We start from the raw sequence: 121,896 nt of genomic DNA, 5'->3' as shown, positions 1-121,896 counted from the left end.
AGTGGGGTTAAACACAGCTAAGCTCCCACTGGAATTCAAGTCTGATGCTTGCCTCAGATCTGTGGCCAGGTTACAATGTCTAAAATAAAGGCTAGCCTATGTCACCAAGCCAGGATTCAAGGCTAGACAAAAGGATAACATTGGCGAATCGTATGGTAGGGAGCAGCTTCAGGCAGGTGAGGTTTCCCCGGTGCTTGTTTGGAAATAAATCAGCATCTGTCCCTAACTGTATTACTCCAGAGTCTTCAACTGTTAACCTTTTAGTAAGAAGCACTGAGGAAACCAAGATCTTATGATGAGGCAGGTTAAATTCAAAAAAGAAGCAACAAATGATAAGTTGGTTTTAACATTTTATTGGGTAAATGATTTTAAAGGTAATAACAATAGTGTCAAAACTACTACAATATCTTTCCACAGCCATACCTTACAGACCCACATAAACCTTCTCTTATTTTTTTCTTTTTGCTCATTTTCAATATTTTAAAGCCATTCGTATAAAATGCCCATTTCTAATAGTTTCTTCAAACTATTAAGCAATTAGATGTGGAAGGAAGAAGGGCCTACTTATACTGGAAGGGGTTTCAGGTAATCTGTGATGTCTTACTGTAATCAAAAAACAGGTTACTAAGAAAGAAGGAAAAGAAGAGCTACTCCAGGTAGCTTTTAGCTCGTTACAAGTCTCACCATTGTATCACCAAAAACTCAGTATGCTGGTGACCGATTCAAAGTAATTTCGGGGAACATATAAAACACTAAAATAACTTAGAAACTAGATCCAAATATTTCAAAAGTAATCAACTTTGATATACAAAAGCAGTCAGAGGTGGTTACAAAAGTTTGTTTTCTCAGTGCGTCTATGTACCAGCGTAGTTACTGGGTCCAGAGCAAAATAAAAGGTTCATTTTCTTCTGAAATAGTAATAAAAAACAAGGAAAACATATCTTTGTATATAAAGGATCAATGCTGGTCTTAAGAATAATGTAATCAGAAACCCTTAAATCGAGAGGCACACAACGGGTTTCCACTTTTACAAAATAAAAGGAAAGTCACCAGTTTATTTAAATGGAGGAGATGCTCACACCCCTCAAATAAACTTAATTCAATTTAACATCACTAGCAAAAATCACTTAGAAACTGTACAAAAATAAAAAAGTTAACACATTTAATCCTGCAAGGTTTTTGTAAGGACTGGAAGGCAGGCTTTTGGAGCAGCATTTGGGCATGGCTGGGGGCTTCTTTGGTTTGATCTAACACACATAAGAGATGGAACCTATTCCAGATGACAGTTTCAAATTTCCTGCACATTTGAAGACAAGAAAAGAGGCCAGTATACAAACTTCCGGTGTGCTGGGCATTGGGACTGAATGTGCTGGATTGAAAATCTTATAACTACTTTAAGTGGGGTGGGGCGGGGGAAAGAGCAAGCCTTGCACTTCCTCCATCAATTTCACCAACCTCACCTGGTAGGGGAGACTACAAAGGGAAGTAGCACATTCTCATGCAGTCAGAAGGCCACTTGAGGGGTGGAGGGGACAATTGTTCTCTTAGAATCTGGTACCTGGCTGACCTTGTTTAAAAACAAGAAAACCCTTCCAGAAATGGAAGCCTTTTGCTACATACCAAAGTAAAATGAGTACTATTTTCCAAGAGGAAAAATACACAGTTGCATTTGAAAACAGAAAACTTAAATGGAACTAATTAACATTTAAAAGGGGCTATGTAAACTTTGTGCTACTCAAATGAAGTTCAAGTATTACTTCCGAGCTGTTTAAAGATCACTGAACTTATACAATATTCTGGTGATAAGAGTGCAATTCACATTTGTGTTTCTGAACAATTAAACCACAAACTGGCTAGAACACAACTTGTGCAATCAGAATCTTCATCTGAGTTAAAGACACATGCTACATATTTCAACATGTTCAGAGTTAACTGATACCACATATTTAACAGCTTTGTAATATACAACAAAGGTCAAAAGGTCTAGCATTTGTCTGTTTGAAGCACACCATTACAGTTTGTATAACACCCTTTACACTACAAAGTCTTTTAGTCAACAGCTACTTAGAGACAAAAATGCACTGTGCGTTAAACTTGAATACAAAAGGAGACAAAACTATCCTTTTCCCCCAAGCCATGGTGGGAAATATTGCTGACCTCGTCCTTTGAAGCCTGCAGGATGGTTATTTCTTCAGTATAACATTATTACACTGGTAAGAAAATCTGTATAACATCTGCATATATCAAGGATTTTTAAAAATCTGATATGATTTTAGAGTCCGCATGACCAGTCACGTGACCTGCTCAAGATTGATTAGCACCGTTAAATACATAAACACACATATATGTATGTACGTATGTGTAAATATATGTATGCACACATACATATATGCATGTAATAGATCTTTGCTTTAAAAAAAACTTCTAACCATAAGCTCATCCAGGACGAGGAGCCTGTTGAACTGATGAGATGATGGATAACATGGATTTCACAACAATATTGGTCTATTTTGTCTCTCTTCAGTTTGCTTGTTTTACTTTTTTTTTTTTTTTTTTTTTTTTTTTTGCAGCAGACAATATCATTCAGTTTGTGCTCAGTTTCCCTATAAGGGCAAGAAAAAGTTTCCATCAGGTAGCCACTTGTTTTTATACTGAAAGACTAACCTGCTCCAAAACGCTCCCAAGTAGAAATGACAGGATTCAGAATCCCTTTCTGAAGCCCAACAGCTAACTTTTTCTGACTAAAATCTCTAGGTTTAGTGGAACTGGCTACCAAGATTGCATTTCAGGCTAACAATTGGCTTCTTAGTTAAGGCATCACAACTGAAAATGGTTATTTCAACAATGGATGCTGTGGATGAAGGAACACCAACAAACTTCTAAGCACTCTCATCAAATACTAAAGCAGTTTGCTTTGCCCCAGTGGCAAGCAGAAGGAATTCACCCAATTATCTCACAAACTAGAAAAGGATTTTTGAATTCTGAACTAGCAGTCTGTCACTTGTCACAGTAACTATATGTATAAACTATTTCATTTTGATATTCAGTGACATTTCTTATAGTTTTAGAATATATATTCTGCAGCATACTTTCATTCATCACATACTGGCTTCCTCTTTGAAAAAATTATATATATATTTCCAAATATATATATATATATAGATATATATATTTTACTACCATTAAATGAAGGTCATTTTTCTCCAGAATCATCTGTCATTTTTCCAGGGGATCAGTAAGTTTTCTTTGTATGCATCATGGGAAGATGAGCCTTGCAAATGAGCTGGGCTCTAACTATAGCACATCTGAATGCCAACTCCATTTTTACAGTTGTAACATAACATCTTATCAACATAGTAAATGTGTTTCTATCAAAAGTATGTAGTGCAGAAAGAGATTTGAGTTATTTTATAGTATCTCTAAAACTCTACTATCATCCCCATGACAAACGTATCTGAAATCATGGCATATATGAACTTTTGTTTCACTAGATTATCTTTATCATATCTTTAGATGGTAGCTAAAATTGTCTCTGGCCAATCAGGACTTACTGAAACCTAAAGCTAACAAATTTAAATTAATATAAAATAGACAAATGTCTCTTTTTGGTTATTTGCTCAAAATAAATTTTTTCAGCTTAAAAAAATACTTAAGAGTAAGCAATTTGTCTAATCTGTTGTTTCACATATAGAAACGATACAATTTTACAAGAATATTTCTCTAAATTGCCTTTTGCCAACCCCTCTTAATTCCACTTAATTATATTCTTCTCAAAGGCACTAAATTCCGTATCTGCTCTCTTTCTAATATTTGCTGCTCTTCAAAATGATTTCTGTAGCCTATTTGAAAGGTAGTTGATACTTTCTTAAAATAGTGTTTTAGTTTGCAAATTGGTTCTATAAAGTGATGAGGCAATCTCTTCTATCTATGCTAACCAGTTACAGTAGGCATAAATGATTTCTCACTCTCTGTGACAAGCCCTATCACGGACCTTTGAATGTTTACTAATAGAACTAAAGTTCATATATTTTAACCATGGGAAGAACAAAAAGTTAAGGAGTGAAGACCCAAATACTAAGCTCTCATAGCAAAGTGAATTTCAGACAAATTCAAGAGTAATAATCAAATACCTGAATTTGATACAAATTACTACTCTCAAACTCAGCTATTAAAAATCTTACTGAGGAAAACCAAAGACAAACCTAAATAAAATCCTTAGGAACTGCACACTTTCTTCCATCCACAGTCGGAAGGAAGGAAGGAAGGAAGGAAGGAAGGAAGGAAGGAAGGAAGCAAGCAAGCAAGGCAGGCAGGCACGCAGGAAAGATAGGAAGGAAGGCAAGGACAGAAAGACAGATAACTCATTGAGACGGCAAAGCAAATTTCTACATAACATTGTAAGGAAGGAAAACCCCAAAAGTTATATATGCTGCAAAAAAAAATCAATGACCTAAAATAATAAAACAGGATCTTCTTAACAAATGCCATTTTCCTACCCGTTACCATGATGATCTTAATTGACGACGTCGAAGCTTCACCATGGCAACGGAAACTATCATCATAAAATGGTACAGTAAAAGAGATAGCTAGACCAAGAAGGTGTGGGGTCTCCTGGGAAGAGGTCTGCAGAGAGGCCCAGTGACTGGTTGTGCGGCTCAGTGTCAGGAATAATGGTTGTATGGCGGAAGGGGATGCCCAATGCCATTTTGGAAATGATGATGCTGGCGATGAGCAAGGTATTCAGCATAGCTCAGGGTCATCTTTTCACTACGGTACCTGAAAGAAAGTCAAGGAAAAGTTAACGTTGAGAAATAGGTGACATGCTAGTATTAGAGCTAGGACGGACCTTAGAGATAATTTTATAGATCAGGAAACAGAGGCCTAGAGAGAAGCAGTGACTTGCCCAAGGTCACAGAGCTACTAAGTAGCAAAGCTGAGATCAGAACCCAGGAATCCAAACTCTGAGCCCAGTCCTCTTTCCACTCTACTACTCCTTGTTTAAATTGTTCTAGAAATGTTACTGCCCGCTCAGCCCTGGTTTGCAAACAGCAAGGAAGACAATTATGTACATATTTCATCCACTTAACTATTTTTGTGCAGAGATCTTCCATCTCTCCCTCTTTTATGGTCCCTTTCTCTGTCCGCATATCTTAGGTCTTGCCATTAAGTAACAACAACAACTTTTCTTAGTCCTGTTTTTCTAAACCTTCTCTTTTCTCCATGCCTAGCTTTCTTTCATTGCCACACTTCTCAAAAGAGTAAAGTATATTTTCCACCTTCAATCCCCACCTAACACTACTCCCTGGCCCAGTGCTCCTTGGCTTCTGCTGCCACCCTTCCCTGGAAATGGCTCTATCAGAAGGCTGCCCCTGATTCACCTTGACCTTTCTTTCCATTATACCACTTACCGCTCCCTTTGTGAGGCTCTCTGGTCCCATGGGTTCTACACCTTCACGTGCCCCTGGTCCTCTCTCTGCCTCTCAGACTGCTCCTTACCTCTTTGACTGCTCCTTCTCCCTCTGCCTTGCATGATTTCCCTATGTTTCTATCGTCAGTTCTTTTGACTCCATACTGTCCCCCTCAGCGAACCCCATCCTCACCAATTCAACTATGACCTCTCTACAATGATCCCAGAGTATCAGATCCTTTATTAAAAGGAATTGTTCTGTAAAATTTCGATTCAGTCAAAAGGCCGCACTCAAGGATCCAGAAGGCCACAGGTGGCCCCAAGGCCGCAGGTTCCCCACCCCAACTAGACATTTCCATATAGATATCCCAGGAAGCATTTCAAATCCAGAATCAATGCATAAACCTAACACTCTCCTCCTGTGGTCCCTACCTTGGTTAAAGGGATGACCTGGGTCCCTTTATCTAGATTAAAGCTTTAACTTCCTTACTTCTAAATGATGACTAAATCCTTTCATTTCTTCCACAGTATTTTCTTATCTGTCCCCGTATTTCCTCCCATCCCACTGCCACAGATCTAGTTAAGGCCTCCATTGCACTTCCTTGGATTGCTGCCATAGATTCTTAGATTCTCAATGTTTCCTAGCTCATTTTCCTTCTTCCAATGCCATTCTTACACCTCCCCAAGTTCATCTGCTTAAAATCCTTCAATGGCAACCAATTGCCTATAGAGCCAGGTCCAAATGTCTTAGTCTGGAACTTAAGACCTTCAGTGGTCTGACCCAACCTATCATAAATTTGGGGGTATATTTTCCTCTAATGACCACCTTCCCTATGTACACTGAAAGATCAGCCAAATTAGACTATTTTTGCATTCCTCAGAACTTGCTCTGTACCTCGCCACCTACATGCCTTGACTCATAAGGTCCTCTTTGAGGGAATTCCTTTCCTCCCCCACTCTCCACCTGTCACATATTCTATCTATTCTTCAAGCCCAGCTCCAAATTGACCTCCTCTTTGAAACCTTCCCTTATCTCCCACCCCCTCCTGGAACTCCTCTTTCCCTATTTTATGATCTTACATCATCCATTATATTCTGCCTTAGATTAATAATTATTTTTGCATATGCCCTTTTATTTTTTTCAACTGTGAACTCAGGGAGAGCAGAGATGGAAGCATTTTCAAATTTGTAACTCCTCAGAGAGAGCTGAAGATAGTTCATTTTTAGACTATAGGCCTTCAATGTGGTTTTGTGGAATTGAAATAAATGGAAACAGCAACCTGTTTTCCTAAAATATTTGATATTTTTCCTTTTTAAATAAGTATCCCTATTTTTCCATGCCAAAATTTATTTAGCATTTGAGTTTAGCTCAGTTGTGTTTTTCAGTAAGCTTTCATGGTAAACTTCTATTACTGCCAAAATTCTAAGGTTAAATTCAAATTTGAGGACTGCTTATCCGAATCCTGGGGTTACGCTAAACAAGGTCAAAAGCTAGCCAATAGCTAATTTAGGTACTTTCTCCAATAATGTAGTCTAAAGTCTGCAAGGGCTTGCTCGTTCAAAGGCAGAGTAATCACACAGAGCTAAAGATGGGAAGGATGGGTTCATATATCATACAGGCTTCACTGCCAAGCAGAGTTCCATCATATCCATCCTCAGTATGGCCCTGCCATTCATTTCCACTCTGTTTCAGAAAAGAGAAGCAAGTGTAGTTAGATAGACCAAAGAAATCAAAGGGTCATTGACATATGCACTGAAATGTACTGGTTAGCCTTGCGCTAGAAAACGACTTCTGTACCTGGTCAGTTTTATGGTTTTCCTGAATTCATTAGTAATCGGAGCTTTGTATCCTCCTTTCCTCAATAAGGAGTCTATGGTCTGAATATGGTCCCATCCTGTGGAGAGCAGACCAGATAAAATATCAGTCAAGCCACACATAACACACCTTCGGTTAAATACAAAATGACTTTGCAGAGGTCAGCTATCACTGTCAACAAATGCCATCAACTCTTTTGATCTTAAAAACAATCACACAGAAAAGCTAAGATTTCATCCTGTACAAAAGCAGGTTCATCACCACACACCTTAAATTCTAGCTATCCATAATGTCTAACAACATTGGCTTGTTTATCTCGACCACATTCAAAGGCAAAGAATCTACGAGGCTGGTAGAAAGTGCTCAGTCATGACTATAACAAACCACAACCACAGTACTCTCCTGTAACAGTGACATCTTTAAAAAGGAGGGAAAAGCCTAAATGTCATGGTGCCAACTCAATAGTATTTAGGACTCCCACTCTACTTTATGGTAATTGCTGTTCCTAGTGGTATCATCTGTAATCAATCAAGTATATTTGTGTGTGATACTCAAAGGCATTTTTATTGGTTCTGACATAGATGGTATACTAATATCTGAAGCCATCTATCTTTTATGTGTGCTTTATGAAGTCACTGATACTGCAGGATTAAGACATTTTCTAAAGCAACCCAAATAAATCTTTAGATAACTGCCTTAAAGACTTTCTTGTTTAGGGGTTTAATGACATTAAATTTTGCTATTATGTATCTCACATTTATATGAACAAACATGGGAAAATCAAATTACAAATCCTTTCTGATGAGAAGAAAAGTTCCATAAGATAAAAGATATATTCATTTCAACTAACGTGAAACTAAAATTTGGTAGTGGCTAGAAAAGACAAAATACTACAGAGTGAAAAGTTATTTTGTGTTATAGGGTTGGTTCATAAAAGTCTGTGCTATATCTGCAAAATAGGAAAATATTTGTTGATCAGGAAGTGTAGACCAAGCATATAAAACACTAATGCTTCATGTATTTTCAATGCTCCCAATCTTAATGGGAAACCTACAATCTTAGTATTAGCAGAATGAGTAATGGCAACCAACTAAGAATGAAACATTTGATACTGACAATGACAATGAACTATGTGGCTGGCTGTCAAACAAAAGGCTTGTTCATGCCACAATCTACAGCACAATGGAATATAGGAAAATGATATTTCAAATTAGTAGTAAATTGTTGCCTAAAATAAAACTCAACTTTTATAAATCTTTGCTTTTTTAAAAAAGCATGCATTTATGTGTTTATGCTGTCAAACTTCAGTGCAGGGATTCAACTTCTGTGTGAGCAGTTTACCGATTTGATACAGACATTGCAGTAGCAGTAATGGAAGAGTCATTTCTTATTTGACATTGATCAATTATCAGACATAAAACTGCAAGATCAAATAACGCATTTCAATTGGTATATTTGTCTAAATTCTTCACCAGATCATACGAAATAAAGTACAACAATGACCTTGCTCCTTTGCAACCTCCGGTAGGTAGGTGGCGGTGCGTTTTGATCCTTTTTCATTGATGAATTCTATTCTAATGCCATGTACACCCACCTGAAAGAAATTGGCAGTTTTATTAGTACAGTCTTCTTCATAGAATCAGAAAGAAAAGGTTATATTTTAACTTTCAAGAGAATGCAGTTCTTCCTTTCCCCTTGTTTTTAGGAGGATATATCAGTTTTCTCTTTCTAAAGCTTTGACTTGAGATTTGAAGGCATTATTATGGCCACAGAGACTGAAAATGTGGAAGTGCATGTGCCCAACATGCACTGGGCTTTGCTATTCTGTTTTGAAAAACAGGAATAACCATTCTGGGGCTGCGTATAGAACAAGACAGTTGATGGCAAGAATTCTGCCCCCACTCCCAAACTGTGGCTCATGACAACAAGGAATGAGACAAAGGGAACTGACTTCAAAGAGAGAGCAAACAACCATCCTGTTTTGCAGGTACACTCACCACTTTGGATTAAGTTCCAAAAATTCCAGTGCTCAACCCCTCCCAAACTGTCTAGCCTCTTTAAAGCCTTGGATTATATGCAGGTAAGCAGACACAGTCAGATAAGAAAGACGGAAACAAGAAATAATGAAAACAACCAGATCCTACATCATCATCCAGCACAGACAGTAAAAAATGTATTATGGCTTAGAATGGGCCAGTTGCAACCACTCACTGTCCATATACACCATTGCCCTCACACAGCACTGTTCAATTTAAGAGCAATAAAGATTTCAAATCACTTTGGGGCAGGGCATTTTTGCATGGTTTCTCTATATACTAGCCAAGAGACCACTGCAACTTTTTTTTTTCTTTTATGTGAAAGAAACTTGTGGTGATGCCCTTAAAATGGCAGTCTTCTAAGTAAGCGTGGACAATTTATTGCTAATTAAAAAAATATGGTGCTTTTCCTTTGATTAGTGTACAATTGAAAGGAATCTGTCTTTCCCACTCATATCTCACATAGAATAGTTTGCAGATCTAAAGATCGTTAAAAGTTCTTAACTTCTTTATAAATACTGATGATAAAAATAAAATTTCAAAAGCATAACAACTGCATTCTGTTCTCCTAAATCTGTGATTGCCTGTAATCAGCGGTTCCCAGGTGGAGGATCAGGTTGTCCAAGGTACTGGAGGGAAGATGTATAACCAGGTAAACATTATTACCCAGGATGGAGGCTTCTTTTCAGAGCAAGTGAGTGAAGTCATAGACCTTTATTCTTTCCATCTGTATAGATGGAAAGGTCTAGAAGAGGAAAAGGGGTCAATGAAAACCTCTTTCATTTCTTCTGCCTTTAGTCTGAAATTTTCCAATTTTTCAGGTAATAAAAAGTCCTCTGGGAAATCCATTTCATTCCTCCCCAGGTCTTCACACGTCCATCCATTAGAGCGTATCAGATCTTCTGAGCAGTTTATGTGTTTTATTAAAGCATATCTCTGTGGCTATTTCTTCTATCTCTTAATATCAGTATTCTTATGAATCTCCTTCTGCTAAAAATGCAACCAGGGCAGCTGTTTAAAAACTAACACAATAAGACTTTCCATACCCTGTGGGAAATGACTGTGGACAGCTGAGAAGAAATATGAGTGCTTAGCTATCAGGCATTTCCAGGATAAAGGACATCTACTAATCTCCCCAGTGCCTGACATAGTACTGAGACAGAGACAAATTTGCAACATTTTCTGTATACCAACTTCCTGTTCAGTGACTTTGAAATTTTTTTCCCTTGACAATATCAGACTCTTCATAATTTGTTTTTAAAAATACATAAGTAATTTATGTTCCATCATTCACTGAAGTGAATTTTAAATCTTTAACTCTATTTGTCAAAAATCTGTCGTGTTAAAACTGAAAAGAATTTTGGTGTTTATTAAGGTGTCTAGTCAAAATGGCGAGAGGAAGAATGTCTCTGTATCTGTGAGATGAGAGTGTGAGACGAAATCAGTGGTATTTAAACGGCATGGAGTGGGGATGGGGGCTGCAGAGTTTATCAGAATTTTGGGAGGTTTCATGCTTCAACAAGTATAGTTTGAAAAAGAACAACTCCTCAGGTGATTTTTATTCTGGTTTAACTAGATAACCTCTCATAACCGTTCTAGCTCTGAAAAACTGTGGCTATGTATTGGGGGTAAAAAGTGATTTAGGCAAATGGGGGGTAACCTAGACATGTACATACTTTCTTCATAGGGGTACATTCTGTATTCTTCAAGAAAAACGTCAGAAATCTTTAAACCTTAGTAATTTATCAAGTAAAAAAAGTTAGGATTAATTGTATGGTATATGAATATCTCAATAAAGCTCTGTGTGGGGGGGGGATAGAAAAGACATAATGAGCAAAATAAAAATTACAAGATTGCTTTATTTACTTTTGCATTTTGACAAGGCCCCACCATCAAATTCGATAAGAAAAAACATCAAAATTCTCCCATTCTGTTTAGTACCACACTTACAACTCTTAATTATTTTCTGGGTTCCTACATTTCCGAACAATTGAAAGCCCTTGTAAGTTGAACTGCATGTATGGTGCTTATAAAGTAAATCCTTTGTGAGAAATAACTTTTTTCATAGGTCAAAAATATTCTTCACAAAGCTGTAAAGCCAAAACCACAGTGACTCATTTATTTCAACTATTAGAATCAGGAGAATGGTAATAATGTTTTTAACAGAATCAAAGCGTAATAGCTTTTTGTCACCTGTTGAGCAAAAACATTTTCTGTACTCCTAGAGCCACAAATGCCACCAAATAATCATACTGCACAATCAAAACAGGAGAGTGGAAAACAGCCTGCTGTGGAGAATGACCAATTGTGGCCGACCTGTGGAAATCACTGGCTTTGCAAATTAAGTCATCTCCAATGAAATGAGCACCAAAACTAATTCCATATTGTTCGAGGGAGGCATCTGTCACAGCTGCAACTCCAAAATGTAACCCTCATGCATAATAATTGAATCGTCCCTAACACAGATTGGAGAATCCTTCAGCCCAGCAGCATCCCAAGAGATAAAGGATATCGTATCAGTCATGAGCTAGATAAGAGATCAGCTAACCATGGAACTGGGATTTCCTGAAGCAGACCTGCTGTACAACTCTATTGCAGTAACGTTCTGTTTCTAAAGGTGGATAAGGAGATGGCATGTGGGAACACTATGTCAACTAATCCTACCACTGTCCAAAGCATAGCCAGGTGGGCAAAAACCGGAGACTTGCAAATCTAGCCTTATGGGAATCTGCAGGTCATTTACAAAATTAGAGAGTCTAAGGAAAATAATGCTTTCAAGGCCCATCAGCTGTGATAATATTCTTTTAATCAAGACTGTACTTTTGCTAAGCAAGGCTAGAATGGCAGTAAATTAAATGTAGGACTTATAGATAAGAGGATATGGAATTAAACAGAGCTGTATCTGTGTGTGCTGAGAGAACATTAAGACCAGTTCAACAGATTCCTATTTCATGCTAAAAAGAAAGCCCATATTTATTCTGAACCATTCCATAGCAAGTGATTTTTATTAATGCTATTATACAATCTTTTGTTTTTAACATTGCTCAAAATGATTAAATATCAAGATTAATGTTAGGACCCTAAAATATATCTTGATTATTCTGGGGTTGATTATCCAGTTTGGGGATTATGCATCCCTAACTCCACCTGGCCTCAGCCCCATCCTCTTTCCTCTCTTGTCCATTTCTCTATTTGTTCACTCCTCTATCAGACAGCATGTGGACACAGAGAAGAGATACACATAAATTAATCAATTTTGCTACATAGTAAAAGGTCTGGTAGGAGAAGAGATTATAAATAATAGCTAAAATGAAGCTTCAAGACTGTCTACAGATTTCATTTATCCTCATTATCTGGCCCCTTGTTAGAAATGTGGCTTCATTTAAAACTATTATCCTCTAATGCAGTGACCCTCAACACAAGAGCATTTTTAAAAACTATCTTTTCCCACCCCATTATAATACATGGCCCATATTATGTTCCTCACAATTGCATAATCAAAGCTTAATATACCCTAGCCTGTCTATGAGGCAAGTGTTAGTCCTGTAATCTACTAGTAGCACTACAAAATGGTCTTACTTTTACTTGTGAGCCTAATCAGCAAGCCAACAATCTGAATACACTGAAACATGAAAAAGTGTCAGCTGGCTAAAAAGCATAAATGAGTATAAAATGAATGTGCTCTGACTAAGTAGATCAAGTAGGCTCCGTATAAACCTTTGAACATTGGGGTCCACAATTACCTCCACAGTTCTGACCCTCAATGCTAAATGTTCCCCTGATCACATCCTGGCTAAGAGAACCAATCTACTTCCTTCAGGTGGCATCCTATCTTAACAAACTCCTCCCCATTTTCAGAACCAAATGCTGGGTTTCCTTCTAGTAACATAGCTCACTCCACACATTTACAGTGAGTTCATCGGAATAATATAAAAAATATCAGGAGGTCAAAGAATCGAAAGTTATTTGAGATGTCTTTTTGGATGAAATCATTTGGCAAAATATGCTTTGCAATTAACAAAGCAGTCAGTTACTGGCCATTCACATAAGATTGACCTGCCAGGCTCAATATGCCAATCCCATTGAACTGAATGAAGGGACTCTGTTCCTAATGAGAGGAGCTCAGGATGTTTGGCACACTCCCTAACCTTTAGAGGATGGTATCACAGAAGAAACTCATGCTCTCTTGAAAAACAGCCCTGGGTATCACGGACAGAAGCAAACATTGCATTGGACAGTCCATGCGTCTGACCCAGAGTCTGGTGTTTCTTACATTCTTAGGAGGAGAAAACCATATGTGCTATCTCCCCTATAAGCACAAAACTCACAGTGAAGCCCATTCCACTCTTGTACTTACTGCCCCACAGTACCTTCTGCTCTACCCCAGTGCAGCCTTCTGAAAACCGTGACTCTTCCTTTTCCCAGTGAAAGTAAATTCAATGTAAAAGAGAAAAATACTTCAAACTTGAGCCTACTCCAAGTTTATCATCTTGAATAATTTTTCTTTAAGCAAGAAAAATTAAGATTTTAATCATAGAAGTTGATAATGATTTGTACAGATCCTAATGAACCATGTTCCCCAAACCTGATCCTACCCCCACCCAAAATCAGACTACATACTATCTAGATGTGCCCATCAAATCCTCACAGCTGTGACTCTGCATCACTTCAATCCACCCACCAATTTGAGAAGCAAGTCTGAAGTTCTGAAGGTGCCCATCTAATTAACATGATCCCTTCAAAATCTGGCCAAACTGTAAATTCTAAAAAGAGCGTTGTTGCAATTCAGCTTTGTGTGTGTGTGTGTGTGTGTGTGTGCGCGCTCAGTAAATAGTTACTTTTGTAAACCTTAAAAACTATACATATTTTTTCTATTTATAAAAATAGTACATATGTATTACCAAAAAAAAAAAAATCCCTTCAGAAAAGTATAAAGGAGAAAATAAAGATGACCTGTAATCCTAGTACCGCCTAGAGATGAACTCTTACCTTAGCTACTTAAAAAATATTTTTCTCCTGAACCGAGATACCATCAAGGACTATATTTTAGGTTGTTTTTTATCCATTATCTGACTAGTTCCTGTACCTGCCTTTGCTTCCAAATATCCTTTGAGAATCTTTTAGAAATGGAATACTATAAACATAAATCAAAAGGGATAATTGATAGCAAAGCTATCACTTGGATATGAGTAACCTTTTAACACATTCTACTATAAAAAACTCTGCTTCATCATCTACATCAGCTGAAGTTTTTTTTCCTGTTGTTATTTTGTGAAAACAATTGCAAAGGTCTCCCTGACTAAAATACATATATGTTGCTCTTCTCTAAAATCCCTGAAAATTAGTCACCTTTAGCTTAAAAATAGTTCAGTCTCCATGAACCAATTCCTGGCTTTTGCAGAGCTTACCAAAGGACCAATTAGTGCCAATTTCGATTCATGTAGGAGACTAGACATCTTGTCTATCAGGAACACAAGTCTGCCAATTTATTTCACAAAGGCCACTGAATAATCTGATAACATTTATTTTAACTAATAGCTGACACAGAGTTCTAAAATACCTGAACTCTCTAATAATCACCCCCATGAACTTTTAGTAAGATTTTAAGTAAAGTATGGCTAACGAAGAAGTGCTTTGAAACGCTATGAAGCCAAACATGTTTATGTATCATTTGCAATGAAAGAAACTGTTCTTACTCTAATATTTTGCAGGGAACAAGTGACAGCTCAGAGTGCAATTAAGGGGAAAAAACCAAATTCTCTGTAATGATTAATTATAATGAACATTCCACAAAAAGTGAACATCCTAAAGCTTCCCAAGGAAAGTTCAGGCAACACAGGTGACCTTTAAATAAAAAGCCTGCTTTTCATCAAAAGTTAGAAAAATGCATTCTGACCATTTTTTTTAAAAAAAAGGGAGTAAGGGAGGGAGTGAATTTACAGGGAAGAAAACTAAAGTTATAAAATTTTCTCAAAATCTAGAGATGTGACTTAGTTTACTTTCCAAAGGTTAGCAGAGGGAAATCACCTCTTGGCAAACATACCTAAGATGAAATAATGTTGTCTGACCGATAAGAAATTAAGAAAAATCTTATTCAAGTTAGAACAGTACATTTAGTACCTGAGTCAATACAGTTTAACTCAGTGTAAAAAAGAGACTTGTTCCTAAAAAATTAAATGTGAGCTGAATTTATATAAATGAATTAATTTTAAAGTCATGAGGAAAACAATAAAGAAACCCTATAGTGAGTTCCTCTGCAAAGCAAAATATCTATCTGTAGAGTGAATAATCACTTCCTAATGTGTTTGCTTAATTTAGATTTAAATATATAATGTTGACTTAAAATAAACAATGATACAGTAATAAAATGGAGGCATCGTTGGCTTAGAATATTTTTCTTCTAAAGTGAATTCTTTTTGTGAAAAAAATCTAGAATGTACAATTTTTTAATTTAATTCAACAAATCTTTATTGAGTACCTATTATGCTCCAAGCTGTTTTAGATGCTGGGGATACAGCAGTTAACAAAACACAAAAATCCCTGCCGTCATGAAGCCTTATATTCTAGTTTAGCTGTCTAGTGATCACTCCCTCCTGTGAATTCCTATATGATCTCTACCTCTCATCTTTCCCTCATTCTACCAATTATTTACCAACTTAGGCCTATGTCCTGCCATCCCAATTAGACTATAAGTCCTTCAGGGCAGGGCTCCAGTTTCATACTTAGAATGTTGAATGTACAATTTTTTTAATTGGGTTATTTTTTACTTTTGTTGTCTACCTTTAAGTTGGTAATGGCCATTTTAAAAGTTAAGGACCTCCAAGAGGGTGATGATTCATTCTCTGGAGGTAAAATGAAACAAGCCATTTAAAAAAAAAAAAAGGTATGTGGCGGGGGGAGGTCAGTTAAAGACATTCTGTCAGAGTCCAGAGATGTTAGGTATTACCTAGTCTAACATTTTCAGAATCTGGTTAAAGAAACTGAGGTCCAGAAAGGTCACAGAGCTGGGCAGTGGCAGTTAGGAACAGAACCCAAGTCTCCTTATTCCCAAAATACAGTATCTTTTTATTGAATGCTGGGAATACATACAGACAAAGCATACATGAAAGAATAGACTATAATAAAACTGCTAGGGAAGGGACAAGAAGAGTTTGCAGATTATGGGGAAAGAAGCAGGATCACCCCCCACTCCCCCGTATGACCAAACAACATACTGGGAAGAATGCAGGAAGCAACTTAAGGAGTCCTGAGAATGGACTAATAAGCAACCCATTTCACTATGGGTACCAACAGCTAATGGAAATTTTTATGCATTAAATCACCTTGTAAGAAGTCACTGTACATTGTATGGCTTGCTTCCCCACTAGGCTTCTTATACCTTGACTTGCTGATGCACAGCAAATTCTTTCTACATGGCCAGGGAGCCTGAATGAAGTCTTCCTTTCTCAATGCTCCACAGCACTTGAAAAAACATTTAAAGTAGAGCATCAAGACAAAGACTAAGTTATAATGACAGTGACGTCTCACACAGAAACCTCAAGGTCCCTGGGAAAATACATACTGTAAAAAAACATTTTTTAGATACATGACTCCCGTATTTTTTAAAAGGCAGGAACCTTAAGTTAGAAGAAAGGAAAAGCATGGTGTATATCATAGCTGGGAAAAACTAATGAAGGGGAGTGGGGAACAGAACATATACAACTACAAGTCATTTCACTTGGTGACTTTGAGTCATGCTAACCATCTGTGTGTGAATGGGAACTCTGTTTTCAGTAGTACATTAAGAGGAGCTTAAAAAAACCGTAAACCTTTAAGGGGGAAGTACGGGTGAAAGGAGAACATTAAATTCTAAAATGTATGGGAGATAATGATGGTAGCCAATTTATTCATCTCATCTGTTTACTCTCATGAAGGTTGTTACAAAAGCACTCTATTATTAACTGCAACCAAACACATCATAAATGGAGCTGTGATCACTCAAGAGGTGTGCTTTGGAGGTTCCTTTTAAAGTAAAGAGCAGCTTTCTGAGTACCAGGAGTCCAACAAGGCTCATGAACAATGACAGATGCTTTGGTACTTTAGAGACAGAGCAAGACTAGGGCTTGGGGTCCTAGCTTTATAGTCCAGGGACAGATTGTTGGCATCACACAAGAATCACGCTGGCCAGCCCCACCCAGCATGCGTTGATTCCACGTAAGTGCTGTGTGCTAAAAAGGAACAGTCTGTCTTAGGACCACAATGAATTGCCCAAGTGGCAGCTGTATAGACAAGTGAGATATCAGTGATCCAGAGAGCTAGATATAGGAAAAAGTGACTTAGGGTTTGTGAAAATGTCATTAATCTACTGAAATATGATCTGAGGATCTACTTTGGAATACAGAAAATATTTCTTCCTCATGCCTTCAAATGATCTTGTCTCTGAAACACAGAAGTGAAAGATGCCTGAATACAATTTAGAAAATATTTTGACTTCTGTAAGCAAATTTGCTACGTTAGCTCCCACAAAATCACTGGTAGCATACTTCCTATACAAGTTCTAATACAAACAAATGCTTATTCATTTGTATCATCCAGAAAATGAGCAGCTATGAAGTGACACACCTAGAATCACCGCCCCCGTCCCCCCCCAAGTCAAACTCAGTCATTGCAATGTCATTGGTTTTATATCCTTCCAGATGTTTTAAAAGGAAGCATGGTTTCCAAACAGTTTAACTCTACAAGTTCTAGGTTATATGTCATTTTGGAGGGCTCCAATACGAGAGCTTTTCTTTCTTTCTAAAGCACCATGTCTGTCAATCACGCTGTCATTCAGAATTAAGATAATAATTCTGTCACCCGAAGAGCACAGAACAATGGTGATAAGTCTTTGTGTTCAAACACAAAGCATATCATGTCACACTTCTCCCTAGGGGAGCAATTTTCCTCATTTAACAACCATTTTAGCTTTGCAGGTAGATATCCCAATTTATCAGTTAATGAATATTTTCCCCAAATTATTCACTCTTCATCCTTCTCATATCTGCCAGGGCAGTAAGTAGATCATGATGTGGGCAGTGATCAGCAATTCTCAAGAGGGTGGGGCCACTGCTCCAACTTATCTTTACAGCCTTTTGTGGATGGTTTTGTTGTTTTTAATGACTACCCAGATTCCTTGTGAAGCTTCCTACAGACACTTATTTAAAACGTTATAATTACTATTTTGAGGAAATATAAAATATGGAAGCATTATTGATCATTCTGTCAATTCGACATTGACTTAAAATTAATTACATCCACACGTGAAACCATTTATCCCACTCATCAAACATTCCTCACATTATCAATCAGAAGCACTCTAGCCCCTAAAAGAAAGTCTGAAGTAAATTCTACTTTCCTACTAACTTCCATTATAAAATGAGAGACATATTACCAAAAGAGAGTTCTCAAATAGACTGAGTTATAAATCTTAGGTGAAAATGACAGTAAGATGGTAGCCAGCCCTGTGGCAGTTCATTTGTTTCCTGATCATCTGAAAATCAGGTAGCTATTCTACTGGTCATGTCTCTCATCTTCATGACCACAGGGATGTCTCTCTTGTCAGCGAAGTTACCTACCTCTATGCTTTGGGACTTCTAGCCTTTGCCGTCTTCCTTCTTGCTTTGATCTGGGCATTTTCATCCCTTTAATTAGAAATTCTACTGCAGTAACACACTTCACCAGTGGGGTTCAATTCTCAAACTGTACTTCCACCAGAAAACTCCTGTTAGAGGCTTCTGCTTGTATAAAACATACTCATTATCTATCTTTGACTTTAAAAATTCTCTATTAAAATTCTATAATAATCTCCTTGTTTTCCCCTGTGGCATAAACATACATAGGACTTTGCATTTCAGGTTAAAATTAGATACTTATGGTGAATAGGATATTTCATTCTTGGAAGAAAAGTTGTACCTCTTTGACAGTGTGAAATTTCTCAAAGTGAAGCATATATTTTCATAATATAGACTGACTTCTCAAAAAGGAAATTTCAATATAATTAACTTACAAAGAGAAAAGACTTCCCCATAATGTTTTAAATAGTGATTGTATATTCAATATGATCCCAGTTACATAACCAAATATATAGATTTATAGATATATACAAAGACATGGATAGAGAATGGAAAGAAATATTCCAAAATGTTAACAGTAGTTATCTCAGAATGGTGTAACTATAAATGACTTGCATTTCTTTCTCTATACTTTTTTAATTTTTAAAAATTTCTTCTTCAATAAATTAAAATTACTATTATGGACATTCAGTGTGTATATATATATAAAGTTTATTTCCCATTTTTATTGTAGTAAAATACATATAACATAAAATTTGTCATTTTAACAATTTTAAAGTGTACAATTCAGTGGCATTAAATACATTCACAATGTTGTGCCACTACCACCACTATCTTGGTCCAGAACTTTTCATCACTCCACATGGAAACCCTGTACCCATTAAGCAGTCACTTCCCATTCACCCCTCTCCCCAACCCCTGGCAACCACTAATCTGCTTTCTATCTCAGTATAGGTTTGCCCATTCTGGATGTTTCATATCAATGGAATCACACAATATGTGGCCTTTTGTGTTTGGTTTCTTTCCCACTTAGCATAATGTTTTCAAGGTTCATTCACATACATTGTAGTATGTATCATTTCTTTTTATGGCTGAATAATATTCAATTGTATAAATATACCATATTCTGTTTGCCCATTCATCTGTTGATAAACATTTGGATTGTTTCCACCTTTTGGCTATTGTGAATAGTGCTGCAATGAACATTCGTGTACGAGTTTTTGTTTTAACACCTGTTTTCAATTCTTTGGGGCATATACCTAGGAATGGAATTGCATCAATATATAATTTTTAAAATGCCTTTAATTCTACTTTGGCATTCTGTATTTAAAGTAACAATGCGTTTTCAGAACCATGAAGGATAACCCTTAGAATATCATTCCTACAATAATACCATTCCATTTTCAATCACTGACTATTTTTAAGACCAAATCACATTCTTGTACTTAAAAATGTAATTTTCACCCTTATTCGTTGGGAACAAATTTCTCTTATGCTAAATACTTGAAACGATGATGAACTAACTGAAAAGGACTGCTTCTTCCTCTTAGCATAGCCATTCTGGCAGTATCTAATTCACTTTCAAATACTTACATATTGAAATACAAAAAATATATGTATTTTGTTCTTTTTTTCCTCAAAACTTGGCTGCTGAGAATGAGATATATGTATTTTTGTTTCATCAGGAAAGCATCACTTAATAGACACCAATATTTAAACCCTAATGAGTAAACACACAATACCAAGTAGAAGCAATGTAGAATCTTCTAGAAATTCAAGCTGGCAGATGGTGACCAAAGAGGATAAATACACCCTGAATGAGAACACAGTACAAATTCTTAAGGGCTTTACTTCCCACCCTCCTAACAGAAAGCTGATACATCTCATGAACATAAGAGCCCAATAATATCAAGGTTAATTTTAGCTGTAGACAGTGCTGGAAGTGGACTAAAGAAGATGATGGTGTACTCTCTGCTTACCCATACTTATAACAGCTGTTGGATTCTCCCATTTTTCCTTGCCCCAAAACACATGCATACACATGTTTATATATTCATATATGTGACACACACACACAAACACGTTATATGCCAGAACTATATTTCTAACTCAGTGGCTACAAGTAAGGGTAGAAGTCTTATAGCTCAGTCATCCCCTAGATCTTAGGCTTTTCTCCTATAATCACTTGCGCTCCTCCTCCTACCCCCCACTACACATACAACACCCTACAATACAGAAAGCAGAAATAAAATTCTGGCTAAAGAAGAGGAAGCAGCAACCTTAAAATAGTAATATACTGTTTTAAGGGGTAGGGGACACGATTTGTCCATTTAAAAATAAAATACTGGGGAACATTTCCATAAGGTTGGTAGACTTCTCTTTAAGAAAAATTAATAGGACCAAACTTGTAGAAAACAATCAAGTAGAAAATTTTAATTGTACAAAAGGTTTTACACATTTCAACTTTGCCAGGATCAGCACTATCCATTTATATATACTGTGTATATCACTGAAATCCCATTGTTTCATTCTCATAGCACTTGTTTCTTCATACTTCATATACACATTTTCTCTCTGCTACTAGACTATAAGATGCTTTATGGCAGGGACCAAATCTTACCATTTTTGTGCATGTAGCACAGTGCCTGGAATACAATAGGCATTCAGTAGTATGGGCATATTTGTGTGTAAAATTTCAAAGACCCATAGACATAGACCTACACTCAACTATCCTCCAAAGTACCAAACCAAATCATGGTGAGAACCTTTGAATTTCATTAACAAACCAACCCCACATATTAAAGAAGAATAAAAATATGATCAATATAAGTTACTCTGATAATGATAATGTACACACATACCCTAGATATAACCTTAATATTATTTGTTAGTGTGTTTAACAATGTTTGGCTACATTAAGGTAGCCAAGAATGAATTAGCATTATTTAACTCTAGTTAACAAAACCCTGTTATTATTATGAGCTGATTCCCCTCACATGGTATATTATCCTAACTCATTCTTGCCTCTTGTGTCTGAGATGTATCCTTTGACCACCTAATTGCTTAGTGGCAGTTATATCAGAATGCACTGGAATGGACATAAGAGGAGAAATAAATTTCAGTCAGTCCTTCCTACTACTTATTAACAGCTTTTATAAGGTGCAGGATAAAAATGAAAACCAAACAGCACATGGCACTTAGCCCTTTAAAAAACTCCTTTACCCATAGTTCATTGTTCAACTGTGAGGTTTATTTATCTGTGTTACTCTCGACCTCCATTACAATACAGAATGGGTTGAAAAACTTATTTTCTGGACCTAATTTTTAATATCTCCTCAGGAGTTACCTTTATTGTTTTTAAAATTTTTTCTATAGTCTTACCTCCCAGTCCAAATAATCACAGACATCTTCAAAGTTAGTAAGCAGAGACACTGAGCAGAAAAGTCGTGGCAGCTCATCCCTTGTCATTGGGGGGAAACGGCTATCTTTAAGGGCACTGTTGAAAACAAAGCAAATATTAAAGCAATCACTGGATATGAAAGTTCCTATTTTCAAATGCAGACAATCATTTGAAAAAGGTAAGAGATTCAAAAAGAATCAGTAAGTCAAAGGTGCCAATAATCTTCAAATGTATTCAAAGCCTCAAAGATTTTAGAAGTCATCAATTCTTTCATTTAATAGATTGTGTCTGCTAGCCAATCTTGCGACCACTTCAATTGTAAAGAGTGAATGATCAATTATATTTCCTGTACAGCCATTTCCTGATGTCTTTCCCTGTTAACTTGTACAATCTGACAATATTTTGTTTTACTTTTGAGGAGAATAAAAACCAGACTAGTGGAAACTTGTGGGAAGACTTCTGGATCTAGTGCTAGTGGCAGTAAAAAATAAATAAATAATGAGTGTATGTGATATCATATTGTAAAAAAAAAAAAAAAAGCTTATATTAGGTTGGCCAGTCATCATAGAACAGCACTCAGAGAGTTCAAAGAAAGATCAAAATTTCTTTTCTTCAAGCAAAAGAAAAAATCAAAGAAAATGAAAATAATCAGGCAAATTATAGACTAAAAATACAAGGATTACAGGGCCCCTATAAAGGATAATTTAAGATATGACTCAAAAATTGTGAAACTACAGGAAATAGGGTTAATCTAGGAGACCATTAATCACATCAGTGCATTTCTGAGTACATCAACTCTGATTGGATCCTGTAATCAAGTGTAGTATATCACAGTGCCAAACTCTAGAAAAACCCCACCGTAGAATGTTGGAAGAACATAATTCTTCCTGCAACAGAACATACAGAAAACACATACACATACACACATACATACACACACACACACACACACACACACACTCACTGTATGTTCCTTGTACTTAAAAAAAAAAAGCCATCTCCTGATTGAGAAAAACAAACACCTCTGATTGCCCACCATATTAATGGCACTACTGGCATTCATGACATCCATCTTCAAATGTCCTAGATAGCAGCCAGGCTTAGAAAATGTTTTGACAAATTAATCCTTAAAGGTTACAAACTCAGACCCTACAAACTTCTTGGGTCATAACAAAGTTCTGTGGTCTTCGGAAAGAATTTAATTCCTTTTTCAGTGACTTTCTCATTGCTGAATTTTCTTTTTTCATTTTCCCACCCCTTCCTTTGCATTCTGAAACTCATCCACTGTATTTGTATTTGCAATGCATTTCGGTGCTCATTCTATTCTGCTATACAAAGGAAAATACTTACAGGAAGATACAGAGATGTTATGGATTTATAAAGTATAAATTTTTTTCCATTCAAGGAACCCAGATTAACCAAAGACAATCAGGAAATCTGTGATAATTCATACCCAGAGAACAGCATTTCACTATTCTATAATTTAACAACATAAATTTCTCATGGTTTGGCTTCCTTTATTTTCCTACAAGCAAATAAAGTTTTAGAAAATACTTTCAAGTTCTAATTCAAAGCCAAGATAAAGACATGTGTGTTTATATAACCTCTCTCCCCAACACCCCCCCCACACACACACGCACTAGAGAGAAGTTCTAAAACATAGACCAGAAGAATCCCATGCATAAAAAGCAAAAGGCCAATCACATTTTTGGTTTTCCTGTTAAAAAGAAGAAAAAGAGAGGAAAAGAACACTTATTAATTAGAATAATATAAAATGTAATGTTTTAGGGTTATGGATTTTTATTGTTTAATATACAAAACATGAAATTCACTATTTTAACCATTTTTAAGTATATAGTTCTATAGGATTAAGTATATTTATATTGTAGTGTGTCCATCACCACCATCCATCTCTAAAACTTTTTCATCTTCCCAAATTGAAACTCATTAAATACTAACTCCCCATTCCCACTTCTCCCCAGCCCCTGGCATAAAATGTAATTTAAATACATTTTTATAATTTCAAATAGTTATAGTAATACAGTCGCTAATGTTTTTTTTACCTGTAACAGTTTTACTGAAATATAATTCACATACCACAAAATTCACTCTTTGAAAGTATACAATTCAGTGGTTTTTAGTATATTCACAGAGTTGTGCAACCATCACCATTACTCAATATTAGAACATTTTCTTCACCCCCCCCAAAGAAACCCCATATCCATTAGCAGTCACTGTGAAATCCCCTTACCCCCCAGCTCCTGGCAACCACTAGTCTACTTTTTGTTTCTATGGTTTTCCCTATTTCTAGACATTTCATGTAAGTGGCATCATACAATATATTGTCTGTTGTGTCTGGCTTTTTTCCACTTATCATGTTTTTGAGGTTTCATCCATGTTATAGCATGTATCAGTACTTCATCCTTCTTATTGCCGAATATTTCATCGTATGGATACATCATATTTTTTTTTACCCACTCATAGACTGATGGACATTTGGACTGTTTCCACTTTTGGGCTATTATGAAAAATGCTGCTACAAACATTCACACATGAGTTTTAATGTGGACATATGTTTTCACTTCTCTTGGGTAGATACCTAGGAGTAGAATTGGTGAGTCTTAAAGGTAATTCTATCTTTAACTTTTTGAGGAACCAGCAAACTATTTCTTAGAATGGCTGCACAATTCTACATTCCCACCAGCAATATATGAGGGTTCCAATTTCTCCACATCCTCACCGATGCTTATTATTGCCTGCTCTTTTGATGATAGTGCTAGGCCTCCTTTAATAAAGTGCTTTTTGTATCTAGCTCTAGATTTTTCATTTAAAAAATTATACATGCTGAAATTGTTCATTATACAGTTAGTTTCTCAACACTTTGAGGCAAGTTATTTTGTTTACTTTATTTCCTAGCAGACCCAAAAAAAAGGTAAATTTTAGCTCAGTTTGTAATTCAAACTATTTCAAATCAATGAAATTTTTAAATACCTAAAATGTAACTGAGGATCTGGCTAGCAAGCTTTTCTCGTGATTTGGAACCTTGTTGTTCAATCATTCTAGGCTAAAAAAAAAAAAAAAAAAAGAACGTTTAGAACAAGGAGTACGTGGGAAAATGTTAGCACAGTTAATGGGAGAAAATGACAACGATGCCTCACCATGCCAAGATTCAAACATATTGACTTCAAAGCTCTGAAATAGTAAAGGTATATGAGTCATGATGGAAATAGTCTGATTTTGCAGAAACATTCAAACTAAGACTTTTGATTCTTGCATTTTTTTATCCCAACTCATGAGCATAGAAAAATTCCAAAGGTAGGAAGTCCTCAATGTCTCTAAATGCAAATTCCTAGGGAAACAAACTAGCAGTGAAAGCCTAGCAAGGATTTAAGGGATTATAAAAAGATGAAAATGCAGCTGTAGATTGACCTCAGAGCAGCCAGACTGGTATGGATAGCTGATAAACAAGAGGATTCAGCTTTTCTTTAGTATATAGAATTTGCAATGTTGAAGTTGGGCCTTTAGAGACCATACTATAGACCAGAGTTGGACAGTGACTTGCTCAAGGTGATCCAGGTAAGTTAGTGACAGAGGTGGGGATACAACCCAGATTTTCTGACTCAAGTCTAGTATCCACACCTTAGTTGTCACATTTCAGTGGATTATTTTTTCAATTTTAAAATTAAATGCTTGCCTTACTTGGCTATTCTGATCTCATACTTGCAGTGTCTCTGCCTAAAGATGATAAATAATAATTCAATAGCATTCATTAGTAGCCAAAGGATAAGCAGAGCTAGACTTCCTGTCTATTGGAAATTTTCAGGAGTAAAAAGGATTTTAAAATATTAATATTGTCCATGGAAAGCATTTTATACCAAAGTAATGTCTGCCAATTTAAATTCTAGGCAGTCTAAGGAACTGACAAGGGGGTCTTGTAGTACATTCATACGAATTTCTCTTTGCTAGAATAGGAAGCCATTTTCTAATGTTTAAATATTGCTAGGAAAAAAAAATCCCAAAACAAAACACTTATGTCCAAAACTAGTCAGTTGCTCCACCATCCATATGATGGATGAGCAAGGTTTTAGTTCACATACCAAATTCAAACATGTTCAATTCAAATTGGCACCTTCCCAGGAATACACTTCACCTAATTGAGAAGCAGCATTAACATCTGTCAAAGTTAATGTCTAATGTTAAATAGTACTTTAATGAAAATGAGCATTTTAAGAAAGAAATTAAGAGTTTAGCTTTCAAAGAATCAAAGGGTTTGTGACAGTGCCTGGAAACTACGATAAAAAGAAAAAAATACAGCTGAAAAGAGGCAAAACCTTAGATATTACAAGGCTCATCATAAACAATATAGCATGCAACAAAAATGAGTTAAGTAAATCTGTTTAGCCATTCACTCACTCATTCATTCTCCTTTCTAAAACATTGATGACCTTTATCAGTTAACCAGTGGAAAGTTACCAAACTGAGAGGAGCTTCATATTGCATGCAATCATTTTTCAGGACAAGGAAGTAATTAAAACCAAAATTAAAAATCCCTGTTTGGACAGGCAAAGAGAAGCAAATCAAACATGCATTAATCTAAAATAAAAAACAGTTTCTTCATTAGAGGTTTCAACCATCATGAAATTCCATATTCTGTCATTCCCTGTTAGAGCTTCTAGAACAGAATGTACATGTGGCATGTTTGAACCCCAGAAACTTGGAGTACTAGAATCCTAAACCCACATAAGAAAAATTATCCATAACCTCTCTTTCTCATTAAGCAGCAATTTTAGCTTCCCAAAATTCAAAAAATAATGAGCACAAAACAAAATGCAAAAAAATGCTGACTATTTATCAAATCTAAGGTAGAGAGGAATGACAGAAGATATGATTATGGTTAAGGAACAAGGAAGGGAACCTTATTTTGGTGAGGGCTGTGACTCAAAAAATATTTTCAATTGTAAACTATATGTACAGTGTTACTCAACTGGGATTAACCTTAATGATTTGCCCCTTTACAGTAATAAATACAACCTACTTGCTGCTCAATGAACATTAACATTCATTAATTTTAATATATATTTCATATGATATGATGGTTAATTCATGGGGAATGGAGGGAAGAACTCTAAGGGATGGAACACAAGGAAGAGAGAAAGAAAGGTGGGAAAGAAAAAGAAAAAAGGAATATATAGAGAGAAATAAAAAGGGAGAGAAAGAGAGAGAAAAAGGAAGTGGGAGACAAAAAAAAGTATAAAACAGAACAACACCTAGAAAGGTCTCAAATAGAGACACATACAAAGAAACAGAGAAAGCAAGGAAGGGAGAATGGAAGGGTAAGAGGGAGAGGGAGATAAAGGGAGACATGTTCAATAGGTTTTGATACATGTTATTTGGCTCCTATCCCATGAGATTCACTTAGGATTTAGAGTGTTATCACCTACTGCCTTCTGATTAGCTTAAAGTTTCCAAAATCCTCTAATCGTGAATTCTTAAAAGCCTCTACTCTCTATTAGATAGCCATAGCTGCTCACCAGGAGGGAAAAGTACCCTTTGGGCTGCAAGCTGTGATGACCAGCAGTATCATCAGAATCTGCCTCCTAGGCCACAAATTCCTCCCCTCTAAATTAAGAGAATTAGTTCTGAATTTGATTTAGTGGAGCAGAACTAAAACTGGAAAATAAAAGATACATAAAGAAACAGATGGCTAAATGTTTGTGTATACGGCAAGTATTTCTCATTTTCCTCCACAAAATGTCCACATTATGCTTTCTCTGCAGAGTTTCTGGATTTACTCTACCCTGTTTTTAGAAATGAACTACTAGAAACCATTTTTTGCTTATTTTTTCTGATGAAAATCTACCAAAATAAAATGAACATAATTTAATTTTCTCTTTATGATTCTGGTTCATCTTTAAGACTCAATATGACTTTTGGTCATTCATTACTGTACACTATAAGAACAGTGCTCTCAAGGCCTTGGCAAGAAAAAATGGGTGGGTTTGGAAAACAGATTATGATATGACCAGTAAAAACTATAATCTTGGGAAATTTGAAAACGTGAGATTGTCTCTACCTTCAAGAGACTGTAACACATAGACATTCAATTTTCAGGGATCTCATCTTTGTGTTCTCTAATTTAGGGAATACTATAAAACGGAATGAACTACCTCTTAAACTGAATTGGAATTTAGAAACCTGGTCTACAACCCTGAATATTATTTCCCCTGGGCCATCAAATGCATGTCCCCAAGGTATAACAACAGTTCCTTATGACTTACTGCCAATAAATATAGCTCCTAAAAATGCAAAATTGAAGTCATCATTAATACATGAGCACTAGCTCACAGTTCTATAGAACATAGCACAATAGGATGGTCAAGTGCTTGGGTTCTGAAGTCAGACATACTTGAATTTGAATCCTGCATCCATTGCATACTAGCTGTGTGACATTTGGACAAGTCTCTTAACCTATGTAAATCTCTATTTCTTCATCTATAAAATGGAGATAATAATAGTACCTACCTCATAGAGATATTATAACAATTAAATAAAATAATAACTGCATAAGTGCTTTGCATACACTAGATGCCCAATAAGTAGTGGTTGTCAAAGAACTTTGATTGATCATCAGAATATTTGGTAAATTTATGCCCACAGGGCTGCCCCCATATCATGGCTCTGGTGAAAGGAAGAGAGCCATAGGACTAGATTGTGCTATGGGAAGATCTAAACAGTTATCTTCTCTGGGAATTAAATGTGGTCAGCTCAGGGGATAACGGCTACCTTTCCAGGTTCTGGTGTCTTTGAGAGGACTTCATTTCATTTTCTTTCATTTTCAAAATATTTATTAAGCACCTGTTATATGCCTTGTATTATGCAAAGAGCAATAAAAGATACAATAAAAGATTACTAAATAATATACGGATATGTGTAAAACACTTGTGAAAATTATACACTATAAGAATGGTGAGAGGAACAATCAAACCAGGTTAGCTCCCTTTTTGGAAAGATCTGTTTTACACTCTCTAGTACTGGTTTACTGGTTCCCAATTGACCCTGAACTGCAGGTAAATTTACAGAAATAAAATGTATACATTTTTTTCAGAAACAAATCTACCACATCGAGTCAAGTGTATCTTCATCAAGAATTTCCATTATCTGGCAGGCATGCATTCATATGTTGCTTTGTAACATTTTCTTAGTTTTTCTGAAACTAGATTTTTAAAATCTCTAGGACAGGGATTGGTCTTTTCCTTCTGTACAAGAAACGTTTATCAAGAATTGAATACAATTCCCTGAATTGTGTTCAATTTGCCTTTAATGGATTTAGATATGTTATTCTCCATCCTACTAGTTACACTACAGCAAAATAATTAGAACAAAAAGAAAAAAGAAAAAATTCTCTAAGAAGCAGACACAGAATGAGAGATTAGAGACTCCATAGGAAGCAACTGTTTTCCTCATCAAAACCAGTGAGCGGTCTCCAACATGTTTTCATTGAGCATTCTTATCAGTAAAAGTTTGAGCATACCTCCCCAGTATGTTTATTTATAAAGTTTATACATGTACTACTATCACCAGCTAATACATCAAAGCACAATATGCACTTAGAGTAATCTTTATTGTTAAAAACAGTGGGTATAAATCAAATAATGTTCTTGATCATTTCTTTCTCGTTTGGGGGCTGATATCTTGCCAGGTCTAATTAGATTTTCTTCATTTTCATTTTACTACTTGGCCAACTAAGTTATGAGGTAACTTTTAGGAGTAGTGTCAGCTAGCTCCACCATTATTTGTCCTTGCCTTGTGCTTGCATTATTACTATTATCATTGACCCTTTTTCTTTTGCAGAAATCTTCTTAAGCCATTCCGTGTGGGTTAGTTTATCTAGCTTTAGCTAACCTACACAAAACTGTCAAACACCTTAAGAAGATTCCTGCAAAGAAACCACCAGTTAAAGATAATACAGGTTGAATATCCCCTATCCAAAATGCTTGGGACTAGAGCATTTCAAATTTTGGATTTTGGAATATTTGCATTATACTAGTTGAGTATCCCAAATCCTAAAATCCAAAATGCTCCAATGAGCATTTCCTTTAAGTGTCATGTTGCCACTCAAAATGTTTTAGATTTTGGAGCATTTTAGATTTCAGATTTTCAGATTTGGGATGCTCAACCTGCACTAAGATCAGGAATCTACTTTACCAGGCACATGTAAACTGAAATACGCTATGCAATATGCTGAAAATAAACAAAAGAAAATGTGTGTCATTATCAACTCCCACCAAATTGTAGATTTCATGCTTTCCTCAGGATCTCTTGTTTAGTGTGAAAATGACCCTCCAATATGGACCAAATGAGAGACTCAGGATCAATCCATATGTTAACTATTAGTGGAGTATGAATACTTTCTTACATTTTAGATAAAATGATCATAAATAGAATTTCTAATATTTTCTTCTCACCCCACAATGGATCTTCCAGGTACATTTCTCTTTGGAGACTGCTAATCTAAAGCTCCTAATAAAGCTCTAGTCTAGAAGATTGGTCCTAAAATACTCAGACATGACACTATGAGCAAAAGCAGCTTTAAATACCAAAGAGTAATATCTGTTGAGCACCTACCGTGAGCCAGGTGCTATACATGTATTATCTTGTTTGGTCCTCAAACCAACCCCATTTTGTAGATGAGGACACTGAGGTTCAGTGATGTTCAGTGAGATTAAGCAATTTGCCAAAGGTCATAAAAACAGGTAAGAGAGCTAACATTTGAAGTCAGGACTGCCTGCCTCTAAAATCCATTCTCTTTTGACAGTACCACTTCCGAAATGTTAGCATATCAACATAAATGAGTACATATTTAATCAGTGTTGAGCAATTTTCTCCCATTAATGTTTTCTTTCACAGTGTTTAATGAAAAGCTTTAGGTGTAAGTGTGACCAGGTTCTGAAACTAAGAAAAATGGTACCTTTTTAGTGAAAGTATTAGCTTGTTTTTGTTCTCTTCTATTTCCATTTTGATCTTGGGGATTCAGAACTGCTGCCATTGAAAAACATCTGTTTTATCTAAATTTAATAAGCCTTATTAGTGGGATACTAAGCCTTCCCTTATTCTGAAGCCTTTCCACAATTTGAAATTTAATCTGCTGGAAGTCATAATAGCCTTACCAGAGTACTAGTTATGGACATAGCTAGGCTGGTGGGCCTGTTTCTGATTTTTAACTTTGCTTTTCCAACCTGAATGAATAAGCTCTCTCATACTCACTACAAGAGTCATGCAATTTTTTCCTTCCCTCTTTCCACGGTAATCAAATCTATAAATTGAACTCCATAAACTGCAAAACATATGCTGTCACTCTAACTTATGTGCCATATTAGGCTGGTTTGGTCTTATCTACTGGTTTACTGTCCTTTCTTAAAACTATTGCTACTCCTACATGGTACGGGCCTGCTGAGAGGTAGCATGTTGGTTCTTATTGTGTGGCCTGTCTATAATTTTCTCAGATGTCACTGACTGGGGACTAAAAATAAATAAGGAAAAAGTTAAGTCAAACTTCAAGATGAGGTACAAAGTAAACTTATCAACTCTGTCATACTGAGGAAGAGAAAGAGAGGAGCCCAACCCTCCCCACTACCTCACTGTAATGTTTTCCATCTTTATTTTCCTTTCTCTTCTTCCTTCCCTCACCTTTTGGATGTTTTCCTCTTTCTATTCTATCTAGTAAGGTAAGGAAGAAAGGATGGTAAAAATGTCACAAGAAGGACATGAAAGAATAGATTGGGATGGGGAAAAGAGGAGCAGCACCCATAACGACAAAGGCGTACAGCAGCTACCTCTGCTGCTACTCGTGCTGCACGAGGCCATGTCTGACAAGCCAGTGTGCAATGCAGCCTCGTGTTCTCACACTATGCCACTGGGTCAAGATGACCCATTCCCTTCTGTACAGGCTTTAATATTCTATTTCAGCCTTAAGGGAGTAGATGGGTGATGGTAGCAGAGAAAAGAACATGATCCATTGCTTGTTTCTTTCTAGGGTTTTTAAGGTAACCTTGACAAGCACAAGGGGGATTGGGAAGAAAAGCAGAGTGACTCATCCCACAGCCTACCTCCTTGGCCAACAAATATCAAGCAACATTTATTGAATCAGTTCCTTGATCTGTGTACTTTTAAATGGCATATTTCTCTATAGTAAGTATAAGTGCACGTCTATTTTTAAGGCCTCGATAATTGGCCTCACATTCATTGAAATGGAACAATTTTAATTTTTATCAGTATATGATATCTTTGGAGGAAGTATCCTTTAAACCACTCAGATCATCTTTGTTTTATATGATTCTTCATAGTTTCCAAAATGTCTTCACATTTTTTATCCTAGCTGAACTTCAAAACAGCCCCGTGAAGTAGACAAGGCTAATACTACATTATAGGTGTCATCTAAGAACAAGGCCCCCCACAGTCATGAGGTCAACCAAATGTCAGAGCTAGAGGCGCTTAGAGATCATCTAGTCTACACCCTTCATTTGACATTTAGGGGAACTAAGAGTGGAAAATGACGTGTGCAAAGTCACACAACAAGCTAGTAGCAGAGTTGGGACCATATGCTACATCTCCTTATTCTTTCACATATTTGTTGACTGGCTCCGTCCTAATCCAATAACACTCCAGAGCAGATGTTTAAGAAGCAAACAGGAAAATCATGCCTAGGGCACCAGGGAATAGCTAGGACAATAAAACAGTGAGCTGCCCAGCATAACTCAACACTGTCAGGCACCTGGTACTTGTCAGCATGCTGAAGCCAAGCAGAACCTAGAAAGTGAACAGATAAGGGTGGGAGAGCAGTGAAGCACCAACCCTGTGCATGTGGAGAATGTAGTCTTAACTCTTGCCCTCCTTTGCATTTCTCATCTACTCCCTCCCTCCTCATCTCACTTGATTCTTACACACTCCTCACAGGGCCTGCCTGCCACCTCTCACACACTCCTAGTAGAGGCGCCTTTCTCTCTCTCTCTCCTCTCCCTCATTTTGCTTTTTCCTTTGCTCTTCCTTCTTACCTTGCAGTCTGTCCATTCTGTCCCATCATTTTTTTCTTAGCTGCTGAAGTATGTAAAGAATCACTTGAGAGAAAAGTTATACATTTTTAAAATAGGGTATTTGATTCCCTTTTATCAAACTCTACCAACTGGAGAATGTGTCCCTATTGTAAATGCCACTGTATGTTCTGGTGGTATGTGTGTAAATATGGCAAACTATAAGCTGGTAAGGGCAAGATAATCTCAACACTCATTTTCAAGTAAATAGCACAATGTGTAGATTCAATACAGGAGAAATATGTGGTTCTTCATGTACCGCTAAAGTTCACATACTTTAATCCAACCTACTTTGCAATCTATTAATTAGAACAGATTTTATTTACTCTTTTTGACAATTATGTTCAAAATGAGTCTGCTAAAACAGAAAAGGACATTTTAACTCTTCATCTCATTTGTTCATATTTTAAGAAACCTAATTTTCAAAGAACAATTTTAATTGTATAATTTTCCATTCCATTACCATTAAAATTACTTAATGCTCCTATTGCAAAGGTCCTACATTGATTTGTTTCCATGAGACAAGCACATGAAGTGATAAAGTATGTTGGAAAAGCTTCACAATATGCTGCTGAAATAATGGCAATTGCCGATTGTGTACTATGGTACATATTAGGAAAACCACAATAGATACTGAAAGGAAACAGCATCACTTGAGGATGGAAAAAATGCAATGGATAAAAGCCACACAATTTAAATTACAGTCATATGACAATAGCTCTATTCCCCAAAGCAGCAAAACTTGCCGTTAATAAGTGGTAGTCCTAATGATTACTGATGTAAGAGATTATCTATGAACATGAATTATTTCAGCAAACATTTATTGAGTGCCTGCTATGTGCCAAGCACACATATACATCCAGGGGCTCACTATGTTCCATTTCAGTTCTGTGGAACACCTTGCCTCATGAAAGTTTTACTATACTGCAATAACATAACTAGCATTTATATGAGCTACTCAAAGCACCTTATGATAAGTACAAATCTCATAAACTAAGTCACATTTCAGAGATGTAAAAAAAAAAGAGAGAAAGGCACCTAAATTCATAAGGCCTTACCATTTCTTAACTTTTATGGATACTAGCCTATCTGTAGAAAATCTACCAGGCTAAGCAAAATCCTATAGAAAGAAACCCAAATTGAAAACGTTTTGACTATTTGTACCCATGTATATGTTATATGTATAACTTCACTAGACTATAAGCTCAATGAATATCGTGGCTGTGCTCATTTTTGCTCACCACTGTATACCCAATGCCTGGCACACAATAGCTGGTGAATAAATATTTAATGAATGAAGGAAAGAATATAGGAAAGTAATCTCATATTTAATAAACATTTATCGGCAGTATAATGAACATTAAATGGCCCTATCAGTTATACTTTATCAAAGGGTCAATATTCCCCTGTATTCTAAATGTCCTTTTATTCGTCAACTTAAAAACTGTTCCACTAAGTATATCTTCTCCTGTTTATACCTATTAGATGCTGTGCACTTAAAGGTGGTAGCTGGTCTTTTTAGCCTTTAGATTACTGTGCATTCACAGTACAGCACAGCTTGGAAACATTTTTCTACCTAAAACTCATAGACTGCTATACATAGATAAAAATCTACTCCCATGATAGTGTTACAGAGTTGCTTTGATCTCACAGGCCTCCCCATCACCTCAACCTCCCACCCCAAAGAAAACACAGATGCTTTGCATCTTGAAGGTGCTCAATGGCTTATGTTTGTGAGGCAATTATTAATCAGGTTTTGTTGCAGTTTGAAACACATAGGAACCCAGATTACTAGCCTATTTTTATGCTTTTCATACCTTCTTATAAAGGAACATCTTATGAACTGGATGAATCATAAGACATCAAGGGCAGACATAGAAAAAAGAAGAAGATAGCAGTCTCTTTAAACGAACATGGGCCTAGAGGAAATCGGACATTAGTTCACAAATAAAAAAACCTTTTTAAAAAAATCCTGTGCCCACTCTTTCCTGTTCTCCATGGACTTTCAGGTTAGTAAACGTTCAAGGCAGAAAGGGGACTTGTTGAAAATCCATCCTCTGAAGCAATGAGAATTATGTAGTGGGAGAAGGGCTGACTCTGGGGAAGATGAGTGGGAATAGTGACGTCTGGTGGGGCTGTCAGGATATTTGTCAACTAAGAGGTTCTTACAAATTACCAGGCTGATGAGGGTTAAAGTATTAGTATGCACTAGCACACATTCTCTCAATCACTTTAGACTTTAAAATTCCAAGGTCTAGTTTGCCTTTTACAAGAAATAATATTGGTTTAGAATGCCTGCTTCACAAATCTGAGAGACCAGGTTATAGCACCTCATTTTCCTTTGCCACTGCCATGTCCTCTCCCCGCCCCCCCATCCCAATGTAACTAAAAGCCACTTCTTAGACTTTGGTAAACAGCATTAAGGAAACTGAGAGAATATTTTCTGTGGACTTAACTTTCCTGGAAATAATTATCAATGGTGGAAAGCAAACTCTTCATAACAGAATAAAAACTCATTAATTTGAGCTCTATTTCAAAATTTGTGCTAATTCAAACAGACCTAAGCTGAAGGTTTCCCTCAGCAAGTCTGGAAAAGAACGGTCTGCTAAATAAATCAACTTTGTAATTAAGGTTGTAAGGGAAGTACAGGACTTGCTTAAAGAAAGCAAATTATTTTCAGGACTTGGGAATTAACCATCTACAGGCACTGTAACATGGTAATTACAAATCTTTGTGTAGTATGTTAAAAAGCAGGTCTCTGGAGGACTTCTACTTGATAATACTCTGTTAGCCTATTTTGAGTCAGTGTTACTAAAACAAGCAAAACTATTTTTAAAATACATATTTCATTCTTTATTGATTACACTGGACTTCCTGCAATTATTGTGAATCTGAGAGTTTTACTTCCACATTGGTGTTGCTAGGTACTCGCCTACAGGATTTGTCACGCTCAAAGACATCTAAGTCTTTCGGTAGGTCACTAATAACTGAATCAGAAATACAGCTCAAGTCTCTTAACTGAGTTTGATTACTTGCTTAATTGTCTGACCTAAGAAAGTTACAATACCTTGGGGGTATATCTAGCCATAAAATAGGGGGAAAAGGGAAAAAAGTCTTATGTCCCTGAGGTCATAGACCTACACACAAAAACAAACATAATAAAAAGCCAAAGCAAAAAATAAAAACTTCTGGAAACCTAGAAGTGAAGCACTAAATATCTAGTCATTATGAAATAAATATCAAATGCAAATCCAGCAAAGTTGCATCACTGTCCAAAGGAAGCATTCCTGGAGGTTGTTACTCCTCACACATCCATACTGGATCTCACTTCACTAGCACAGTCTTCCAGCTCTCCATAACCACTCCCTCTGCAAGCATGGCTCACTGCCTTGGAGTCTTAGTTACCTTGTCACAAAGACAGTCCAACCATTCTAATTATATTGTAAGCTTCTGGATTTGTATAGGTTTCCCTTGTGCACAAGACACACAGAACTAGCACATTATGGATGCTCTACTAATTTTGCTTGCTTTGAGGTGATAAGATTCTTCTCTTTCATATACAGAATTGTAAATCAGAGTAATAAGATCAAAAATGGCTCCAAGATTTCTGGTTTCTATAGAAACCTTGAAAATACCAGAACCACCAAATGTGTTTGCTTAAGAAAATTTGGGACGCTAAAATTGATAGGTATCCTTTCAAAGGCCTATGCAGGAATACTGAATAAAATAATCATAGGTCAATGTTCCAACAAAAGTGAAACACTGGCCAGTAAATTTTATAGGGGAAAAAAAATCTCCAAAATAGTTTGGGCAAAAAAGTCACCAAAAAAAAGTCTCCTCTTTTTAAAACGTAAGTCTTTTTATGTACTGGGTTATTCATCGGTGTCATCTCTGTATCATCGGTATTAATCCAGAGGAACAAGAAGGGCCGCAGTCCAAAAAAATCTACAACTGGACACCATAAGCTTGTGACTTCTTAAATGAGAATTCTGCTTTTTAAATTATGCTTGACTTGGGCAAATATTTAAGATAGCAAACACAGGGCACACACCAACTGCTGAGGCATAGAGAGACAGCTCAGAGCTATTCCAGTTTAGGAGTGTTTTTCTACGGAATATTATAAAAGTCATAATTTGTACCTGGATAAAATTAAGCATTGACTACTAATTTTCTAAATGAACATTAAGAAATAAATGTGGTCATAAAACAATTTGGAAAGTTGTCTAAAGTTGTTTCACTGCTCAATGTTAGGCTATTACAATGTATCAGCATTAAAATAAATGTTTACAATCTGTTATTTGAAAATTTTTTTGACAGTGTGCACAATTGTACTCAACCCTGTTGTTTTCACTGAATTTCAGGGCTTATCTTCCCTTCAGAAAATACAAGCCAACGTCTGTATCTAAGGAACCATCTAAATCATTCTGTGGTACTAGCTGTTCATTTTCACTGTACCATATGAATGTTGCTCAAAATTTAGTGATGCCAGCAGATAGCTGGAAATGTTATTTTCTTTGTTAATGCAAATTACTGCAATGAGGACTTGATGCTTTGCCTCCAGGAAACTCCCCCACTCCCACTGCAGCTTTGAGAGTCTAGGCAAGTCAAAGAAGCCAAGGTGTCACAGGGCACTCCTACACACATTGCAGAGGACCCCTTGGATAGAATTACACCAGTCTAAGTGTTTCATAGCTAGGACATCACTCAGCTACAACATAAAAACAACTCTTGTAAATTGGAATCATATTCACAAAACATCTGGAAAGTTCCCCAAAGGAGAAAAGATTACCCAAAAGTACTGCTAAATACATGGAAGAGAAGATGCTGACTTTTATCATAATCAAAATTCAGTCAGTTTCCATTGCACTAGACAAATCAACAGATGTGCTGTTTACCTTTAAGGAAGCCTGGAATATATTTTAATTCAGCCTTGAAACCCAGACATTCTTAGATAATAAGCACAGATATTTAAATTCCATAACAACCACCCAATGTTTACAAACATTTATTTCTTTATAGATTTCTCATACACAAAATGTATTTTTGGTTAGAAAGAAAAATGTTGAAGGTTCAGCTGTACTTTAACAAATGTTACAACATCAATGTTTCTTCAAGCAAGTAATAGCCTATAAAAATTATCTTTTATTTTCTAAGCTTTACTTTGTGGCATGGACTAAGACAAAATGATATCATGGGTCTTTTTCCTCTATTTCCTTTATTATACTTCTAAATAAAACAATATATTAAATAATGAGATATATAACAATATATTAAATAATGTATTCTACTCTCACGACTATATCCTGAAAGAAAACAATTTTCAATAAATTCTTAATTTAAAAAGATCTTCAATGCTCAAATTCAGAAAAAAGATAATCTAATATTAATTCAAAATTACTCTGACATTAAAAATGATTTTTACAAACAATGTGTCAAATGCACTCTTTGTCCTGTGTTGCCTATCACTTTTAATGGTATCATCCTCCTCCCCATCATCTAAGGAACCTTTGGAGCCATCTTCAACTCTTCCCTTTTCCTTACTTCCCACATATAGTTTCATCTTGTTCAGTTACTACCTTGTCTGTGTTACATGACTCTTGATATCCCTCCTGATACTAACCTAATTCAGGCCTGCAGCATCTCTCATTTGCTAATTTTTAAAATTAGCCTCCTAAATGTTCTGTCTCTAATTTCTATCCTTTCCATTCCATCCTATAGACAAGCAGTCTGAGTCAACCCTGTTCACCTTATTCCTCTGCTGAAAATCTTTCAATGGCAACTCAACGCCTTTAGAAAACAAATCTAGCCTCAGTCTATCATTTTATCTCCCACCATCCCCACTGAAGCTTAAGCGATACAGGGTTACTTACAATTCTCCCCCAAACAACATATACTTCTCTGTCTCATTACATTTGGCTCAGGAAGGTCTGGGGATGCATAATGCATACCTTCTCCATATCCCCACTTTTGAATGTTGAAATTGAGTCGTGTATTTCCACAGGGGTTCAGCTTAAATGTCAGTTCTTCTGTAAAACCTTCCTCAATCTATCCAACCAGAGCTAATTTCTCCCACTTCCAGTACGATCATTTCCACTGCCATCTAAGATGGCACTTATTATATTCTTCTTTATAATTCTTTTTTGTACATGCCGATCTCCCTTACAAGACTACAAGCTCCTTGAGGGTACATATCATGTATTGCTCATCTTTGTAGCTCCATAATACCTAGCACAGTACCATGATCAGAGTTAAGTGCTCAATAAATGTGCAATTGAACTGAATAAACCTTATTTCAGCCCGATGTAATTGAGAAGAAAGACTGTCAGGATTTATAATAAATTCTATCTTTAACTACAGCTGTGTTGTTATAATTGCTACATATTTAGAGAAAATACTGAATGCATCTTTCAATCAAGCTTTGAAACTATAGTAACTATTCTAAGTTTGAATTACCTTATTAAGAAAATAAGTAGAACAGCAAGAACATTGAAATCTGTAGTAACATAATGCCAATGAAAAAAACCCTTTTACAGTAGATTCAGCTGTACAAATTCAGCCAATAAACCACAAAGGCCATCTTTTTTTTACCCAGAATATAAAGAAGGCAATATTAAGCATATTAATGAAAACTAGCTGGGAGACACTGGCTAGAGCTCATTAGTTCTGAATCAGTCACTGCTCCTTGCTGCAGCTGGATTTGGATTTTCTCCCACTGAAGGGCTGAGTAGATCTGATCGTACTTAATTTCCAAATCTGACAAAAATCACAACTTGGAAGTGGCCTGACTACTGGTAATTGTTAAGCACAGTAAATTTCTTCTCCTTCAGTAACCCCCTCAAATGTCCTGCATTCACAACTTTTTTCTACCAGATGTTTTATTGAAATTCACACATTCCTATTAAATGCATATCAAAAGGACTTTTTTTTTTCCACTGTAACCAAGCTTCATTATATCAAGCATTCCATTTAAGCTCCAAACTGTTTACTTGTTACACAGACATTTATTGTGTAGTATTTATTGCAGGGGGTGGGGGGAATGACAAGGAAAGTTGGGCTCAAAGTAAGGTGGGATCTGTGTGGGAGTATTTCCACAGTTAATGATTGCAGACAGGAGCCTTTAAAGGCTGCATCTCAAAAGGACTTTAAAACTTGCTAAATATAGTGATCAAAATATACCAATCCCTAAGCCAAATTTTCTTCCTTGGGAACAAAAAGTAAAGTACCGTTTTGTTTGTTGAATTCAAGTTTCATTTCTGCGTCAACACACCCTCTCTATATGGTTTCCTCAATTAGCAGAATCAAACATAATGAACTAGATAGTAATAAATGTCACAATATGAAACTATGACTTGGAAGTGTTCACCTGAAACTTTGGTCCTCCCAAAGTGTTCGGCCATCACAGAAAGATCGTTTCCAAAAAGCCATCACCCACTCACCCAACCTTTGTAGGACCAGGAACTACAAACAAAACTTCACAGAAATGACCATCTCTCTCTTATGGGGACTTAAAAAAATATATGGGCAGTAGTGCTGCTGTGAATAAAATGTGAAACAATTCTAATAAGCAGCCTCGTGGTACCTTCTCTTATAAATGCTTGTTAGTTGCAATTTTGTGCTATAGGTAATATATAGGACATTAAATAGCATTTTCATTTCTTTTCTTCAGACTGTTTCTCATTCTCTCATTTGTAGAATTAGTATATATGGGTTTTTCCATGGGAGCAAATTTTAAATTGTATTTCAATTGTTCCATTTTTATAATAGTAATACTTAACAGCTGCAACTAGAATATCTAACCTAAGTATTTTGTCTACCTAAAGCCTCCTGTAAGAATTGAGTGTTCTCATCCTTTATTAAATAACTGACACAGTTATAAAGCAAGTAATGAGTACAAATTTCCTTAATTTAAAACTATTAATAGAAAACAAAATACAGATACTTCTCACCTTAGGTTATATCAAAGTTCCTAAAAATGAAAGTAAATTACTTTTGCAAATTAACTTTATTTTCCTATGACTTACACTTTTAGAGATGCTTTGATCTTCATTTCTCACTTCCTTTGCATAGGCTGTGGCTCCTAACACTTTCTTTAATTACCTTACCCACCTAGAAAACAAATACTTCAGTGTACTAAGGGAAATGACTCTCTTATTCAAACATTTATTTTGATCTATGCCTAATCCCCCACAGCTACTTAGGGAATGCAAAGATATGAAAAATTTAGCCCAGGTCCTTAAGGGACTACCAACCTAAACAGAGAAGACAATCATGCAAGGAACTAACTACACTGCAAAGCAAGATAAAGCAAGTGCTGTAACAGAGGTACCAGCTGTGTGTTATGAACATACAAAGGAAGAAATGGTAACTCTGGGGGGTTTGGGGAAATCCCTGGATGAGTCCTTTGGGAAACAGAAGAAATCTGCAATGTGAAAGTGTAGAGCCATGAGCACTTACTGGTTTATTTGCTTTGAAAATTTTTAATTTTCTTTCTGGAAGGTTCTCTTAGTTTTGAACTTAAAAAGGGATACACCTCAGACAAGAAACAGAACAGCAGCAATCAATTCTGACATTCAACTGTTTGGCAGAATTTCTGCTCTACCATGCCCCATCACTCTTTCCTCCTACCTCTATGGCCTATGACTTCAGCCTACAAATGACACTTAAATGCATTGTGCAGCTTCACTGACATCCCAAACACTAAAAAGGTTACTATTTTCTGGGCTAACATTTACAGCCATTTGCTGGTTTCTCTTCCACCGCATCATTAACACATTGACTGCCACCACACTAGAAAAAAAATTTTTTTTCTTGGGGCCATGGTGTTTTATTACAAAAATAGAATAAAGACTTTGAAAATGATCCTTTCTAATTTAATGAAAGATTTGTTATTGACTGCTATTTATTTAATCCACGTTTTTAGAATTAAATTGTCAGTATTAATTATAACAATAAGAATATCAACAAATAAGATTTTCACGAACCAACTGCAAGGTTTTACTCAGGTTTTGCTTTAAGAGGCCCCAGGCTCAGAACTAGCATGAGTTAAATACAACTCACATGGCAGTTAATGTGTTAATTTGCCATGTTGCCATGGTTAGGTATGTGGGACTTGCATATGTGAAATGACAACTTCTTATGCTGGCAAAATTCTTTGAAATCCTATTAAGAAAACGTGTGACACAGACAATATCCCTACTAACCCTGATATTAATTTTATTATAATTAACCGAATATATATATGAATAAAAATTCAAAAGGTATTTTCACTATCAAATTTAAAAATACCTATCCTGATAACAGGCTTCCGATAACATATTAGTTGTGTCAGACAAACAAAATTTTTAAATGGATCAGGAACAAAAACAGAAGATATTCAACAATGTCTATGATTCTAAAGTTTTCATGAAGTTTACCACAAAATTTAAAAAGACAATGCATCCATCAAAGATTTGTATACAATGAAAAGTACATTTAAAAAATCTTCCTTGCCTTTCAAATTTTTAGTTCCCCAGATCCCAGCTGCAGTATGAAAAATATACAATCTGGATAATTTTATTGTTTTTTAAACCCTACTATTGTAAGAAATCTAAGTATGGTAGGATAGACACAGTCCATGATCACATACATACAATTCCTTCTTGATGTCAGTCACAGATTTATTTTTCTACTTATATAGCTGTTTTATGATAAATTGTTTTATCATAAATTGCCCTAAGGAACTTCAAATTGCAAAATGAAAATTAAAGCAATATATTTGGTCTAAATTACTTAGAAATTTGGAATTACTTAATTATAATTTCTAAGGAACAGACTCACTTCTTACCACCAAAATGATGTCTCCCTTTTCACCAGTTGTAGAGAAAAGCAGAGCCAGGACTTTTATCCACAGTCCCTCCCCCATGTCCTCCAATAGTCACAGTGGATTTCAGAGAGTTGTACCTGGCTAGAACCTCGGGGCTGAACTAGTATTACATGTAAATTTGCTGATGTTAAATGCAAATGTTCTACAAAGCTTGAGAAGTGTGTATCCCTGATAAATTCTGATGGGATTATCAAAGTTCAAAACACCAAACTGGACTGAGGGGACAGCTATGAAGAAAAAAGGCACACTGAGGCAAACAGTGCCTCAGAATCCTAAAAAAACAAAGGGAACCCAAGAGAAGCTGAGTTGAGACTGGAATTAATGGACTGAACGTGTAAGGGGGATTTTGGAAAAGTGAGTTAAGAAACTGAGTCCCCAAATGAAGAGAAAAATTATTCAATGATTTTTTTTTTCTATGAGCTAAGACCAGGGAATATCAGTTGAGTTAGTGAAGCCAATGTTCAGAAGAAGCTTTCACAGGGGAAGGAGTGATGTTACTAGAGGCGAGCAGTATAGCATAGTGGCTGGGAACACAATCTTTGGAATTAGATAGAATCAGGTTCTAATTCAGATGCTGTCATGTACTAGCTGTCATTCAGCAAATTATTTAACCTCCCCAACCCCTGGTTTTCCCTAAATGTAATATAAGTGAAATAGCTTCAACCTCACATGGTTGTTGGGAAGATTAAATGAGGCAACTTATATAAAATACTTAAGGTAGGTCCAGCACACATACAAAAATTGAAATTATGATTAGGAAATATTAATGTAACTTGTAGAGAGGCATGTCTGAAGAAAAGGGAAATCTAAGATAAGAATAAACTTAAGGCTTTGCTTTGAGTTTCTCAAATGCTAATATTTTGTTACTCCTGCAGTTTTGGTTGAATAGCTCTAAGAGTATTCTTCATTTTATGGAAATATGCCAAAAACTTGACACGAGGCAGATAACTTGAAAGTCTTTCCATTACAAAATGAATGTTACAGGATTCCTTGAAATTGTATGTTTCTTAACATAAAACAAAAATAAATAAATTCACATACTTTCACGGATACTTTCTATTATGGAAATTGTAGTGATAGCCCAAGGCAATGTTAGGAGACCTGTGTTTTAACTCTAGTTCCAATTCTGTGTCATAAATGTTGGGAAGACTAAAAGATCTAGTACCAGCTCTATCTTGGAATCTCTGGGCTCTACTGCTCACCCAACTCCAGAAATCTAATGTAGACTGTGAGAGAAGTTATGGCGGCAGTAGCTTCAAAGACTTCAATAATAAGGGGCCAGTTAAAATTGTTATGGGTAGGTGGATGGGAGTCAATTGTAAAGCTCTGTATCTTACCATTCCTAAAATTCTAAAGACTCAGACATTACTCAGAGAGTAAGTTTAACTACTGCTGGTTAATGTGGCTTTCTATAAAGTGCTAAAGGCAGGCAATCTTTGACTTCTGGCTAAAGCTGTACGGTAACTGGAGTTGTGGCAGTGAAGTTCAGAGGTGTTTGAAAATGAAATGGGCTACTTAACTGGTAGTGAGTTCCAGGTCAATTGAGATATTCAGATAGAAGCTAGATGCCCATTTCTAAGGAGATTTTAGGAGAGATTAAAGTGTCTGATAAGGGTTTCACTAGCTGACTTCTAAGGATCTCTCCTAGCTCTCTGGTTTCATGATGAGCATCAACTCACATTGTGCTTCTTCAATCACTTTTAGCACTTATAACAAGGGATCAACTTCATGTTAATCTGCTTTCTTCATAAGGATACCTGTCCCCTGGCTCAGTCTAATTCCAATTGGCCTTAAACCACCCTTTGCACTATCAATCAGCACTGGCAACTCTCATCGGCTGGAGTACACTGGCAGCAAGGAAAGGTAACAAAAGTAAGCTAATAGAAGCAGACAGAAAAAGAAGAGAGTAGAAATGGTTATCAGGATCAAGTAAAGTTGCTACAAAGCAGTAAGACAGGTTTTTGCTAATTTGCTTTGATATGGTTAGGTAAACTACTGTGGAGGGCAATTTCCAAAGGGAGAGACAAACATATAAAGCAAATAATTATAATCCAGTGTGTTAAGTGTTATAACAGAAGCCTGAACTGTGTTCCCACAGTTCTCTGAGAAACTGATCAATTTTGCTAGGGAGTGTCAAGGAAATTTCATAGAGGAAGCGATGAGCAAGCTGAGTCTTGAAGGATGAGTAGGAGTTGACTGTGTGGAAATGGGGAAAGGCAGGGTTGGCAGAGAAAAAAATTTTCAAAGCCAGAGAGACATGAAAGAATATATTTGGAAAGTGATGAATAATTGTGCATGGTTGGAGTATGAGGTTAGCGGCTCATAGGCCATGCTTCTTAAGAAGAATGGGCTTCCAGTATGGAAAACAGTATAAAGGTTCCTCAAAAAAACAACAATAGAACTATCATATGATCCAGTAATCCCACTGATAGGCATATATCCAAAAGAAAGGAAATCAGTACATCAAAGAGACATGTACACTCTAACACGTTTACTGTAGCACTATTCGCAATAACCAAGATATGGAATCAACCTACATGTGTCCATCAACTGATGAATGGATAAAGAAAATTGGTATATGTACACAATCGAATATTATTCAGCCATAAAAAAGAATGAAATCCTGTCATTTGCAACAATATGGATGGAATTGGAGGACATTATGTTAAGTGAAATAAGCCAGGCACACAATGACAAATAGTTCATGTTTTGGCTCATACAGGAGAGCTAAACAAATTGATCTCATGGAGGTAGAGAGTAGAATAATACATACCAGAGGCTGGGAAGGGAAGTTGGGGGGTGGATAGAGAGGGGTTAGTTAATGGATACAAAAATTACAGTTACATAGTAGGAATAAGATCTAGTGTTTTATAGCACAATAGGGTGACTATAGTTAATAATAATTTATTGTATATTTCAAAACAACTAGGAGTGGATTTGGAGTATCCCTAACACAAAGAAATGATAAATGTTTGAGGTGACCCTGATTTGATCACTACACATTATATTCTTGTATCAAGTTGTCACATATACCCCATAAATATATATAACAATTATATACTCATAAAAATTAAAAATAAAAGATAAATCTAAAAAAAAGAGAACTTTCCTCTGTAGCATCAAGGAGTAACAGGCACTCTTTTAAGCAGGAGAGTGACATAGATTTCTGTCAACAAAGATAACTCTGGTAGTGTAGAATTGGTTCGAGGAGGAACAGGGGAACCAATGAGCCAGAAGGAGGATCCAGACCAAGACAGTAGCAGTGAGGCTAAAGAGATTGGGACAGATTCAAGAGATATTTGTCAGGTAGAATCAACAGGAAATATTAACTGATAGCATTATGTTCAATGGTCAGTTTTACATATGTATGCATTTTTAAAAGGATTATATAAACAGAAATGATAAGGTGACTGTAGGGTCACTGATTTATTTGCTGATGATGCATGTTTCTTTTCGTATTATGAAAATCCCTGCTAACCTACATGTGTCCAAGAGAAACAGAACAATTGAAATTGCTATAAATATATTTTAAATTTCATTTTTTGGCTATTCTCACTACTTATTTTCTTTCTGAAGTACAAATATAAATATTTACTACATACCTAGTATTACCAGATACTTCATATACATATATGTCTCTCAATCCTCATAATAAACCTACCAGGTTGGTATTATAACATAGCCATTTTACAGATGAGAAAACCAAGACTTGGCAGAAATCCAGTAGCTTCTCTCAGGTCACAAAGCTAAGAATTCAGGCATCAAGGACTAGAATCCAGATATGGCTAACTCTAAAGCTTATGCTCTTTCTACAACTTCACACTACCTCTGTACTAAAAAGCAAATATCAAAAAAATTAACTAAAATTAAAGAGCAAATTTATAAAAATGACTGCATCATTATAACATTCTATCTGTATTTGTGAATATTTGAAGGTCTTCATGATAAAATGAATTTTAAAAGGAAATTAAATGTCAGTTAAAACACTCAAACAAAAAGGTACATTCAATATGCACTCAATGAAAACTATCATAAGAAATCATGCACAAAAAGACCAGATAATTTCAAATCTAGGTAAAGTAGTAAGAGAAAGGTTTATACTTTATAATTCACTATTTCTAAACGTTGGTAAAAATAAGACTTTTGTTTATTCAACTAGTATTTCCTGAGTCCCTACTATGTGCCAGGCATGGTTCTAGGCCTTGGGAAATATCATATCGGCAATATTATAGCATGGACCTTGCATTCTCATTAGGAGAGACTCACAAATATACAAGTAAATTGACAGTATGCCAGGTGGTGATAAATGCCATGGAGAAAAATGAAGCAGGGTAAGGGATGAGGGCAGGGAGAACCAGACATCAAATGCAAGCCTTTCTATTTTACATAGGGTGTCAGTGATAAGGCATCATTCAAATAGAGACCTGAAGAGAGTGAGGGAGCCAAGCTACATGGTTATCTGGGAGAAGATTGCTCCAGGTAAAGAAAATGGCAAGTGCCAAGGCCCTGGGGAGGGACCATGCTTGGTGTAGTCAAAGAAAAACAAGGAAGTCAGCATGGCTAAGACCAAGTGAGCAAAGGGAGGTGGGAAGGGGGGACTAGGAGAGGAGGAGAGAGGCAGGGGCAAGCAGAGCATGGTGGCATTGTAGAACATTAACTTTACTCTGAGTGAAGGACAGGTTTTGTAATGACTTTGGCTTTTACTCTAGGCAAGAAAGGTAGACATAGGAGGGCCTCTTTTCTCAGATATAATAACACTAACTGAAGAGTTTAGTCATGCCCTATGGATGTGTTTGTACCTATTTTGGCTAATAGGGTAAATGTGCTGCTCTGAGCACTAATAAAACCTAGGAAGAAGATGCAACAGCATGGGAGGGCACATAATTCTTAGACAATAGATACACACCTTAGATGATACATGAGGCAAAGGAACATCTCAATACATAACAGATGACAAGTTTCAAATGCAGCCTTTTATACAAATGTACTTTTAAAAGGAGCAATTACGTTTTATAACATGTATTTACAAACCTGCGAATTTAATATAGTCATTTCTTTACCACTGAAATACTTAAGAGTTGCTTCAACTGAAATCCAGTATTATCTGAAATGACTCCCAGCCACTACTGTTTATTGGTGGAAAGAAATCTCCTCTTGTCCATAGCATTTTCAGGCGTGCTGAAGTCCAACCTGTGTTCTCAGTTCTACTGCCACTCCAAAGAGCTTTATTTCCAATGTCACAATGACTCTCTTTGGAGGGCTTTTGAAAAGAAATTAACATTTTAAAATATTCTCATTTTTTTCTTTTAGATTCAAAGCACTTATTATTAACTATCGTAAGGTAGTTAAGTTTTGGGTACTCAAAATATACCATGTTTTATATGCTGAGATGATGCTAAAGCTTGGGTTTGGTATGGAATCGTCCACATGCTCTGTCTGAGCCCCACTGTAATCAACTGCCTGAGGTCTAGGGTACAGTCTGTGATGTAGAGCAAAACAAAGTGAATTTGTCGGAATGGGGATTGAACCCATGACCTCAGGTAGCAGTCTAACCAGCAGTGTACAGTTGTTTACTGCTCTTCATATGCAACGCAGCTCCACTCATTTCAAGGGCTTAGAATACTTCTCCAGACCTAGCTAGGGGGCAACAAAAGGTCATCTTAGAAGAATGGTTTCGAGGTTAAAAGCAGCCTGCAAAACTTAAAAGAGATTCTCTTTTCTTCCATCTTCAGTGAAATGGCTACAGATGGAACTTTTTAAATCAGCTTCGTAGAACATATGAAGCAGTCCTGAAGGTAGCTGGGTGTAGAGCAACAGGAAGTTGAGTCCTGGGCAATCTGTTTAATTAAACTTCTCAAGAATTTATTTTATGGCCTTTTCTAACTTTCTCTTTCACCACTAGGAATGATATTAATACAAAAATTAGCATTTCAATGTAGAAATAAAACACATGAGGGTTAAAAATGGGGACAATAATATACTAATCTAATTTGAATGATGAGCCTATACTCTCAATATGTATATGTATAGCGTAATTTTTTGAGCTGCAGTAAAATTGTAAAATTAATAAAAATGGGTTTTTTTTAGCCAGGCGTGGTGGTGTGCACCTGTAGTCCCAGCTACTAGGGAGGCTGAGGCAGGAGGATCGCTTGAGCCCAGGAGTTTGAGGTTGCAGTGAGCTATAATGATGCCATTGCACTCTGGCCTGGTGATAGAGCAAGACACTGTCTCAAAAAGAAAGAATAAAAATGAGTTTTATGAACATGAGACCGATTGTAAATCTGTACTTTATGAATATAAATGTATTTTCTTCACTTTTAGATTTTCAACATACTAAAAAGTGTACTGCACATTTGATATTAATAATTAGAGCTTCTTTCTCAATAGAATGCTTTAAATATAGTCATGCATTGCTTAATGACAGGGCTATATTCTGAGAAATGCATTGTTAGGTGATCTGTCGTGTGAACATCATAGAGTGCACTTACACAAACCTAGATAGTACAGCCTACTACACACCTAGGCTATATAGTAGAGCCTATTGCTCCTAGGCTACAAACCTGTGCAGCACGTTACTATATTGAATACTGTAGGCAGCCATAACACAATAGTTAAGTATTAGTGTACCTAAACATAGAAATGGTTCAGCAAAAATGCCATATTATAATCTTACAGGGCCACCATTGTATATGCGGCCCATCATTAACCAAAACATCATTAGGCAGTGCATGATTGTACTGTTTTCCATCTTTAAAAATTCCTAGCACCTATGAAATTCTTATTCCAATACAATTTTTTTAAAGTTACCAATTGTCCATGTCTATTTTGTTACATAGATATAGATATATCTTATTTCTTTTGTTAACAAGAAGCAGATCAGATAATGTAGCTCTTTAGGATAAGACTTTTATGTTGAATGTCTGCTCTTTATTTAAAAAGTGAGAGAGAAATGTAAAGAAAAACCTAGAAGTTGTTTCTAAGAAAAATATATTTATGATGCAAGACAAAGGGCTAACACTATGTGTTTAGCCTTTAAAGATCACCAATTGTTATCAATAATGAAAAGGAAATTTCTCCCAAGGACTAGTACTTGGGATATCCACATTTGAGGGAGTTTAAAGTTTGAGGGAAGGGCAAAGATCATAGAGAGGGGCTTTGTTTCTTTTGTCTTTTAAGGAAATCTTTTAAAAAGTATTTTCATGCTGAGTGCAGTGGTTCATGCCTGTAATGCCAGAACTTTGGGAGGCTGAGGCAGGAGGATCACTTGAGCCCGAGAATTTGAAACCAGCCTGAGCAACATAGTGAGATCCCACCTCTACAAAAAATAAAAATAAAAATAAAATTCATCCAGTGTGGTGGCATGCCCCTGTAATGCTGGATACTAGGGAGGCTGAGGCAGGAGGATCATTGAGCCCAGGAGTTCAAGGTTGCAGTGAGCTACGATTACGCCACTGTACTCTAGCCTGGGTGAAAGAGCAAAACTCTGTCTCAGAAAGAAAGAAATAAAAGAGTATTTTCTCACGGTCATAAAATCATAACTAAAAACTTAATATTCAATTGGGGCACCAAAACCTCAACATTCAATTATTTTAAAGTACCTAAATTCCTAACAACACTGTTCCCTTAGAAGTGGTAAAAGCATATGATTTGCATGATACTCTAATTCAAGTATGATCACACTGAGCTTACATCAGTATAACCATCTTATACTTCCAGAACACTAAGATACAAACCTATCCTCTTGCTCATTCAAGTGCTAATACCTCAAATACTTTAGACACTTAAGTGCACCCAATATTTATTGTGTAAACAGACAAAAGAAATATATTTTCAATGGCTATAATTTTAGGCCACATCTAATGTAATAATTTCATACAATATTTGCATTCTAACTTAGCTTTATCATTTCAGTCTTTCATCTGAAAAAATGAAGACTATCTCAGGCAATAATTCTCAGAAAAGGAGGTAAATATCAGTTTACTGAACTGAAGCAAAATATGAATTTACTTTAATAGGACAGGAGGAAAGCAGAATCTAAACTATTAACTTTTAATTTTCTTCATTTGCCAAGCATCAGGGCCATAACTCAATTTAGTTCTACCTAACATTTGGTGGACTTTGTGTATGTGTGCATTAGAGCACACACACACACTTTTAAAGTCCTCTATTGCAGAGGTTATTTTTCCCATAAGAAGTTCATTTTCCCCTTTAAAACATGTGTTACAAATTTCTCAAAATATCCAACACCTTGTATATGATTATTTTGACAATAACGATTTATATACATCCCTATAATTTTGACCTTTTGGGCCAATGTAGGATAAAAACAAACCCAAAAGTGGTATAGAGTGTTTTGCTTTGATATAAAGTAAACTAGGGATGAACCAAATAAAATAATTTCATAAATTGCTTTAAATAAATTTCAGCCTTACTACAAATATAAAGTATCTGTTCCTCTAGTATCATCTCTTCTGCCTCTAAGTGAAAAATCACTTTCTACCTAGAACTATAATTATTATACAACTTCTCATCTCTCCTAATATAAATGCATAAGGCAAATTAGACTAGATTTTCAGAATGAACTGTTTAAACATGATTAAAAGAGGGAAATAGCAGTCTCCTAAGAGCAAAGAGGTAAAGTACACAGATAGATGTAAGAATAGGGTTAATTTCTTGTGGTTCACCTTCTCCATATCAAACTTAAGAACCAAGAGCCCTGATACTGAAAAAAGCCCATTTTTAGCTTCTCTCACGCCTCTCTTTTACAGACGGGCTTTTTTCTCTTTTTTGCCCAAAGGCATTGTGCCTGCAGCTCTTAATCAAAGCAGCAGGGAGATTCCAACTGGAAATCCTGAAGATCTGAAAGATGTGATAAGGAATTAGAATTTGATATATTCACTACACTTAATTTCTGTGGCAGTAGGTGCTATATAAATTCAGACAATTCTCTATAATTTAGGAGCCATTACCCATACTGGAAATGGTTCTTGCTCTTTAGTTTCTCTTTCCATATTGTGCTGGGCATTTTTTGGCCACATCTTTGCACATCAGCACAACCTTGGGATAATGAAGGAGTTCAGTAACCTAGCAGCTAAAATTAAGATTCCAGAGTTCTGCAGATATTTCACCATGCTTTCCCATGGTTAACATTGAGTAAAGAGAATATGACAATCTAGGTTACAAACTCTATCTTAAATTAAATGCTTATAAAATGTGACAAACATTTAATTTCTCATTTGGTAATTAGTACACTGAAACTATCAAATTAGGTATGAATTTTAGGACTCAGGTCATCTTCCCTTTTGGAAAAAGGCAACAAAATGTAGGTTGCAAGTTAAACTAATTAGTTTTGTATTGTGTTTTTGATACATCTAATTTATTTCTCCAAAAAGCATACTTTAGCCAGGAGTCTTGCCACAAACACTTGCCAAAAATAGCCTGGCCTTATCATCTCCAGAATGAGCTTCCATGACAATAATGTACAGTCAGAAGTGACGCATGTACAGCTTTCCTTTTCATAAGAAAAATCAATCTGGGTGATGCTACCATAAAGATTAACATCAAATGAGAAAGAGGAGGAACTTGTTTCATCTAATTATTCACAATGAGCCAACTATAGTTACATAAAATAATCAATAATAAGAATGATCACAAAGAAGGATCTACCATGATGGGGGGGAAATATAATTGTGCTGCTTACAATGGCTTTAAACTCATATTGCTTTAGAAACTTTTAAAGTCATACTGCTATAAGTATGCCAGATTACAACACCAAAATATAAAAGCAAATTCAGCTTACAATGAATCTAGCCACCTAGAAGTACCCAATTTAGTTGAAAGCAATAAAGTAGGTTTGTTAGCTGTTTTCAATAACTCAAAAAATCTATTGGAAAGTGAACATTTGCCACATGCAATCGATCAATTAGTCTCTCCCCTACCACACACACACAATGCTACTCATTCACACAGAACAATACAAAACTCCAAAACAAAACAAAACACATCACCTTTTATGTAGTCACACTGTTCCCTATAAAAGATTAACCCCCTGTTGCCAGTTTCTCAGAATTAAGCAGCACAACAAGCATTCTGAACTGGCATAGTTCAGAATCAAGCTTCAGAGACTGTCAGCACCTGCATAATTATTTCACTGCTAAGAGGTCTACGTACGACAAGGTAAACCAGAGAAAAAGAAAGATAGTCTTTTAGGTGTGGTGATAGACCAGATTCCTGTTTTACTAAATAATAACACACCTATTAATCACTTATGTATTCTAGAAACAAATACTGCCAACTTGAATTTAAATAAAGCAGCAGTACAATTCACTATTGCAAAGATGTGGAAACAACCCAAGTGCCCATCAATACATGAGTGAATTAATAAAATGTGGTATATGTATACTATGGAATACTACTCAATTACAAAAAACAATGGCAATCTAGCACCTCTTATGTTATCCTGGATAGAGCTAGAGCCCATCCTTCGAAGTGAGATATCACAAGAATGGAAAAATAAGCACCACATGTACTTGCCATCAAATTGGTATTAACTGATCAATACTAAGGTGCTCATATGGTAGTATTCATTGGATGTCGGTCAGGTGGGGGGCTGGGGGTAAACTCACAACTAATGGATGTGGTGCATGCTGTATGGGGGAAGGGCACACCTCTAGCCCTGGCTTGGGAGAGGCAAAGGCATTACTTGTAACCAAAATGTTTGTACCCCATAATATCCTGAAATAAAAAAAAGAAAGAAATAGATCTATACTTTACTGGACAATTTATGAGCCAAAATTTTAAAAAATCTTTTTTGACTGAGATGTTTATATTCATCCATATTAGTTATAATTCTCTTCTCTAGAAAAGTATGTACTTAGAAAACATACTGTTCTATAAAGGGGAAATAAACAGGGGAAATAAATCTGTCTCTGCTTTCTAACATGTAAAAGCCATAAACACAATACTAGAAATTATCTTCTTTAGCAGAGAGTATTTCTACTTTGAAATCTTGAGCATTGATAAATATAGTAATTTGTGGACTCTTATCACCAACTTATATGGACAGATTTTGTTATCACTAATTCTGAGCTCTCCATCATGCTTCTTATTTCCTATAATCTTTCTTGCTTTTACCAGGAGCTTCCAAAGTCAGGGAAAGAATAGTCTACTTAATAATTCCATGTTATAATTCTCACAAAGTTTTCATGCTATCTACACAGAAACTATGTATTTTTACAATTGGGAAGAACTCCTCAGGCTATTTATAAGGTTTTATTTCAATCTAAAATAAATGAAAACTTTGATTAGGAGAACATACAACTTGACTGTGACAAGTATTTTAAAACAGTTATGTTTATGAATAAAAACTTAATCCAGGATAGGCATTTCATTTAAAAAGTACCTAGTCATTTTTTAAAGAAAGGTTTTAAGGGGCCACAAACAAGTTAGACCTGCCGTCGGTACCAGTCTGCGGCCTGGCCTCAGAGCTCCACCACCACCCCTCACCACCCCCCCATGGAAAAATTGTCTTCCATGAAACTTAGGAATGGGGACCAGGGAAGTGGGGGGGCACACAGCAGGAGGTGAGGCAAGCAAATGAAGCTTCACCTGTATTTACAGCCGCTCCCCTCCCCATTGCTCATTAGGGACGGCTGAGTTGGACCATTGTCTTCAATAAAATGGTTAACTTTTAATAGAAAGGGTACTCAAAAAGATGTGTACATTAACATGTTCATTGCGACATTATTCACAATAGCCAAAAGATGGAAGCCACCCACCCAAATATCCATTGATAGATGAATGGATAAACAAAATGTGGTGTATATAATGGAATATTATTTAGTCTTAAAAAGGAATGAGATTCTGATATATGCTACAACACCACATGAACCTTGAAAACATGCTAAATGAGCTAGTAATATAATGATGAATATTGTATGATTCCACCTGATATGATGTACATAGATTAGTCAAATTCATAGAGACAGAAAGTAGAATTTATTGCCAGAGACTGGGGGAGAGGGAATGAGGAGTTAATGTTTAATGGGTACAGAGTTTCAGTTGGGGAAGATAAAAAAGTTTTGAAGATGGATAATGGTGACGGTTGTACAACAATGTGAATGTGCTTAAGGCCATATAACTGTACACTTAAAAATGGTTAAAATGGTAAATTTTATGTTATGTATATTAATATTTTACCACAATAAAAAAGACATAGCTAACATTCTGAAAATTGAACAGTCTATCTAATTACAACACAGTGAATAATCAGATTATTTTAATTTTTTGAAAACTATACCTGGAGTGTCTTAATTCCATTGTTTATTTTTTTTGTTTGCTTTCTCCTTTCTTTATACCCCAACTCCCTAAGTTCATTTGATACCATTTATTCATTTTGTGAGTTTTAAGATGGGAAAGGTTTTTTGTGTTTTTTTTAAGGGGATGGGAGGGGAGGGGAGGGGAGGAAGGCAGAAGGGCAGGGAATGGTTTTAAGATGGGAAAACCAGGCTCCAAGAATCACCAATTGTTATGTTCAAAAAAATTATATTCTTCTTGAAGTGTAGTCCATGCAGCCAAAGAATACCATTTCATACCATCAGTAGTATATTTTTGTAATAAGCATTATCCTTTAACACAATATTAATACAAGTCAATTTTCTTCTGACTAGTCTATACATCTCTGAGTAATATACTTTCTATAATGGATTTTCTGGAATTTTAAATAATGTTCCAAAGTTTTATTCTTAACTCCTAACTAAAATTTTTGAGGAATTATTGATCCATGATTTATCATATTTATAGTAACCTGCTTTCAGGTTCATTATTTTCATGACAAGGCTATAAAAAAATTATCAGAAAATTTTATTTTGTCTTATCTTAAATGTAGCAGCTAAGAGCATGGACTTTGCCGTCATGTAGCCTGGATTTGAATCCTGGTTCTACCACTTACTAGATGTGCAAGTGAGTAAATTATTTAAATGTTCTAAATCTCAGTTTCTTCATTTTTAAAATGTGGATATTAATACCTAAAAGTTGTGTGAGAACTATGCAGATATAGCTCCTCAGCAATGTCTGCAGGTAGTAAATTCTTAATAAATGGTAGCCATTAATGATAACAATCATAACAACATAACATGTAGAAATGATAAACGCACTATTGGACTGAAAAAAACATTATATTGCAACTTTTAAAAAATTACTCCTTATAGTTTTTGATGCTAAAATGAATCCAGGAAAAAAGATTAATTGTATTTTGTAAGACTTGTTTTGTTTGTCTCTTCCAAATAACTTGATTCTTAATATCATGTTAAACAAAAGAAATTAAGCCAAACAAAAATGAGAAAACCAGGTTATGTGTATGCATGTATATACACACAAACATGAGTATGCACACACACACACACACACACACACACACACACCTCTTTAATGTGCCATATACAATCTGAGGAAGTTGTATAGAAACATGAGAAAAAAGTTGAAAAGTAAACAGGAAGAGCCACAAACTACAATGAGGGTAACAAGGTATACAAATGTAGGCAAATTTCCAAATTTAACTATTTGAACAATTCATTCAGAATCACATTATTGTCAGAAAAATATACTGTATTTCTTCTGGTCATTACTCTAGGGAGATAGATCAACAAGTCCAGAAAAGTTGGATATTCTCATTCCTTCTTCTCAATGAAGGCAAAAGAATTTGTTTTTCTTTAAACAAAACCAAGTTGCTACCATAGTTACTACTACCTAAAGATTTCTAAAGCATATAATGTTTGATAATGTGATCTCTGTTACAATTTCATTAGAAATCACATAGGGTTTCTACATTGCCAACTCTTACTACCCAAATATAAAATAAAATTCTGTTTCAGAAACAGACTTGGGTTTTTAAAAATGTGTTAGGTTTCAAAACACTAATGGCACAAGACACCAGGGTGGAAGGACATAAGGATTCTGTAGTCAGATAAGTTGAAGTCTGGAAAATGCTGCATTTTTTTTCTCTCTCTTAGAGATTCTTAACACTGTTAACAAGAAAGGTTCTGAGACGTCCTGCAGTGGGCAGAGCTGTTTACAATTTTTAACCAGTACTTCCCAAACTTACTTGGCCACAGAATTCTTTCTTTCAGGTAATGCCAAGGAATCAACATTCCTCATAACAACTTCTTTTGGAAAATGTACAATAAATTGCCATTGATTAGTTATTAAACATGTAATTTCTTTATTATTATTATTATTACAGATTTAGGGGGTACAAGTGCAGTTTTGTTATGGGGATGTATTGCATAGTGGTGAAGTCTGGGCTTTTTTCTGTAACCATCACCCAATTAGTATATGTAGTACGCATTAGGTAATTTCTCATCCCACATCCCCCTGCCACCCTCCCACCCTTTCGAGTCTCCAATGTCTATTATTCCACTCTCTATGTCCATGTGTACAATTATTTAGCTCCTACTTATAAGTGAGAACGAGGTATTTGACTTTCTTAAACATGAATTTCATATGTACCTGTCTCAAAAAGGTAGTCATTGCTAGAATTTAAGTCCTAAAATGTGCCCACTGTATTTCACATCAGAAAAAAATCTAACATGCCTAGACTAGTATTTATACTATGTTGTATACTTAAGTTATAGTTATTTCCAGAATATGTGTTTTGACCCCCTTACAGCCTATATGTTATTTAATCAAGTCCAAACACCCAGTTTCTACTACCTGTGAAAAGCTAAAAATAAATGTGATCCTCCAAGCCATTGCTTTTCTTTCTGGGCTTTTCTGTAAGCTGAGAAAACCCTGCAGCTGTGAGCTACTGCACACCTTCAAATATAAGAATTCAGTTACAGCATTTTATTAACTGGCGCTATGAGCCTGCACTTATGCAATTCTACAGTAAAATAATAAATGTTTCTACAACATTAATCCTGAAGCAAAGTAGTGATTGATTATTACTTAATTCCCTTGACATCCCCCTAACATCTCTCTTAAGTACATAGAACAAAATACTGTAATTACTACTTTACCTATGGAGGTTGAGCAACTTGCCCCAAGTACCAATAATAGTCAGCAGGGACCAATTTCTTGTTGGACAGACACTGTGCATATTACAACTATAGAAACTGTATCAGATAATCACCCTAAAATATGAACAAAAACAGGAAATTCCTTTACTAATAGCTTATTATTTAAGGAATTTTCTTCTTTTGAAATAATTTTGGAACACAATTTGCTAGAAATCTAAACTTAAACCAAAAAAATCAGATGGCATGCAAGATAGCTTTTTGTGAGTTCATAAATTAAGAACAAAGTCTTAACAACCGTAATGAGGCATTCGTTACTTTATCCTTGGTTAGATGAAACAAAATAAGCAGGCTACACAATTAATTCTGGGTGAAGTGTAAATGTGAACAATTATGCTGCCAGGCTATGGCATCACTTTCTTCCTAGGTTTTCCCTTCAATTTCAAAAGTACATAAAAAAGTGATGACTTATGTAAGATGAAAGAGATATCAACTATTTTTAAGAAGCTTAATAGGGAGGAAACAATGACTGTTACTATAAGAAATAATATATTTTGGCAACCCATGGACATTTGGTCACTGATTTTCAAGTTATACACAATAAGTTGGCCATTGGAATAAAAAAAACCTTCAAAACATCTATGGCAGAATACATGTAATCACAGCATTTTATATTATGATGTTATATATCAATAACATTTTACCAGAGATAGGGTAAATGGTCAGAGAAAAGGAAAAACCTGACATGAAAGGAATCAAGAATGTTGACAATTCAGTAAAAGAAAAGGAGTTAAAAGTATCAGGTTCAAGTTCCATAAGTTTTTTTTCTTAATGTAAAAGCAGAGGTAAAAAAAATTGGTCTTCACCTGGTAAGTGTGTACTCCCTGAGTCCTGAATGCAAATTCATGGCAGAAAAAGTACCTATGCATCCACGCAATCTTTTGTCTCGACCAATCTTCCATGTTACAAACAGTGGGCTGTAATGGAAGATAAAAATAGGGTAAATCAATCAATTCAATTTAAGCAAGTATTTATTGAATACTGACTTATATTCCGGTTAGGTGCCTGAGACCAAAAGACAGGCCCTCAAGGGGCTCAGAGGCTAGCCCAATAGGACTGCATTTAGCAAAAATTATATTACATTGTGTTGAGTGTGTTCTATATGTTAGGAACCACAATAAATATTTTAAACAAATTATTTATATTAATCTTCATCAACAACTCTAGGAGGCTGATACTAATATTCCTATTTACAGATGAGGTAGTCCCACAGTTGAAACATAATGAAGTGGGTACTCGAACCTGCGCAATCTTGACTATAGGCTGACTGCCTGCCTGATTCCTCATTTAAACCTCAAGTTACTGATTTGTAAACCTAATTTAGAAAATCATGGGAAACAATCAACAATTTCAATAAATACTTCCTGAAAATACAGGGGCTATGTACTGTGAAAGGTGCTACAAGAATGCCTAAAACACTGGCTCTCCACAAAGAGGCAGGCATGTTCACAGATAACTAATACAAGGCAAAAGGAAATATGTACTATAAACTATGTCCAAAATGCCATTAATTAAGCTACTGGGATAGAAGAAAATTTCATCAAGCTTGATAATCTTTAGCTTGGTCTAGAAAAATGAGTAGGATTCAGAAAGGTGAAGGACAACAGCAAACATTAACAAAATAATACTCTGAAACCAGAAAATTTATTTTTAGATGAAAGTGTTACCTATAAATACAATCTCTCAAGCATCAAAGAGCAAAGTATCAATTATAATAAATGGCATCAAGAATAATGTGGTTTTAGATGAAGTTTAATACAGTGGGTGTTTGGATTCTGCAGCAAACCACTGACAGCCTCAATTAATGGTTAAGTCTAAAAACAATTATTATGTTCTAATTAGAAGCAACTTTGTATGTCAGTTTTGTGAAATAAAATAATTTACTCATTTTAGCATATTTTGTAAAAAGATAAATAACTTACAGTTGGAGATGGTCTGTGTTAATATGAGTATTCACAGTAATACTGGTATAATACATTTCTGCTTTCTAAAAATTTAAATTTTAGGCGGACATACCATATGTTACTTTTCTTCTAATACACTAGTGAATTGGAGAACAGTCTTTCTTTAAAATACTTTCTAGTGAGTCATCAGCAGTTGGAAGAAAAGTTATCCCATTCAAGCATTTCAATCACCCACTTCAAACATTTAAATTATGCTGAGTTCTGACAGCCACAATGGCAGGTAGGTTCCCAAATAAATAATGTATACAAACCAGAGAGCAAAACTAAGAGTTACCTTCTTCCAAGAGCCAAATGTCCAGTAGCATTCAAAAAGATGACTGAAGTATAAGGTCAAGTTACTGTCAACATTAGCATTCAAGTAAGGCATGACCTACACTAAAAGTGCTAAAATAAAAAGCAAATGGCCAAGTTTTCTGCTTTCTATATCATATGTATTAAACATAACTTGAGACAAGATTCCAATGCTCCATTTGGAAATTTTCCTCTAATTGCTCTTGACTAACAGTTGATCAGGAAGACAAGAATTAGATGGGATTATTTTCTCGCCAATTCTTTCATTACTCATACAAATACTAGTATCTTAAAATTTACACCCTATCTTGAAAGATGAATTTCACCTTCTCATTTTTCACTTTCTAAGTTGATAGAGTCAACGTCAGCAATCATTTTTATGGACAGTAAGCTATCAGCCCTCTCCTATAACAATGGGTATACAAAGTATCTCCATGTAAGACAGGTCCTTTGGCAGCTTCAGAATGAAATGAATCATACTATATGTAATAATGTGTCTTTAAAATACCACGATGGCTTCTTAATAACACAGAACTAACTATGTTGTATATTCTCTTCTTCAGTGACTTGAGTGAGAAACCTAACAGTGTGAGTGAATTCATTCCCTATCAAAAACACTGGAAAGTCATTTAAAAGTACTTTACCTTCAATTCTCTTATTTATCCCACTAAAATATATACATGCATCATTCTTACTATGATATAACCTTATCTGATCAAGTAAACATTCAAAATTTAAAGAATGCATAGAAAAAGAACACAAACGGAACACTGTACTATGTATGAAATATGTCGGGGGCCATTCAAACACGTGGGGGAAATGATAGACAGTTTCTTATAATGCTGTGCTATCACTGATGAAGGAATGATTGATTCAGAGCTTAAGGTGCTAGAAAACAAGCTGCATTTTGCAAGGCAGCCTGGGGACCAAAGGTGCACCACAATAAGCAAGGAGATGGAGATGTAAAAGTACACAGCACATTCAGGGAACAGGAAGTAGTCTTAACAGTCTTGATAACCTGCTATGGTCTCTTCCAGATGTAACATTCTTTGAATTTTGGGCACTGTTGAATATGTGTTCTCAAGAGCCTTCATAAGAGGTAGAGCAGATGCAGAATCATCTATACTCTCCCTATTACTTACCTGCCTCAGGCAACATCCACTTTGGGGGTTGGGATTGCGGGAAAGTATCTGTGTCAAAGATGGGAGGGAGTGCTACTAGACAACCCCACTGTGTTTAGGACAGATTCCTGAAGATGGAAGAAATCAGACTTTTAGTAGACAGAATAAAACTATTCCTTAAAAACCTGGGACTCTAATTTCTCATTTACAAATGCTCATACAACATCTTTTATAAAGAACACGTATGTGGAATTAAAAACAACCAAAATACCTAAAAGCAACATTTAATGGGGAAAAGAACCGCGGAAGTTAAGTATTTTAAAGTAGATTGAAACGTATTACAATAAACATTATGATTGGGGGGTGGTGGGGCAAGGGCAATATACGTAACCTAAACTTTTGTACCCCCATAATATGCTAAAATAAAATAAATAAATAAATAAAATTAAATAGTAATAAACATTCCTGAGCAGGAGAGATTGCATCTTGTGTGTGATAACCACTTTGTACAGGGAAACGACTACAGGAACATTCGATACATATTACCTAAAGATAGCAACAAATTTTTTTTTCTTCACCCAACACACAGAGAGAAGAAATAGGCAATTTCATTCTTAAATTGCTATTAAAACATGTATGAGTTCCCAAAAGGATGTAAGACATCAGCATAATCAGAGACAGATCAAAGTAGAAAAAGGGTTTTGAGCCTGTTGAGAGGAGCTGCTCAATGACAAGGAAATACAGAGAACAGTTCATAGTAAGACGAAGATTGAATGTTTTGGGGAAATGCTTTTGCCATATGGTTTGAGGCCACCTACATAATATTGAAAAAATACTACAAACTAGACAGGGGCTCAAAATGAGACAAAATATTAATGGAAATGTTTATCTGAGGGTAACCAGACATAGCTTTTTAAGGAATTTTCCTACTTCTGAACATTTTGTACCACTATGTTCTGAGAAACCTTTAGAGAAAAGTAAACTCTCCATTTTTTCCAGGTCTGTAGACAGAAACAGGAAGTAACCACCTAATCTAGGTGAATCCTCCCTGCCAACTGGCAGCCAATACTGTCAGGTCAATAGTAGCTCTCAAGGAAACATAGTTGCATGGAATCAGCAAAAGTACAAAAAGCAATGCAAATCTAAATAGGACACTCCCATCTATTGATGTGATCCAGAACAGATTAGAAATATGTTTGTGGGAGTCAGGTACAATTAGATGATACAATGAAAAGGGTATCTTTACTTAACAATATTTTACCTTAAATCCTCTCTCTCCTGCCATACCAAGGCAAAAACAGAAGTTAAAAAACTAGCATTGACCACTGCAAGCCTCCACTCTGCCAACTCACTCTTCTTTAGAATAAGATTTATAGGTGGCAACATTAACAAAATAATATCAACCCCTATCAATATAATAAGAATTTACTATGACAGGGATACTCAAGGTTATTTATACTAGATGGAGACACAGGAAAAGAGAGAAGCCCTGTAGTTTGGTTCTTTTCTTCTATCATCAAACAATGATTGCTTCTCAACTGTACTCAGGTTCCTCAGCAACTTAGCTCAAAAATCCAACAATATAACTCATACCATCCAACTAAACTCAGTACCATAATTCCCCAGGATCTAGAAGCTTAGATAAAAACAGAAATAGTAGTATCTTCTTTCCATCACCAGGTCAAAACCTTTCACTTCAACAAAAAGAAGCTATATATTTCATATCCGAATCATATAAACTATGGATTCAATTTGTAAAAACATACCTAATATGGTTAAATCTTGTAATAGCTTGGGCTGCCATAATAAAATACTGTAGATGGGGTGGCTTGACAATAGAAATTTATTTTCTCACAGTTATGCAGGCTAGAAAGTCCAAGATTAAGGTGCTGACAGGGTTCAGTTCCTGGTAAAGGCTCTCTTCCTGGCTGGTATATGGCCACTTTGACCTCACATGTAGCCTTTCCTCTGAGCGTGTGCAGGTGTGTGTGTGGTGGGGGGGGCGGCGGGGGGAGGCGGGGAGAGGGAGAGGGAGGAAGAGAGAGAGAGAGAGAGAGAGAGAGAGAGAACTCCCAGTGTCTCTTATAAGGACACTGATCCTATTGGATCAGGGCTCCATCTTTATGACTACATTTAACTTTAATTACTTCCGTATAGGTCCTATCTCTAAGTACATTCACATTGCAGGTTAGGACTTGAACATATGAATTTGTCTATAACAAATCCTTAACAAAAACTTTAGTATCTAGTTTAAAGTTTATATAACAATGTATCTAAGTCCATTAGCTAAAAGAGCCTTTAAGAGAAGATCCATTTTCTTTTACAGGTAAAAAACAAAAAGAGATCCAGGGAGACTAAGTACAAAGTCATCAGCCATTTAGTGCTAGAACCTGGCAAGTTCTCCAAATTTTCTTACTATTGATTTAATATGGTTCTTTTTTCCCACTACAGGAAAAAATTGTGAGTAGCAAATCTAGATGTCTTCTAATAGGCAAGACAATTGGAAAATCCTACGAACACTACAAAGCACCACACAAGTGAGCATAAGCAAAAATCTTCTCCTCTCAGGAGGAGAGGGAGAGAGATTCATGTGGCCCCGAGGCTGCAGGTTCCCCACCCAGAAGTTCCAGGACAAATTCAAAATGCTGGAATAGCCTAGAAACACTAGCCCCAATTTACAGGCTTCTACATTATTCCTATTAGAAGCCCACAGCAAAGCCTATAGTTTTATCTTTGATGGTTTCCCAACACCCTTTCTGATCCCTCTCAGCCTTCTAGCTTCATTTTTTCCTGTTGTCTAGCCAGCCTTCATCAAACTTAGGTCTTCTATTATCTACAAATTTCCTCCAAATCACAATTTCCATTTACAGCTACTCAGCTAGGTGTTGATCTGATTATTTAAGTAATTCTTATTATGGAATGAATGAGCCTTAACTTTTCCAGATAATTTGAAATTCAAATTGATAGGAAAGGAGAGAAATGGAAGGGGGCTAATCTTGGGGCAGGGTGGAGAAGGTAAGGTTCAGATGCATTTTAAATTTTCTCATCCAATCTTTTGCTGCAGATAAAGAAAATACACTAAATCACCATTGTAGCTTTATACCATACTCCTCTCTCCAACCTTTGTAAATGCCCTGTATCCCATGGGGCTCAGGGCAATAAGGAGACACTGCTTAGAGAGACGGCTTGGATAAGTACAGAAGACCACAAATATCTGAAAATGGGAATCAGGAATTACCAATCTTTCAATAGTTTTCTTTGCCTGGTGTTGCCAGAAATTCTATTATAGCAGTATTATATTCTCTTTTTCTCATTTCTGTAATTCTAACTTAACTGGCAAATGCCAGAGAAAAGGAGGCAGACCAAAGTCTAACAGGTGATTGGGGAGGTTGATTTTTTTTTTCTTTTTTGGTAAATCAAGGTTAATCACTACTGACATACAACCAGCGAAATCACAGGCATACTTTAAGGGATTACCTTGATTCTGCCAATTTTTGAACCCAAAGAAACATTTCTTCCTTTAGCAAGACCAAATCAACAATTTTCAGCAAACTTTAAAAAAAAATTCGGTCTCAGACTTGATACTCTGAGATAGTCTTATTGTTTTTTAGAGCCTTAAATTAGGTGAGAAAGACTAATTTGATTGGCAAAAAATACTATTTTTGCACATATTTTCTTTTCTTAGTGTACACTGCAGTGGGCATTGAATAAGTAACATTTTTAAGGATGAAATAGCTGTGTGTCTTTTTTTTTTTTTCTGATAACAGGAACACACCACAAATCTTTAATACCTGAAAATCTAATTTATAATTTTTAAATGACTCTTTGTTATAGATTTCAAAAATAAAATAATTTCTCTTTGGAATTCTGAAGCCATTTGTTCCAATGAACTTTAAGGTTTGAGACTCAGCCTTCACTATGAAAAAAATTATTCCAATATAAAATAGATTCAGGCAAAGTAAGATCTTCTATTGAAGTCTTAAGATTCCTAAACTCAATGTAAACAAAAAGGAAAACAAGAGAACCAGGTTCAGAAATTTTAGAATGAATATTGATATAGTTGACTCTTACTTTTTTATGCCATTAAAAAGTTGTATGGAACTTTGTTTTGATACTTCCATTTGACTGTGTATGCTGGATGGTCAGGGAATTTATAACACTTTAAACAATACAATGAAAACAACTAAAGGTGTTTGTTCTGGTTTTTGTGCCTATATATTATGACTCCCAGCTAATGACCTATCTTCTACCATCTTGTCTTCCCCACAGAGCCCACTCAATTAGCAGAAATAGAGAAGACAGGAAATAAATATGCTGATTGATTCAAACACTAATGTAAAAAGAGCTGGAAAATTATCCAGCTTCTTCACTGTATGTTTTTATCTTGTTTCCCACTCCAAAGAGATCTGATGCCAGGTTAATAAGACCTGCAATAAAACTGTGATATAGTTGTTTTTCAAGTTCTCTAGATATAGAAAGGTAATTGTTTCAAGTTTAAGGTCCTTGTATTGGATTACTTGCTCCCACAGGAGAAAGGAGTTGGAAAGACAGCTTTATGTCGAACCCTTCTCATTTTAGGGAAAGAAAAATGCAAGATCTAGGGATAAAGCAGTCAACAACTGAGACCACATTTTGTATCAGTGCTGCATATGTTGCCTTTGCTTTTTTCCTCTCGCTCTTCTTTCACCTTTTACAGAACAGTTCAACCTCTCAAGAACCTCTGCTATGAAATAACCAAAAGGTCGAGGTTTTTTAGATGGAATTGACACCCTCACCTTCAAAGTGCTTCTTTTTAAAAACCAACTTTATTAAAATATAATTTATATATAATAATGGCATCTATTTTAAGTGTAAAATTCAATGAATTTTGACAAATGTATATATACATGTAACCTAAACCAAAATCAAGGTATAAAACATTTCCATCAACCCAGAGAGTTCCCTTGTACCACTTTGCAATCAATCCCCTCCCCGAAGTCCTGGAAAAACTAATCTGCTTTCTGTCACTGGAGTTTTGCCTTTTCTAGAATTTCATATAAATGGAATCATCCAATATACAGTCTTGTGTGTCAATCTTCTTTCACTTAGCATAATTCTTTTGAGATTTCATTCATGTTGGTTGGTCTTTTTATTGCCAAGTAGTATTCCACGGAATAGATACATCACAATTTTTATCCACTCAACTGTTGATGGCTGTTAGGGTTGCTTCTGGTTTGGGGCTATTATAGATAAAGCCACTACCATAAAATGTGTGTTCAAGGTTTTTGTAACAGCTTTATTGAGGTATAACTGATAGACATAGAACTGCACATATTCAATGTGTACAATTTCATGAGTTTAGATATATGCAAAACAACAATGATACCATCACAACAATCAAGGTAACAGACATATCCAACACCTCCCAAAAGTTGTGCCTCTCCTCATGTCCCTTTGTTTTTTGTTTGTATGTTCTGTGGCAAAAACATTTAACATGAGATCTACCCTCTTAACAAATTTTGAAGTAGACAATCCCATATTAAACTATAGGCACTATTGAACAACTCCCCATTCTCCCTCCCCCATCCCCTGGTAACCACTACTGTATTCTCTGCTTCTGTTAGTTTGACTATTATAGATATCTCATATAAGTGGGAGCATGCAGTATTTGTCCTGTGACTGGCTTATTTCAATTTACATAATGTCCTTTTCCTTCTTTTCAAGGCTAAATAATATTCCATGTGTGTACATACCACATTTTCTTTAACCATTCATCTATTGATGGACACTTGGGTTGTTCCTATATCTTGGCTATTGTGAATAATGCTACAATGAACATGGAATTGGAGATCTCTCTTCTCAAGATCCTAATTTCAATTCTTTTGGATATATACCTAAAAGTGGGATTGCTGGATCCTATGATAGTCTTATTTTTAATTTTTTGAGGAATCGCCATACAGTTTTCCATAGCTGCTGCACTATTTTACATTCCCACAAGAATGTAAAAGTGTTCCAATTTCTCTAGCCTTATAGATTGAGTTGGGAAGAATTCTCTCCTCCTCTATTATCTATGAATTTGGTTTATTTGTTCGTTAAATATTTGACAGAATTTACCAGTGAATTCATTGGAAGCTAGAATTTTAATCATGGGATGGTTTTTAATTACAAACTTAATTTAAGAGGTGTAAGGCTACTCAGATTTTCTAATTCTTTTTGAGTCAATTTTGGTAAATTGTGTCTTTCAAAGAATTTTTCCATTTCATCTAAGTTGTAGAATTTATTGGCATAAAATCATTAAGAATACTCTCTTATTATCCTTTTAATGTCTGTAGGATCTATATAGCTATTATTTCATTCCAGTATTGGTAATTTGTTAATTGGTATCTTTTCTCTTTTTTACCTTTATCAGTCTAGCTATTGGTTTATCAATTTTATTGATCTTTTCAAAGATCTGCCTTTTGTTTTTATTGATTTTCTCTATTTTTTTTTATTTTCCTGATTTCTATTCCTCTATTATTTATCTTACTTACTTAGGGTTTAATTAAGCTTCTTAAGATAGAGGCTTACGGACTTTAGATCTTCCTTCTTTTAAACCTATAAATTTCCCCTGAAGTACTATGCTAATTGCATTTCACAAATTTTAGTATGTTATACTTTCATCATCATTCAGTTCAAAATATTTTCTAATTTCCCTTATGACTTTTTTGACCTATGATTTATTTAGAAGTATATCGTATAGGCCAGATGTGGTGACTCACACCTGTAATCCTAGCACTTTGGAAGGCCAAGGCTTGAGGTCAGGAGTTTGAAACCAGCCTGAGCAAGAACAAGAGCCCATCTCTAGAAAAATTAGCTGGGCATGGTGGCATGCACCTGTAATCCCAGTTTACTCAGGAGGCTGAGACAGAAGGATCGTTTAAGCCCAGGAGTTTGAGGTTGGAGTGAGCTATGATGACGCTATTGAACTCTAGCCAGAGTGACAGAGCAAGATTGTCTCAAAAAAAAAAAAAAGTATATTGTATAACTTCCTAATATTTGGGAATTTTCCAGGTATCTTTTTGTTATTGATTTCTAATTTAATTCCATTTTGGTCAGAAAACATATTTCATATGACTTCAATTCTTCTAAATACATTGAAAGCTTGTGTTATGGCCCAAAATATGTTCTAACTTAGTAAATATACCATGTGAATTTAAAAAGAAAATGTGTCTGGTAGTGTTAGGTCCAGTGTTTTATAACTGTCAATAAGTGCCCAGTTGGTTGATAATGTTGATCAGGTTTTCTATCTCCTCACTGATTTTCATCTGCTTGTTCTATCAATTACTGAGTTAGGAGTGTTGAAATATCCAACTCTAATTGTAGTTTTGTATACTTATCCTTTCAGATGTATCTGGTTTTTTTTGTTTATATATTTTGAGGCTCTGTTAGGTGCATACACATTTAGGATTACTAATTTCTTGATAAACTGACCACTTTATCATTATGAAAAGGCCCTCCTTATACCTAGTAGTACTGCTTGTCCTAAAATCCAATTCATTAACATAGTTATTTCAGCTTTCTTATGATTAGTGTTTGCATGATATATCTTTTTCCATCTTTTTAACCTATCTGTGTCTTTATCCTTAAAGTGGGTTTCTTATATATAGTTGGGCCTTGCATTTTTTTTTTTTAAATTGAGACAGGGTCTCACTATGTTGGCCATGATGGTCTTAAACTCCTATGTTCAAGTGATCCTCCTGACTCAGCCTCCTGAGTAGCTGGGATTACAGGCATGAGTCACCATGCCTGGCTTTGCATTTTTATGCAGGCTTTTAATTGGAGTGGCTAGACTACTTATATTTAATGTAACTATTGACATGGTTGGGTTTAAGTCTACCATCTTTATATTTGATATCTGTTCTATATATTTCCCATTTGTTCTCCACTTCTTTTTCTGTCTTTGAGATTAATTTTTTATTATTTCATTTGTCACCACTACTACCTTATTAGTTATGCTTTTTTTTAGTGATTGGTCTAGGTTGTATAAGATGCATCTTTAACTTACTGCAATCTGCTTTCAAGTAATATCATATTACTATGCATATAACAGAAGGACCTTAATAGTATACTTCCTTTTCACTCCTCCCATTCCTTGAGGCTATTGTCATACTTTAACTTCTCTTTTATTTTGCCTTTCTCCACATAGTCAAAGATGCCTTTTACTTCTATATACCATATAAATCTCCTGATAAATTATTAATTTTCCTTTAAACCATCACTTAACTTTTACAGAAATTTTAAAATGAGGGAAAAAGTCTTTTATATTTACCCTACACTTGCCACACCTGTCTGCCACTCTTCACTACTTTGCAGAGATCCAAGATTCCATCTGGTATCATTTTCCTTCAGCCTGAACAGCTTCCTTTAATATTTCTTGTAGTTTAGGTGTGCTGGTGACAATTCTTTCCATTTTTGCCTGAAAAAATGTTTCACGTTATTTCTTTCTGCCTCATTTTTTAAAGGTATTTTCATTGGATATATAATTTGAGATTGGCAGTATTTTTTTTTTTTTACTTTCAGCACTTTAAAGATGTCATTCCATTGTCTTCTGGCTTTCATTGTTTCCGATGAGAAGTATTTTGTTCTTATCTTTGCTCCTCCGTATGCACCGTGTCTCTTTATTTTTTATCCTAGCAGCTTTTAAAATGTTCTATCATTGCTTTTTAACAATTTGATTATAATTGTCTTTAGCATGGTTTTCTTTGTGGTTTTCCTGTTTGGAGATCATTGAGATTCTTGGATAAATGGGTTTATAGTTTTCATCATATTTAGAAAATGTCTAGCCATTATTTTTCAGCTATTCTTTCTGTTTATTCCTCTCTCCTTTCCTTATGGAACTCCACACACGTGTACCTTAGTCAGCTTGATACTGTCTCACAGTTCACTGGGGCTTTTTTTCCTTCAGTTTTTTCCTATTCTGTTTCAGATTGGATAATTTCTATTGTTATATAGTTGAATTCAGTCTTTTCTTCTGCAATGTCTAATTTGCTATTTATCTCATCCAGTGAATTTTTCATTTTGTATATTTTTCAGCTCCAGGAGATCCATTTGGTTATACTTTTCATTTCTTTACTCACTATATTCATTTTTTTCTTTCAATCCTTCAACATATTTTCATAGTTGTTTTAAAGTCTTTGTCTGCTAATACTATGACCATCATTTCTGGTTTTGTTTCTATTGACTGACTTCCTCCTGGTTATGGGTCACATTTTAGTGCTTCTTGGAATGTCTAGTAATTTTATGGATGCCAGATATGATAATCATTATATTGTTGAGTGTATCTTGCTGTCCTCCTTCAAAAAGTGGTGAAGTTTATTTTGTCATGCAGTTAAATTATTTGTGGATAATTATTTTTCAAGGTATGGTTTTAAGTTTTGTTAGTTTGGGTTTAAAGTAGCCTTTAACTCTAGGGCTAAACTAGTTTAGCCCTACTATAATACTAAGGTATGACCCTTCTTGGGTCTCTATGGATGTCCTGGGTGTTCAATAAAATCTCACAACTCACAGTAAGAACTCAAATGTCTTTCATCCTTGTATGAGCTCTGGTAAGTTTTCAGTTTATAGCTCCCAAGCAGTTGTTTTTTGTCCAGCCTCATGGTGTTTCCCTTGACACATGCACAGATTCATAGTCAGTCAAAGATAAAGGGAGCATCTACGCAGATTTCTGGAGTTATTTCTCTGAGTAGCTCCCCCTCTCCATTACTTTGCTCCATAAATTCCTGCCCCCCCAAGACCTCCCTGAGTTTCTATCACTGTCTCATCAATTCAGCAAGATTGCAGGCTCTGCTTGGGTTCCCTCTCACAATGCTGTGGTCTAGAAACTGCCTGCAGGCAAAAAGTCAGGGTGACTGTAGAGCTCACTTTGTTCCCTTTCTCTTAAAGATAACAGTCCTGTGCTTCCTGCTGCCCAATGTCTGAAAACAGTGGTTTCAGGTATTTTGTCCAGTTTCTAGTTGTTTATGGGTGATGTGAGGTAGAAAGGAGAAAGCCTTGTACCAGTTACTCCTTCATAGACAGAAGTAGAAGTCTTAAAGGCTTTTAACCATAAATCACTATAACATTCAAACTTTGTGGTAGGTTTTACATATTAAATGTAGAAAAACCTACCACAAATAATAGAAGACTATTGCCAGCAGAAAAATGGTTCAGGAAGCAGAAGGCAAAAGGGACAGATCTCCTCAGCTTTGACAGGTGGTGAACTCTTAGAAGAATATGAAGTGACTCAACCAATTTCAGGAGTAATGCACTACTCAGAACCCAAAGGTTAGAGATGTCACTCTTTAAAAATTTCATATCAAGAACTCTAAAGTCCAAAGTAATGAAATAAAAAAAAATCAAAGCAGTCAGGTAGAAACTGAACTTGACAAACGTGTCAGTTACCAGTCACACTGATATTTCCTTCTCTAAGCCCATGCCAAAAATAGCTTGCTCCTCTTATTCTCCCTCATGAGTTAAAAAAAAAAAAGTAAATGCAATCTGAACAACCTTATTTACAACACCTAAAAATCTTGAGGAAGTTATTAATAATCATGAATTATGTCTGATGTATGTGTGTTTTGTTATTGCTATTTTTAAAGGCCTACTTTTTTCAGCTGTGACGACTTAACCTTACAGCAAGGCTATTTACCTCACTACTGTCCTACAAAACATGGAATGTATCATAGTCTTACTAGTACAAATCACACAGTAACAATGGCATATATATAGAAGGGCAGTCACCTAAGGACAGGAACCTTATATTAAGGAAATAAGATATGTAAAGTTCTTTTATAATGGAACAAATAGAAAAAATAGTATGACATGTACCATTAAATTATCATAAAAAATATTTTTAAAAATTCCCCACTAACACATCAGGCAACACTATGATATTTCAATGTTTAGAAAGCAAATTGAGCTGACTTCTAATCTGGAAGACACAGAACAAAGTAATGTTCGACAAAAAATTAGGATACTAGTAAGTCAATTAGTGCAGACCCTATGAGAGAAAAGGAAAATACATGAAAAGCACTGGCTGATTACTAAGGTATTAACAATAAGGTAGTGAAATGATTGCTTAACCATAAAGCAGCCTTCTAGCTTTACCCTTCTCTCTATGTAGTCCTACATAAGTGCCTACTTCAAAGCCTATAACTTTGTAAACAAGTGAAACAGAAGCTAAACAAAGGGACCAAGCACCCTGGGAAGATAAGAAAGAACACAGCAGCCATCAACAAGCAGCAGTACAATGACTTCCTATGTATATTTAAATGCTTTGGTTTAAAAAGCCTCTAGCTGAACTGCTAGGTACATGGCAAAATACAAATTAGCCAAAGGTGGTGTATATGGTATGGAAATGACAGTGACCAACTTAGTTTTGTCACATCAATACAACAAGAAAGCAAAATTCCCCATCTGAGCTATTGAACGTGCTCATCCCTAAAAGCTAATTTTTCCCTCAAGTCCCACCTAGTCCTCCTCTTTAAAACCAGCAAGAACAATACTCCAAACCACTGCTAAAAAGATAAATCCCACAGATAAAAAAATTATATTTTAAACTAGAGCTGTCTCTCTAACTTCCAGATCAGAAATGCACATATGGAACCTCATACTCAACCCAGGATTTCTCTCATAGTCATAGAACTAAAGACCAAGGGAAATATAATTTCCCACAGGGACTACCTCTCCCACCCCTTCTCGGCATTAAATACTAAGCAAATTCCCAGTTAAAGTTGCAGATCTCTGGACTATACACGTCTCAGTTGAATACTACTAGACTGATGAAGAATCTTTATATTTGAAGGTCTTTCGGTGACCAGCTTCATACTTACAAACTTGATCAGGGTTTTTCCTTGTTCTGCCATTGTAAACATACCAAAAACGTACCTGTTCTTCAAAGAAATGAAACTGAATAATGGCAGAATTATTGTAATTAGCTATAAAAATTGTTAATCAGTTAAAACCAAATTGTTTTCTGTAGGAACACGTTTGTAATTTTATAATGTAAGACATTAAAATTGCCAATTGTTTCACTTAAAATAGTTCTCATATTGGACTACAAAATTATATAATACATGTAAATGTCTAGCCCAAGACCTGATTCAATAAAAGGAGCTCTCTTTTCATCCCAAATCTGTCTGGGAAGATCAGTATGATTAGAGAAATATGGACTACAAAATTTAAAATTTTTATTATTTGGGAGGCACAATGACACATGTCCATCCCCCCCCCTTTTCTACTAAAGCGGTACTTTAGTAAATATGGTAAATAATTTAATACATGAGAATAACTGGTAATGAGTACAACTTTATATATATAAATAAAAGTCCTCTTACACCTAGAATAAAGCCAACCTTCAGTTCATCCAGCCCACATGAATGATCATTAATTCCCAATATGGAAAAGGAAAATATCACTGGAAAACAAATCAATAAGGTTTCTATAACTAAAAATATGGAAATTTTTTGAAATAATTTCAAAGCATAGAAGAAAAACTAATTTTACCTGAAAATAAGACACACATCTTCATTTTAAAATAACAATTGTGTAAAAGAATAAAAGACAGATATAAAAGAGCATTTTGCAAATGATCATGACAATATGTATGTGTAGCATACACACACTACTAAAAACAGACAACTTTTATGGAATATTTACTACATACCAGGCCTTTTTAAAATAATAATAACTCCTTTAAATCCTCACAACAACCTTATAAGGTAGATACTACTATTAGCCCCCATTTTAAAGATAGGGAAACTGAGGATCAGAGAAAACAATTAACTTGTCAGTGGTCACATAGCTACTAAGTGGTGGGCATGAGGATTTGGACCCAGGCATTGTGGTTCCAGAGCCACCTCTCTTTACCACTAACTGTGATGGTATGTGTGTGCTGTTTGATGTAAACCACCTGAAAAATAGTATTCCAACATGGAACTAAATTAGTGGCTTTAAAGAACATCTAGAAATTAGAGCAAGCATAGATAAAGGTGTTAATACTAATTGTGCATATCATAAAAGGCAAAATAAACATTAGAAGATTAAAAGCATAAAAATTCACTAGAAAAAAGAAATGCTCTGAAGATGAAAATCTGGAAAAATTATGCCATAATAACATAAATGGGCTGGACATTAATATAAGGCATCATACTGAAAGGATCAAAACACTTATACATTATTATTCACTATAAATTTAATACATGTTCAATATTTTAAAATTTAGAAAATGTAGAAATAGAAAATAAAAATCACGTATAATCTCATAACTCAAAGAAAATGAAAATGTACAATTTTTCCTAAAAGTATATTTCTGTGGAAATATTTTCACATAGTTAAGATCATACTGTATGGTTTTGTAAAGTTCATTTTTCAACTAAATTTCATAAACATTTTCCTATATGTTTAATGCTCTTCAAAAATATTTTAATGGCTCCATGATATTTTATCATATGCACGCACCATAATTTTATATAATCATTTCCTTCTTGTTAAACTGTGGGGAACATCTCTGCACATTAAAATTTATTCAGATCTCAGATTTATTTTCTAAGGATAGATATTTAAGAAACAGAATTACCAGATCAAAGTGTATAAACATTTTTTAAAGCTCTTGATGCATTTTACCAAATTGCTTTCCAGAAAGACAGTGCCACTAAAAAGATTGACTTCACTGAGTTAAAATTTCAAGAATATTTATTTACAACCATCATTTATGAATCATTTTAATTGGTGGCAGCTGCTTTATATGTTCTCATTGTTAAACCAGTAAAACACCACAATGGAAACAGACTGTCTTAATTTAAGGTCAAACGGCAGTTATAGTTTAAAAATTAAACTCAAGTATATTTGCCTCATGGTAAGGACAGTTTCTTTCCGACTTGCAGGCTCCCTGTTCTTCAAAACTTTTAAAACACTTATGTCAAAAAGAACTTATTCTACAGTCTTACACCATAAAACTAGAAGGCTGCTTTTTAAACTATGTCTTGTTAAACATAACATAGTTAAATAGATATTTTAAAATATGTCTATTTTCAATGTTCTTGATTTGACACACTATAAAGAAAGACATTACATTTAAAGAATAAAAGATGAATGCAACTCTAAAAGTATTTGTTATGAAACAGGTGCTTTATTCCTAACAGCCTTCCTCTGCAATCTGTCTTTGTTCCACCATGTCCTTACACTCCAACACAATCAGGATTGCTCACAACCGTACAAGAAAGCAAGGCCTTGATGCAAATAATGGAAAAGAAGGTAGGCACTGCAAAGGGCCATCAGAAACAATGTTCGTTTCCTGAGGCCATCTTTCCAATAACTAACTTTTTAGAGGGTCTACCAGGGGTCACTGGTAGATACTATAATTTAGTAATCCCATGGCTTGAGCAAAAATTCAAAAGTGCTTTATTTTTCTTCATAGTACATATCACTATCTATTTGTTTATCATCTACTCACTACATTGTGAGCGACAAGAGGACAGTTTGTCTTTCGGACAGCCATACCCCTACCCCCGACACATAGTAAGGGCTAAATACATGTTTGTTGAATGAAAGAATAAATGAAATAATTTAATCTAAAAGACGTAATGAGAATCTCTAAAAGAGTTTTGTTCCAATTTTAGGTCCAAGAAATACTGTTCTGGAACGTGTAGTGTAAGTCTAACTGTGGCACACAGAATTTACATCAAAGGCATAAACAGCTTTCTCTGGCTCCTAGGTAGAGTTTAAAACTCCCACACTTTAGAGCTATCTCTTAGGAAGAGAAACATCTCAGTGATAAAATTAAGGAAACCCTAAGAAATATTTTGTCCTTAGATTTATAGTAATTTGATAAATCATGTACCAGAAAGAACCTCAGAGTTTAAACCAATGGGAATAGTAGGATAAAAGTGCTAAAATAGGGAAAGAAGGGTATCAGAAGACTTAGGCCCAAAGCTCAACTCCACCATCCGTTAGTCAGAAGACAGTGAAGGAGTCATTCAATTCCCTTCATCTTCAGACATGGATATACAAGATAGGGACTTCCTGCTTGATGAAATGCTACAGGAATCCAAAAACATTATCCATTAAAAGGGCCCTGGAAATTTCCAAGTATTATAATGCCTACTAATAAAGGTATAACTATTAATGCTATCATCATTTGGGGCCAATTAGACTTTTACTAAAGTAGCCTCTCAATATTTGTTGATTTCCTTCTTGGATACCTGAGAGAAGCAGGGATACTCTGATGAGCATCATAATTTAGCAGGTAGTTCTTGAAAGGATTCCATATCTGGGAAATGTGAGATTCTCATGCTGATGGGGTATACCATGAGAGATCATGCCTTGCTGAATCAAATGGCTCAGGGCTTTAAGAACATTAAAGAGGACAGTAAAAATTAACATTCGGTGAGAGCATACTGTGAGTCAAATACTATTAGGTGCTTTTATATACATTTTAATCTTCACAGCAAGATTAGTTTACTTGCCCAAGACACTGCTAGTATGAGACAGACATGGCACTATCAACCAAGGCTAACTGACTCCAAAGCCACAGAAAAGGTTTATTATGAGTGAGCTTGCATACCATTTCCTTTTTTATTTCAGTCATTCCTGTGGTTGATATATAGGTTAATAAAAAATGCCACTTTATGCCATCAGGAACCAGATTAGCAGGGAGAAAATCCTGAGTCCACAGAGAAAAAGTGATTCTCGATCTGGGTAAGGTAGTTAAATCTGGCCTGTATGTGAAGGTGAGTAGAAAAGACATAGCCCAGTGAGTATGCACTGGATGACTGTTGAAACTATTTCTCAAGTAAACTCAAGATGTCTTTGGCAACCAGAAAAGTCAATTTCTAGTATTCCCCATCTGATAAACATCCTCTGATTCAGGGATTTATAGATAGGTGACCAAGGAAGTCTGTTACCCCCCCCCCCCAAAAAGTATTCCCAGGCCAAATGAAATGCTCTAGGTGAAAATACCTAGAGAAATAAATACCTGTTGTCTCAGTCTGTTTGGGATGCTACAATAAAATACCATAAGCTGGGTAGCTTATAAACAAAAGAAATTTATTTTTCACAGTTTTACAGCCTGCGAAGTCAAGATTAAGGAACCAACAGATTCAATGTCTGGTGAGGGCCCATTCCTCATAAATAGCACCTTTTTGCTGTGTCTTTACATGGTGTAAGGGACAAATGAGTTACCTTGAGCTTCTTTTATAAGGGCACCAGTCCCATTCATGAGGGCTCCATATTCATGATCTAATCACCTCCCAAAGATCCTGTTTCTTAATACCATCACTTTGGGAATTAGAATTCAACATATCAATTTTGGGGGGACACAAACATTCAGACCATAGCACTAGTAAGAGTCCCTTTTCCTCCACAGGAACAGAATACCAGAGAAAACTTTTAATCAAAACAAAGTAAAATTGGACAGCAAGGTAATGGCTCCAGAGGCAGGAGGGATTCCAAGCAAAAGTTAGTTGAATCATGGCAGGTCAGATCCAGAGCCAAAAAAAAAAAAAAATCAAGGCAAGGCATCAAACTTCAGAGCTAAAAATCTAAAGGCAACAGATGAGAACAGTTAGGTAGAAAGTCTCCTTCAAATGCCTAGAATTTTTCCAGCTTTAGTCAACACAACTAGAAGCAAGGTTTGATTTTGTGTTGCTCTAACAGCCTTTTAGAAAGCAGAAAGCATCTTCTTAGGCTGCAAGAATCTAGGAATCTTCCCTGAAGAAACCTAACATCAGGGTAGCTAGGGAGTTGTGTGGATTCCCGCATTGCAACCTCTTTCTGGGCAAATTTGCCAACTGGTAATTAAGACAGGATCTTAAGGTATCATTGATAAATAGTTATAAGGTGAGGGCAGTTGCAGTGAATGGTAGGTTCACAGGCCCAACTCATTGGTATATATTCTTCTCAAACCATCAGATACCAAAGAATGTGACCTAGGTGGAGCTAGAAGACAAAATTAGCCAACCCTTCAAATTCCTCTGACCACAGTATGTATCCATATTGCGTGGTGGAGGGAGGCTGGAGTGGAGAGGAGGGAGACAGTCATAGAGGAAGAATTCAATCAAGCTTGGCCAAGGCAAGAGAAAGTGCCAAGGAATGAATTACACCCAGAGGTCAGTCTGAAATACACAGAGTTCTCCCAAGATGGAGACATCCCCAGTGATGTCAATAGAGGTTGGAGCTGAGAAAAGTCAAAGATCAAAACCTTAATGAGCTCTTCATATCCTTTAAGTCTTAGACAAAATATCACCTCCCCAAAGAGACTTTTCTCAACCTATCTAAAGTAGAGGACAGCAACTCTGTTACTCTCTATGGCAATCCCTGTTTATTTATCCTAATAAAATTAGTTCAGTCCTCTGTCTCTCCCACTAGACTATGAGCTTTATGCAAATAAAGACCCTGCCTAACCTTTTCATTATTACATCCCCAATGCTCAGCACAGTGCCTAGAACACCATAAGTACTGAATAATAATTTGCTGAATATAAATGATTAGTATGTAACAATGATTTGCAAAGTGTGATCCCTAGACCAGCAGCACTGGCAACTTATCAGAAATTAAAAGTCTCAGGCCCCACCCCAGACCTACTAAATTACAAACTCTGGGTGTGAGGCCAGAAATCTGTATTTTAACAAGCCCTCCAGGTGATTTTCATGCATGCTCAAGTTTGAGGACGCCAGTATATAGGAAGAATGTAGAAAAATCACCTATCAAGAGTACAGAAATATATATTTCTTGGTGGTGGGAAATATAAAGGCAAAAGTTCTATTATGGGGTTGGAATCTTTGGTCAGTTCATCCTCAATTCTAAGTCTAGTATGTGCACAACTAATATTTTATCTGGAATGTAGCAATAGATATAGGATGCTAAGCAGGATCTTAAACAACTCATTTAACCTAAGCATGTTTCCTTATCTGTGTGAAAGGAATGACAACAACCTCACAGGTTATTAGTATTAAATGAGATTTTTTTAAAAATTTACCCAAGTTCTCATAGAGTAAACACTCAATAAATGGTAGTGGTGGTACTGCTTCTTATTGAATGCTTTTGGAGGCCTCTGAACATGAGTATGACACAGGAACAGTTTTCAACCTCTGAGAGTGCCCTGGAGAAAAAGGAAGTATGCTATTTTTCAAAAGAGTATATCCTATCACCAAAATGCTAGGATGTAAGTAACTTTGTGAGAGTGAAGGATACTCCATCTGCTGGACCCCAGAGTCAAAGAGATACCAAAGAAAAAGAGATAAATTAACTCACAAAGGGTTAAAGTAAAGGGAGGAAACAAGATAAGAGCAGAATCAAAGATTGCTGGCAGTGGGTGAGAATTATTGACAAGTGAGCATTGCAGGGTGGAAAGAGCAAGGCTATGCTGTGATGGATGGACTTTTCTCAGAAATGAAGTCCTTATTCACCTGATGTCCATATTTTCAAAACCAAAAACTGGTATAAAGTCTGACGAATGTAAGTGAACTTATGGACACAATGGGACAAAATGAAATCAGGGCTGTCCTGGGAAATCCAGAATATATGGTTACTGTCTGAAAATGGTCTATTTTTAAAAGAACCCAATACCAGCATGACTAAAGAACTGCGTAGAGTTTCACAATACCCTCATATGGTCTCTGGCTATGACTCATGAATGATGAAGGCTGTATGGACACATGACCCCTAAAAAATTAGAGCATGTATGAAAAGTTACTTAAGGTCATCTTCTCTTTCCTCCCATTCCACCAGATCCTGCTGGTTTCATAAATTCATTGGCTATTTGGAGACCTTAGTTAAAAAAAAAATCATCAGGCTTTTCCTGGTATCCTAGATTTAGCGTTTTGATACCAGTTCAAGGGTTCTTTTGGACTACTTGATTACCTTTGATGGCAAGGGGGGCACAAGTTCCTTCATATTAAACCATATTCATAGTTAATAATTTCTTGAGATCCAATAGACAGCAAAGTGGGATTCTTCAATCATTGGTTAGAAAAATGGGACTGGTTAGAAGAGTTAATGGCCTTACTGTCAATGACTCTGTCAATTATGATAGAATCAAGTCAGAGACAGGCAAGTCAGAGTCAGATAATCTGCCTTAATGTGAAGGTAGTACGTTTAAGAAAGATAAAAGAATTCCATCTACTAGAATTCAAGAGTAGGATGTCAAAAGAGAGGATGAAGTACAAACTACCTCCTATTGTCATGTCACTTTTCCTGTCAGGGATGCTTTTCTCAAATAGACTCAAAATGCAGAGATGTACTAACTGATGTAGTCATCTAATGTGACTGAGACTGAGGAGGAGTTGTTGAATCAGAGGATCTTTCCACTTCAGGGAAGTGTCTCCAGACCTAGTTGAGTAAGAACTTTCAAATTGTTCTGGTTCCCTCCCCAGTCCTGGAAAAGAGAGGCCACCTTGTTGTTGTAGCTGTAGAGGATCTCTGACTATCAGGACTCAGTCAGAGTAATAGTAATTAGCATGACTTGTTCTAATTTCTCTCTGCAGCAATTCATACCTCCTTAGGTAACCAGGGGCTCCCTGGTTTCCTATCGTCATTCTGGAAGAGAAATTAGTGTGTATACTGATGTTCAGAATTCCTGATCTCAACCACTTCTTACACCTCAGACTTCCAAGTTACTAGTCTACATAGCACTGTCCAGTACTGGGTAGAGCTGTAAATGCTATGCCCTTGGAGGACTTAGTCTGTTACCTGGAGACAAGTCAGAACTATGTATTCAGGGCATAGAGACTACAAAGATAGCTAAGAGGTTTTCCTTGCCCCATTCTTTCTTGTTAGAGAGTGTACAACGCCATCCCAAAGGGATAAACAAGATGAGAAGCCAAACTGCAGTTGATAGGGTCAATTTAGTATAAGAAACCATTATTAAGCACCTTCTCTACTATGTGCTATGCACTGGGGATCAGAAATGAAAAGACCATCCCTAATCTTCAGGAGCTTATAGTCCAATAAGAGAAGGAGAGAAACACATGAATAGAATTTAATATAAAGCAGTAAATGATAAGAAAATAGCTATGAATGCGAATGATGGGACACAGAAGAGGGCCACTTACCCACTTTGGGAGTTCAGGAAAGCAAGAAGAGAGAGGACCATGACTAGAGAAAGTATTTTAGCTCCATATCCATGTCTTTGAGCTACTAGATAGTATAAATCAAAAATAGGGTAAAAGGAGGGGGAAAGGCTAGAAAGCTCAAAGAGCTAAAGAAGCACCATGTCTTTTGGACTTTTTTAGGTGACAAAGGCTTTGACAGGGTGGATAGTTCTCTCTCAGCACAATGCCCAGTCACTCACCCACCCGCATATATATCCTTACAGAAGATTTGATTTGGTAGAGAAACAGGGAATAAAAGCAGGTACGTAAAACATCTAGCAACATGCACACCACATAATGGGTTCTCAGCAAACATTATTTTCTTGATTTCTCCCCACAAACTCTACTAGAATTTCAGGAGTCAGACTGTGCACTCTCAGAAATTGATAGAAAATTGGAGATCTCCAAAGCATACCTGGAAGCAAAAGTATAGACCTTACTCTGCAGGGCTTCATCAGTATATGGTTGACAGAGCTCTCCAAACTCCAGTTGGTAATGAAACAGCCCTTCTCTTTGCATGAGCAATGATAGCCCAGTATAAGCCTCTGGATCACCACCCACATTATTCAGTTAAATGCCAAACTATACCATTTCTTTCCTGTGCCATTGTTTGTATCTATTTTTTCCTCTCATATTTAATTTCACAGCTAAACCTTATGTAGACCAGAGTCCTCTCTGGGCTAAATTATTCTGATGCTCTCTTCAACAATGACTCTGTTTTAAATGTGACCAATCTCTCACTCTGATTGAACCACATAACTTCTATGGCATTTCCCAATAAATCAGAAAATCAAGTCAAAATGAATGAACAGATACTTTAATTTCAAGCCACTCTACTCTTCCCTCTCTTGATTCAAGAATTCTCAAATATCCTTATTTCCCGAGAGTTCAGCAAAAAAAAAAAAATAATAAAAAAAAACCAACGAAAACTACTCACCAAGCTCTGTTTATGATACTGACTAGAATGTCTAGTCACCTCCACCAAAATCAAATTCTAAATCCTTATGATTTGAAACAAATGGCCAACAAACATATGAAAAAATGCTCAACATCACTAATTATCAGGGAAATGCAAATTAAAACCACAGTGAGATACCACCTTACCCCATCAAAATCGCCATTATCAAAAAGTCAAAAAATAATAGATGTTGGTGCACTTGTGGTGAAAAGAGAACATTTATATACACTGTTAGTGGTAATGTAAACTTGTACAACCACTATAGAAAGCAATATGGAGATTCTTCAAAGAACTAAAAGTAGACCTACCATTTGATCCAGCAATCCCACTACTGGGTATCTACCCAACGAAAAAGAAGTCATTTTATAAAAAAGACTGGACCCAAATGTTTATCATAGCACAATTCACAATTGCAAAGATATGGAATCAGCCTAACAACTGATGAGTGGATAAAGAAAATATAGTGTATGTATGTGTGTATACACACACACACACACACACACACACCATGGAATACTACTCAGCCATAAAAAGGAATGAAATAATGTCTTGCAGTAACCTAGATGGAATTGGAGACCATTATCCTAAGGAAAGTACCTCAGGAATAGAAAGATACCACATGTTCTCAATTATAATTGGGAGCTAAACAAAGGATATAAATGGTTATAAAGAACAGTAAGGGACATTGGAAACTAAAAAGGGGAAGAAGGATGAGAGAGAGGTAAGGGATAAAAATCTATCTATCAAGTACAATGTACACTATTCTGGTGACAGGTACACTGAAAGCCCTGGCTTCAGCATGACACAATTTTATCCACGTAACGCAAAAACACTTGTACCCCCTAAATTTTTTGAAATTAAAAAAAAAATTTTAAATGCCTGTCAAGAAGGTGAAATAAAGCAAAACAAAATCAAGCAAAAATAACTAAACAATACAATGCACTCACTGTGGGTATAATGGGTTTTACCAGTTTCCAATGATAAATGAAAATTCTGTGGGGTTTTTTTTAAAGCCCAAAAAGATTAAAATAAAGTGATTTTCCTAGGGGAAAAATAATTCAAAACCATCCATGAACCCTTCCCCAACAAATAAGTCCATTAGCTTCAAAATGACTAATATGCCTCCCCCATTTCCATGTATTATCACAAATACCCAACTTCCTATTATCCACATGTGGTTGTTTCTCCTTCTTTTAGTTACCCACTTGTGGGATGGCCACTCTAGTGAAGGCACTGGAGCAATGAAGAGAAAGCATATATAGCCAGTTCACAGAATGGGGAAAGAAGTCAAGAAAAAGAGTCAAAGAAATTACTATTTTGCACTATTTGCATTAAGGTCCCTCACAGAAGTAGGGATAATGAGAGAAGATATATATATCTTGTATGTAGACCAATGTGTATTAAAAATTGAAACATACCTCACAGTCATAGAAATAGCCACCTGCTTAGTTACTAAAAAAGGTAGTTTACTTACATATGTCCCAGTGGAAGAGCAAGTTGGTAAATTTTATATACTGGAAGTTTACAGACCAAGATTAATATGAAATGTGTGTGTATGCATACACATAAACACACATACTTACAAGGTAAATATTCCCATCCTATTCACCCCTGTAAGAAAGTTTGCCAAACCAGAAGGCACTATTCTATTCTCTAAATTCCTATTAGTCTGAAGGAATCTGTCAAATACATAGATGGCATTCAAATTGTAGTTGACAATGATCTGCAATACTAGCTGAATGAAAACCTATGCAGCCAAATTCAGGAGAAAATTAATCTTTAATCATAAAAACGCTCAAGAAAAGTATCCTGCATGTTACAGCATTCTTATAATTGTACAAGAAGATATACTGTAATTTACTTTGTATAGCCAAGAATTTATATTAATAGAACCATGATTCAGAGTTGCACAATCTGATTTTAGCACTAAAGCTGAAAAATAAAACCTACTGGAATCAATCCAACTTGCTTTATTTCCTGGAATACAGGTAAAAACCCATTATAGTTAACATCAGGAAAACAGAGCTTCTATATAACAATGCTCTGTCTCATAGTGAACCCAGAGTACTGTGTTGATTTGGTTACAAAAAAATTACTTATAGCAAAAAATCAAGGAAAACAAATGTTTTCTCCAATTCTCCTCCAGTAACAGTCATTCCTTATAGTGAAAAAATATTTATGTGCTGCTGGCAAAGCAATTATCACTTGATAATTCACTGTGAACATTAGAACTGAAGAGGATTCCTCCCCCCAGCTTTATTTGGCACAACTTCTCCAATCCTTACTTCCTTAAACATTATACACAAGCAAACATAACCACCCAATATGGTTGTCAAGTAATTCATTGCCTCATCATGGGCTTAATCTTCAGAATCAAGGTATTTTTTGCAACCACTATCATCTATTTTAACTTGTCACTTGTATAAGATTTATGCCAATTAGGTTATATGATTAGTCTGCAAATTTTATTTAGTTAAATTGCTAATATAAAGTATACCTAATAGAAAATGCATTTAAAATAACAGCACATTTCCATTCTTCTTTGTGTGTTTATAGCAGTCCTATATGTACCACATATGATTCCAATGATGTAAGTTTTAATGAAATATTCAATATAATTAAAATTTTATAAAACATTTTTAGTGCTTAACAGTAATGAAAAGGCCAGTGTTAAAAATGGACGATTTTCCTCCTAAATCAATGGCATACAGAAGTTAAGACCTGATGAAATTAGGTATTTTTAGGGCATACAATTTGGGCAACTATTCAGAATTGTGCTTACTGAACATAAGCATACAATAGATATAAAACAGGTTCTTGCTGAAAAGAGCTTTTTCTTCTTTTTTGAGACAGAGTCTCACTCTGCTGCCTCAGCTAGAGCACAGTGGTGTCATCATAGCTCACTATAACCTCCAACTCCTGGGCTCAAGTGATCCTCCTGCCTCAGCCTCCTGAGTAGCTGGACTACATATAGGCACACACCACCATGCCTGGGTAATTTTTCTATTTTTTGTAGAGACAGGGTCTTGCTTGTGCTCAGGTTGGTCTTGAACTCCTGGGCTCTAGCAATCCTCCTGCCTCAGCCTCCCAAAGTGCTAAGATTACAGGCGTGAGCCACCATGCCCAGCCTGAATAGAGCTTTAAAATGCTTTATCTGTAATAGTATAAATTTCTTTTGTACACATTATGAGTCCTTTAAACACCCTAGTGAAGTATTATTCTCATGTTTTAATATTCAGTGGAACCAAAACCCAATAACCTGCTTACAATGTCACAAGAAGTTCAGCTAATTTATTTTCTTCTTTTCAGTACTATAATGCATAATGTTTTTGAAATTTCAGTACCCAATAATTAGTCAGTTGACTTCATAACACACCTTTTTTCTCTCCTACAAGTATATGTGTAGGTATTTTAAATTCAAAATAATTTTGGTTTAAAAATTTCATGACACCTCTTGAAGTATTGAGAGGAATATTTAAAAATTCACTACTCTTAACTTCCTTGCCTTAAGAAAATTTTTAAACAAAAATTCACTCAGCACTTTTATACAAAACAATATTCTATCCAGATAGATGATAGTGGAGTGCAGAAGAGAAGAGAAAGAAGATACAGAGGTGAAGACATGAGGCCTCTGCTATCAAAGGAGCTTATAATCCAATGTGGGAGACAGACGTGTACACGAATAATAGAAAATATACAATGCCTGAAGTATTGGGGAAAGATGATGAAAGTTACAGGTGGGGATATGGGAGGATGTGCCAAGTCTGAAAGGGACAGTTTCAAAGTTTCAAATTGGAACACTGATGTCATGCTGTAGAATTTAAATTACACTCCATTATCCTTCCTATGTATTCCCTGTTAAGTGCAAAGAGATATACATGTAGAGGTACTAAACAGTTATCCAGGTTGTATTCTGTTTTCCCAAGCCATGTGCCTATGGGGCTGCATCCACCCAGAGAGGACGGTTTTTTCTAATTCACATAAAGGCAATGTATATGCGAACAGTAGCCCTGAATACATGGATATTTATTGTCTCCCATCATTCCCTATACCAACATAGTTACAATTTTAATACCAATTGATAAAGGACTAGTTAAATAAAATTATGGTACACCCATACAATGGAATATCTTGCAGGATTTAAAAAGAAACAGACACTGTAGTCTAGTCAATTATGTTGTGGCAACAAATTTCTTGGTATTGATAGTACACTCAAGTTATGTAAGATATCCCCAGTGGGGTAAGGTGGGTAATGGGTACACAGGATTTCACTGTACTATTTTTGCAACTTCTTCTGAACCTGTAATTATTTCAAAATGGTAAGTTAAAAGAAAAAATAGAAGAACCAGATGTTTGTAGGTGTGCTGACACAGAAGTATCTCTAAGATGTGGAACAACAGGAGCTCTCATTCATTACTGATAGAAATGCAAAATGGTATAGCCACTCTGGAAGACAATTTGGCAGTTTCTTACAAAACCAAACATATTCTTACCATATACTGCAGCAATCACACTCCTTCATATTTACCCAAAGGAGTTGAAACCTTATGTCCACAAAACCCACACAAAAATGATGTTTATAGCATCTTTATCAAAAATCACTAAAACTTGGAAACAACCAAGATGTCCTTCAGTAGGTGAATGAATAAACAAACTGTAGAACATCCAGACAATGGAATACTATTCATCACTAGAAAGAAATGAGCCATCAAGCCATGAAAAGACATGGAGGAAACTTAAATGCATATTACTAAGTGAAAGAAGCCAATCTGAAAAGGCAACATACTGCATGATTTCAACTATACAACATTCTGGAAAAGGCGTAACTATGGAGACAGTAAAAAGATCAGTGGTTGCCAAGGGTTAGTAGGGAGGGAGAAAGGGAGGGAGGGATAAATAGGTGGAATACAGAGGATTTTTAGGGCAGTGAAAATTCTATGATACTGTAATGGTGGATACACATCATAAACCAATAGAATGCACAACACCAAGAGTGAACCCTAACATAAACTAAGGACTTTGGGTAATAATGATGTCTCAGTGGAGGGTCATCAGTTGTAATAAATTTACCACTGCAATGGGGGATGTTGATAATGACGGAGGCGATGTATGAGTGGGGGCAGGGAATATATGGTCTATCTTTGCACCTTCCCCTTACTTTTGCTGTGAACCAAAACTACTCTAAAAAAACAAAATCTTAAAAAAATGTATCTCTAAGATTGACTGTTAACTACAAAAAAGAAAGCATAGAAAAGTATGTATAGTAGCTGGGAGACAGGGATGGGAAGGAAATCTACATCTCATTGTCCTCTTGTGTTTGGATTTCATACCATGTGCATATACTACTGCTCCAAAGTAAAGTTCATTCCAGGGGCAGTTTTCCTGCCAGAAGGTTTTAAAGTATCCCCACTATCTGGCATATTCCCTTTTTTAATTTTTTTTTATTTCAGCATATTACAGGGGTACAAATGTTTAGGTTACATATATTGCCCTTGCTCCACCTGAGTCAGAGCTTTAAGCCTGTCCATCCCCCAGATGGTGCATACCACACCCACTAGGTGTGAATATACCCATCCCCTCCTCCCACCTCCCACCTGCCCTACACCTGATGAATGTTACTACTATATGTGGCATATTCCCTTTTGTCCAGCTTAGAAAGTCCAGGAATCATGGGATGGGATTTAGGGATAGGTTCTGCCATTGATTTGGCATTCTGAGTTCTGCTAGACTGTGAGCTACTCAAGGGCAAGGGATCAATCATAGTATCACCTGTACCTATCACAATGTCTTGTGATACTTAGAGACACAGATTTTCTTGAATTATTTTGACGTGTTATCTGTTACCCTGGCCATTCCTTTTGACCTACTCTTACAAACCCAGACTCAGAAGGATTTTTTTTTTTTTTGAGACAGAGTCTGGCTCTGTTGCCTGGGCTAGAGTGCTGTGGCATCAGCCTAGCTCACAGCAACCTCAAACTCCTGGGCTCAAGCAATCCTACTGGCTCAGCCTCCGAGGAGCTGGGACTACAGCATGCGCCACCATGTCTGGCTAATTTTTTTCTATATATTTTTAATTGTCCAGCTAATTTCTTTCCATTTTTTTTTTGGTAGAGACGGGGTCTCGCTCTTGCTCAGGCTGGTCTCGAACTCCTGACCTCAAACAATCCTCCTGCCTTGGCCTCCCAGAGTGCTAGGATTACAGGAGTGAGCCACCACACCCGGCCCCAGAAGGATTCTTTACCATTGACTCTGCCCGTTATGACGTTTAAAAAATTAACTTCTCCTTAGCATAAAGTTATTCTCAGGTCAAAAACTGTCTATCCCTAAACACCAATGCTGAAAAAGATGTAGGCTTATTCTAGTGAAGGCAAGATTTTTCATGGAGATATGAGTGATTTATAATTTCCTTTTTATTTTAATATCTGTATGTCTGTGAACCAGATGACTAATCAGTCATCTCAGCTAAAATCTCCCATCCATAGTCATGACCCTCTAACTTCTACAGGCTTTGTTTGTACCTCTATTAGGCACTTACTTATTTGTATTACAGTTATCTGAATTATATAACTGAGCTCTCTCACTAGAGTATAAACTTCTTAAGGGCAAGGAATTCTTATCCATCATATTATTCCCACAGTAACTATTATCTAGGTCAGTCATCTTTGAAGACAGTTCATTTAATTAACATTCCATCATTTAAAAATTAAATAACCTTAAAAATATAATTTAAAACTGAACTAATTTGCTTAAAATAGTATAGTGGGTTTGTTGTGAGGGTAAATAGACTTTTACAAGGATATTATAGAAAGAAATTATGTTATCATAACTATAACAAGCCTTATCCCTTAAGGATGTTGCTCTCACTTCACAGAGGTGAGACCAGCACTTTATCTATCTATATACTAGAACTCTGTCCTTTCTCCCTTCCTCAACCATGCACACCTTGCCTCTAAGCTGAAGCACTACTACAAAATTGCTAAGCTACTCTCTAAACTTTGTAAACAAATGCTAAATAAGGAGACTAAGATCCCTAGGGGAAGAGAGAAGAAGATGGTAGTCCCTTCTGAGAACACCAGAGTTCAATAACTTCGTACTTACAAGGAATCTTGCTTTGTCTGCTGGACATCTCTGATCCTGACAGCCAGCCCCCAGAAGCACTGCAGTCCTTGTTTGGTGCTACTTGAAGGCAGTTCAAGATACATTCAAAACTGTTTAGAGCCTTTATTCATTTTGTCTGTCACATTAGCTCTTCCTCAAATAAACAGAACTCAAAGCAAGTCAAAAGTTTGAGAGCTGATTTCTTCCCATAGGAATAACCATTATTATAATGTAAGTTATAATGGCATTTATGATATTGAACTTTATCTGTTCTGTAATTTATTAGATTAGTTAGGTTACAAAAACTCCAAAAGGTTAAGTTATACTAAAACTTCATAATTGTTATTTTAAAAATAAGCATTAATATAAAAGTCAATCTCTTTTCATTATATTACAACCCTTCACACTTGTCCTAAATAGTAAGTCTTGATGAGGGCAGGAACCACATCTTATCTATATATATTTGAATCTCTCACACTGCCTTGGGTGTAGTAAACTCTTAAAAAACATTTATTTTATTTCACTTTTTCAAGGATGTATTTAATCTGTTCATTAACAGATAACTCACTTCTAAAATTCAGAAACCACTATAAAAAAGACTCAACATTGTTTCACTGATGTGCCATAATTATTTCAGAAAAAAATTTTCCACAGCCTCTTTAGAGACTCCACTTGAGCTAAAAACAACTTTCTGGGAAATAGATGTACAAATTTTGTGACAAGATACTTCACATGAGACTGAAGATCTCTTGAAATTGTTCTGAAAGAAAGGCAGAGAAACTCACAGAGTGATGTTTTAACTGTCTTCAGTTTCTTAAGGGCTGGCATGAAATTGTTAAATGTATTAATTTTAATATCAAAAAATAAATATATGCCATTAAGCACTTTTAGGAGTGAGGAGGGATATGTTATTAAACCAATGCTTGAGCACTGCAACTCCAAGCAGGCAGAGCTTAAATTCTTTTTTGTATAGTTTTCTCATCTTAAAAATTAGAGCAAGAATAAACTCTGAACTCATGAGAATGTTCTGAGAATTGATAATTATCAATTTGTTTAGTATTTTATTAAGGTTTATCTAGAAAGAGACCAAAATATTCTATTTAGGCAATATACTTGTACTTGTTTACAACATATTTGTCAAATAAAGCTTAACTTCGAAAATATCTATAACCTCACTTTCAGAATCTAAACTTGCATGCCAAAGCACTGAAATTCTAACACTAACTACCAATTCTTTACTCTAGGTTTGAGCCATTTTCTTAATGGCTGCCCTGGGAATTACAATTAACATCTTAAGTTGAAACAATCTAGTTCAGAAGAATACCAAGCAATGTCAATAGTATACAAAAACTCTGTTCCACTATAGCTCTGTTCCCTCTCTCCCCCTCCTTTGTGCTATTATTGTCATTCAAATTACATCTTTACATGTGATAAGACCATCAACAGTTTTATAATTAGTGCTTTATGCAGCTGCTGCCTTTTAAATCAGATAGAAGAAAAAAGTTACAAATAAAAATATCTTTATACTGTCTTTATATTTACCTATGTAGTTACCTTTACCAGTGTTCTTTATTTCTTCCTGTGCATTCACGTTAATATTGAGTTTCACTTCAGCCTGAAGGATTCCCTTTAGTATTTCTTGTAGAGCAAGTCTGTACTAACAAATTCTGTTTTTGTGTATCTGGGAACGTCCTAATTCTCCTTCATTTATAAAGGGTAGTTTTGCTAGATATAGAATTCTTGGATGACAGTCCATTTCTTTCAGCACTTTGAACATTTCAATCCACTGCCTTTCTGGCCTCCCTAGTTTCTGAAGAGAAATCATCTGCTAAGCTTATTGAGGATGCCCTGTCCATGACGAATCCCTTCTTTCTCACTGCTTTCAAATTATTTTTGGTTTTTGTCTTTCAACATTCGGCCTCTCATTGTGTCTAGGTGTAAATCCTTTTGACTGTATCCTACTTTGAATTCATGGAGCATCCTGAATATTGTAGATTAAAATTTTTGTCAAATTTGGGAAATTTTCAAGTGTTTTTCCTTTAAATATTCTTTCTATCCCTTTTTCCCCTTCTGGGACTCCATTATGTGTATGCTGGTACACTTGATGGTGCCCCACAGGTCTCTGAGACGGTTCATTTTTCTTCATTTGTCTTTTGGTTCCTCATATGATAATCTCAATTAACCTATCTTCAAGTTTCTTGATTTTTACTTCTACCAGGTCAAATCCACTGTTGAACTCTTTTGGTAAATTTTTCATTCCAGTTATAATTTCCTAGATTTTCTATTTGGTTCTTTATAATTTCTATCTCTCTGTTGATAATTGCTATTTGATGAGACATCATTCTCACACTTTTCTTTCATTCTTTAGCCATAGATGTCCTTCAGTTCTTTGAATGCTTATAATTATCTGACATAAAGTTTTGACTAGTAAGCACAATATGTGAGTTTCCTCAGGGACAGTTTCTATTGATTGCTTACTTTCCAGAGTATATGCCATGCTTTACTGGTTCTTTGGTTGTATTTTAATTTTTTGTTGAACACTAGACATTTTAAATAATGTAATGTAGTAGGTTTGGAAATCAGATCTCCCCCTCCCCAAGGTCTGTTGCTGTTAGTTTAGTCACAGTGACTTTCCTGAACTAATTCCATAAAGTCTGTATTCCCTGCCATGTGTGTCAATTGAAGACTCTGTTCAGTTAGCTTAGTGATCAGCTAATGACTGACAGATTTTTCTGAAATGTTTTGAATTAACAGATCTTTCACCCTTTGCCAGGGAGCCCTGTGTTGGGGCATACCTTCCACACTCTGGCAGTTTACAATTCTGCCTTAGCCTTCACTTCCTGCTTGCACAGGGTCTCAAAGGCAGCCACCTAAGGCAGATGCAGTGTTAAACAATTGCTGCTGATTGTTTTCAACAAATGTCCTGGGGATAGGGCTTCACCACTGAATGAGTATGAGTCAGATCAAATGAACACAAGCCTTGTGAACCAGACATGTCAAACAGTGAAAATTCTCTGGGAATTGGATATTTGGGGAGCTTGTACCCTCCAGTGGCTGCAGGCTTTCACAACTACTGTGGTGAAAAGGCTATCGTGGCTACTGTGGAATGGGGGAAAGTGAGATAGGATTCAGGAAGTTAAAACAAAACAAAGGTTACTGTTCTTACTGAAAATCAGCTATTTTATTGAATAAATGCTTCTCAGGTTGTTGGAAGCTTTTGGTTAATTTTTAGAATTCTAAAAAAGTTGCTTTTGATGACTGTTGCCAGTGTTCACACTGCTTTTATAGAGGAGGAGATTTTCTAAGGTCCTTACTCCAGTATTCCAGAAATCTCCTCTTTCAGTTTGAAAATGACTCTGGAATTGATATCTTCTAAAAAGACTGTCACCATCAGCTCTTCAAATTGCCCAGCAAAATATGTGGGATCCCTGGTGTTATCTATATGTAAACTACTAGATTAAAGTTCATGAACATCTGTAAAATTAAAAGAGAAATATGATCAGCCTTGACTTACATTCCATTTTACCTTTGGTGACAAGGAAATAAGTGTTGTTTGATAACAGATGCAATAAAAAACATTTATTGTTACCAATATTTGGCTACATTTCAAACATTTTTATAATGTTGCTTATTATTAAAGATTCACATATTTTAATTTTAAATAAAAGAACATGAGAGACTATGACTGATCCTAGTCATGGTGGGACAGACAGTATAAGCAACTAGTTTGATGCCTAGAGTCATAACAGATAAAAGTTTACTAAGAAAAGGTCTTAATGTATTTCTTCGATGAAATGAGGAAAATCGTGATTATAAGCTCTAAGCTTTGACTTTTATAAGGAATCATAAACATTTTTAAAATTCATTTTAAATAACATTTACTATGTTATCACATACAATTGATTATTCATGAAAAAGTTTGACAACAATGATGGCATTATCTTAATACTAGATTAGGAGGTATCAAACCTATTACAAGCAGTTCTCCATTTGGAGAGTTCTGTGGGGGACCCAAATGAATTTAGTTGCAGGTATGATATAAAAACAACCTCATACCTTTGTGTGTGTGTGTGTGTGTGTGTGTGTGTGAAAGAGAGAGAGAGAGAGAGAGAGAGAGAAGGAGGGAGGGAGAACAAACACATAATACTTTCCATATAACTTCCTTGTTCCTCCTAAAGTAGCACTTAGAATTGTACATGAGACTCCTGGGTTTGGGAGTCATGCTGCAGTGCACAGAGTCATGTTGCAGGAAGAAACATGTTGAGAATCAATGACAACGTATAAAACACTATAAGAGTGATTACAAAGTCATTAAGATCTTTTCTTGGAAAATCAATTTAAATAGAGCAGATATTTAATATAGAGGAAATCACTCATAAAAATCAACAACAGTATTCTCAGTGATATTTATGATGCTATCATTTATCCAGTTTCATTGTTCCATTCCATATGTATTTTTTAAAAACACGAGTATACTATAAAGGTATATAATATGGTACATTTTCATTACTACAGATCCTCAGAATTCATGGACTTAAAATATGCAGTTTCAGGAATTTATGAGTGACCATTAAGATCCCTGATTAAATAATTTTCATTTTGCTGAGACATTAATTTGAAGAATTTGAATCTTGTGTACTTTAATTCTAATATGTGTGAATGAGTTGCTTAGTAAGGATGTCCTATCATTTCATTAGGCTTGAATATTTTCTTTACATTATAAACTACACAATAACTCAAGAAGTGATAAATATTTTGTTTTGGGGGAAAGAAAAGGCCCCCCAAATAAAGCAAATTTCTAGTGTTGGTGATTAACATAAAAAAAGGGCTAAGAGTCATAAAGCAGTGTTGGTTCTTTGCCAAAAGATATTAATTTTGGATAAGTTAAAGACTAATGTGTTAAATTCAGCTTTGACTCAGATCTATGAAATAAACAAGTCTGCCACGAAACATTTTATGAGAGAAATTACATGCTAAAATAGTATTTGTGCTTTTAAAGATAACTTATAATCCCTTGGGCTAGGTTTTTTCAAATCTGTTTTTCTTTATCTAAATTTTATTAATGTGAGGACACATCAAAATTTTCCATAAAAACAAAGAAAGGTATTCATTTTTAAAAATATTTAATGGAAAAATATTGTATATTTTGAAGTGCACAACGTGATGATCTATATATACACTGTGTAATGATTATCATAATCAAATTAACAAATCCATCACCATCCATGCTGTACATTAAATCCCCAGAACTTGTTCATCGTACAATTGAAACTTTGTACACTTTTCTCAACATGTCATCATTTCCCTTAGCACCCCACCCCAGACCCTGGCAAATACATTCTACTCCGTTTCTGTGAGTTCAACTTTTTTTAGACTCCACATAAATGTGATATCATACAGTATTTGTCTTTCTGTGTCGGGTTTCTTTCACTTAGCATGTTTTCCAGGTTCACTCGTGTTGTTGCAAATGACAGGATTTCCTTCTTTTTATGGCCGAATAATATTTCATTGTGTATATGTAGGTATATACACACACACCATGATTTCTTTATCCATTCTTCTGTCAACTGACACTTAGGTTATCTTGGCTATTGTGAATGATGCTGCAATAAACATGGAGTGCAGATATCTCTTCAAGCTACTGATTTGGTTTCCTTTGACTATATACCCAGAAGTGGGATTGGTAGATCATAAGGTAGTTCCATTTTTAATTTTTTGAAGAAACTTCATATTGTTTTCCATAATGGCTGTACCAATTTACATTCCCACCAACAGTGTACAAGGGTTCCCCTTCTCCACATCCTCGCCAACACTCATTATCTCTTGTCTTTTTGATTATAGCCATCCTAACAGGTGTGAGGTGGTATCTCATGGTTTTGATTTGCATTTCCCTGATGATTGGTGATATTGAGCACCTTTTCATGTACCTGCTGGCTATCTGTATATCTTTTTTGGAGAAGTATCTATTCAAATCAAAAGGTATTCCTTTTGTTTTCCAAATGTAGGCTATTTCAAGTGTGACAATAACATAATAGTCAATCAGTGTACTGTGGAAATTAATTTTCTATTATGGTGATATGTTCATTTATTTCCAACATAGGATTCTCATTGGTCCACAATCACTGGGCCAATAGATTAGATTAGATTTTTCAAACTTTTCAACTAATGAACACCATAGGCAAAGGAGATTAAAGGTATGAATGGGTAGGAATTGAGGAGAGTTACCATAAATGGCCCATCGCAAATGGCAAATTTCTTTGTAGTGCTTTACTTTTGTGAATTTTACATTCTACACTACAACATACCTGTGTTTGCTTCAATATCAAATTTATGTTCTAAGCTTTATTTTTCGAAAACTGATACTCCAAGAAGAGACACTAGGTTTACCCTGTGGCTTCATTTATCCTGTACCACACCACCACGTAGCTACAGGTTCCAATACGTTTCGATAAATTCTTCTTTCTTTCTTAATATGTCTACAGTCAGGGAGTCCAAGAATAGATTTCAGGGGGTTTCCAGTAATGCCCCAGTTTAAGAAGCAGACTTACACATTCCCAGCCAATGTTAGTTGATAATCTTTGAATATCCTTAAGAAGCCAGCACTACTGAAAGCTTCTATGAAAACCTGATGAAAGATATGAAACTTTTAATCAGAAAAATGCACTTACGCTCAAAATTTTGCATAAAATTTCATTATGTTTGCCAACCTTCTAAAATCCATTCTTAGGCACTGGATTAAAAACCCTTGAACACAGACATACTGGAAAAAAAGAAACATTTATCTAAAGATTTCAGAACCTACAGTTTAAAACAAAACAGTAGAAAAAGAAGAAATAAACAGTACCAAGTAATTTTCCAAACATCCCAATCTTCCACAGGAATGGAACCAGAGAGTAAAAGATAAGCAGGTAATTAAAGCGTATGCCATACCTCATTGAGAACCATAAACACATAGTCTTACCCTCCTGCGTACAGCTACATGTAGCCATGTCAGTCCCTAAATAACAATATTAAATAAGTCCACAAAGATCTTATGGTTTCAGTTATACACAAAGAGAAAAAGATATCCACTTCCAGGTAAGGCACAAAAGGGAACATGATGGAACATCTCACTTTTTCTCTGCTTTAAAATCTCCCTAGAAAAAATTCTAGAAAACTTTCTGATTTATACTGCCCTGAGTCCAAAACTGATCCAGTTAGTGTTTATACAGTCCTTTAGATACTCAAATCCATTGTTTGAAAAATTCGGAAGTCATAAATTTACAATCTCCCCACCCCCATCACTCCACCACCTCCCCAAAATGGAAAACCAGCAGGACCAGTAAACAACTTTCTAGATAATACAAAGTGGTAAACACTGCTAGAATTTAAGTGGGTAAAAATTCTATAATGCAGATGCTACCAGGCCTTCAACTATTCAAAGCTACTGCTCTTGAAAATGGCAAAGCTCCAGAGAGAAAATATGTTGAGGAAGGGGAAGAGAAGGGTCTTCCTAAATTTGTACTTCGAATTGCGGTGGAAGAGATTCGGAGTGAAAAGTATTCAAATAAACATAACAATTCTGAGAAAAATGAAAGCACCAGAGACCATGCTGGGCTGGTACAAATTATTTAAATTAGTAAAGGGTTAATGAAGGGTTATTACGAGATGGTGAATAATTATAACTCTTCATGAAAGTGAAAGAAAGCTTCAAGACTAAACCACTCCTCTTCTGTAAGAACTGACCTGAATTTCTCTAGACTGAACTGAAATAAACACAAGCAAAAGTTCTAAGAGCAGCCCGAGTATACAGGAACCAGGACCCATTGGACCTACACCCATTTTTTCACTTTAAAATGGGATTTGCTTGTTCTCTTGCCACAGTCAAAACAGCTAAAGACTGAGAACTCTGCTCTTTTTTTTTCTTCAAAGAGTAATCATTGTTCAACATAAAATAAAATATGCTCCTCTAATTTAGGAAACTATTTTAAAATTTTTATTCTAAATAGTAATATAAAACTTTTACAAAGTCTGTTTATATCGTTTGTTTTTAGAGTGGTAGCGTTCTTAAATAGTGCATGTTAAGAACCATAAGGACACACCATTAGACTAATTTATGTTTAAACAATTTCATAAATGACATCATTCAATAATTAGTATACAATCCTCCTAAAATTATTATAATCCCCAGTACCTACCTTATCTCAGTTAAATTTGCAATTGTCAAGTAAAATTTCTTCATTAATTTAGAGAGAAAAAAGTGGTTTAAACCATTTACTTCTATAATAATTAGGGTAGTTTATTTCTAAATTATACAATCTTTGCAGCCAGTCAATTTTTCCAACTTCACATTTGAGATGCTGAAGTTCAGAAGAAAATAGAACACTGAATATAAAAGGCACTCAGGCAAAGTGTGATATAACCAATGTTAATCTAACTGACTTATGATGAATGTCTACTGATGAATGAAAGCACTTTGTCCACACAGCAGACTCTTGCTTGAGTTGTTTCCCAGTCTCCAGTCCAGTCTTCATGACATTCACGACATTAAAGGAGCCGCTGAGGCATTATTAACTGGACAAAAGGGAAAATTTACTAAGAAAGAGGCAATTCATAGACCATTAATAGTTTAAAATTGTCAACTGGTAGATCTTCATTTTCCAATGCCTGAATTATAGCTACAATCTCCTGACAGGTCCCCTTTCTCACTAGGTTCTCCTCCATTTCGATCTACCTTTGATTGGTACCCACTGACCGCTATATAATGCTCCTTCTGACCTCTGTGTTTAAGTTGTTTCTCTGCCTAAAATGCTTTTTCCATCTATGAAAGTTCTATCCAGTCTGAATCCTGTTTTGTCCATGAAGCCCTCCTGTACAATCCCAGCCCACATCAGTCTATCTAAACAATGAGTCCTACAGACTTCATTGTCTCCATCACTCATTCAGCCACTGAATCATACGTGACCTCATTATTTGTTTCATGAATCTTGTCTCATCAATATGACTACAAGCTTTTTAAGGACATAAAGCATGGCTTTATGCCTATTTTATGAACCTCTCACCCATACCCAAAAAGGGGCCTAGCACAGTGTTCTGTCTACAACAGCTATATCATTTGTTGAACTGAAATATTAGAACTAGCCATAACAGGAAGAACAGTACTGGCTTTGAATAAGAGATACATACTGATGTAAAACACACTGTCTTAAGATAATTCTGGCAAATAAAACTTGAGGCTTGAATAAATATTCATTTTAAAACTTTGTAAGCAAAGGGGTAATCATGGTGGAAATTCTACTTTCTTATTTAGAACTGCAAAGCCATCTCTAAATAGAAATTAGAAACTGCTCCAAAATCCAAACTGATGCATTACAATTCAGTGGTAATATTAAAAACTGGCTACACCCCAGCTAATGAAAGAGAACCTCATACTGGTTGTGTAGACAACAGGGAAAACAAACAACTTTCAAGACTCATGACTTGACCATATCTATTATTTTACAGTTGCCACTCTGCCACATTTAGATGTGAGCTTTTCATTAGAAACAAGTGTGTACTCTATAAGAAATTCAAGAAGTGCTTAAATAGGCTGGGCGTGGTGGCTCACGCCTATAATCCTAGCACTTTGGGAGGCTAAGGCAGGAGGATCGCTTAAGGTCAGGAGTTCAAGACCAGCCTGAGCAAGAGCAAGACCTTGTCTCTACAAAAAATGGAAAAATTAGCTGGGCGTGGTAGTGAGCATCTACAGTCCCAGCTACTCAGGAGGCTGAGGCAGAAGGATCTCTTGAGCCCAGGAGTTCGAGGTTGCAGTGAGCTATGATGATGCCACTGCACTCTATCCCAGGCAACAGAGTGACACCCTGTCTCAAAAAATAAATAAATAAAAAAGAAGTGCTTAACTAAAGTGATTTATATATAGGGTGTCCCAAAAGTCGCCATACATAGGAAAAATGGTAAATTGTAGCTAAATGTATCTTTATATACAAAATACTCATTACAAATTTTTTCTTTGTATGGAGACTTTTGGGACACCTTGTATATACATATGGACTTAAAGGCCTTTACTTACAATATCCCATCATGCAATTTATCTTTTAATTTTCCATCTATCTAGAAAACATACACTCAGAAACATTCCTCAGAAACTGTCAAAACTGATGTTCTCTTGAATGCCTTAGTCCTTCCACCTTTAAAAGTGGGTGAACAAAGGCAAAGCTCCTTCCTACGTGTTAAAGACTTTTCCTTATATCATTATTAGCAAATTCATCAGAAAGCCCTAAAAGAACACAGGATGAGAAGAATAACCTAAATGGAAAGTGAGAAAATCAAGTTCTTTTCAAATACAAGCAGTTGTTACTAAGAATACTAATAGAGCAAATGATGAATACCAGGTCAAATACTAACTAAAATACTACTAGCTTGAAACACATTCGAAAATGGTTATTTCTGACTCTAACACCTTTAATATAGTTTATACATAATTTTCAATAAGTTTGGAAAATAAATACCTCAAAGCCTAAATTAGGCTTTCTCATAAATAGGTTGTGTGCATCTCTAATACATATTTGTAAGATTAACTGAAGGAGTCCCAAAATTCCTATGAAAAATGAGTTGCTTCAGGTAGAGCCACTATTATGTACCTTTAAAAAATAAGCTAAGCATAGTGCTTAGAGTTAATACTGTACCATATACTTAAAAATATGTTAAGAGCAGATCTCATGTTTTTACCACAATAAAAAATAAAATCAGCATACATGTATATGATTAAAGAAAAACTGATTAAACAAAAAATGGTTGACACTCTAGTTATCTGTGAGAATATAGTTTACAAATTAGGTTGACCATAGCAGGGCCTGTTAAGGTACAGAAAAGATGAGTATGTGCCTTTGTATGACTATACTCTGCAGTCAATCAGAAAGTATAGCTGGGTCTACCCATTATCTGTTCCATAATCTTTGTTATGGAGAATAACTGGGAGCAAGCTATATGAAAGAAATGTCATAAATCAAAGTAGAGGCTATTGATACATAAATATACAGGACTAAAAATAATATCTATCTTAATATCTGAGGATTTATAACTACATTCATAGACAAGTCAAGAAAAATAAGAAAGGATAATGACCAGAAAGTGGCTACATTTGTGCTGTTTTGGAGATACTAAGGCTACTTGTCCCACGGCTTCCAAACTTATGTAGAGGCCTCATTCTGATGACGTTGTACAAATAGTTTTCATTGTGGCCTCTTGGAAGTATTCAAAGGACCCATAACAGGTCCTCTTATTAAACTTCATGCTATGCATTTGCTTCTGCTAGGAATAATTATTTTTTCAAAAGTGTGTCATGGCCATTGATCCTAAAGGAGGGACATCTAGGTTTATATGATATAAAACATGTCTCTCGGAGTACTCCTGCTCCAGACCAGGTGCCCACTCTCCCTTTTCTGCCCTGAATCCAGGCTTCACCTCATTTAACTACAATTCATTTGTCTTCCTCCTCAATTCCCATGTGCCCTCTATTCCTGCCTCCAGCCCTGTATGACTCTCTTTCTCCACATAACCAAAGCTTTCAGTGTGGAAGAGTGGATTCCTGCAAAACAACTTGCCAGACAGGGCAATAGTTGGAGGAGTTTGTGGAGTAAAACACACCACAAACCACATATCACCTAATTAGTGTCAGAGAAATAGAAGGATTATCATTCCCATTTGTTCTTGGGAGAGTTTTCTGAATTGACAAGCAGAAGAGTGTGGGGGTAAATGGATCTGTAAACTGAACAAAAGATTTTAACCACTGACTGCCCTGTATCCACTCCTAACATCAAAGAGCTATTTCACAAAATCAAGTACCTGGCCAAGCTAGTGGCAAGTTCTTTGTTTTTTTGTTTTGTTTTAATGCAAAAGACACCGTGGCAAGTTTTTTTTTTTTTTATTTTTGTTTTTATCATGAGAAAATCCATGAAATGTGTTGAGAGTACCACTCTAACATGGAAAAAGGTCAGAAGACTTCATGAGATTCTTCTTTAGTGAATAAATCGCCAATGCCATCTTCTAATTACCATATTTAAAAAAGGACATAAAAATGCACCCTTCACCTAAACACTTACCTCACTGTTGTTCACAATCAGTACACACAGGGTACTTGCCTTACTACCATGAGGTATGTACTGAGGTTCAAGTTCTACCAGCTACATAACTTATCTGTACCCCAAACCACCTATACCTAATCATATGGGTGTTAGGCTACTATAAGCAATAATTATGTCACAGAGAAGAAACATACTAACATGACTAGTACACAAGCATTTCTTTGAGGCAGACATAGTGCTGTGTCGGGATCCCTGGCTAGGCCGACAGCATCAAAACCAAGTTTTCACAGATTCCATTCTATAAGAATGACTCAAAGATTCACTGACACCTGAAGCAATGCAGAGAATCTGATGTTACCACCTTGTAGCAATCCAAGATCCCAATAGAAGATATGTTACTAGAATTGTGTGTCATATTCTTACAGATCACATACAAAGTATATGGAAAGGCAAGGTGAACTATATAGGCTGTTAAGTCAATCTCACTACTTTCCATTACTAGAGAGCTGGTCAGCATCTTCTGGCAGGATATTGCATAATACAGTCAACTGTGCTCTCCCAGCATTGCATGTGGCTTTGGGTCACAGTGTGGATTATCTGTAAAATGAAACAGATAGGGGAAAGGCAAGAATCATCAAGACTATCACAGACCTTATTTTAAAAAACTAATATTAGTAAGCCTGAACTCAAGCACAACTTTTCACATATGCCCATCCACTGAAGATTGCACAGATCCTAAAGCAATATGGCTGATCCTGCCAATTCATAACATCCATCCTTCATTATTGAGGCAAAGCTGCAAAACAGATCCAGCTTGATTCAATCTATTTTACTTTCTAAGCTTAAGGACACAGAACCTAGAATGTAGTACCAAACACCACTTCTAGTCCTTCAGAAATGTCCTTTAATTGAAGTTCTGAAACTACAAGTTCCTGAGATGGTCTGCCACAAGGCTCTATTTAGCTCAAGGCTGTGTTACAATATACACATAAGGAAATATAAGAGTCACTGACTACTGTACAAATTGATAAACCTGAAGACTGAGGAAATGTACAAACCTACATTAGGGAAACCTAACATTCTACCAGGTATTTTTACTAGCAGTACAAAGCTGAAAATTATCACTGATCTCTACCTATTGGAGCAGTTCAAAGTCACAATTGGCAGGAAGGGGGCTGGGGTGATCCCAAAGGGTCAACCAAAACATCACAATAGTTCTGTCATTGCTCTGTGGTTCTGTTAATTAAAAAAAAAAATGACACTTGATAACTGCCAACACTTGGAACTACACATAGGAAGAAATCTGATTTCACCTGCACAACCATTTGTTTCTTTCCATTTTCCCCCTGATGTTTTTTCATGGCACCACCATCCTCCCGGTTGCCCAGGCTTATAAACTCTGAATCACGTTCAAAGCCTCTCTCCCTTTTACTTCGCCCAGCAATGGGAATTCCTTAGATTTTTTTTTTTTCTGCAATGCCTCTTTACTCACATGCAGTCACCTAACTTCAGGTCTTCATACAAAAGCTATCCCAGCTATCTTTATAGTTGATCCAAATTATATAAACCAACATGTCTTCTCCTCCTTTCTCCTAAATTAGATACAGTTGGGAATAGGTGAAGAAGGGGAGGTGAGTATTCTTATACCTGTGATCAAATTTCATAGCCATTCCAACAGAACTGTTGAACAAACTTTTCCTGAGCACAAGAATAGCTAGGCACAGAGCCAAGAAAAGAAGAGGCAATGATGAAAGTCAAAAAACAGGTGAGCTGCAATCTTTCCACTCCTACACAAAACCTGGCCCTAGAGTACAAGTCCTTGCATATGCTGATAACTTCTTCCAATTCTTAATTTTGCCATGCTCCTATATTCACAAACTCTGCCCCTGGGGTGACTTTCCCAGTTTTCAATGCCAGTTTTCCTACTGCCCTCATAACCTTAAGCTGGGCTGATCTCTTCTAGCTTCACACTCTTCTTCCAATTCATCTGACATTCTGAAGGACTCTTGTACAAATACTGTTCTCGTCCTAATACAAGAAACTATAACCAGATGCAAAATCTCTTATCCAGCCTTCCCAGAGAGTTCCCAAAACAACTTTTAATTTCCTTGAAGTTTTATGATCTTAGAGACCAGAGCAAGGGGAGTGGTATGAAGAATGCTGAGAGTGCAAGTTGCTGACTGAAGACAGCTGCTGGGAATCCCCAATTACTGTGGCAAGGGGTGTGGTGGTGACAGCAACTGGTTTGAGAACAGCCAAGTAAGACTTCAAGATTCACTGGTCATAGGGACTCTTTACCAATAATCTCTGTACCTTTCTCCCATTTAAAAACTTGGTTCAAGTTATCCCTCCCAAAAGCCTTCTTCCTGACCACTCTCCTTTATTCCATGTCATTCCTATGCTTTTGTATTTTATTTATATGTTATTAATTTATAATCATGTATATGTTGCTCTGTAAGCATTTTAAGCATCTTCAATATTTGTATCATATCTTGAACAAGATTGTAAGCTCTGTGAGGATAAGACTACTTCTTCTATTTCACTAGTTTCCAACCATGGAACTCAGCATAATGTATATGCTTTTAAAAAAAACGGTGTTTTTTTTTTCCAGTGACATATAATTTCCACTCAGCTATTCAACATTAACATTTTTAAGGTTGAGCAAGTTTGAAAGTATGATACATTAAGAGCTGTAGAAAATACACCCACACTTGATACAAAAGATGCCACTTATAGTTGGACCAAACATAAAATATGCTCCAACCAGCTATACTATTACATTATACTTCTTCCACTGGGTTCTTTTCTTTATACTACATAAGCTTGTGGGTCATTTTTGCTCTTAGCAACACTAACTACAGAAGCTCAACTCTAAATAAGTTTACTGTTGGGAATCTACTCTTCCCACCTACACAACCACTGGCTTCCCACACTGTCTCCAGTGTCCTGTGAGCAACTGCCCAATTACTGATTGTGGAAAGACAGCTTACACATTGAAGGTCCATTCTTGGCAGCCACTGGGTTTTACTGCTGGTCCTCACTCACTTAGCTTAATTGATTCAGAACAGTATCAAAAAGAGACATTATTACACAAGTTTGAAAAAGAGACTATTTAAGAAAATTTAAATGTAAAAGCCCTGGTCATTGTGCTGCTTTATAACAGGCAAGCATGTGTGACATCCAGAGTACAGAATAACGCCTATTGAAATCGGGAAAACTTGGGAACTTTGACTAATCTCATTACACAAGTTTTAGTGTTTCGCACATATAAATTCCCAAAAAGTAAAATTATCTATAAATGGAAGTGTAACTGACTTCAAAAATATAATCCATTGCAGTAAAAGATTTTAGTATTTGTAACACAGCTCAATTTCAAAAAGTGTAGAGTTTTTAAAAGACAACAATGTGAATGTTAGTATGTTTCTGAGAAACACATACTTAGAAAAACAACTCATGCATGTGTTAACAGAGCATTTTTCACTTTTTCAGTAGTAGTCTTTTTCCCGTTGCACTGAGAGATCCCAGCAGAGATTCCTTCTTGGCTTTCACCCACTAACTGAAACCTGAATGCAGCACAAACACAATTCATAAGTAAGAAAAATTATGAGCTAGATTGTCACTCCCTTTGGCCATATGGGGAGAAGGTAAAATAAGCAATGAATATTTATTTTATATTTTTCTAAATATACCTTGCCCTACATACACCTTTATGCATGGATATAAAAACAATTTTGTAATTTATATTTCTCCATCCTTCCACTTCAGTCACTGACAATTTTTACAGCATAAATGACAACTGGGAACATGCCTGCCTTCTTTTCTCTCAGTAAAACAGGATATCAGCTTGACCTCCAATGGAAATCAACATTGTTGAAAACCATATTATACCTTCAAAAAGGCTCAACAATTTTTCAGACAATATTTTTCTTTTTTACATTGTGACCAGGGAATGGAAGTTAGTACTATTATGTTAGCATGGATAAGGAAATCTGTCCTGGCCTAGTAGAATCATCCGCGATAGACAGATACATCTTCTGGCTACGCTGGTCAGTCTTCATCAAAAAAGACATAAAAGAAATGTAATAGCTTATGTTTAAAATGTTTAATATCACTTTAACTTGAGCTGCATTATCAAATCATCTTTTTGACAGTGCAATAGGATTGCTACTGTTCTGGTGAAACAAAATGCCTACTCCCCTAACATAACCGAACTCCTCCCAAGCATGCTGAAACCAGTAATTTGACTACTGTGGCAAGACGAGAAAGAGTTAACTGCTCAACACTTGATCAGAATCTCTCAAAATCTGCAAATCCAGGAGTGTATTTTTTAAAAAATACATTTTATTCAATGCAATAGAAAACCACACTTATTGACATTTAATAGTAAAGAATCTTCTACATGCTATGGTCTATGCAGAACGCAGTGTTACGTTAACTTCAAAGATGGTAAGATGATTAAAATAAAAAGTTCACAGGATGTGACATGCAACACAGCATTAAAGACATAAGACTGAACAATCCCAGGGCCTTAGCAGGATCCTTTTATATTTCTTTGTTAATATGGGAAATTCTTAAAATGAAATCCAGCAAGCATAAGCATAAATAAAAGCTTTTAAAATCTTTTTAGTTAGCTAATCATAAAAGCATTTAATGGGAACAAAAGGGGGCTTATTAAAATCAATATAACTCACTTTAAGATATCATATCTGTGCTATTTTTAACTCCTAAAATATACCCCTCACATTTAACAATTTCTGAAAAAGGGGCCTAAAACTCATACCACAGGCTTCCAAAAGTCACCCTCCCCCCATCCCCACCCCGAACCTCAGACTCTTAAACTCTTGGCAGCACTCAATCTCCTGGGTGCTAAATTAGAATGAACATAATAAAGGATAGTGACATAGAAGCAGGAAGTTTAATACTGGAAACTGGCAGCAAAAACTGCCATTCCCTTACAGTTGCTCAAGTACTTATTCAGGTCCTCACTTCTCTCTAACCCAGTGGTTCTTAACGTGTGGCCCTGGGAACTGTAGCATCAGCATCACCAGGGAACTTGTTAGAAATGCAAATTCATAGCCCCACCCCACACTGACTGAATCAGAAACTCTGGGAATGGGGCCCAGCAATTTGTGTTTTAACAAGCACTACAGGAGATTAGGAGGTACTCTAAAGTTTGAGAACCAGTCCTCCACAAACTTTAATGTGCATAAGAATCACCTGCGGAGCTTGTTAAAATGCAGATTCTAATTCAGCAGCTCTGAGGTGGGGCCTGAGAGCCTACATTTCTAACAAGTTGCCAGGTGATATCTTCTGCAGACCACATTGCAAGTGTTTCCCAAATCAGATGTTTACCAAAATTACCCAGGGTGCTCATAAAATACGAATTCCAAGGCCCCACCCCAGACCAAATTAATCCCAATCTCAAGACCTAAATAGAATATAACTGGTGGTTCTCCACCTCAGGGGCACATTAAAATCACCTGGGGAGATTTTACTAATCCTGATTCCCTGGCCCCATCGTAGACCAATTAAATCAGAATCGCTGGGGCTGGGACTCAGGCATCTGTGCAGCCAAGGTTGAGAATAACTACTCTAGAGTCCAACTGGCTCAACACCTGGCACAGTGGATCCCTTTATAGTAGCAAACAGGTTCCTATAAAATGGCTATCTGGGCTCCCTGACACATAAATCCAAGAGTTCTGATTTTAAATAGTAAAATGCACCTAAAGTTATGTTTTTCTTATATCTTGAACCATATTTCTGTGGACAAACCTGTCTGTACAATGCTCTCTGCAATGGGGGTAGGTACTCAAAAAACAGCAACAGTGAAGAATTTGTGTCCATACAGCCTGTTCATACTGACATCCCCCCGACCCTGAAGCATATACATCACTAGAAATTTCTAATAACCTTTCACAGTGGAAGTGTAACTGATGGATATATAACTTCTAAACCTATAAAAAACAGATTTAACCAGTTACAGACATTCTGAGAGAAAGGTCCTAGAAAGGGACAAAAACTGTGCTTTTACATATGAGAATGTGAAATTGTCAAAAGCACATCTTCTGGGGGACAAAGACAAGACCTGAAACACACTGCTCATTACACCATACTAATAACTCTGAGGAAAAAAAATCTCAGTATGTCTACTTATGTCTTATGATACCTAGCATAAAGCCACACTAATAGCTACACAATGCTGTTAAATATGCAAAACAAAGAAAAATGTGTGGTGGTTACTAAGGCACCGTCAAATGACTACAGTTATTCCTCTCCCGTAATCAAGAAATTTTCCTGAATTTTCCACAGTACACCTCAAAATTGAGTTTAAGATAAATGAAAATAAGACACAGTCCTCTTCCCTACTTGGTCATATTCCGTGTCTGCTCTAGTTGTTTTGCAGAAAACATGATACATTCAAGGCCTGCTAAATGATAATAGTTCTTATTTTTCCACCACTGTTTCATAGTGGTCAAAAGTGTGTCTTATTTATCTGTTTAATTCCATGAAAAATCCAGCAGCTAGGGTATTAGAGGAGAACAATATCTAAATACATGTGCAAAGTGGCTACTGATAAAATGGTATTTTCAAAAGCATTTTCTGTATGAACTGGTCAAGCCCACTTTCCTTTTAAAATTCTTGTTATAGTCATTGAGTTAACCCAAACTCACTTTAAAATGTGTGAAAATAGCACCTCCTGAAAGTGTGTTCTCATATGCTTTGGAGCAATGGAGCGTGAATACTAAAACAGCCTTTGCCAAACTCATGTAACAGCTCAAGAACTAAACAGGAGTGAATTTTTGCAGTCCCATGACTTTGCAGAGCCAAGCTAAGTATCATCCCAGGACTAGCTTTAATACATCACAGACATCCAAGAGAAGGCAGAAAAGTCACAAATAAGTGACTCAAGCTAATAAATATTTCATAGATTTTTTTTACACGGCAGTCTTTGCAAAATGAATTTTACTTCTTAACCAAAAAAATAATCTGGCTAAGTAAAGGTGTGGACTTAGGATTTAAGCTCCTAGAATTAACACTGTGAAATTTATAAAGATATTTAATTTATTTGACAAAGTGTCCTCCTGGATGCCCTTTCATGCATTTCTGATGAACCAATGCCCAAAGATGAACTAAGTCTAAAAGAAAATGCACAGACTACAGAAGAGTCATACAAAATTAAAGACACTTAAAGTATCAAAGCCAAAGAAAACAATACAAATGCACAATTTCCAGGACACTTTATTGTAATTTCCACTTTACGTATTAATATTTTTAGTCTAGGCAGAAGTGTTTACACTTATGCAGTAGTCCTGTCCCCTAATCTCCCAAAATGAAAAGAAGCAGTTTAAAAAGAACATCAATTCAGGTATTTATGATATGGAGGACAAGGAGCACTTGTCTTAGCTAGGAAAAGGGTTGATGCCCTTCAGTACTAGTTTCACTGAAATTTTTCTATATTTTTCTTGTTGATGCTAAGTACTCGTAATAAAAGCAATGATCCTTTTTCCCATTCTGCCCTCTCTTGGTCTTTACATTCTGTCTAGCATTTAACTCAAAGTCAGTTTACACTCAGTTTACACTCAGTTTAAAAAAAAAACAAAACAAAACATATGTCCCATCTCCCACACATCCAAATGGACAGGAATTAGCATTAACCTGGCTTTTAGCTATAACAATGCTATTTTAAACAACTGCAACCACACACTTGAAGGGCAAAATAATTAAAAGTACAAAACCAGAAGAAACCATAAAAATTCCTACACATTTACTGTTCGATTGTTTGACTATTTTTTAAATCGTCGAGTATAACATAGATTTCTTAAAAGTGAAATCGACACAAAAACAAATGTACGTTAATGTACAAACGGACAGTGGCTCTGTGGGGACAGCTCTCTTTGAATGAGCTATTACCCAGACGGTGGAATGAAAAAAAAAAAAAAGGTCTCACTCTTCAAATGTGAGGAAGCCGGCGGTGCGCTCGCTTCACTAGAAACACATTTTAATGGATATGTTCAGATAAAAATAGGTAGTAAGGGAAAATGTGTTTTAAAAAACCTCCCCCCTTCCAACGGCACAAGGAACCCCAGAGGAAAAGATGGGTAACCTCACAAGCTCCGGAGCTAAGTTCCATCACGAGCAGAACAGAAGTTGGATAGCTGCTATTTTTCACCCAGCAATGGGATAGTAGCTCTCCAAGTGCAAGGTACGCGGGACAGGAATACCGGCGGAGCTTTCACTTGGAGTAATATAAACCAAAGTGAGGAGAAGTCAATACCTTGAGTAATCCAAATCTACAAAATTACCCGGGTGGGGTGGGGGAGTAGTAAGGGGTTGCGAAGTACAGAAGGAAAGGGTAAAAACTCCTGGAAGTTATCGCAAAGAAAAAGCGAACACTTCTGGGAACCACGGGGCCATCCCTTGTAGCAGCACCCTGCTCCAAGTGTGGGGTGCTTGCCTCGGAGGGCAGAAAGCCGCAGGGTGCCCTTACTTAGGTCGAGTGGCTCCGGGGGACCGGACAGCTAGAGGGGTAGGGGCAGACGGCGGCGGGGAGGAGGACTCGCACTTTGCCTCAACTCTGAGTCCCATCCCGAGCGCAAAGGAGAGGGCGGCAGAGGGCACGGTACTCACTAGGGCTCGTTGGTGAACCGGGGGGTCCGGGGCTGCTGGTATCCGTACAGGTGACAGTAGAGCACATCGAAGCAAAAGCAGCACATCTCTGCTGACACCACCATCTTCCGGGAGCCCGGCGATGAGGACGAGGCGGCAGACGATAAGGAGGGCGAGGAAGAGGTGGCGGCGGCCGGGGTAGAAAGTAGGGTCCCCACTCCGCAGCTCGGAGGTGGCGACAGGGAGATCCCCCCGCCGCCGCCGCCGCAGCCCTGGGGGGGAGAGAGGGTACAGCCGCTGCCGCTACCTCCTCCAGCTAGACCGCCCAGCCCGTTGAGCCGCGTACCGGCGCCTCCTAGTCCCAGCTCCCCAGCTCGGCACTGGCTCTCTCCGCTGCAGTGGGAGGAGGAGGAGGCGCCACCACCGCCACCCGAGCCAGAGGGGGGCGAACTGGACAGTTTCTGCTTCTTCACCCCGCAGCAACCCGCCGCCATCTTGGAACGGTCTCCCCCACGCAGCGCTTCCGACCCATAAGTGAGGCGAGCTGACGGCGGGGGCGAGCACGCTGCGGCCCCGGCCGCCGGGGGCGCGCCAGGGGCTCTCAGGGCGCGCGCGCGCCGCTCCCCAGCCCGGCTGCCCGGCCACGCGGCTGCCCTGCGCGCCCCCGCCTCGGCGCGCGCCCCGCGCTGTCTCGGCTGGGCTCCTAGCGCCTGTCCCGCCCAACTCGCGCCTCCGATCCGCAGCCCCATCCCAGCCCCAGCCCCAGCTCCAAATCCTGTGGCGGCAGAGGATGGAAGACGGGAAGCCGATTAGAAAGGAAGGTGAAGGAAACGAGAGCGAGACTGTGGAGAATGGGAGCAAGGGGTGGAGGTGGGCACGCCAGGGGACGAAGGAGGGAAAGGGAAACTAGTGACAAGGGGGGGAAGAAAGGAGAAAGTCCAAAGTAAGCATCCAAGTCCCAAAGTACGGCTCGATGGTCCCAAAGCACGGCTCGATGAACTCCGCTGCACCTAGTGCTAGTGACACTTGAACACAGTTACGTGGAACCTGAGCCACCCGGCCTCCAATACACTGGTTTCTGAACGTTGGCGTGTGAGCAAGCAGGTGCTCGCTCAGAGCTCCACACCTGAGACCGCCCCTGTAAAGTATGTACAAAGCAGTCAGGGAAATGGTTGTGCTGCGTTGTCTTTAATATCAACCTAAGCACACACCAGGGGTTTTCCGAGATTATAGTAGAAAAGCAATACTCTTTCCTTTCCTTATCAACAAATACTCAAGCTCGAGTGAATTTATATATCTTGTACTTGTTTCCTCAACTTTCCCTCCTAGCCCCGTGAAAAAGTTTAAAAGCGAAAAATAAAGTCCTAGCCAACACCTCAGTGGTTCAAAGATGTTAATTATGCTTTTGGACTTGCAGTGGTGGGCTCTTTGGGGTTTTGGTTTTGTTTTTTGGCTTGGGGAAAAAAACGATTAGGAACATATCTGTACTGCACAGGTCTTAGAGGTAAATTGGGCAGGTAGTGTACTTAGTCACAAGTTGAAAGGTTTTGTTCACATATGTAATTAGTTCTTAATATTCATTTTTGAAATTTCTAAATTAAAAATGCTTGGATGCATAACAAAAGCAATCCATGTAACCAAAAACATTTGTACCCCCGTAATATTTTGAAATAATAAAAAAATACTTCAATGGAGGAGGACATGTATGATTGAATCAATTGGGCACCTAAGATGCCCCTTAATAAAAAAAATAACAATAATCAACTGTTAAAATTCATAGAAATGAACCTGATAGAAATAGAAAGTATAAGTTATTTGCATTGTGTCTACACCATGCCAAAACATCTAGACAAAGTCAGGTATCTGCATATTTGGAAACTGAAGACTGATTGATTTTGTCACCTTTGATCTAAGTGTGTGGGATCTTGCAAATAGGGAGCTGTTCATTCCACTCAGGAAAAAAAAAAAAAGAAGTGTATTCATTCAGTAAATATTGAGCCTCTGCACCATACTATGTGCACAACACTGTACTTCTGTTGAAATCCAGGGCATACACAGGAAGTATGCTTCCCACTCACAAAGAGTTTATGAATTAAGTCAGATATGTTGTCCATAATCAGATAAGTAGCTACTATGTATTGAACATTTTTAGGTGCCCAGTATCATGCCTCATCTCACCCCATAATCCTTCAAAATAATATCTTATTTGATCTTCACAGCAATGCTCTGAAGTTGCTCATTTACAAATGAAGCAATTAAACCCCAGCAGTAACTTGGCCAACATCACACACCTAGAAAGTAACAGAGCCAGGATTGGAATGCAGGCATGTCTCATTCTAAAAAACCATGCTATTACGCTATACTGCTTCTCAATAGCAATATATGATAACAAGGTTGGTGATGGACAAAAGAGAGCGACATTAAACTGCAGCAGGTGGAACTGAGGTTAAACAAAAATAAAGTATTTATGGAAAGATTGAGAGACACTAAAATATGTTAACAAAAAAAGATAAGGAATCTCCTCCACCCAAAATTTTATGAAATAAATCAACTGTCTGGGATGATTAAATGCAGCCTAAAAACAAAAGAGATCGTTTAATTGGTTTGTGATATGTGATTTCATCCTCAAATCTCATCACTGCTAGAACTAACCTTATATTTGAGGCAAATAACAATTCACTGTCAACTACTAGTGGAGTAAAAAAATGCCTTAAATTTTTTTCTATGTTGCAGAAGAAAGCAGATTGGTTTATTTTGTTTTGTTTTTTAAAGCACCACAACAACTAGTATGTTGTTAGGATGTTTTGTTTTGGACTTTATCCTTAAATATCACAATCTACCTTTCAATTTGTTTTGAGACTGGATTGAATACAATACCAGGCAATAGGTACAGATTTACTCTTGTTTGAGACTGGACTGAATACAATACCAGGCAATAGGTACCGATTTACTCCACACCCCACTTAAGTGATCACTTCTAGAGTAGAACACCAGAGCCATTCAATGACATCACACAACAATTTAGCACAGGAAGCAAAGTAGGATACCATGGATCGCTGCTTCTGCTAGGGGAATTTAGGAAAGCAGAATGTAATCTCCCAATTTAGAATTTGGCCAGTAGACAAGAGTCTAACGCCCCTACTCTTGTGAAAATAGCAAGGAATCTTTAATAAGCACCAGTAGTCATGTCCTTAGTTCTGCACTACATCTAAAAGACAAAGCTCTATCATGGCTATTGTGCCAGGCTAAGGGACTGATGCAATGGGAAACCCAAAGACAAGCACACCCCAGCTGAATTACAAAAATAGCTTTTCCCCCAAGGATTTTTAATTCCAACTCCAAACCTCATCAGCATAAAGAAAATAGACAAACCCAAATGTGATTATTGCAGAAAAGACATCATTACGTGACCGCTAGGGTTTACTATCTAAGTACTTTGTTGTATTGGCTGCCTAAAAGAGGGGGAAAAAAACACTAACCTTTTTCTTTGTGTTAACTTCCCCTGAGCTTGGCTCATCTCCCATACTAACTTTGAGCCTCAAGATGCTTTGTAAATCCTCTGGCAAGTCGTGGTGGTAGTGGTAATGCCTCCTTTTAGCCTTTGAGGAAATGCCTCTCCTGGCCTTGTTTACTTGAAAAGTCACCAGCATAGAAATAAACATATTTCATTCAAACAAAAATGAAATCCACAAAACAAATTCTGTAAAAATGTTTCTCTCCTTTTTTTTTTTACATCTATGCAAAGTGCACACTGGACTGGAAAACTGACCTTGCTCAGGATTCTCTTGACTTGAAGTATAAAGGTCAAAATATGATAGAGCACATGTGTTTCTACCCACTGCTGATACTGGAGTGCAGTGATAATACCCTCCAGAAGAAACGTTAAGGTGCCTTCTGCTCTTTGTAACTGACTGTCAAGCTGGGAGCTAAAGATTCTATGTTTCTTTTAGATAAAATAAAGTAAATAGGCCATAGTATCTTTGTCAACAAAACACATTGAAATTGTAAGTGTTTCTGCTTCTGCATTTGCCTCAAAATTACTTTTAACTAACTCTTGTCAAAGCTTTGTTTCACAACTGTGGAGAAACTACTGGAACAGAGCTTACGCATATTATTCATTATGAGATAAAACTAGAAATTGAATTAAGCCCAATAGTTACTGATTATATTATCATTGCCTCAATTTATTCTCATGTTTACAACACAGTTATTTTTCATTTTAGAAAACAAGAATAATTACAGTTTCCTAAGGTAGTGAACTTAATGTTGCAAAATTATTTTCTTACGTTTCTGGAGCTGGGGGTGAGATGAGGAAAATTCACATAGTTCATTGAAAAAAAAAACCATACCAATTATGCCTAAACAAGTGTTATTTTTATCTTCTGTCATCAAACTTTCTCAACTGTCATCCTTGAACAACTGCAGAATGTAATATTCTTAGCTACCACTTTGATCTAACCTTGTACACATATAACACATGGTTGTGGTGGTGGAGGTGGTGATCAGTTCCCTTTTATATCTGAGTGAATATGTGAGTAAATACTGGAATTCTTTACCTACTTGTCAATTCAAATTGATCAGTTTTTGTTTTCCTGATTACAAAACAGATCTTTGCCTCCTAAAGAACCATGATCTATCTTGCACACTTTTCTAGTTGTTTCATTTACATCTTCTATTGTCAATTGGAGTGCAAACTAATTGAATGTTGTTTTGCTAACTATTTCTTTGAGACAAGGTTCTATAAACTCTAATGAGATTTAGATATGCTAATATCTACTCTGAATGTGGAAGTATTAATAAGGTTAGTTCATACATTGGAGAGGAAAACTTTTTAGGGAGGAGATAATCAAAAAGAGTATTATTTGGGGTAGTTAGAGGACTTGTGGGAAACCAAAACATGAAGGTGTCTACTATAGCTTGGAAAATCTTTACTTGACTATTTTTCTCTTTTCTCTCTTTTTAAAAGGATTCATCTACTACTCTCTATGCATATACGGGGGTGTGAAAATGTATATACTACAACCCAGCTGTGCCTCACCTACAACCAATATATAAACTATACAACTAAACTATATCTAAACTATAACTAAAAATGTAGTTGTTTTCCTGTAACTAATCTCATTGTGTCCTGAAGCACCTATCCCAGTTGGTTGGAAGCACAGGTTGGGCAGGGTGAAGATTAACACTGTCAATTAAAATACAAAAGTCTGTTCTGAATTAAAAGTCTCTTTTGTGCAAATATTTGATTTAAAGTTCAAACTCACTTATGGCACTGAGGAGTGGAAATCTGATCCCCATAACTTCTGCTGGATCCTGGTTGAAGTATAGTTCATTTTGCCTCACTATATCCACTGCTTAAATGTCTACAATTTACAGCTTATTCTCTCAGCATGAGTAATGCACAATGATTTTGTCAGGAAGCTCAGCTGTCTCTCCTAACTTACCATTCAGGGTTCCTACCACAGATCCTTGTGGTGTCTCTAACCCTCCAAACTTCGGCCAGATCCACCAGCCAGCCTCTGACTTTGGCTATCCACCCTACAGCTTCTTCTTTGGGGCTGTTCACCCCATGCCACAACAACTGCCTGGCAAGTAGGCTGCTGCTTAATCCTCAGCTGCCTTCTACGTCCTCCACAAGATTCCACAAGGAATTCTGGATTTTTTTTTCATGCCTCTTGATGGGCCTCTAAAACACCCAAACTGCCATGTCTACTACAGATACCTCACGGTAGCATGTGGCTTCTGTAAGGGACTTGAAATTTCCCAAGCTACACTCTGCTCTGTGGTTCCCCCAGACTTCTCTGGTTGTTTCTTTCTTCTTCTTTTTATTGAGATATAATTCACAAAGCATAAAATTCACCCATTGAAGTTTTACAATTCAATGTTTTTTTTAGAATATTCATGTACTTGTGTAGCCCTCAACATGATCAATTTTGGAACACTTCTACCACCCCCAAAAGAAACTCTGTATCTATTAGCAGTTATTCTTCATTGCTTCCCTCTCACTGCAGCCACAGGAAACCACTAATCTTCTTTCTGTCTCTACAGATTTACCTGTTCCGGACATTTCCTATAGGTGGAATCACACAACACTTGCCCTTTTCTGTCTGGCTTATTTCACCCAGCATCATGCTTTTGAGGTTCCTCCATGTGGTAGCTAGCATCTAGCAGTATTTCATTCCTTTTTATGGCTGAATATAGTATTCTATTATATGGATATGCCACATTTTGTTTACCCATTCATCAATTGACATTTGATTGTTGGCCCTTTTCGGTTATTATGAATAATGCTGTAATGAACATTTGTGTACAGGTTTTTGTGCAGATGTATGTTTTAATTTCTCTTGAGTATATACTTAGTGCTGGAATTGCTGGCTTACATTGTAACTCTATGTTTAACTTTTTCAGGATCTTCCAGGCTGTTTTCCATACTGACTACACCATTTTAGAATCCCACCTGCAGTGAATGAGGGTTCCAATTTTCCATATCCTTGCTAACATTTGTTTTTATCTTTTATTTTTTATTATTATTATAGCTTATAGCTATCCTAGTGGGTGTGAAGTGGTATCTCATTGTGGGTTTTTTTTTTAAATACATACTTTATTTAGTTAGTTTTACTTCAGAATATTATGGGGGTGCAAACATTTTGGTTCCATGAATTTCTTCTGTACAGTTTGAGTCTAAGTTGTAAGTGTGCCCATCATCCAGATAGTGTGCATTGTACCCGTTAGGTGTGAATTTACCCATCCCTTCCTCCCCTCATTGTGGTTTTGATTTGCATTTCTCTAGTGACTAACAATGTTGAGCATCTTTTCATGTGCTTATTGGCCATTTTTTTTATAACTTTTTTGGAGAAATGTCTATTCAAATCCTTTGCCCATTTGTATATTGAGTTATTTGTCTTCTAATTGTTGAGTTGTAAGTGTTCTTTATATATTCTTGCTACCAGTCCTAAATCAGGCATATTATTTTGAAACATTTTCTTCCATTCTTTGGGTTGTCTTTTCACTTTCTTCATGGTATCCTTTGAAGCAAAAAAAGTTATTATTTTTGACATAGTTCAACTTATCAGTTTTCTCTTTTGTTGCTTATAATTTTGATAATATATTAAAGAAACTATACCCAAATATGAGGTCATAAAGATTTACACCTATGTTTCCTTTTTAAGATTTCTATAGTTTTAGCTCTTACATTTGGGTCTTTGATCCATTTTGAGTTAATTTTTATATATAGTGTGAGGAAGGGATCCAAATTCATTCTTTTGTGTGTGGATAGCCAGTTGTTTTCCAGCACCATTTGTTGAAAAGACTCTTCCTTTTCCATTGAAATGTCTTGGCACCCTTGTCAAAAACCAATAAAAAATAAATGTAAGGATTTATTTCTGGACTCTCTATTTTATTCTATTGATCTATCTGTCTATCCTTATGCTAGCACCACACTGTCTTGATTACTCTTGCTTTACAGCAAGTTTTGAAAATGGGAAGTGTGCATACTCCAAATTGTTCATCTTTTTTCAACATTGCATTTGGCTGTTCTAGGACCCTTTCATTTCCACGTGAATTTCAGAATTATCTTGTCAATTTCTGCAAAGCAGCCAGCTGGGATTTAGAGAGGGGTTGCACTGAATATAGATCAACTTGGGAAGTATTGACATCTGAACAATATTAAATCTTCCAATCCATGAACATAGGATTTTGATCTACTTATTAAGGTCTTCTTAATTTCTTTCAACAATATTTTATAGTTTTCATAGTACAATTTTGCACTTTTTGTTAAATTTATTCCTAAGTATTTTATTCTTTTTGATGCTATTGTAGATTGAGTCATTTTGTTAATTTCAGTTTTGGATTATTCACTGTATTAAAAAATTGATTTTTTTACATCAATCTTGTATCTTGCAACCTAGCTGGACTTGTTTATTAGTCCTAATAGTTTTATATTGGATACTTTTTAGAATTTTCTGTATACAAGATCATATCATATGTAAATAGTTTTACTTCTTCCTTTCCATTCTAGATGCATTTTATTTCTTTTTCTTGTCTAAAACCTCTAGTACAATGTTGAATAGAATTGGTGAAAGTGGACATCTCTATCTTGTTCCTGATCTTGCGGGGGGCGGGGGGAAGTCTTTTACCTTAGGTATGATGTTAGCTGTGGGTTTTTCATAGATGCCATTTATTAGGTTGAGGAAGTTCCCTTCTATTCCTAGTTTGTTGAGTGGTTTTTTTTTTTTTATCATAACAGGTTGGATTTTTGTCAAATGCTTTTTCTGTGTCTATTGATAGGATCGTGTGGTTTTTGTCCCTTATACTATTGACATGGTATATTACATTAATCAATTTGGGGATAGTAAACCAATCCTAGGGTGAAACTATCCATCCATCCTTCCAGTCCTGGGACGAATCCCACTTGGTCATAGTGTTTAATCATTTTCATATGTTGCTGGATCCATTGACTAGTATTTTTTGAGGATTTTTACATCTATATTCATAGGAGATAATGGCCTGAGTTTTCTTGTGGTGTTTGTTGTCTGGTTTTGTTATCAGGATAATACTGGTCTCATAAATAAGTTGGGAAGTTTCCTTCCTCTTCTATTTTTTTTTTTTTTTTGTGAAGAGTTTGAGAAGGATTTGGTGTTAATTATTTTTTAAATGTGTGGTAGAATTTACCAGTGAAGCTATCTGGTCCTGGGCTTTTCCTTGTTGGGAGTTTTTAAAATTACTGACTCAATGTATTAATAGTTACTTGTTATAGATCTGATAAAACTTTCTCTTTCTTCTTGAGTCAATTTTGGTAGTTTGTGTGTTTACAGGAATTTGTTTATTTCATTTGGGTTATCTAATTTGTCATCATACAAATTGTTCATAGTATTCTCTTATAACCTTTTTTATTTTTGTAAGGCCTGTAGTAATGTCCCCTCCTTTCATTTCTGATTTTGGTAATCTCAGACTGCTCTCTCTTTTTCTTGGTCAGTCTGACTAAAGCCTTGTCAATTTTGCTGTTCTTTTCAAAGAACCAAGTTTTAGTTTTATTACTTTTCTCTATTGTTTTTCTATTCTGTATCTCATTTATCTCTGTTTTAATCTTTAATTTTCTCCTTCTCTTTTCTTTGTGCTTGGTTTGCTCTTCTGGTTTCCTAGGAGGCAAGTTAGGTTATTGATTTGAATTATTTCTTTCTTTTTAATACAAGTGTTAGAGCTGTCAATTTCTCTCTAAGCACTACTTTAGCTGCATCCCATAAATTTTGATATACTGTGATTTTGTTTTCATTCATCTCAAAGTATTTTCTAGTTTCCCTTGTGAGTTTTTTGACCTACTGGTTATTTAGGAGTGTGTTGTTTAATTTTCACATATTTGTGAGTTTCCCAAATTTCCTTCTGTTATTTATTTCTGATTTCATTCCATGGTGGTAAACAATATATTTTGTATGCCTTCAATTTTTAAAATTTTTTGAGGCTTGTTTTATGGTCTGTCTTGGAGAATGTTACCTGTGCACTTGAGAAGATTATATCTTCTGCTGTTATTGGGTAGAATAACATATGTTAGGTCTAGTTGGTGTATAGTGTTGTTCAAATCTTGTTTCCTTATTGAAATTCCAGTGTAGATCATGCATAGCCATGATAAAGCATTTGGCTTTTATTCAAAGAGAAATGGGAATACACTGGAGAGTTTAATGAGATCAGTTTTGCCACTATGTTGAGAATGTAATGGAGGAGAACAAAACAGAGATAAGGAGATCAGTCAGAAGACATCTGTAACCCAGGATATGCCTGGGCCTACGTGTTAGCAGTTAAGATGAAAAGAAGAGAGTGATTCTATGTAAATTTTGGAGATAGAGTCAACAAGACTTACTGATAGATTTCTTGTTAAGGTGAGGAAAAGGAAGGGATTAATAATCATGACTAGATTTCTGGTTTAAGTAACTGGTAATGACATATTGAGGTGGAGAACATAAGGACAGGAGCAGGTTCAGAGGATATCAAAAGTTCTTGACATAATAAATTTAAGGTGTCTGTTAGATATGAAAATGGAGATGTCAAGTAAGTAAACACATATATATGTCATGAGCTCAGATGAAAAGTCTCCACCAGAGAAATAAATTTGAGAGTTAGCATATAGATAGTATTAGAAGCCATGGTCTAGAGAAGATGACATAGAGAAGTAATATAAAGAAAAAAGAGAAGACCAGGATTGAACCTTGAGGGTAGGGCAATATTAGAATGAATCTGCGAAGAAAACTAAACAAGAGTAGCTAGTGAGGTAGGGGGAAAGCCAACAGAGTATTGTGTTGCAATATCCAAAGAAGAAAATCTTTTAAGAAAGAGGAATGGTTAATGATGTTAAATGCTGCAGGGGGCTCAAATAAAATGAGGATAGAGAAGTGTCTATTGGATTTTGCCATATGGATGTTGCTTGTTGCAATAATATGAGTAGTTTCATTGGGGTGTTGGGGCCAGAAGCCAGACTGAAGTGAGTGGAAGGGTGAATGGTGAGGAATTGCAGATAGTGTGTACAGACAACTCTGTTAAAAGATCTGGCTCCAAAGAAAACAGAGAAATGAGATAGTAGCTGGAGAGGAATGTTGGGTCAAAGGAGGTCTTTTATTTAATTGGGGATAACTTCTAGAGATATCATAAGTAGTCATTATTACCATCATTAGTATTATTTCTTTGATGGTCATCATTACAGTCTTCAGTGAAGTACACCTACAAGTAATTCTTGGACAGACACAAATACTGAGATCTCAAAGGATCAATTATTATTCTTTTCTATTCTCACAAATAGGGAGATCAATATGATAGGACCAGCCAGGGAAGAAAGAACTGAGCTGGATTGAAATGATGAGCACAGGAAGAAGACAGGCAATAAGATGCCTGGGTTTTGGTGCTTTTGATGCTGTTTGTAGAGTGATGGTGTGAGAGAAGTAGACAGTTGAAAAACAAAGAAGAAGGATGCTAATTTTATAAATCAACTTGATTAACCCCTGTAATATTCTGAAATAAATAAATAAATAAACCAACCTTAGGGGTCCAGTGAAAATTTTGATGTCATATTTTTACTGCTTCAGCAAACTTTTGCTCTCCAGAATCACAACAGGGCCTAGTGATTGCTTTGGGCATAGCTTGGCTGGGCCTGTAGCAAACATCTATTCTCAGGCCTTTAGCATATCAGCCATTCATTGCACAACTTCAAGCAAGTTACCCAACCTCATTTTCCTTATCTCTCAAATTGCATATCAGTATGTACCTCATAAAATGGTTGTAAAGATTAAATAAAAGAATGTGTCTAAAGTGTTCAGCAAGCTGGGTGCAGTGGGTCATGCCTATAATCCCAGCTACTCGGGAAGCCGAGGCAGGAGGATTGCTTGAGCCAAGGAGTTCTAGGCTGTAATGAGCTATGATCATGCCACTGTACTCCAACCAGCCTGGGCAACAGAGTGA

At 36.2% G+C, this 121,896-nt stretch overlaps 1 protein-coding gene across 3 annotated transcripts; it reads right to left on the bottom strand.

The window, feature by feature from the left end:
- Positions 1–339: 339 nt before the first annotated feature.
- On the bottom strand, positions 340–110,986 carry AMMECR1 (AMMECR nuclear protein 1). 3 transcript variants are annotated; one of them, XM_069463524.1, is made up of 7 exons: positions 110,719–110,986; positions 110,476–110,607; positions 59,076–59,186; positions 22,231–22,345; positions 8,727–8,817; positions 7,206–7,302; positions 4,662–4,776 (listed from the first exon to the last, which is right to left on the bottom strand). In XM_069463524.1, exons 1-7 carry the CDS (start codon positions 110,946–110,948, stop codon positions 4,662–4,664), a joined length of 891 nt encoding a protein of 296 aa, XP_069319625.1. In that variant the 5' UTR covers positions 110,949–110,986. The 3 variants fall into 3 exon arrangements, with proteins under 3 accessions (XP_069319624.1, XP_069319626.1, XP_069319625.1); XM_069463523.1 differs by having other exon boundaries at positions 340–4,776; positions 110,476–110,962; XM_069463525.1 differs by lacking the exon at positions 59,076–59,186 and having other exon boundaries at positions 340–4,776; positions 110,476–110,962.
- Positions 110,987–121,896: the final 10,910 nt, after the last annotated feature.

Source organism: Eulemur rufifrons, chromosome 30 (assembly GCF_041146395.1).
Source record: "Eulemur rufifrons isolate Redbay chromosome 30, OSU_ERuf_1, whole genome shotgun sequence".
In the NCBI taxonomy this organism is placed as follows: Eukaryota; Metazoa; Chordata; class Mammalia; order Primates; family Lemuridae; genus Eulemur; species Eulemur rufifrons.
The sequence above is the reverse complement of the archived record's forward strand: the minus strand, read 5'-3'. Positions and strand labels throughout refer to the sequence as shown.

Excerpts from the sequence above, each read along its gene's own strand:
- AMMECR1 (XM_069463523.1), bottom strand. The coding sequence starts at position 110,948 with ATGGCGGCGGGTTGCTGCGGGGTGAAGAAGCAGAAACTGTCCAGTTCG. Across the intron at positions 59,187-110,475 it reads CGGTTCACCAACGAGCCCTA|CCCACTGTTTGTAACATGGA; the intron begins GTGAGTACCGTG and ends CTTCCATTACAG. Across the intron at positions 8,818-22,230 it reads GTGATTATTTGGACTGGGAG|GTGGGTGTACATGGCATTAG; the intron begins GTAAGACTATAG and ends AATTTCTTTCAG.